Genomic DNA, 144,179 nt, shown 5'->3' on the forward strand with positions numbered 1-144,179 from the left:
TTTCTAAATGTGAGACTCTGTTCTCTTTCCTAGCTCAGTTCATGTGTAGCCATCTTTACAGGATCTTCATAAGTGATATCTTATGATAAGTTTCTTTTTCTGTGTGACTTATTTCACTTAGAATCATCGTACCTGAATCCACTCACTTTGCTGCTACTGGTCTTATGACATTGATTTCATGGCTGAGGGATATTGCATCGTACGTAAGTACCACAATCTTTTGAACGATTTTTATATTTCCTGGGATATTTAAGGTATACCCAAGTTGAGGTTCTTGTAGTCAGTGCAGCCCTAAATTTGGAGGTGGCTCTTTCTTATTGATTTTCAGTTTTCCCAAGGTATATTCCCTAGACTGGAAGTGGCCTTGGCTCTGTAGCTCTGTTGTTTACTTGTTTTAGGGAACACAATGCACTCCTCCAGTTAGGCAGTTGGCAATTTACATCCCGCCCATCAGCATAACAAGGCTCCCTGTTCTCCAGGGCCTGTCTTGCCTTTCTGGTTTTTACACATTTTGTGGATGTCCCTTTTGACCGGTGGGAAGTGATACTTCTTTGTAGTGCAGATTTGCATTGCCCGCTTGCTTGCTTGGCCAAAAAGGGCGTATGCGTTTTCTCCTGAATATATTCAGGAGAAAACGCATACGCCCTTTTTGGCCAAGTGCATCATTGTCGAAGTTGTGCCCCTCTTCCTGTGCTTCACAGGCGATTCCAACGTACCTGTTGAAATCTGTTTCCTGCTATTTTGCCTCGCTTTCAAGTCCGCCTCGTTGACTTCCCTCAATAGATTTTTGGACGATAGTTGTCCTTTATCACTCTGCCAGTTTGTGAATTGCTGTGCCCCTGAGCTCCATTTCTCAACTCGTTTTTTGTGAGCTGAACGCAAGTCCAACATTTTGGATCATGTGCTATACTGGTTCCCGGTGGGTGGCTGAGACTTTGTTTAATTCTTCTTCCTGCCGGGAAATTAGAGTGACATGTGCCTGTCCAAATGCCTAACAGCTACTCTATCATGGGTTCTCCCTCGTCCCTTCCATCCTCTGCCAAATTGGGAACCTGTGCAAACCAGGAGCTTAAAGGGCCGGTCTCTCCAAGTTGGGAGATAGATAGTAAGGCAGTTGGAAATTCAAACTGGAGCACCAGGAGAGGGACTATTCGTTGAGTTTTTGAAACCTTTCGTATTCACAGTGTGTACATTCTCTAGGTTTCCTGTACATGTTATAGCTGTAGTAATATTCCCTTCAACCTGGAGAGTTGGGACCCATGGTATGGGGGCCATGCATTATTGCTTTAAAGGGTCTGCATTTGCTCACCCAATCTCACCAATCCTCTCAGTCCCAAGTGTCCAGCCTTATGCCACATCCAGCTGTCATTGTAGATAGGGTCTTTCCAGGTTTCCTCAGACACCCTGAAGGAATTGTAAAGAATTTCCCTGTTTTTTGGTTTTGCTTTGGAAATTCCTTTTTATAGTGGGTTTGAGCTGATTCTCGCTGCCATGTTTATGCCACTCTAGACACACTTGATTCCCTTATGGAGACATATCAATATATAGGTTTTAAGATTCTTCCTAGTCAGATCTATTCCTCTCCGGGAAATATGGGGTTTTGAGTCTCTTTCACTGAGGAAGGTGTAGGTCTTGTCTATTCCAAAGTTGGTTTTTGGAACGGTCCCTGTGCTTATATCAGACTCTGGTTTTATGCATCACCCCACCTCTCCTTCCCCTTTAAGCAGGCATAAGAGTGTTTTCTAAATGTGAGACTCTGTTCTCTTTCCTAGCTCAGTTCATGTGTAGCCATGTTTACAGGATCTTCATAAGTGATATCTTATGATAAGTTTCTTTTTCTGTGTGACTTATTTCACTTAGAATCATCGTACCTGAATCCACTCACTTTGCTGCTACTGGTCTTATGACATTGATTTCCTGGCTGAGGGATATTGCATCGTACGTAAGTACCACAATCTTTTGAACCATTTTTATATTTCCTGGGATATTTAAGGTGTACCCAAGTTGAGGTTCTTGTAGTCAGTGCAGCCCTAAATTGGGAGGTGGCTCTTTCTTATTGATTTTCAGTTTTCCCAAGGTATATTCCCTAGACTGGAAGTGGCCTTGGCTCTGTAGCTCTGTTGTTTACTTGTTTTAGGGAACACAATGCACTCCTCCAGTGAGGCAGTTGGCAATTTACATCCCGCCCATCAGCATAACAAGGCTCCCTGTTCTCCAGGGCCTGTCTTGCCTTTCTGGTTTTTACACATTTTGTGGATGTCCCTTTTGACCGGTGGGAAGTGATACTTCTTTGTAGTGCAGATTTGCATTGCCCGCTTGCTTGCTTGGCCAAAAAGGGCGTATGCGTTTTCTCCTGAATATATTCAGGAGAAAACGCATACGCCCTTTTTGGCCAAGTGCATCATTGTCGAAGTTGTGCCCCTCTTCCTGTGTTTTACAGGCGATTCCAACATACCTGTTGAAATCTGTTTCCTGCTATTTTGCCTCGCTTTCAAGTCCGCCTCGTTGACTTCCCTCAATAGATTTTTGGACGATAGTTGTCCTTTATCACTCTGCCAGTTTGTGAATTGCTGTGCCCCTGAGCTCCATTTCTCAACTCGTTTTTTGTGAGCTGAACGCAAGTCCAACATTTTGGATCATGTCCTATACTGGTTCCCGGTGGGTGGCTGAGACTTTGGTTAATTCTTCTTCCTGCCGGGAAATTAGAGTGACCTGTGCCCGTCCAAATGCCTAACAGCTACTCTCTCATGGGTTCTCCCTCGTCCCTTCCATCCTCTGCCAAATTGGGAACCTGTGCAAACCAGGAGCTTAAAGGGGCGGTCTCTCCAAGTTGGGAGATCGATAGTAAGGCTGTTGGAAAGTCAAACTGGAGCACCAGGAGAGGGACTATTCGTTGAGTTTTTGAAACCTTTCGTATTCACAGTGTGTACATTCTCTAGGTTTCCTGTACATGTTATAGCTGTAGTAATATTCCCTTCAACCTGGAGAGTTGGGACCCATGGTATGGGGGCCATGCATTATTGCTTTAAAGGGTCTGCATTTGCTCACCCAATCTCACCAATCCTCTCAGTCCCAAGTGTCCAGCCTTATGCCACATCCAGCTGTCATTGTAGATAGGGTCTTTCCAGGTTTCCTCAGACACCCTGAAGGAATTGTAAAAAATTTCCCTGTTTTTTGGTTTTGCTTTGGAAATTCCTTTTTATAGTGGGTTTGAGCTGATTCTCGCTGCCATGTTTATGCCACTCTAGACACACTTGATTCCCTTATGGAGACATATCAATACATAGGTTTTAAGATTCTTACTAGTCAGATATATTCCTCTGCGGGAAATATGGGGTTTTGAGTCTCTTTCACTGAGGAAGGTGTAGGTCTTGTCTATTCCAAAGTTGGTTTTTGGAACGGTCCCTGTTCTTATATCAAACTCTGGTTTTATGCATCACCCCACCTCTCCTTCCCCTTTAAGCAGGCATAAGAGTGTTTTCTAAATGTGAGACTCTGTTCTCTTTCCTAGCTCAGTTCATGTGTAGCCATGTTTACAGGATCTTCATAAGTGATATCTTATGATAAGTTCCTTTTTCTGTGTGACTTATTTCACTTAGAATCATCGTACCTGAATCCACTCACTTTGCTGCTACTGGTCTTATGACATTGATTTCATGGCTGAGGGATATTGCATCGTACGTAAGTACCACAATCTTTTGAACCATTTTTATATTTCCTGGGATATTTAAGGTGTACCCAAGTTGAGGTTCTTGTAGTCAGTGCAGCCCTAAATTTGGAGGTGGCTCTTTCTTATTGATTTTCAGTTTTCCCAAGGTATATTCCCTAGACTGGAAGTGGCCTTGGCTCTGTAGCTCTGTTGTTTACTTGTTTTAGGGAACACAATGCACTCCTCCAGTGAGGCAGTTGGCAATTTACATCCCGCCCATCAGCATAACAAGGCTCCCTGTTCTCCAGGGCCTGTCTTGCCTTTCTGGTTTTTACACATTTTGTGGATGTCCCTTTTGACCGGTGGGAAGTGATACTTCTTTGTAGTGCAGATTTGCATTGCCCGCTTGCTTGCTTGGCCAAAAAGGGCGTATGCGTTTTCTCCTGAATATATTCAGGAGAAAACGCATACGCCCTTTTTGGCCAAGTGCATCATTGTCGAAGTTGTGCCCCTCTTTCTGTGTTTTACAGGCGATTCCAACATACCTGTTGAAATATGTTTCCTGCTATTTTGCCTCGCTTTCAAGTCCGCCTCGTTGACTTCCCTCAATAGATTTTTGGACGATAGTTGTCCTTTATCACTCTGCCAGTTTGTGAATTGCTGTGCCCCTGAGCTCCATTTCTCAACTCGTTTTTTGTGAGCTGAACGCAAGTCCAACATTTTGGATCATGTCCTATACTGGTTCCCAGTGGGTGGCTGAGACTTTGGTTAATTCTTCTTCCTGCCGGGAAATTAGAGTGACATGTGCCCGTCCAAATGCCTAACAGCTACTCTATCATGGGTTCTCCCTCGTCCCTTCCATCCTCTGCCAAATTGGGAACCTGTGCAAAACAGGAGCTTAAAGGGCCTGTCTCTCCAAGTTGGGAGATCGATAGTAAGGCTGTTGGAAAGTCAAACTGGAGCACCAGGAGAGGGACTATTCGTTGAGTTTTTGAAACCTTTCGTATTCACAGTGTGTACATTCTCTAGGTTTCCTGTACATGTTATAGCTGTAGTAATATTCCCTTCAACCTGGAGAGTTGGGACCCATGGTATGGGGGCCATGCATTATTGCTTTAAAGGGTCTGCATTTGCTCACCCAATCTCACCAATCCTCTCAGTCCCAAGTGTCCAGCCTTATGCCACATCCAGCTGTCATTGTAGATAGGGTCTTTCCAGGTTTCCTCAGACACCCTGAAGGAATTGTAAAGAATTTCCCTGTTTTTTGGTTTTGCTTTGGAAATTCCTTTTTATAGTGTGTTTGAGCTGATTCTCGCTGCCATGTTTATGCCACTCTAGACACACTTGATTCCCTTATGGAGACATATCAATACATAGGTTTTAAGATTCTTACTCGTCAGATATATTCCTCTGCGGGAAATATGGGGTTTTGAGTCTCTTTCACTGAGGAAGGTGTAGGTCTTGTATATTCCAAAGTTGGTTTTTGGAACGGTCCCTGTGCTTATATCAAACTCTGGTTTTATGCATCACCCCACCTCTCCTTCCCCTTTAAGCAGGCATAAGAGTGTTTTCTAAATGTGAGACTCTGTTCTCTTTCCTAGCTCAGTTCATGTGTAGCCATGTTTACAGGAACTTCATAAGTGATATCTTATGATAAGTTTCTTTTTCTGTGTGACTTATTTCACTTAGAATCATCGTACCTGAATCCACTCACTTTGCTGCTACTGGTCTTATGACATTGATTTCCTGGCTGAGGGATATTGCATCGTACGTAAGTACCACAATCTTTTGAACCATTTTTATATTTCCTAGGATATTTAAGGTGTACCCAAGTTGAGGTTCTTGTAGTCAGTGCAGCCCTAAATTTGGAGGTGGCTCTTTCTTATTGATTTTCACTTTTCCCAAGGTATATTCCCTAGACTGGAAGTGGCCTTGGCTCTGTAGCTCTGTTGTTTACTTGTTTTAGGGAACACAATGCACTCCTCCAGTGAGGCAGTTGGCAATTTACATCCCGCCCATCAGCATAACAAGGCTCCCTGTTCTCCAGGGCCTGTCTTGCCTTTCTGGTTTTTACACATTTTGTGGATGTCCCTTTTGACCGGTGTGAAGTGATACTTCTTTGTAGTGCAGATTTGCATTGCCCGCTTGCTTGCTTGGCCAAAAAGGGCGTATGCGTTTTCTCCTGAATATATTCAGGAGAAAACGCATACGCCCTTTTTGGCCAAGTGCATCATTGTCGAAGTTGTGCCCCTCTTCCTGTGCTTCACAGGCGATTCCAACGTACCTGTTGAAATCTGTTTCCTGCTATTTTGCCTCGCTTTCAAGTCCGCCTCGTTGACTTCCCTCAATAGATTTTTGGACGATAGTTGTCCTTTATCACTCTGCCAGTTTGTGAATTGCTGTGCCCCTGAGCTCCATTTCTCAACTCGTTTTTTGTGAGCTGAACGCAAGTCCAACATTTTGGATCATGTCCTATACTGGTTCCCGGTGGGTGGCTGAGACTTTGGTTAATTCTTCTTCCTGCCGGGAAATTAGAGTGACATGTGCCCGTCCAAATGCCTAACAGCTACTCTCTCATGGGTTCTCCCTCATCCCTTCCATCCTCTGCCAAATTGGGAACCTGTGCAAACCAGGAGGTTAAATGGCCTGTCTCTCCAAGTTGGGAGATTGATAGTAAGGCAGTTGGAAAGTCAAACTGGAGCACCAGGAGAGGGACTATTCGTTGAGTTTTTGAAACCTTTCGTATTCACAGTGTGTACATTCTCTAGGTTTCCTGTACATGTTATAGCTGTAGTAATATTCCCTTCAACCTGGAGAGTTGGGACCCATGGTATGGGGGCCATGCATTATTGCTTTAAAGGGTCTGCATTTGCTCACCCAATCTCACCAATCCTCTCAGTCCCAAGTGTCCAGCCTTATGCCACATCCAGCTGTCATTGTAGATAGGGTCTTTCCAGGTTTCCTCAGACACCCTGAAGGAATTGTAAAGAATTTCCCTGTTTTTTGGTTTTGCTTTGGAAATTCCTTTTTATAGTGTGTTTGAGCTGATTCTCGCTGCCATGTTTATGCCACTCTAGACACACTTGATTCCCTTATGGAGACATATCAATACATAGGTTTTAAGATTCTTACTCGTCAGATCTATTCCTCTGCGGGAAATATGGGGTTTTGAGTCTCTTTCACTGAGGAAGGTGTAGGTCTTGTCTATTCCAAAGTTGGTTTTTGGAACGGTCCCTGTGCTTATATCAAACTCTGGTTTTATGCATCACCCCACCTCTCCTTCCCCTTTAAGCAGGCATAAGAGTGTTTTCTAAATGTGAGACTCTGTTCTCTTTCCTAGCTCAGTTCATGTGTAGCCATGTTTACAGGATCTTCATAAGTGATATCTTATGATAAGTCTCTTTTTCTGTGTGACTTATTTCACTTAGAATCATCGTACCTGAATCCACTCACTTTGCTGCTACTGGTCTTATGACATTGATTTCATGGCTGAGGGATATTGCATCGTACGTAAGTACCACAATCTTTTGAACCATTTTTATATTTCTTGGGATATTTAAGGTGTACCCAAGTTGAGGTTCTTGTAGTCAGTGCAGCCCTAAATTTGGAGGTGGCTCTTTCTTATTGATTTTCAGTTTTCCCAAGGTATATTCCCTAGACTGGAAGTGGCCTTGGCTCGGTAGCTCTGTGGTTTACTTGTTTAGGGAACACAATGCACTCCTCCAGTGAGGCAGTTGGCAATTTACATCCCGCCCATCAGCATAACAAGGCTCCCTGTTCTCCAGGGCCTGTCTTGCCTTTCTGGTTTTTACACATTTTGTGGATGTCCCTTTTGACCGGTGGGAAGTGATACTTCTTTGTAGTGCAGATTTGCATTGCCCGCTTGCTTGCTTGGCCAAAAAGGGCGTATGCGTTTCCTCCTGAATATATTCAGGAGAAAACGCATACGCCCTTTTTGGCCAAGTGCATCATTGTCGAAGTTGTGCCCCTCTTCCTGTGCTTCACAGGCGATTCCAACGTACCTCTTGAAATCTGTTTCCTGCTATTTTGCTTCGCTTTCAAGTCCGCCTCGTTGAATTCCCTCAACAGATTTTTGGACGATAGTTGTCCTTTATCACTCTGCTAGTTTGTGAATTGCTGTGCCCCTGAGCTCCATTTCTCAACTCGTTTTTTTGTGAGCTGAACGCAAGTCCAAAATTTTGGATCATGTCCTATACTGGTTCCCGGTGGGTGGCTGAGACTTTGGTTAATTCTTCTTCCTGCCGGGAAATTAGAGTGACATGTGCCCGTCCAAATGCCTAACAGCTACTCTCTCATGGGTTCTCCCTCGTCCCTTCCATCCTCTGCCAAATTGGGAACCTGTGCAAACCAGGAGGTTAAATGGCCTGTCTCTCCAAGTTGGGAGATTGATAGTAAGGCAGTTGGAAAGTCAAACTGGAGCACCAGGAGAGGGACTATTCGTTGAGTTTTTGAAACCTTTCGTATTCACAGTGTGTACATTCTCTAGGTTTCCTGTACATGTTATAGCTGTAGTAATATTCCCTTCAACCTGGAGAGTTGGGACCCATGGAATGGGGGCCATGCATTATTGCTTTAACGGGTCTGCATATGCTCACCCAATCTCACCAATCCTCTCAGTCCCAAGTGTCCAGCCTTATGCCATATCCAGCTGTCATTGTAGATAGGGTCTTTCCAGGTTTCCTCAGACACCCTGAAGGAATTGTAAAGAATTTCCCTGTTTTTTGGTTTTGCTTTGGAAATTCCTTTTTATAGTGTGTTTGAGCTGATTCTCGCTGCCATGTTTATGCCAATCTAGACACACTTGATTCCCTTATGGAGACATATCAATACATAGGTTTTAAGATTCTTACTCGTCAGATCTATTCCTCTGCGGGAAATATCGGGTTTTGAGTCTCTTTCACTGAGGAAGGTGTAGGTCTTGTCTATTCCAAAGTTGGTTTTTGGAACGGTCCCTGTGCTTATATCAAACTCTGGTTTTATGCATCACCCCACCTCTCCTTCCCCTTTAAGCAGGCATAAGAGTGTTTTCTAAATGTGAGACTCTGTTCTCTTTCCTAGCTCAGTTCATGTGTAGCCATGTTTACAGGATCTTCATAAGTGATATCTTATGATAAGTCTCTTTTTCTGTGTGACTTATTTCACTTAGAATCATCGTACCTGAATCCACTCACTTTGCTGCTACTGGTCTTATGACATTGATTTCATGGCTGAGAGATATTGCATCGTACGTAAGTACCACAATCTTTTGAACCATTTTTATATTTCTTGGGATATTTAAGGTGTACCCAAGTTGAGGTTCTTGTAGTCAGTGCAGCCCTAAATTTGGAGGTGGCTCTTTCTTATTGATTTTCAGTTTTCCCAAGGTATATTCCCTAGACTGGAAGTGGCCTTGGCTCTGTAGCTCTGTTGTTTACTTGTTTTAGGGAACACAATGCACTCCTCCAGTGAGGCAGTTGGCAATTTACATCCCGCCCATCAGCATAACAAGGCTCCCTGTTCTCCAGGGCCTGTCTTGCCTTTCTGGTTTTTACACATTTTGTGGATGTCCCTTTTGACCGGTGGGAAGTGATACTTCTTTGTAGTGCAGATTTGCATTGCCCGCTTGCTTGCTTGGCCAAAAAGGGCGTATGCGTTTTCCCCTGAATATATTCAGGAGAAAACGCATACGCCCTTTTTGGCCAAGTGCATCATTGTCGAAGTTGTGCCCCTCTTCCTGTGCTTCACAGGCGATTCCAACGTACCTCTTGAAATCTGTTTCCTGCTATTTTGCTTCGCTTTCAAGTCCGCCTCGTTGACTTCCCTCAACAGATTTTTGGACGATAGTTGTCCTTTATCACTCTGCTAGTTTGTGAATTGCTGTGCCCCTGAGCTCCATTTCTCAACTCGTTTTTTTGTGAGCTGAACGCAAGTCCAAAATTTTGGATCATGTCCTATACTGGTTCCCGGTGGGTGGCTGAGACTTTGGTTAATTCTTCTTCCTGCCGGGAAATTAGAGTGACATGTGCCCGTCCAAATGCCTAACAGCTACTCTCTCATGGGTTCTCCCTCGTCCCTTCCATCCTCTGCCAAATTGGGAACCTGTGCAAACCAGGAGGTTAAATGGCCTGTCTCTCCAAGTTGGGAGATTGATAGTAAGGCAGTTGGAAAGTCAAACTGGAGCACCAGGAGAGGGACTATTCGTTGAGTTTTTGAAACCTTTCGTATTCACAGTGTGTACATTCTCTAGGTTTCCTGTACATGTTATAGCTGTAGTAATATTCCCTTCAACCTGGAGAGTTGGGACCCATGGAATGTGGGCCATGCATTATTGCTTTAAAGGGTCTGCATATGCTCACCCAATCTCACAAATCCTCTCAGTCCCAAGTGTCCAGCCTTATGCCACATCCAGCTGTCATTGTAGATAGGGTCTTTCCAGGTTTCCTCAGACACCCTGAAGGAATTGTAAAGAATTTCCCTGTTTTTTGGTTTTGCTTTGGAAATTCCTTTTTATAGTGTGTTTGAGCTGATTCTCGCTGCCATGTTTATGCCACTCTAGACACACTTGATTCCGTTATGGAGACATATCAATACATAGGTTTTAAGATTCTTACTCGTCAGATCTATTCCTCTGCGGGAAATATGGGGTTTTGAGTCTCTTTCACTGAGGAAGGTGTAGGTCTTGTCTATTCCAAAGTTGGTTTTTGGAACGGTCCCTGTGCTTATATCAAACTCTGGTTTTATGCATCACCCCACCTCTCCTTCCCCTTTAAGCAGGCATAAGAGTGTTTTCTAAATGTGAGACTCTGTTCTCTTTCCTAGCTCAGTTCATGTGTAGCCATGTTTACAGGATCTTCATAAGTGATATCTTATGATAAGTCTCTTTTTCTGTGTGACTTATTTCACTTAGAATCATCGTACCTGAATCCACTCACTTTGCTGCTACTGGTCTTATGACATTGATTTCATGGCTGAGAGATATTGCATCGTACGTAAGTACCACAATCTTTTGAACCATTTTTATATTTCCTGGGATATTTAAGGTGTACCCAAGTTGAGGTTCTTGTAGTCAGTGCAGCCCTAAATTTGGAGGTGGCTCTTTCTTATTGATTTTCAGTTTTCCCAAGGTATATTCCCTAGACTGGAAGTGGCCTTGGCTCTGTAGCTCTGTTGTTTACTTGTTTTAGGGAACACAATGCACTCCTCCAGTGAGGCAGTTGGCAATTTACATCCCGCCCATCAGCATAACAAGGCTCCCTGTTCTCCAGGGCCTGTCGTGCCTTTCTGGTTTTTACACATTTTGTGGATGTCCCTTTTGACCGGTGGGAAGTGATACTTCTTTGTAGTGCAGATTTGCATTGCCCGCTTGCTTGCTTGGCCAAAAAGGGCGTATGCGTTTTCTCCTGAATATATTCAGGAGAAAACGCATACGCCCTTTTTGGCCAAGTGCATCATTGTCGAAGTTGTGCCCCTCTTCCTGTGCTTCACAGGCGATTCCAACGTACCTCTTGAAATCTGTTTCCTGCTATTTTGCTTCGCTTTCAAGTCCGCCTCGTTGACTTCCCTCAACAGATTTTTGGACGATAGTTGTCCTTTATCACTCTGCTAGTTTGTGAATTGCTGTGCCCCTGAGCTCCATTTCTCAACTCGTTTTTTTGTGAGCTGAACGCAAGTCCAAAATTTTGGATCATGTCCTATACTGGTTCCCGGTGGGTGGCTGAGACTTTGGTTAATTCTTCTTCCTGCCGGGAAATTAGAGTGACATGTGCCCGTCCAAATGCCTAACAGCTACTCTCTCATGGGTTCTCCCTCGTCCCTTCCATCCTCTGCCAAATTGGGAACCTGTGCAAACCAGGAGGTTAAATGGCCTGTCTCTCCAAGTTGGGAGATTGATAGTAAGGCAGTTGGAAAGTCAAACTGGAGCACCAGGAGAGGGACTATTCGTTGAGTTTTTGAAACCTTTCGTATTCACAGTGTGTACATTCTCTAGGTTTCCTGTACATGTTATAGCTGTAGTAATATTCCCTTCAACCTGGAGAGTTGGGACCCATGGAATGGGGGCCATGCATTATTGCTTTAAAGGGTCTGCATATGCTCACCCAATCTCACCAATCCTCTCAGTCCCAAGTGTCCAGCCTTATGCCACATCCAGCTGTCATTGTAGATAGGGTCTTTCCAGGTTTCCTCAGACACCCTGAAGGAATTGTAAAGAATTTCCCTGTTTTTTGGTTTTGCTTTGGAAATTCCTTTTTATAGTGGGTTTGAGCTGATTCTCGCTGCCATGTTTATGCCACTCTAGACACACTTGATTCCGTTATGGAGACATATCAATACATAGGTTTTAAGATTCTTCCTAGTCAGATCTATTCCTCTCCGGGAAATATGGGGTTTTGAGTCTCTTTCACTGAGGAAGGTGTAGGTCTTGTCTATTCCAAAGTTGGTTTTTGGAACGGTCCCTGTTCTTATATCAAACTCTGGTTTTATGCATCATCCCACCTCTCCTTCCCCTTTAAGCAGGCATAAGAGTGTTTTCTAAATGTGAGACTCTGTTCTCTTTCCTAGCTCAGTTCATGTGTAGCCATGTTTACAGGATCTTCATAAGTGATATCTTATGATAAGTTTCTTTTTCTGTGTGACTTATTTCACTTAGAATCATCGTACCTGAATCCACTCACTTTGCTGCTACTGGTCTTATGACATTGATTTCATGGCTGAGGGATATTGCATCCTACGTAAGTACCACAATCTTTTGAACCATTTTTATATTTCCTGGGATATTTAAGGTGTACCCAAGTTGAGGTTCTTGTAGTCAGTGCAGCCCTAAATTTGGAGGTGGCTCTTTCTTATTGATTTTCAGTTTTCCCAAGGTATATTCCCTAGACTGGAAGTGGCCTTGGCTCTGTAGCTCTGTTGTTTACTTGTTTTAGGGAACACAATGCACTCCACCAGTGAGGTAGTTGGCAATTTACATCCCGCCCATCAGCATAACAAGGCTCCCTGTTCTCCAGGGCCTGTCTTGCCTTTCTGGTTTTTACACATTTTGTGGATGTCCCTTTTGACCGGTGGGAAGTGATACTTCTTTGTAGTGCAGATTTGCATTGCCCGCTTGCTTGCTTGGCCAAAAAGGGCGTATGCGTTTTCTCCTGAATATATTCAGGAGAAAACGCATACGCCCTTTTTGGCCAAGTGCATCATTGTCGAAGTTGTGCCCCTCTTCCTGTGCTTCACAGGCGATTCCAACGTACCTGTTGAAATCTGTTTCCTGCTATTTTGCCTCGCTTTCAAGTCCGCCTCGTTGACTTCCCTCAATAGATTTTTGGACGATAGTTGTCCTTTATCACTCTGCCTGTTTGTGAATTGCTGTGCCCCTGAGCTCCATTCCTCAACTCGTTTTTTGTGAGCTGAACGCAAGTCCAACATTTTGGATCATGTCCTATACTGGTTCCCGGTGGGTGGCTGAGACTTTGGTTAATTCTTCTTCCTGCCGGGAAATTAGAGTGACATGTGCCCGTCCAAATGCCTAACAGCTACTCTCTCATGGGTTCTCCCTCGTCCCTTCCATCCTCTGCCAAATTGGGAACCTGTGCAAACCAGGAGCTGAAAGAGCCTGTCTCTCCAAGTTGGGAGATTGATAGTAAGGCAGTTGGAAAGTCACACTGGAGCACCAGGAGAGGGACTATTCGTTGAGTTTTTGAAACCTTTCGTATTCACAGTGTGTACATTCTCTAGGTTTCCTGTACATGTTATAGCTGTAGTAATATTCCCTTCAACCTGGAGAGTTGGGACCCATGGAATGGGGGCCATGCATTATTGCTTTAACGGGTCTGCATATGCTCACCCAATCTCACCAATCCTCTCAGTCCCAAGTGTCCAGCCTTATGCCACATCCAGCTGTCATTGTAGATAGGGTCTTTCCAGGTTTCCTCAGACACCCTGAAGGAATTGTAAAGAATTTCCCTGTTTTTTGGTTTTGCTTTGGAAATTCCTTTTTATAGTGTGTTTGAGCTGATTCTCGCTGCCATGTTTATGCCACTCTAGACACACTTGATTCCCTTATGGAGACATATCAATACATAGGTTTTAAGATTCTTACTCGTCAGATCTATTCCTCTGCGGGAAATATGGGGTTTTGAGTCTCTTTCACTGAGGAAGGTGTAGGTCTTGTCTATTCCAAAGTTGGTTTTTGGAACGGTCCCTGTGCTTATATCAAACTCTGGTTTTATGCATCACCCCACCTGTCCTTCCCCTTTAAGCAGGCATAAGAGTGTTTTCTAAATGTGAGACTCTGTTCTCTTTCCTAGCTCAGTTCATGTGTAGCCATGTTTACAGGATCTTCATAAGTGATATCTTATGATAAGTCTCTTTTTCTGTGTGACTTATTTCACTTAGAATCATCGTACCTGAATCCACTCACTTTGCTGCTACTGGTCTTATGACATTGATTTCATGGCTGAGAGATATTGCATCGTACGTAAGTACCACAATCTTTTGAACCATTTTTATATTTCTTGGGATATTTAAGGTGTACCCAAGTTGAGGTTCTTGTAGTCAGTGCAGCCCTAAATTTGGAGGTGGCTCTTTCTTATTGATTTTCAGTTTTCCCAAGGTATATTCCCTAGACTGGAAGTGGCCTTGGCTCTGTAGCTCTGTTGTTTACTTGTTTTAGGGAACACAATGCACTCCTCCAGTGAGGCAGTTGGCAATTTACATCCCGCCCATCAGCATAACAAGGCTCCCTGTTCTCCAGGGCCTGTCTTGCCTTTCTGGTTTTTACACATTTTGTGGATGTCCCTTTTGACCGGTGGGAAGTGATACTTCTTTGTAGTGCAGATTTGCATTGCCCGCTTGCTTGCTTGGCCAAAAAGGGCGTATGCGTTTTCTCCTGAATATATTCAGGAGAAAACGCATACGCCCTTTTTGGCCAAGTGCATCATTGTCGAAGTTGTGCCCCTCTTCCTGTGCTTCACAGGCGATTCCAACGTACCTCTTGAAATCTGTTTCCTGCTATTTTGCTTCGCTTTCAAGTCCGCCTCGTTGACTTCCCTCAACAGATTTTTGGACGATAGTTGTCCTTTATCACTCTGCTAGTTTGTGAATTGCTGTGCCCCTGAGCTCCATTTCTCAACTCGTTTTTTTGTGAGCTGAACGCAAGTCCAAAATTTTGGATCATGTCCTATACTGGTTCCCGGTGGGTGGCTGAGACTTTGGTTAATTCTTCTTCCTGCCGGGAAATTAGAGTGACATGTGCCCGTCCAAATGCCTAACAGCTACTCTCTCATGGGTTCTCCCTCGTCCCTTCCATCCTCTGCCAAATTGGGAACCTGTGCAAACCAGGAGGTTAAATGGCCTGTCTCTCCAAGTTGGGAGATTGATAGTAAGGCAGTTGGAAAGTCAAACTGGAGCACCAGGAGAGGGACTATTCGTTGAGTTTTTGAAACCTTTCGTATTCACAGTGTGTACATTCTCTAGGTTTCCTGTACATGTTATAGCTGTAGTAATATTCCCTTCAACCTGGAGAGTTGGGACCCATGGAATGTGGGCCATGCATTATTGCTTTAAAGGGTCTGCATATGCTCACCCAATCTCACCAATCCTCTCAGTCCCAAGTGTCCAGCCTTATGCCACATCCAGCTGTCATTGTAGATAGGGTCTTTCCAGGATTCCTCAGACACCCTGAAGGAATTGTAAAGAATTTCCCTGTTTTTTGGTTTTGCTTTGGAAATTCCTTTTTATAGTGTGTTTGAGCTGATTCTCGCTGCCATGTTTATGCCACTCTAGACACACTTGATTCCGTTATGGAGACATATCAATACATAGGTTTTAAGATTCTTACTCGTCAGATCTATTCCTCTGCGGGAAATATGGGGTTTTGAGTCTCTTTCACTGAGGAAGGTGTAGGTCTTGTCTATTCCAAAGTTGGTTTTTGGAACGGTCCCTGTGCTTATATCAAACTCTGGTTTTATGCATCACCCCACCTCTCCTTCCCCTTTAAGCAGGCATAAGAGTGTTTTCTAAATGTGAGACTCTGTTCTCTTTCCTAGCTCAGTTCATGTGTAGCCATGTTTACAGGATCTTCATAAGTGATATCTTATGATAAGTCTCTTTTTCTGTGTGACTTATTTCACTTAGAATCATCGTACCTGAATCCACTCACTTTGCTGCTACTGGTCTTATGACATTGATTTCATGGCTGAGAGATATTGCATCGTACGTAAGTACCACAATCTTTTGAACCATTTTTATATTTCCTGGGATATTTAAGGTGTACCCAAGTTGAGGTTCTTGTAGTCAGTGCAGCCCTAAATTTGGAGGTGGCTCTTTCTTATTGATTTTCAGTTTTCCCAAGGTATATTCCCTAGACTGGAAGTGGCCTTGGCTCTGTAGCTCTGTTGTTTACTTGTTTTAGGGAACACAATGCACTCCTCCAGTGAGGCAGTTGGCAGTTTACATCCCGCCCATCAGCATAACAAGGCTCCCAGTTCTCCAGGGCCTGTCTTGCCTTTCTGGTTTTTACACATTTTGTGGATGTCTCTTTTGACCGGTGGGAAGTGATACTTCTTTGTAGTGCAGATTTGCATTGCCCGCTTGCTTGCTTGGCCAAAAAGGGCGTATGCGTTTCCTCCTGAATATATTCAGGAGAAAACGCATACGCCCTTTTTGGCCAAGTGCATCATTGTCGAAGTTGTGCCCCTCTTCCTGTGCTTCACAGGCGATTCCAACGTACCTCTTGAAATCTGTTTCCTGCTATTTTGCTTCGCTTTCAAGTCCGCCTCGTTGACTTCCCTCAACAGATTTTTGGACGATAGTTGTCCTTTATCACTCTGCTAGTTTGTGAATTGCTGTGCCCCTGAGCTCCATTTCTCAACTCGTTTTTTTGTGAGCTGAACGCAAGTCCAAAATTTTGGATCATGTCCTATACTGGTTCCCGGTGGGTGGCTGAGACTTTGGTTAATTCTTCTTCCTGCCGGGAAATTAGAGTGACATGTGCCCGTCCAAATGCCTAACAGCTACTCTCTCATGGGTTCTCCCTCGTCCCTTCCATCCTCTGCCAAATTGGGAACCTGTGCAAACCAGGAGGTTAAATGGCCTGTCTCTCCAAGTTGGGAGATTGATAGTAAGGCAGTTGGAAAGTCAAACTGGAGCACCAGGAGAGGGACTATTCGTTGAGTTTTTGAAACCTTTCGTATTCACAGTGTGTACATTCTCCAGGTTTCCTGTACATGTTATAGCTGTAGTAATATTCCCTTCAACCTGGAGAGTTGGGACCCATGGAATGGGGGCCATGCATTATTGCTTTAAAGAGTCTGCATATGCTCACCCAATCTCACCAATCCTCTCAGTCCCAAGTGTCCAGCCTTATGCCACATCCAGCTGTCATTGTAGATAGGGTCTTTCCAGGTTTCCTCAGACACCCTGAAGGAATTGTAAAGAATTTCCCTGTTTTTTGGTTTTGCTTTGGAAATTCCTTTTTATAGTGGGTTTGAGCTGATTCTCGCTGCCATGTTTATGCCACTCTAGACACACTTGATTCCGTTATGGAGACATATCAATACATAGGTTTTAAGATTCTTACTCGTCAGATCTATTCCTCTGCGGGAAATATGGGGTTTTGAGTCTCTTTCACTGAGGAAGGTGTAGGTCTTGTCTATTCCAAAGTTGGTTTTTGGAACGGTCCCTGTGCTTATATCAAACTCTGGTTTTATGCATCACCCCACCTCTCCTTCCCCTTTAAGCAGGCATAAGAGTGTTTTCTAAATGTGAGACTCTGTTCTCTTTCCTAGCTCAGTTCCTGTGTAGCCATGTTTACAGGATCTTCATAAGTGATATCTTATGATAAGTCTCTTTTTCTGTGTGACTTATTTCACTTAGAATCATCGTACCTGAATCCACTCACTTTGCTGCTACTGGTCTTATGACATTGATTTCATGGCTGAGAGATATTGCATCGTACGTAAGTACCACAATCTTTTGAACCATTTTTATATTTCTTGGGATATTTAAGGTGTACCCAAGTTGAGGTTCTTGTAGTCAGTGCAGCCCTAAATTTGGAGGTGGCTCTTTCTTATTGATTTTCAGTTTTCCCAAGGTATATTCCCTAGACTGGAAGTGGCCTTGGCTCTGTAGCTCTGTTGTTTACTTGTTTTAGGGAACACAATGCACTCCTCCAGTGAGGCAGTTGGCAATTTACATCCCGCCCATCAGCATAACAAGGCTCCCTGTTCTCCAGGGCCTGTCTTGCCTTTCTGGTTTTTACACATTTTGTGGATGTCCCTTTTGACCGGTGGGAAGTGATACTTCTTTGTAGTGCAGATTTGCATTGCCCGCTTGCTTGCTTGGCCAAAAAGGGCGTATGCGTTTTCTCCTGAATATATTCAGGAGAAAACGCATACGCCCTTTTTGGCCAAGTGCATCATTGTCGAAGTTGTGCCCCTCTTCCTGTGCTTCACAGGCGATTCCAACGTACCTCTTGAAATCTGTTTCCTGCTATTTTGCTTCGCTTTCAAGTCCGCCTCGTTGACTTCCCTCAACAGATTTTTGGACGATAGTTGTCCTTTATCACTCTGCTAGTTTGTGAATTGTTGTGCCCCTGAGCTCCATTTCTCAACTCGTTTTTTTGTGAGCTGAACGCAAGTCCAAAATTTTGGATCATGTCCTATACTGGTTCCCGGTGGGTGGCTGAGACTTTGGTTAATTCTTCTTCCTGCCGGGAAATTAGAGTGACATGTGCCCGTCCAAATGCCTAACAGCTACTCTCTCATGGGTTCTCCCTCGTCCCTTCCATCCTCTGCCAAATTGGGAACCTGTGCAAACCAGGAGGTTAAATGGCCTGTCTCTCCAAGTTGGGAGATTGATAGTAAGGCAGTTGGAAAGTCAAACTGGAGCACCAGGAGAGGGACTATTCGTTGAGTTTTTGAAACCTTTCGTATTCACAGTGTGTACATTCTCTAGGTTTCCTGTACATGTTATAGCTGTAGTAATATTCCCTTCAACCTGGAGAGTTGGGACCCATGGAATGGGGGCCATGCATTATTGCTTTAAAGGGTCTGCATATGCTCACCCAATCTCACCAATCCTCTCAGTCCCAAGTGTCCAGCCTTATGCCACATCCAGCTGTCATTGTAGATAGGGTCTTTCCAGGTTTCCTCAGACACCCTGAAGGAATTGTAAAGAATTTCCCTGTTTTTTGGTTTTGCTTTGGAAATTCCTTTTTATAGTGTGTTTGAGCTGATTCTCGCTGCCATGTTTATGCCACTCTAGACACACTTGATTCCCTTATGGAGACATATCAATACATAGGTTTTAAGATTCTTACTCGTCAGATCTATTCCTCTGCGGGAAATATGGGGTTTTGAGTCTCTTTCACTGAGGAAGGTGTAGGTCTTGTCTATTCCAAAGTTGGTTTTTGGAACGGTCCCTGTGCTTATATCAAACTCTGGTTTTATGCATCACCCCACCTCTCCTTCCCCTTTAAGCAGGCATAAGAGTGTTTTCTAAATGTGAGACTCTGTTCTCTTTCCTAGCTCAGTTCATGTGTAGCCATGTTTACAGGATCTTCATAAGTGATATCTTATGATAAGTCTCTTTTTCTGTGTGACTTATTTCACTTAGAATCATCGTACCTGAATCCACTCACTTTGCTGCTACTGGTCTTATGACATTGATTTCATGGCTGAGAGATATTGCATCGTACGTAAGTACCACAATCTTTTGAACCATTTTTATATTTCCTGGGATATTTAAGGTGTACCCAAGTTGAGGTTCTTGTAGTCAGTGCAGCCCTAAATTTGGAGGTGGCTCTTTCTTATTGATTTTCAGTTTTCCCAAGGTATATTCCCTAGACTGGAAGTGGCCTTGGCTCTGTAGCTCTGTTGTTTACTTGTTTTAGGGAACACAATGCACTCCTCCAGTGAGGCAGTTGGCAATTTACATCCCGCCCATCAGCATAACAAGGCTCCCTGTTCTCCAGGGCCTGTCTTGCCTTTCTGGTTTTTACACATTTTGTGGATGTCTCTTTTGACCGGTGGGAAGTGATACTTCTTTGTAGTGCAGATTTGCATTGCCCGCTTGCTTGCTTGGCCAAAAAGGGCGTATGCGTTTCCTCCTGAATATATTCAGGAGAAAACGCATACGCCCTTTTTGGCCAAGTGCATCATTGTCGAAGTTGTGCCCCTCTTCCTGTGCTTCACAGGCGATTCCAACGTACCTCTTGAAATCTGTTTCCTGCTATTTTGCTTCGCTTTCAAGTCCGCCTCGTTGACTTCCCTCAACAGATTTTTGGACGATAGTTGTCCTTTATCACTCTGCTAGTTTGTGAATTGCTGTGCCCCTGAGCTCCATTTCTCAACTCGTTTTTTTGTGAGCTGAACGCAAGTCCAAAATTTTGGATCATGTCCTATACTGGTTCCCGGTGGGTGGCTGAGACTTTGGTTAATTCTTCTTCCTGCCGGGAAATTAGAGTGACATGTGCCCGTCCAAATGCCTAACAGCTACTCTCTCATGGGTTCTCCCTCGTCCCTTCCATCCTCTGCCAAATTGGGAACCTGTGCAAACCAGGAGGTTAAATGGCCTGTCTCTCCAAGTTGGGAGATTGATAGTAAGGCAGTTGGAAAGTCAAACTGGAGCACCAGGAGAGGGACTATTCGTTGAGTTTTTGAAACCTTTCGTATTCACAGTGTGTACATTCTCCAGGTTTCCTGTACATGTTATAGCTGTAGTAATATTCCCTTCAACCTGGAGAGTTGGGACCCATGGAATGGGGGCCATGCATTATTGCTTTAAAGAGTCTGCATATGCTCACCCAATCTCACCAATCCTCTCAGTCCCAAGTGTCCAGCCTTATGCCACATCCAGCTGTCATTGTAGATAGGGTCTTTCCAGGTTTCCTCAGACACCCTGAAGGAATTGTAAAGAATTTCCCTGTTTTTTGGTTTTGCTTTGGAAATTCCTTTTTATAGTGGGTTTGAGCTGATTCTCGCTGCCATGTTTATGCCACTCTAGACACACTTGATTCCGTTATGGAGACATATCAATACATAGGTTTTAAGATTCTTACTCGTCAGATCTATTCCTCTGCGGGAAATATGGGGTTTTGAGTCTCTTTCACTGAGGAAGGTGTAGGTCTTGTCTATTCCAAAGTTGGTTTTTGGAACGGTCCCTGTGCTTATATCAAACTCTGGTTTTATGCATCACCCCACCTCTCCTTCCCCTTTAAGCAGGCATAAGAGTGTTTTCTAAATGTGAGACTCTGTTCTCTTTCCTAGCTCAGTTCCTGTGTAGCCATGTTTACAGGATCTTCATAAGTGATATCTTATGATAAGTCTCTTTTTCTGTGTGACTTATTTCACTTAGAATCATCGTACCTGAATCCACTCACTTTGCTGCTACTGGTCTTATGACATTGATTTCATGGCTGAGAGATATTGCATCGTACGTAAGTACCACAATCTTTTGAACCATTTTTATATTTCTTGGGATATTTAAGGTGTACCCAAGTTGAGGTTCTTGTAGTCAGTGCAGCCCTAAATTTGGAGGTGGCTCTTTCTTATTGATTTTCAGTTTTCCCAAGGTATATTCCCTAGACTGGAAGTGGCCTTGGCTCTGTAGCTCTGTTGTTTACTTGTTTTAGGGAACACAATGCACTCCTCCAGTGAGGCAGTTGGCAATTTACATCCCGCCCATCAGCATAACAAGGCTCCCTGTTCTCCAGGGCCTGTCTTGCCTTTCTGGTTTTTACACATTTTGTGGATGTCCCTTTTGACCGGTGGGAAGTGATACTTCTTTGTAGTGCAGATTTGCATTGCCCGCTTGCTTGCTTGGCCAAAAAGGGCGTATGCGTTTTCTCCTGAATATATTCAGGAGAAAACGCATACGCCCTTTTTGGCCAAGTGCATCATTGTCGAAGTTGTGCCCCTCTTCCTGTGCTTCACAGGCGATTCCAACGTACCTCTTGAAATCTGTTTCCTGCTATTTTGCTTCGCTTTCAAGTCCGCCTCGTTGACTTCCCTCAACAGATTTTTGGACGATAGTTGTCCTTTATCACTCTGCTAGTTTGTGAATTGTTGTGCCCCTGAGCTCCATTTCTCAACTCGTTTTTTTGTGAGCTGAACGCAAGTCCAAAATTTTGGATCATGTCCTATACTGGTTCCCGGTGGGTGGCTGAGACTTTGGTTAATTCTTCTTCCTGCCGGGAAATTAGAGTGACATGTGCCCGTCCAAATGCCTAACAGCTACTCTCTCATGGGTTCTCCCTCGTCCCTTCCATCCTCTGCCAAATTGGGAACCTGTGCAAACCAGGAGGTTAAATGGCCTGTCTCTCCAAGTTGGGAGATTGATAGTAAGGCAGTTGGAAAGTCAAACTGGAGCACCAGGAGAGGGACTATTCGTTGAGTTTTTGAAACCTTTCGTATTCACAGTGTGTACATTCTCTAGGTTTCCTGTACATGTTATAGCTGTAGTAATATTCCCTTCAACCTGGAGAGTTGGGACCCATGGAATGGGGGCCATGCATTATTGCTTTAAAGGGTCTGCATATGCTCACCCAATCTCACCAATCCTCTCAGTCCCAAGTGTCCAGCCTTATGCCACATCCAGCTGTCATTGTAGATAGGGTCTTTCCAGGTTTCCTCAGACACCCTGAAGGAATTGTAAAGAATTTCCCTGTTTTTTGGTTTTGCTTTGGAAATTCCTTTTTATAGTGTGTTTGAGCTGATTCTCGCTGCCATGTTTATGCCACTCTAGACACACTTGATTCCCTTATGGAGACATATCAATACATAGGTTTTAAGATTCTTACTCGTCAGATCTATTCCTCTGCGGGAAATATGGGGTTTTGAGTCTCTTTCACTGAGGAAGGTGTAGGTCTTGTCTATTCCAAAGTTGGTTTTTGGAACGGTCCCTGTGCTTATATCAAACTCTGGTTTTATGCATCACCCCACCTCTCCTTCCCCTTTAAGCAGGCATAAGAGTGTTTTCTAAATGTGAGACTCTGTTCTCTTTCCTAGCTCAGTTTATGTGTAGCCATCTTTACAGGATCTTCATAAGTGATATCTTATGATAAGTCTCTTTTTCTGTGTGACTTATTTCACTTAGAATCATCGTACCAGAATCCACTCACTTTGTGCTACTGGTCTTATGACATTGATTTCATGGCTGAGAGATATTGCATCGTACGTAAGTACCACAGTCTTTTGAACCATTTTTATATTTCTTGGGATATTTAAGGTGTACCCAAGTTGAGGTTCTTGTAGTCAGTGCAGCCCTAAATTTGGAGGTGGCTCTTTCTTATTGATTTTCAGTTTTCCCAAGGTATATTCCCTAGACTGGAAGTGGCCTTGGCTCTGTAGCTCTGTTGTTTACTTGTTTTAGGGAACACAATGCACTCCTCCAGTGAGGCAGTTGGCAATTGACATCCCGCCCATCAGCATAACAAGGCTCCCTGTTCTCCAGGGCCTGTCTTGCCTTTCTGGTTTTTACACATTTTGTGGATGTCCCTTTTGACCGGTGGGAAGTGATACTTCTTTGTAGTGCAGATTTGCATTGCCCGCTTGCTTGCTTGGCCAAAAAGGGCGTATGCGTTTTCTCCTGAATATATTCAGGAGAAAATGCATACGCCCTTTTTGGCCAAGTGCATCATTGTCGAAGTTGTGTCACTCTTCCTGTGCTTTACAGGCGATTCCAACGTACCTCTTGAAATCTGTTTCCTGCTATTTTGCCTCGCTTTCAAGTCCGCCTCGTTGACTCCCCTCAATAGATTTTTGGACGATAGTTGTCCTTTATCACTCTGCCAGTTTGTGAATTGCTGTGCCCCTGAGCTCCATTTCTCAACTCGTTTTTTGTGAGCTGAACGCAAGTCCAACATTTTGGATCATGTCCTATACTGGTTCCCGGTGGGTGGCTGAGACTTTGGTTAATTCTTCTTCCTGCCGGGAAATTAGAGTGACATGTGCCCGTCCAAATGCCTAACAGCTACTCTCTCATGGGTTCTCCCTCGTCCCTTCCATCCTCTGCCAAATTGGGAACATGTGCAAACCAGGAGCTTAAAGGGCCTGTCTCTCCAAGTTGGGAGATCGATAGTAAGGCAGTTGGAAAGTCACACTGGAGCACCAGGAGAGGGACTATTCGTTGAGTTTTTGAAAACTTTCGTATTCACAGTGTGTACATTCTCTAGGTTTCCTGTACATGTTATAGCTGTAGTAATATTCCCTTCAACCTGGAGAGTTGGGACCCATGGAATGGGGGCCATGCATTATTGCTTTAAAGGGTCTGCATATGCTCACCCAATCTCACCAATCCTCTCAGTCCCAAGTGTCCAGCCTTATGCCACATCCAGCTGTCATTGTAGATAGGGTCTTTCCAGGTTTCCTCAGACACCCTGAAGGAATTGTGAAGAATTTCCCTGATTTTTGGTTTTGCTTTGGAAATTCCTTTTTATAGTGGGTTTGAGCTGATTCTCGCTGCCTTGTTTATGCCACTCTAGACACACTTGATTCCCTTATGGAGACATATCAATACATAGGTTTTAAGATTCTTACTAGTCAGATATATTCCTCTGCGGGAAATATGGGGTTTTGAGTCTCTTTCACTGAGGAAGGTGTAGGTCTTGTCTATTCCAAAGTTGGTTTTTGGAACGGTCCCTGTGCTTATATCAGACTCTGGTTTTATGCATCACCCCACCTCTCCTTCCCCTTTAAGCAGGCATAAGAGTGTTTTCTAAATGTGAGACTCTGTTCTCTTTCCTAGCTCAGTTCATGTGTAGCCATGTTTACAGGATCTTCATAAGTGATATCTTATGATAAGTTTCTTTTTCTGTGTGACTTATTTCACTTAGAATCATCGTACCTGAATCCACTCACTTTGCTGCTACTGGTCTTATGACATTGATTTCCTGGCTGAGGGATATTGCATCGTACGTAAGTACCACAATCTTTTGAACCATTTTTATATTTCCTGGGATATTTAAGGTGTACCCAAGTTGAGGTTCTTGTAGTCAGTGCAGCCCTAAATTTGGAGGTGGCTCTTTCTTATTGATTTTCAGTTTTCCCAAGGTATATTCCCTAGACTGGAAGTGGCCTTGGCTCTGTAGCTCTGTTGTTTACTTGTTTTAGGGAACACAATGCACTCCTCCAGTGAGGCAGTTGGCAATTTACATCCCGCCCATCAGCATAACAAGGCTCCCTGTTCTCCAGGGCCTGTCTTGCCTTTCTGGTTTTTACACATTTTGTGGATATCCCTTTTGACCGGTGGGAAGTGATACTTCTTTGTAGTGCAGATTTGCATTGCCCGCTTGCTTGCTTGGCCAAAAAGGGCGTATGCGTTTTCTCCTGAATATATTCAGGAGAAAACCCATACGCCCTTTCTGGCCAAGTGCATCATTGTCGAAGTTGTGCCCCTCTTCCTGTGCTTCACAGGCGATTCCAACGTACCTGTTGAAATCTGTTTCCTGCTATTTTGCATCGCTTTCAAGTCCGCCTCGTTGACTTCCCTCAATAGATTTTTGGACGATAGTTGTCCTTTATCACTCTGCCAGTTTGTGAATTGCTGTGCCCCTGAGCTCCATTTCTCAACTCGTTTTTTGTGAGCTGAACGCAAGTCCAACATTTTGGATCATGTCCTATACTGGTTCCCGGTGGGTGGCTGAGACTTTGGTTAATTCTTCTTCCTGCCGGGAAATTAGAGTGACATGTGCCCGTCCAAATGCCTAACAGCTACTCTATCATGGGTTCTCCCTCCTACCTTCCATCCTCTGCCAAATTGGGAACCTGTGCAAAACAGGAGCTTAAAGGGCCTGTCTCTCCAAGTTGGGAGATCGATAGTAAGGCAGTTGGAAAGTCAAACTGGAGCACCAGGAGAGGGACTATTCGTTGAGTTTTTGAAACCTTTCATATTCACAGTGTGTACATTCTCTAGGTTTCCTGTACATGTTATAGCTGTAGTAATATTCCCTTCAACCTGGAGAGTTGGGACCCATGGTATGGGGGCCATGCATTATTCCTTTAAAGGGTCTGCATTTGCTCACCCAATCTCACCAATCCTCTCAGTCCCAAGTGTCCAGCCTTATGCCACATCCAGCTGTCATTGTAGATAGGGTCTTTCCAGGTTTCCTCAGACACCCTGAAGGAATTGTAAAGAATTTCGCTGTTTTTTGGTTTTGCTTTGGAAATTCCTTTTTATAGTGGGTTTGAGCTGATTCTCGCTGCCATGTTTATGCCACTCTAGACACACTTGATTCCCTTATGGAGACATATCAATATATAGGTTTTAAGATTCTTCCTAGTCAGATCTATTCCTCTGCGGGAAATATGGGGTTTTGAGTCTCTTTCACTGAGGAAGGTGTAGGTCTTGTCTATTCCAAAGTTGGTTTTTGGAACGGTCCCTGTGCTTATATCAAACTCTGGTTTTATGCATCATCCCAGCTCTCCTTCCCCTTTAAGCAGGCATAAGAGTGTTTTCTAAATGTGAGACTCTGTTCTCTTTCCTAGCTCAGTTCATGTGTAGCCATGTTTACAGGATCTTCATAAGTGATATCTTATGATAAGTTTCTTTTTCTGTGTGACTTATTTCACTTAGAATCATCGTACCTGAATCCACTCACTTTGCTGCTACTGGTCTTATGACATTGATTTCATGGCTGAGGGATATTGCATCGTACGTAAGTACCACAATCTTTTGAACCATTTTTATATTTCCTGGGATATTTAAGGTGTACCCAAGTTGAGGTTCTTGTAGTCAGTGCAGCCCTAAATTTGGAGTTGGCTCTTTCTTATTGATTTTCAGTTTTCCCAAGGTATATTCCCTAGACTGGAAGTGGCCTTGGCTCTGTACCTCTGTTGTTTACTTGCTTTAGGGAACACAATGCACTCCTCCAGTGAGGCAGTTGGCAATTTACATCCCGCCCATCAGCATAACAAGGCTCCCTGTTCTCCAGGGCCTGTCTTGCCTTTCTGGTTTTTACACATTTTGTGGATGTCCCTTTTGACTGGTGGGAAGTGATACTTCTTTGTAGTGCAGATTTGCATTGCCCGCTTGCTTGCTTGGCCAAAAAGGGCGTATGCATTTTCTCCTGAATATATTCAGGAGAAAACGCATACGCCCTTTTTGGCCAAGTGCATCATTGTCGAAGTTGTGACCCTCTTCCTGTGCTTCACAGGCGATTCCAACGTACCTCTTGAAATCTGTTTCCTGCTATTTTGCCTCGCTTTCAAGTCCGCCTCGTTGACTTCCCTCAACAGATTTTTGGACGATAGTTGTCCTTTATCACTCTGCTAGTTTGTGAATTGCTGTGCCCCTGAGCTCCATTTCTCAACTCGTTTTTTTGTGAGCTGAACGCAAGTCCAAAATTTTGGATCATGTCCTATACTGGTTCCCGGTGGGTGGCTGAGACTTTGGTTAATTCTTCTTCCTGCCGGGAAATTAGAGTGACATGTGCCCGTCCAAATGCCTAACAGCTACTCTCTCATGGGTTCTCCCTCATCCCTTCCATCCTCTGCCAAATTGGGAACCTGTGCAAACCAGGAGGTTAAATGGCCTGTCTCTCCAAGTTGGGAGATTGATAGTAAGGCAGTTGGAAAGTCAAACTGGAGCACCAGGAGAGGGACTATTCGTTGAGATTTTGAAAACTTTCGTATTCACAGTGTGTACATTCTCTAGGTTTCCTGTACATGTTATAGCTGTAGTAATATTACCTTCAACCTGGAGAGTTGGGACCCATGGAATGGGGGCCATGCATTATTGCTTTAAAGGGTCTGCATATGCTCACCCAATCTCACCAATCCTCTCAGTCCCAAGTGTCCAGCCTTATGCCACATCCAGCTGTCATTGTAGATAGGGTCTTTCCAGGTTTCCTCAGACACCCTGAAGGAATTGTAAAGAATTTCCCTGTTTTTTGGTTTTGCTTTGGAAATTCCTTTTTATAGTGTGTTTGAGCTGATTCTCGCTGCCATGTTTATGCCACTCTAGACACACTTGATTCCCTTATGGAGACATATCAATACATAGGTTTTAAGATTCTTACTCGTCAGATCTATTCCTCTGCGGGAAATATGGGGTTTTGAGTCTCTTTCACTGAGGAAGGTGTAGGTCTTGTCTATTCCAAAGTTGGTTTTTGGAACGGTCCCTGTGCTTATATCAAACTCTGGTTTTATGCATCACCCCACCTCTCCTTCCCCTTTAAGCAGGCATAAGAGTGTTTTCTAAATGTGAGACTCTGTTCTCTTTCCTAGCTCAGTTCATGTGTAGCCATGTTTACAGGATCTTCATAAGTGATATCTTATGATAAGTCTCTTTTTCTGTGTGACTTATTTCACTTAGAATCATCGTACCTGAATCCACTCACTTTGCTGCTACTGGTCTTATGACATTGATTTCATGGCTGAGAGATATTGCATCGTACGTAAGTACCACAATCTTTTGAACCATTTTTATATTTCTTGGGATATTTAAGGTGTACCCAAGTTGAGGTTCTTGTAGTCAGTGCAGCCCTAAATTTGGAGGTGGCTCTTTCTTATTGATTTTCAGTTTTCCCAAGGTATATTCCCTAGACTGGAAGTGGCCTTGGCTCTGTACCTCTGTTGTTTACTTGCTTTAGGGAACACAATGCACTCCTCCAGTGAGGCAGTTGGCAATTTACATCCCGCCCATCAGCATAACAAGGCTCCCTGTTCTCCAGGGCCTGTCTTGCCTTTCTGGTTTTTACACATTTTGTGGATGTCCCTTTTGACCCGTGGGAAGTGATACTTCTTTGTAGTGCAGATTTGCATTGCCCGCTTGCTTGCTTGGCCAAAAAGGGCGTATGCGTTTTCTCCTGAATATATTCAGGAGAAAACGCATACGCCCTTTTTGGCCAAGTGCATCATTGTCGAAGTTGTGCCCCTCTTCCTGTGCTTCACAGGCGATTCCAACGTACCTGTTGAAATCTGTTTCCTGCTATTTTGCATCGCTTTCAAGTCTGCCTCGTTGACTTCCCTCAATAGATTTTTGGACGATAGTTGTCCTTTATCACTCTGCCAGTTTGTGAATTGCTGTGCCCCTGAGCTCCATTTCTCAACTCGTTTTTTGTGAGCTGAACGCAAGTCCAACATTTTGGATCATGTCCTATACTGGTTCCCGGTGGGTGGCTGAGACTTTGGTTAATTCTTCTTCCTGCCGGGAAATTAGAGTGACATGTGCCCGTCCAAATGCCTAACAGCTACTCTATCATGTGTTCTCCCTCGTCCCTTCCATCCTCTGCCAAATTGGGAACCTGTGCAAAACAGGAGCTTAAAGGGCCTGTCTCTCCAAGTTGGGAGATCGATAGTAAGGCAGTTGGAAAGTCAAACTGGAGCACCAGGAGAGGGACTATTCGTTGAGTTTTTGAAACCTTTCATATTCACAGTGTGTACATTCTCTAGGTTTCCTGTACATGTTATAGCTGTAGTAATATTCCCTTCAACCTGGAGAGTTGGGACCCATGGTATGGGGGCCATGCATTATTGCTTTAAAGGGTCTGCATTTGCTCACCCAATCTCACCAATCCTCTCAGTCCCAAGTGTCCAGCCTTATGCCACATCCAGCTGTCATTGTAGATAGGGTCTTTCCAGGTTTCCTCAGACACCCTGAAGGAATTGTAAAGAATTTCGCTGTTTTTTGGTTTTGCTTTGGAAATTCCTTTTTATAGTGGGTTTGAGCTGATTCTCGCTGCCATGTTTATGCCACTCTAGACACACTTGATTCCCTTATGGAGACATATCAATATATAGGTTTTAAGATTCTTCCTAGTCAGATCTATTCCTCTGCGGGAAATATGGGGTTTTGAGTCTCTTTCACTGAGGAAGGTGTAGGTCTTGTCTATTCCAAAGTTGGTTTTTGGAACGGTCCCTGTGCTTATATCAAACTCTGGTTTTATGCATCATCCCAGCTCTCCTTCCCCTTTAAGCAGGCATAAGAGTGTTTTCTAAATGTGAGACTCTGTTCTCTTTCCTAGCTCAGTTCATGTGTAGCCATGTTTACAGGATCTTCATAAGTGATATCTTATGATAAGTTTCTTTTTCTGTGTGACTTATTTCACTTAGAATCATCGTACCTGAATCCACTCACTTTGCTGCTACTGGTCTTATGACATTGATTTCATGGCTGAGGGATATTGCATCGTACGTAAGTACCACAATCTTTTGAACCATTTTTATATTTCTTGGGATATTTAAGGTGTACCCAAGTTGAGGTTCTTGTAGTCAGTGCAGCCCTAAATTTGGAGGTGGCTCTTTCTTATTGATTTTCAGTTTTCCCAAGGTATATTCCCTAGACTGGTAGTGGCCTTGGCTCTGTAGCTCTGTTGTTTACTTGTTTTAGGGAACACAATGCACTCCTCCAGTGAGGCAGTTGGCAATTTACATCCCGACCATCAGCATAACAAGGCTCCCTGTTCTCCAGGGCCTGTCTTGCCTTTCTGGTTTTTACACATTTTGTGGATGTCCCTTTTGACCGGTGGGAAGTGATACTTCTTTGTAGTGCAGATTTGCATTGCCCGCTTGCTTGCTTGGCCAAAAAGGGCGTATGCGTTTTCTCCTGAATATATTCAGGAGAAAATGCATACGCCCTTTTTGGCCAAGTGCATCATTGTCGAAGTTGTGCCCCTCTTCCTGTGCTTCACAGGCGATTCCAACGTACCTCTTGAAATCTGTTTCCTGCTATTTTGCATCGCTTTCAAGTCCGCCTCGTTGACTTCCCTCAACAGATTTTTGGACGATAGTTGTCCTTTATCACTCTGCTAGTTTGTGAATTGTTGTGCCCCTGAGCTCCATTTCTCAACTCGTTTTTTTGTGAGCTGAACGCAAGTCCAAAATTTTGGATCATGTCCTATACTGGTTCCCGGTGGGTGGCTGAGACTTTGGTTAATTCTTCTTCCTGCCGGGAAATTAGAGTGACATGTGCCCGTCCAAATGCCTAACAGCTACTCTCTCATGGGTTCTCCCTCGTCCCTTCCATCCTCTGCCAAATTGGGAACCTGTGCAAACCAGGAGCTGAAAGGGCCTGTCTCTCCAAGTTGGGAGATTGATAGTAAGGCAGTTGGAAAGTCACACTGGAGCACCAGGAGAGGGACTATTCGTTGAGTTTTTGAAACCTTTCGTATTCACAGTGTGTACATTCTCTAGGTTTCCTGTACATGTTATAGCTGTAGTAATATTCCCTTCAACCTGGAGAGTTGGGACCCATGGAATGGGGGCCATGCATTATTGCTTTAAAGGGTCTGCATATGCTCACCCAATCTCACCAATCCTCTCAGTCCCAAGTGTCCAGCCTTATGCCACATCCAGCTGTCATTGTAGATAGGGTCTTTCCAGGTTTCCTCAGACACCCTGAAGGAATTGTAAAGAATTTCCCTGTTTTTTGGTTTTGCTTTGGAAATTCCTTTTTATAGTGTGTTTGAGCTGATTCTCGCTGCCATGTTTATGCCACTCTAGACACACTTGATTCCCTTATGGAGACATATCAATACATAGGTTTTAAGATTCTTACTCGTCAGATCTATTCCTCTGCGGGAAATATGGGGTTTTGAGTCTCTTTCACTGAGGAAGGTGTAGGTCTTGTCTATTCCAAAGTTGGTTTTTGGAACGGTCCCTGTGCTTATATCAAACTCTGGTTTTATGCATCACCCCACCTCTCCTTCCCCTTTAAGCAGGCATAAGAGTGTTTTCTATATGTGAGACTCTGTTCTCTTTCCTAGCTCAGTTCATGTGTAGCCATGTTTACAGGATCTTCATAAGTGATATCTTATGATAAGTCTCTTTTTCTGTGTGACTTATTTCACTTAGAATCATCGTACCTGAATCCACTCACTTTGCTGCTACTGGTCTTATGACATTGATTTCATGGCTGAGGGATATTGCATCGTACGTAAGTACCACAATCTTTTGAACCATTTTTATATTTCTTGGGATATTTAAGGTGTACCCAAGTTGAGGTTCTTGTAGTCAGTGCAGCCCTAAATTTGGAGGTGGCTCTTTCTTACTGATTTTCAGTTTTCCCAAGGTATATTCCCTAGACTGGAAGTGGCCTTGGCTCTGTAGCTCTGTTGTTTACTTGTTTTAGGGAACACAATGCACTCCTCCAGTGAGGCAGTTGGCAATTTACATCCCGCCCATCAGCATAACAAGGCTCCCTGTTCTCCAGGGCCTGTCTTGCCTTTCTGGTTTTTACACATTTTGTGGTTGTCCCTTTTGACCGGTGGGAAGTGATACTTCTTTGTAGTGCAGATTTGCATTGCCCGCTTGCTTGCTTGGCCAAAAAGGACGTATGCGTTTTCTCCTGAATATATTCAGGAGAAAATGCATACGCCCTTTTTGGCCAAGTGCATCATTGTCGAAGTTGTGCCCCTCTTCCTGTGCTTCACAGGCGATTCCAACGTACCTCTTGAAATCTGTTTCCTGCTATTTTGCCTCGCTTTCAAGTCCGCCTCGTTGACTTCCCTCAACAGATTTTTGGATGATAGTTGTCCTTTATCACTGTGCTAGTTTGTGAATTGCTGTGCCCCTGAGCTCCATTTCTCAACTCCTTTTTTTGTGAGCTGAACGCAAGTCCAAAATTTTGGATCATGTCCTATACTGGTTCCCGGTGGGTGGCTGAGACTTTGGTTAATTCTTCTTCCTGCCGGGAAATTAGAGTGACATGTGCCCGTCCAAATGCCTAACAGCTACTCTCTCATGGGTTCTCCCTCGTCCCTTCCATCCTCTGCCAAATTGGGAACCTGTGCAAACCAGGAGGTTAAATGGCCTGTCTCTCCAAGTTGGGAGATTGATAGTAAGGCAGTTGGAAAGTCAAACTGGAGCACCAGGAGAGGGACTATTCGTTGAGTTTTTGAAAACTTTCGTATTCACAGTGTGTACATTCTCTAGGTTTCCTGTACATGTTATAGCTGTAGTAATATTCCCTTCAACCTGGAGAGTTGGGACCCATGGAATGGGGGCCATGCATTATTGCTTTAAAGGGTCTGCATATGCTCACCCAATCTCACCAATCCTCTCAGTCCCAAGTGTCCAGCTTTATGCCACATCCAGCTGTCATTGTAGATAGGGTCTTTCCAGGTTTCCTCAGACACCCTGAAGGAATTGTAAAGAATTTCCCTGTTTTTTGGTTTTGCATTGGAAATTCCTTTTTATAGTGTGTTTGAGCTGATTCTCGCTGCCATGTTTATGCCACTCTAGACACACTTGATTCCCTTATGGAGACATATCAATACATAGGTTTTAAGATTCTTACTCGTCAGATCTATTCCTCTGCGGGAAATATGGGGTTTTGAGTCTCTTTCACTGAGGAAGGTGTAGGTCTTGTCTATTCCAAAGTTGGTTTTTGGAACGGTCCGTGTGCTTATATCAAACTCTGGTTTTATGCATCACCCCACCTCTCCTTCCCCTTAAAGCAGGCATAAGAGTGTTTTCTAAATGTGAGACTCTGTTCTCTTTCCTAGCTCAGTTCATGTGTAGCCATGTTTACAGGATCTTCATAAGTGATATCTTATGATAAGTCTCTTTTTCTGTGTGACTTATTTCACTTAGAATCATCGTACCTGAATCCACTCACTTTGCTGCTACTGGTCTTATGACATTGATTTCATGGCTGAGAGATATTGCATCGTCCGTAAGTACCACAATCTTTTGAACCATTTTTATATTTCTTGGGATATTTAAGGTGTACCCAAGTTGAGGTTCTTGTAGTCAGTGCAGCCCTAAATTTGGAGGTGGCTCTTTCTTATTGATTTTCAGTTTTCCCAAAGTATATTCCCTAGACTGGAAGTGGCCTTGGCTCTGTAGCTCTGTTGTTTACTTGTTTTAGGGAACACAATGCACTCCTCCAGTGAGGCAGTTGGCAATTTACATCCCGCCCATCAGCATAACAAGGCTCCCTGTTCTCCAGGGCCTGTCTTGCCTTTCTGGTTTTTACACATTTTGTGGATGTCCCTTTTGACCGGTGGGAAGTGATACTTCTTTGTAGTGCAGATTTGCATTGCCCGCTTGCTTGCTTGGCCAAAAAGGGCGTATGCGTTTTCTCCTGAATATATTCAGGAGAAAACGCATACGCCCTTTTTGGCCAAGTGCATCATTGTCGAAGTTGTGCCCCTCTTCCTGTGCTTTACAGGCGATTCCAACGTACCTGTTGAAATCTGTTTCCTGCTATTTTGCCTCGCTTTCAAGTCCGCCTCGTTGACTTCCCTCAATAGATTTTTGGACGATAGTTGTCCTTTATCACTCTGCCAGTTTGTGAATTGCTGTGCCCCTGAGCTCCATTTCTCAACTCGTTTTTTGTGAGCTGAACGCAAGTCCAACATTTTGGATCATGTCCTATACTGGTTCCCGGTGGGTGGCTGAGACTTTGGTTAATTCTTCTTCCTGCCGGGAAATTAGAGTGACATGTGCCCGTCCAAATGTCTAACAGCTACTCTCTCATGGGTTCTCCCTCGTCCCTTCCATCCTCTGCCAAATTGGGAAGCTGTGCAAACCAGGAGGTTAAAGGGCCTGTCTCTCCAAGTTGGGAGATTGATAGTAAGGCAGTTGGAAAGTCACACTGGAGCACCAGGAGAGGGACTATTCGTTGAGTTTTTGAAACCTTTCGTATTCACAGTGTGTACATTCTCTAGGTTTCCTGTACATGTTATAGCTGTAGTAATATTCCCTTCAACCTGGAGAGTTGGGACCCATGGAATGGGGTCCATGCATTATTGCTTTAAAGGGTCTGCATATGCTCACCCAATCTCACCAATCCTCTCAGTCCCAAGTGTCCAGCCTTATGCCACATCCAGCTGTCATTGTAGATAGGGTCTTTCCAGGGTTCCTCAGACACCCTGAAGGAATTGTAAAGAATTTCCCTGTTTTTTGGTTTTGCTTTGGAAATTCCTTTTTATAGTGGGTTTGAGCTGATTCTCGCTGCCATGTTTATGCCACTCTAGACACACTTGATTCCCTTATGGAGACATATCAATACATAGGTTTTAAGATTCTTACTCGTCAGATCTCTTCCTCTGCGGGAAATATGGGGTTTTGAGTCTCTTTCACTGAGGAAGGTGTAGGTCTTGTCTATTCCAAAGTTGGTTTTTGGAACGGTCCCGGTGCTTATATCAAACTCTGGTTTTATGCATCACCCCACCTCTCCTTCCCCTTTAAGCAGGCATAAGAGTGTTTTCTAAATTTGAGACTCTGTTCTCTTTTCTAGCTCAGTTCATGTGTAGCCATGTTTACAGGATCTTCATAAGTGATATCTTATGATAAGTCTCTTTTTCTGTGTGACTTATTTCACTTAGAATCATCGTACCTGAATCCACTCACTTTGCTGCTACTGGTCTTATGACATTGATTTCATGGCTGAGGGATATTGCATCGTACGTAAGTACCACAATCTTTTGAACCATTTTTATATTTCCTGGGATATTTAAGGTGTACCCAAGTTGAGGTTCTTGTAGTCAGTGCAGCCCTAAATTTGGAGGTGGCTCTTTCTTATTGATTTTCAGTTTTCCCAAGGTATATTCCCTAGACTGGAAGTGGCCTTGGCTCTGTAGCTCTGTTGTTTACTTGTTTTAGGGAACACAATGCACTCCTCCAGTGAGGCAGTTGGCAATTTACATCCCGCCCATCAGCATAACAAGGCTCCCTGTTCTCCAGGGCCTGTCTTGCCTTTCTGGTTTTTACACATTTTGTGGTTGTCCCTTTTGACCGGTGGGAAGTGATACTTCTTTGTAGTGCAGATTTGCATTGCCCGCTTGCTTGCTTGGCCAAAAAGGACGTATGCGTTTTCTCCTGAATATATTCAGGAGAAAATGCATACGTCCTTTTTGGCCAAGTGCATCATTGTCGAAGTTGTGCCCCTCTTCCTGTGCTTCACAGGCGATTCCAACGTACCTCTTGAAATCTGTTTCCTGCTATTTTGCCTCGCTTTCAAGTCCGCCTCGTTGACTTCCCTCAACAGATTTTTGGATGATAGTTGTCCTTTATCACTGTGCTAGTTTGTGAATTGCTGTGCCCCTGAGCTCCATTTCTCAACTCCTTTTTTTGTGAGCTGAACGCAAGTCCAAAATTTTGGATCATGTCCTATACTGGTTCCCGGTGGGTGGCTGAGACTTTGGTTAATTCTTCTTCCTGCCGGGAAATTAGAGTGACATGTGCCCGTCCAAATGCCTAACAGCTACTCTCTCATGGGTTCTCCCTCGTCCCTTCCATCCTCTGCCAAATTGGGAACCTGTGCAAACCAGGAGGTTAAATGGCCTGTCTCTCCAAGTTGGGAGATTGATAGTAAGGCAGTTGGAAAGTCAAACTGGAGCACCAGGAGAGGGAGTATTCGTTGAGTTTTTGAAACCTTTCGTATTCACAGTGTGTACATTCTCTAGGTTTCCTGTACATGTTATAGCTGTAGTAATATTCCCTTCAACCTGGAGAGTTGGGACCCATGGAATGGGGGCCATGCATTATTGCTTTAAAGGGTCTGCATATGCTCACCCAATCTCACCAATCCTCTCAGTCCCAAGTGTCCAGCCTTATGCCACATCCAGCTGTCATTGTAGATAGGGTCTTTCCAGGTTTCCTCAGACACCCTGAAGGAATTGTAAAGAATTTCCCTGTTTTTTGGTTTTGCTTTGGAAATTCCTTTTTATAGTGGGTTTGAGCTGATTCTCGCTGCCATGTTTATGCCACTCTAGACACACTTGATTCCCTTATGGAGACATATCAATACATAGGTTTTAAGATTCTTACTCGTCAGATCTATTCCTCTGCGGGAAATATGGGGTTTTGAGTCTCTTTCACTGAGGAAGGTGTAGGTCTTGTCTATTCCAAAGTTGGTTTTTGGAACGGTCCCTGTGCTTATATCAAACTCTGGTTTTATGCATCACCCCACCTCTCCTTCCCCTTTAAGCAGGCATAAGAGTGTTTTCTAAATTTGAGACTCTGTTCTCTTTTCTAGCTCAGTTCATGTGTAGCCATGTTTACAGGATCTTCATAAGTGATATCTTATGATAAGTCTCTTTTTCTGTGTGACTTATTTCACTTAGAATCATCGTACCTGAATCCACTCACTTTGCTGCTACTGGTCTTATGACATTGATTTCATGGCTGAGGGATATTGCATCGTACGTAAGTACCACAATCTTTTGAACCATTTTTATATTTCCTGGGATATTTAAGGTGTACCCAAGTTGAGGTTCTTGTAGTCAGTGCAGCCCTAAATTTGGAGGTGGCACTTTCTTATTGATTTTCAGTTTTCCCAAGGTATATTCCCTAGACTGGATGTGGCCTTGGCTCTGTAGCTCTGTTGTTTACTTGTTTTAGGGAACACAATGCACTCCTCCAGTGAGGCAGTTGGCAATTTACATCCCGCCCATCAGCATAACAAGGCTCCCTGTTCTCCAGGGCCTGTCTTGCCTTTCTGGTTTTTACACATTTTGTGGTTGTCCCTTTTGACCGGTGGGAAGTGATACTTCTTTGTAGTGCAGATTTGCATTGCCCGCTTGCTTGCTTGGCCAAAAAGGACGTATGCGTTTTCTCCTGAATATATTCAGGAGAAAATGCATACGTCCTTTTTGGCCAAGTGCATCATTGTCGAAGTTGTGCCCCTCTTCCTGTGCTTTACAGGCGATTCCAACGTACCTCTTGAAATCTGTTTCCTGCTATTTTGCCTCGCTTTCAAGTCCGCCTCGTTGACTTCCCTCAACAGATTTTTGGATGATAGTTGTCCTTTATCACTGTGCTAGTTTGTGAATTGCTGTGCCCCTGAGCTCCATTTCTCAACTCCTTTTTTTGTGAGCTGAACGCAAGTCCAAAATTTTGGATCATGTCCTATACTGGTTCCCGGTGGGTGGCTGAGACTTTGGTTAATTCTTCTTCCTGCCGGGAAATTAGAGTGACATGTGCCCGTCCAAATGCCTAACAGCTACTCTCTCATGGGTTCTCCCTCGTCCCTTCCATCCTCTGCCAAATTGGGAACCTGTGCAAACCAGGAGGTTAAATGGCCTGTCTCTCCAAGTTGGGAGATTGATAGTAAGGCAGTTGGAAAGTCAAACTGGAGCACCAGGAGAGGGAGTATTCGTTGAGTTTTTGAAACCTTTCGTATTCACAGTGTGTACATTCTCTAGGTTTCCTGTACATGTTATAGCTGTAGTAATATTCCCTTCAACCTGGAGAGTTGGGACCCATGGAATGGGGGCCATGCATTATTGCTTTAAAGGGTCTGCATATGCTCACCCAATCTCACCAATCCTCTCAGTCCCAAGTGTCCAGCCTTATGCCACATCCAGCTGTCATTGTAGATAGGGTCTTTCCAGGTTTCCTCAGACACCCTGAAGGAATTGTAAAGAATTTCCCTGTTTTTTGGTTTTGCTTTGGAAATTCCTTTTTATAGTGTGTTTGAGCTGATTCTCGCTGCCATGTTTATGCCACTCTAGACACACTTGATTCCCTTATGGAGACATATCAATACATAGGTTTTAAGATTCTTACTCGTCAGATCTATTCCTCTGCGGGAAATATGGGGTTTTGAGTCTCTTTCACTGAGGAAGGTGTAGGTCTTGTCTATTCCAAAGTTGGTTTTTGGAACGGTCCCTGTGCTTATATCAAACTCTGGTTTTATGCATCACCCCACCTCTCCTTCCCCTTTAAGCAGGCATAAGAGTGTTTTCTAAATGTGAGACTCTGTTCTCTTTCCTAGCTCAGTTCATGTGTAGCCATGTTTACAGGATCTTCATAAGTGATATCTTATGATAAGTCTCTTTTCCTGTGTGACTTATTTCACTTAGAATCATCGTACCTGAATCCACTCACTTTGCTGCTACTGGTCTTATGACATTGATTTCATGGCTGAGAGATATTGCATCGTACGTAAGTACCACAATCTTTTGAACCATTTTTATATTTCTTGGGATATTTAAGGTGTACCCAAGTTGAGGTTCTTGTAGTCAGTGCAGCCCTAAATTTGGAGGTGGCTCTTTCTTATTGATTTTCAGTTTTCCCAAAGTATATTCCCTAGACTGGAAGTGGCCTTGGCTCTGTAGCTCTGTTGTTTACTTGTTTTAGGGAACACAATGCACTCCTCCAGTGAGGCAGTTGGCAATTTACATCCCGCCCATCAGCATAACAAGGCTCCCTGTTCTCCAGGGCCTGTCTTGCCTTTCTGGTTTTTACACATTTTGTGGATGTCCCTTTTGACCGGTGGGAAGTGATACTTCTTTGTAGTGCAGATTTGCATTGCCCGCTTGCTTGCTTGGCCAAAAAGGGCGTATGCGTTTTCTCCTGAATATATTCAGGAGAAAACGCATACGCCCTTTTTGGCCAAGTGCATCATTGTCGAAGTTGTGCCCCTCTTCCTGTGCTTTACAGGCGATTCCAACGTACCTGTTGAAATCTGTTTCCTGCTATTTTGCCTCGCTTTCAAGTCCGCCTCGTTGACTTCCCTCAACAGATTTTTGGATGATAGTTGTCCTTTATCACTGTGCTAGTTTGTGAATTGCTGTGCCCCTGAGCTCCATTTCTCAACTCCTTTTTTTGTGAGCTGAACGCAAGTCCAAAATTTTGGATCATGTCCTATACTGGTTCCCGGTGGGTGGCTGAGACTTTGGTTAATTCTTCTTCCTGCCGGGAAATTAGAGTGACATGTGCCCGTCCAAATGCCTAACAGCTACTCTCTCATGGGTTCTCCCTCGTCCCTTCCATCCTCTGCCAAATTGGGAACCTGTGCAAACCAGGAGGTTAAATGGCCTGTCTCTCCAAGTTGGGAGATTGATAGTAAGGCAGTTGGAAAGTCAAACTGGAGCACCAGGAGAGGGAGTATTCGTTGAGTTTTTGAAACCTTTCGTATTCACAGTGTGTACATTCTCTAGGTTTCCTGTACATGTTATAGCTGTAGTAATATTCCCTTCAACCTGGAGAGTTGGGACCCATGGAATGGGGGCCATGCATTATTGCTTTAAAGGGTCTGCATATGCTCACCCAATCTCACCAATCCTCTCAGTCCCAAGTGTCCAGCCTTATGCCACATCCAGCTGTCATTGTAGATAGGGTCTTTCCAGGTTTCCTCAGACACCCTGAAGGAATTGTAAAGAATTTCCCTGTTTTTTGGTTTTGCTTTGGAAATTCCTTTTTATAGTGTGTTTGAGCTGATTCTCGCTGCCATGTTTATGCCACTCTAGACACACTTGATTCCCTTATGGAGACATATCAATACATAGGTTTTAAGATTCTTACTCGTCAGATCTATTCCTCTGCGGGAAATATGGGGTTTTGAGTCTCTTTCACTGAGGAAGGTGTAGGTCTTGTCTATTCCAAAGTTGGTTTTTGGAACGGTCCCTGTGCTTATATCAAACTCTGGTTTTATGCATCACCCCACCTCTCCTTCCCCTTTAAGCAGGCATAAGAGTGTTTTCTAAATGTGAGACTCTGTTCTCTTTCCTAGCTCAGTTCATGTGTAGCCATGTTTACAGGATCTTCATAAGTGATATCTTATGATAAGTCTCTTTTCCTGTGTGACTTATTTCACTTAGAATCATCGTACCTGAATCCACTCACTTTGCTGCTACTGGTCTTATGACATTGATTTCATGGCTGAGAGATATTGCATCGTACGTAAGTACCACAATCTTTTGAACCATTTTTATATTTCTTGGGATATTTAAGGTGTACCCAAGTTGAGGTTCTTGTAGTCAGTGCAGCCCTAAATTTGGAGGTGGCTCTTTCTTATTGATTTTCAGTTTTCCCAAAGTATATTCCCTAGACTGGAAGTGGCCTTGGCTCTGTAGCTCTGTTGTTTACTTGTTTTAGGGAACACAATGCACTCCTCCAGTGAGGCAGTTGGCAATTTACATCCCGCCCATCAGCATAACAAGGCTCCCTGTTCTCCAGGGCCTGTCTTGCCTTTCTGGTTTTTACACATTTTGTGGATGTCCCTTTTGACCGGTGGGAAGTGATACTTCTTTGTAGTGCAGATTTGCATTGCCCGCTTGCTTGCTTGGCCAAAAAGGGCGTATGCGTTTTCTCCTGAATATATTCAGGAGAAAACGCATACGCCCTTTTTGGCCAAGTGCATCATTGTCGAAGTTGTGCCCCTCTTCCTGTGCTTTACAGGCGATTCCAACGTACCTGTTGAAATCTGTTTCCTGCTATTTTGCCTCGCTTTCAAGTTCGCCTCGTTGACTTCCGTCAATAGATTTTTGGACGATAGTTGTCCTTTATCACTCTGCCAGTTTGTGAATTGCTGTGCCCCTGAGCTCCATTTCTCAACTCGTTTTTTGTGAGCTGAACGCAAGTCCAACATTTTGGATCATGTCCTATACTGGTTCCCGGTGGGTGGCTGAGACTTTGGTTAATTCTTCTTCCTGCCGGGAAATTAGAGTGACATGTGCCCGTCCAAATGTCTAACAGCTACTCTCTCATGGGTTCTCCCTCGTCCCTTCCATCCTCTGCCAAATTGGGCAGCTGTGCAAACCAGGAGGTTAAAGGGCCTGTCTCTCCAAGTTGGGAGATTGATAGTAAGGCAGTTGGAAAGTCACACTGGAGCACCAGGAGAGGGACTATTCGTTGAGTTTTTGAAACCTTTCGTATTCACAGTGTGTACATTCTCTAGGTTTCCTGTACATGTTATAGCTGTAGTAATATTCCCTTCAACCTGGAGAGTTGGGACCCATGGAATGGGGGCCATGCATTATTGCTTTAAAGGGTCTGCATATGCTCACCCAATCTCACCAATCCTCTCAGTCCCAAGTGTCCAGCCTTATGCCACATCCAGCTGTCATTGTAGATAGGGTCTTTCCAGGTTTCCTCAGACACCCTGAAGGAATTGTAAAGAATTTCCCTGTTTTTTGGTTTTGCTTTGGAAATTCCTTTTTATAGTGGGTTTGAGCTGATTCTCGCTGCCATGTTTATGCCACTCTAGACACACTTGATTCCCTTATGGAGACATATCAATACATAGGTTTTAAGATTCTTACTCGTCAGATCTATTCCTCTGCGGGAAATATGGGGTTTTGAGTCTCTTTCACTGAGGAAGGTGTAGGTCTTGTCTATTCCAAAGTTGGTTTTTGGAACGGTCCCTGTGCTTATATCAAACTCTGGTTTTATGCATCACCCCACCTCTCCTTCCCCTTTAAGCAGGCATAAGAGTGTTTTCTAAATTTGAGACTCTGTTCTCTTTTCTAGCTCAGTTCATGTGTAGCCATGTTTACAGGATCTTCATAAGTGATATCTTATGATAAGTCTCTTTTTCTGTGTGACTTATTTCACTTAGAATCATCGTACCTGAATCCACTCACTTTGCTGCTACTGGTCTTATGACATTGATTTCATGGCTGAGGGATATTGCATCGTACGTAAGTACCACAATCTTTTGAACCATTTTTATATTTCCTGGGATATTTAAGGTGTACCCAAGTTGAGGTTCTTGTAGTCAGTGCAGCCCTAAATTTGGAGGTGGCACTTTCTTATTGATTTTCAGTTTTCCCAAGGTATATTCCCTAGACTGGAAGTGGCCTTGGCTCTGTAGCTCTGTTGTTTACTTGTTTTAGGGAACACAATGCACTCCTCCAGTGAGGCAGTTGGCAATTTACATCCCGCCCATCAGCATAACAAGGCTCCCTGTTCTCCAGGGCCTGTCTTGCCTTTCTGGTTTTTACACATTTTGTGGTTGTCCCTTTTGACCGGTGGGAAGTGATACTTCTTTGTAGTGCAGATTTGCATTGCCCGCTTGCTTGCTTGGCCAAAAAGGACGTATGCGTTTTCTCCTGAATATATTCAGGAGAAAATGCATACGTCCTTTTTGGCCAAGTGCATCATTGTCGAAGTTGTGCCCCTCTTCCTGTGCTTTACAGGCGATTCCAACGTACCTCTTGAAATCTGTTTCCTGCTATTTTGCCTCGCTTTCAAGTCCGCCTCGTTGACTTCCCTCAACAGATTTTTGGATGATAGTTGTCCTTTATCACTGTGCTAGTTTGTGAATTGCTGTGCCCCTGAGCTCCATTTCTCAACTCCTTTTTTTGTGAGCTGAACGCAAGTCCAAAATTTTGGATCATGTCCTATACTGGTTCCCGGTGGGTGGCTGAGACTTTGGTTAATTCTTCTTCCTGCCGGGAAATTAGAGTGACATGTGCCCGTCCAAATGCCTAACAGCTACTCTCTCATGGGTTCTCCCTCGTCCCTTCCATCCTCTGCCAAATTGGGAACCTGTGCAAACCAGGAGGTTAAATGGCCTGTCTCTCCAAGTTGGGAGATTGATAGTAAGGCAGTTGGAAAGTCAAACTGGAGCACCAGGAGAGGGAGTATTCGTTGAGTTTTTGAAACCTTTCGTATTCACAGTGTGTACATTCTCTAGGTTTCCTGTACATGTTATAGCTGTAGTAATATTCCCTTCAACCTGGAGAGTTGGGACCCATGGAATGGGGGCCATGCATTATTGCTTTAAAGGGTCTGCATATGCTCACCCAATCTCACCAATCCTCTCAGTCCCAAGTGTCCAGCCTTATGCCACATCCAGCTGTCATTGTAGATAGGGTCTTTCCAGGTTTCCTCAGACACCCTGAAGGAATTGTAAAGAATTTCCCTGTTTTTTGGTTTTGCTTTGGAAATTCCTTTTTATAGTGTGTTTGAGCTGATTCTCGCTGCCATGTTTATGCCACTCTAGACACACTTGATTCCCTTATGGAGACATATCAATACATAGGTTTTAAGATTCTTACTCGTCAGATCTATTCCTCTGCGGGAAATATGGGGTTTTGAGTCTCTTTCACTGAGGAAGGTGTAGGTCTTGTCTATTCCAAAGTTGGTTTTTGGAACGGTCCCTGTGCTTATATCAAACTCTGGTTTTATGCATCACCCCACCTCTCCTTCCCCTTTAAGCAGGCATAAGAGTGTTTTCTAAATGTGAGACTCTGTTCTCTTTCCTAGCTCAGTTCATGTGTAGCCATGTTTACAGGATCTTCATAAGTGATATCTTATGATAAGTCTCTTTTTCTGTGTGACTTATTTCACTTAGAATCATCGTACCTGAATCCACTCACTTTGCTGCTACTGGTCTTATGACATTGATTTCATGGCTGAGAGATATTGCATCGTACGTAAGTACCACAATCTTTTGAACCATTTTTATATTTCTTGGGATATTTAAGGTGTACCCAAGTTGAGGTTCTTGTAGTCAGTGCAGCCCTAAATTTGGAGGTGGCTCTTTCTTATTGATTTTCAGTTTTCCCAAAGTATATTCCCTAGACTGGAAGTGGCCTTGGCTCTGTAGCTCTGTTGTTTACTTGTTTTAGGGAACACAATGCACTCCTCCAGTGAGGCAGTTGGCAATTTACATCCCGCCCATCAGCATAACAAGGCTCCCTGTTCTCCAGGGCCTGTCTTGCCTTTCTGGTTTTTACACATTTTGTGGATGTCCCTTTTGACCGGTGGGAAGTGATACTTCTTTGTAGTGCAGATTTGCATTGCCCGCTTGCTTGCTTGGCCAAAAAGGGCGTATGCGTTTTCTCCTGAATATATTCAGGAGAAAACGCATACGCCCTTTTTGGCCAAGTGCATCATTGTCGAAGTTGTGCCCCTCTTCCTGTGCTTTACAGGCGATTCCAACGTACCTCTTGAAATCTGTTTCCTGCTATTTTGCCTCGCTTTCAAGTTCGCCTCGTTGACTTCCGTCAATAGATTTTTGGACGATAGTTGTCCTTTATCACTCTGCCAGTTTGTGAATTGCTGTGCCCCTGAGCTCCATTTCTCAACTCGTTTTTTGTGAGCTGAACGCAAGTCCAACATTTTGGATCATGTCCTATACTGGTTCCCGGTGGGTGGCTGAGACTTTGGTTAATTCTTCTTCCTGCCGGGAAATTAGAGTGACATGTGCCCGTCCAAATGTCTAACAGCTACTCTCTCATGGGTTCTCCCTCGTCCCTTCCATCCTCTGCCAAATTGGGCAGCTGTGCAAACCAGGAGGTTAAAGGGCCTGTCTCTCCAAGTTGGGAGATTGATAGTAAGGCAGTTGGAAAGTCACACTGGAGCACCAGGAGAGGGACTATTCGTTGAGTTTTTGAAACCTTTCGTATTCACAGTGTGTACATTCTCTAGGTTTCCTGTACATGTTATAGCTGTAGTAATATTCCCTTCAACCTGGAGAGTTGGGACCCATGGAATGGGGGCCATGCATTATTGCTTTAAAGGGTCTGCATATGCTCACCCAATCTCATCAATCCTCTCAGTCCCAAGTGTCCAGCCTTATGCCACATCCAGCTGTCATTGTAGATAGGGTCTTTCCAGGTTTCCTCAGACACCCTGAAGGAATTGTAAAGAATTTCCCTGTTTTTTGGTTTTGCTTTGGAAATTCCTTTTTATAGTGGGTTTGAGCTGATTCTCGCTGCCATGTTTATGCCACTCTAGACACACTTGATTCCCTTATGGAGACATATCAATACATAGGTTTTAAGATTCTTACTCGTCAGATCTATTCCTCTGCGGGAAATATGGGGTTTTGAGTCTCTTTCACTGAGGAAGGTGTAGGTCTTGTCTATTCCAAAGTTGGTTTTTGGAACGGTCCCTGTGCTTATATCAAACTCTGGTTTTATGCATCACCCCACCTCTCCTTCCCCTTTAAGCAGGCATAAGAGTGTTTTCTAAATGTGAGACTCTGTTCTCTTTCCTAGCTCAGTTCATGTGTAGCCATGTTTACAGGATCTTCATAAGTGATATCTTATGATAAGTCTCTTTTCCTGTGTGACTTATTTCACTTAGAATCATCGTACCTGAATCCACTCACTTTGCTGCTACTGGTCTTATGACATTGATTTCATGGCTGAGAGATATTGCATCGTACGTAAGTACCACAATCTTTTGAACCATTTTTATATTTCTTGGGATATTTAAGGTGTACCCAAGTTGAGGTTCTTGTAGTCAGTGCAGCCCTAAATTTGGAGGTGGCTCTTTCTTATTGATTTTCAGTTTTCCCAAAGTATATTCCCTAGACTGGAAGTGGCCTTGGCTCTGTAGCTCTGTTGTTTACTTGTTTTAGGGAACACAATGCACTCCTCCAGTGAGGCAGTTGGCAATTTACATCCCGCCCATCAGCATAACAAGGCTCCCTGTTCTCCAGGGCCTGTCTTGCCTTTCTGGTTTTTACACATTTTGTGGATGTCCCTTTTGACCGGTGGGAAGTGATACTTCTTTGTAGTGCAGATTTGCATTGCCCGCTTGCTTGCTTGGCCAAAAAGGGCGTATGCGTTTTCTCCTGAATATATTCAGGAGAAAACGCATACGCCCTTTTTGGCCAAGTGCATCATTGTCGAAGTTGTGCCCCTCTTCCTGTGCTTTACAGGCGATTCCAACGTACCTGTTGAAATCTGTTTCCTGCTATTTTGCCTCGCTTTCAAGTTCGCCTCGTTGACTTCCGTCAATAGATTTTTGGACGATAGTTGTCCTTTATCACTCTGCCAGTTTGTGAATTGCTGTGCCCCTGAGCTCCATTTCTCAACTCGTTTTTTGTGAGCTGAACGCAAGTCCAACATTTTGGATCATGTCCTATACTGGTTCCCGGTGGGTGGCTGAGACTTTGGTTAATTCTTCTTCCTGCCGGGAAATTAGAGTGACATGTGCCCGTCCAAATGTCTAACAGCTACTCTCTCATGGGTTCTCCCTCGTCCCTTCCATCCTCTGCCAAATTGGGCAGCTGTGCAAACCAGGAGGTTAAAGGGCCTGTCTCTCCAAGTTGGGAGATTGATAGTAAGGCAGTTGGAAAGTCACACTGGAGCACCAGGAGAGGGACTATTCGTTGAGTTTTTGAAACCTTTCGTATTCACAGTGTGTACATTCTCTAGGTTTCCTGTACATGTTATAGCTGTAGTAATATTCCCTTCAACCTGGAGAGTTGGGACCCATGGAATGGGGGCCATGCATTATTGCTTTAAAGGGTCTGCATATGCTCACCCAATCTCACCAATCCTCTCAGTCCCAAGTGTCCAGCCTTATGCCACATCCAGCTGTCATTGTAGATAGGGTCTTTCCAGGTTTCCTCAGACACCCTGAAGGAATTGTAAAGAATTTCCCTGTTTTTTGGTTTTGCTTTGGAAATTCCTTTTTATAGTGGGTTTGAGCTGATTCTCGCTGCCATGTTTATGCCACTCTAGACACACTTGATTCCCTTATGGAGACATATCAATACATAGGTTTTAAGATTCTTACTCGTCAGATCTATTCCTCTGCGGGAAATATGGGGTTTTGAGTCTCTTTCACTGAGGAAGGTGTAGGTCTTGTCTATTCCAAAGTTGGTTTTTGGAACGGTCCCTGTGCTTATATCAAACTCTGGTTTTATGCATCACCCCACCTCTCCTTCCCCTTTAAGCAGGCATAAGAGTGTTTTCTAAATTTGAGACTCTGTTCTCTTTTCTAGCTCAGTTCATGTGTAGCCATGTTTACAGGATCTTCATAAGTGATATCTTATGATAAGTCTCTTTTTCTGTGTGACTTATTTCACTTAGAATCATCGTACCTGAATCCACTCACTTTGCTGCTACTGGTCTTATGACATTGATTTCATGGCTGAGGGATATTGCATCGTACGTAAGTACCACAATCTTTTGAACCATTTTTATATTTCCTGGGATATTTAAGGTGTACCCAAGTTGAGGTTCTTGTAGTCAGTGCAGCCCTAAATTTGGAGGTGGCACTTTCTTATTGATTTTCAGTTTTCCCAAGGTATATTCCCTAGACTGGAAGTGGCCTTGGCTCTGTAGCTCTGTTGTTTACTTGTTTTAGGGAACACAATGCACTCCTCCAGTGAGGCAGTTGGCAATTTACATCCCGCCCATCAGCATAACAAGGCTCCCTGTTCTCCAGGGCCTGTCTTGCCTTTCTGGTTTTTACACATTTTGTGGTTGTCCCTTTTGACCGGTGGGAAGTGATACTTCTTTGTAGTGCAGATTTGCATTGCCCGCTTGCTTGCTTGGCCAAAAAGGACGTATGCGTTTTCTCCTGAATATATTCAGGAGAAAATGCATACGTCCTTTTTGGCCAAGTGCATCATTGTCGAAGTTGTGCCCCTCTTCCTGTGCTTTACAGGCGATTCCAACGTACCTCTTGAAATCTGTTTCCTGCTATTTTGCCTCGCTTTCAAGTCCGCCTCGTTGACTTCCCTCAACAGATTTTTGGATGATAGTTGTCCTTTATCACTGTGCTAGTTTGTGAATTGCTGTGCCCCTGAGCTCCATTTCTCAACTCCTTTTTTTGTGAGCTGAACGCAAGTCCAAAATTTTGGATCATGTCCTATACTGGTTCCCGGTGGGTGGCTGAGACTTTGGTTAATTCTTCTTCCTGCCGGGAAATTAGAGTGACATGTGCCCGTCCAAATGCCTAACAGCTACTCTCTCATGGGTTCTCCCTCGTCCCTTCCATCCTCTGCCAAATTGGGAACCTGTGCAAACCAGGAGGTTAAATGGCCTGTCTCTCCAAGTTGGGAGATTGATAGTAAGGCAGTTGGAAAGTCAAACTGGAGCACCAGGAGAGGGAGTATTCGTTGAGTTTTTGAAACCTTTCGTATTCACAGTGTGTACATTCTCTAGGTTTCCTGTACATGTTATAGCTGTAGTAATATTCCCTTCAACCTGGAGAGTTGGGACCCATGGAATGGGGGCCATGCATTATTGCTTTAAAGGGTCTGCATATGCTCACCCAATCTCACCAATCCTCTCAGTCCCAAGTGTCCAGCCTTATGCCACATCCAGCTGTCATTGTAGATAGGGTCTTTCCAGGTTTCCTCAGACACCCTGAAGGAATTGTAAAGAATTTCCCTGTTTTTTGGTTTTGCTTTGGAAATTCCTTTTTATAGTGTGTTTGAGCTGATTCTCGCTGCCATGTTTATGCCACTCTAGACACACTTGATTCCCTTATGGAGACATATCAATACATAGGTTTTAAGATTCTTACTCGTCAGATCTATTCCTCTGCGGGAAATATGGGGTTTTGAGTCTCTTTCACTGAGGAAGGTGTAGGTCTTGTCTATTCCAAAGTTGGTTTTTGGAACGGTCCCTGTGCTTATATCAAACTCTGGTTTTATGCATCACCCCACCTCTCCTTCCCCTTTAAGCAGGCATAAGAGTGTTTTCTAAATGTGAGACTCTGTTCTCTTTCCTAGCTCAGTTCATGTGTAGCCATGTTTACAGGATCTTCATAAGTGATATCTTATGATAAGTCTCTTTTTCTGTGTGACTTATTTCACTTAGAATCATCGTACCTGAATCCACTCACTTTGCTGCTACTGGTCTTATGACATTGATTTCATGGCTGAGAGATATTGCATCGTACGTAAGTACCACAATCTTTTGAACCATTTTTATATTTCTTGGGATATTTAAGGTGTACCCAAGTTGAGGTTCTTGTAGTCAGTGCAGCCCTAAATTTGGAGGTGGCTCTTTCTTATTGATTTTCAGTTTTCCCAAAGTATATTCCCTAGACTGGAAGTGGCCTTGGCTCTGTAGCTCTGTTGTTTACTTGTTTTAGGGAACACAATGCACTCCTCCAGTGAGGCAGTTGGCAATTTACATCCCGCCCATCAGCATAACAAGGCTCCCTGTTCTCCAGGGCCTGTCTTGCCTTTCTGGTTTTTACACATTTTGTGGATGTCCCTTTTGACCGGTGGGAAGTGATACTTCTTTGTAGTGCAGATTTGCATTGCCCGCTTGCTTGCTTGGCCAAAAAGGGCGTATGCGTTTTCTCCTGAATATATTCAGGAGAAAACGCATACGCCCTTTTTGGCCAAGTGCATCATTGTCGAAGTTGTGCCCCTCTTCCTGTGCTTTACAGGCGATTCCAACGTACCTGTTGAAATCTGTTTCCTGCTATTTTGCCTCGCTTTCAAGTTCGCCTCGTTGACTTCCGTCAATAGATTTTTGGACGATAGTTGTCCTTTATCACTCTGCCAGTTTGTGAATTGCTGTGCCCCTGAGCTCCATTTCTCAACTCGTTTTTTGTGAGCTGAACGCAAGTCCAACATTTTGGATCATGTCCTATACTGGTTCCCGGTGGGTGGCTGAGACTTTGGTTAATTCTTCTTCCTGCCGGGAAATTAGAGTGACATGTGCCCGTCCAAATGTCTAACAGCTACTCTCTCATGGGTTCTCCCTCGTCCCTTCCATCCTCTGCCAAATTGGGCAGCTGTGCAAACCAGGAGGTTAAAGGGCCTGTCTCTCCAAGTTGGGAGATTGATAGTAAGGCAGTTGGAAAGTCACACTGGAGCACCAGGAGAGGGACTATTCGTTGAGTTTTTGAAACCTTTCGTATTCACAGTGTGTACATTCTCTAGGTTTCCTGTACATGTTATAGCTGTAGTAATATTCCCTTCAACCTGGAGAGTTGGGACCCATGGAATGGGGGCCATGCATTATTGCTTTAAAGGGTCTGCATATGCTCACCCAATCTCACCAATCCTCTCAGTCCCAAGTGTCCAGCCTTATGCCACATCCAGCTGTCATTGTAGATAGGGTCTTTCCAGGTTTCCTCAGACACCCTGAAGGAATTGTAAAGAATTTCCCTGTTTTTTGGTTTTGCTTTGGAAATTCCTTTTTATAGTGGGTTTGAGCTGATTCTCGCTGCCATGTTTATGCCACTCTAGACACACTTGATTCCCTTATGGAGACATATCAATACATAGGTTTTAAGATTCTTACTCGTCAGATCTATTCCTCTGCGGGAAATATGGGGTTTTGAGTCTCTTTCACTGAGGAAGGTGTAGGTCTTGTCTATTCCAAAGTTGGTTTTTGGAACGGTCCCTGTGCTTATATCAAACTCTGGTTTTATGCATCACCCCACCTCTCCTTCCCCTTTAAGCAGGCATAAGAGTGTTTTCTAAATTTGAGACTCTGTTCTCTTTTCTAGCTCAGTTCATGTGTAGCCATGTTTACAGGATCTTCATAAGTGATATCTTATGATAAGTCTCTTTTTCTGTGTGACTTATTTCACTTAGAATCATCGTACCTGAATCCACTCACTTTGCTGCTACTGGTCTTATGACATTGATTTCATGGCTGAGGGATATTGCATCGTACGTAAGTACCACAATCTTTTGAACCATTTTTATATTTCCTGGGATATTTAAGGTGTACCCAAGTTGAGGTTCTTGTAGTCAGTGCAGCCCTAAATTTGGAGGTGGCACTTTCTTATTGATTTTCAGTTTTCCCAAGGTATATTCCCTAGACTGGAAGTGGCCTTGGCTCTGTAGCTCTGTTGTTTACTTGTTTTAGGGAACACAATGCACTCCTCCAGTGAGGCAGTTGGCAATTTACATCCCGCCCATCAGCATAACAAGGCTCCCTGTTCTCCAGGGCCTGTCTTGCCTTTCTGGTTTTTACACATTTTGTGGTTGTCCCTTTTGACCGGTGGGAAGTGATACTTCTTTGTAGTGCAGATTTGCATTGCCCGCTTGCTTGCTTGGCCAAAAAGGACGTATGCGTTTTCTCCTGAATATATTCAGGAGAAAATGCATACGTCCTTTTTGGCCAAGTGCATCATTGTCGAAGTTGTGCCCCTCTTCCTGTGCTTTACAGGCGATTCCAACGTACCTCTTGAAATCTGTTTCCTGCTATTTTGCCTCGCTTTCAAGTCCGCCTCGTTGACTTCCCTCAACAGATTTTTGGATGATAGTTGTCCTTTATCACTGTGCTAGTTTGTGAATTGCTGTGCCCCTGAGCTCCATTTCTCAACTCCTTTTTTTGTGAGCTGAACGCAAGTCCAAAATTTTGGATCATGTCCTATACTGGTTCCCGGTGGGTGGCTGAGACTTTGGTTAATTCTTCTTCCTGCCGGGAAATTAGAGTGACATGTGCCCGTCCAAATGCCTAACAGCTACTCTCTCATGGGTTCTCCCTCGTCCCTTCCATCCTCTGCCAAATTGGGAACCTGTGCAAACCAGGAGGTTAAATGGCCTGTCTCTCCAAGTTGGGAGATTGATAGTAAGGCAGTTGGAAAGTCAAACTGGAGCACCAGGAGAGGGAGTATTCGTTGAGTTTTTGAAACCTTTCGTATTCACAGTGTGTACATTCTCTAGGTTTCCTGTACATGTTATAGCTGTAGTAATATTCCCTTCAACCTGGAGAGTTGGGACCCATGGAATGGGGGCCATGCATTATTGCTTTAAAGGGTCTGCATATGCTCACCCAATCTCACCAATCCTCTCAGTCCCAAGTGTCCAGCCTTATGCCACATCCAGCTGTCATTGTAGATAGGGTCTTTCCAGGTTTCCTCAGACACCCTGAAGGAATTGTAAAGAATTTCCCTGTTTTTTGGTTTTGCTTTGGAAATTCCTTTTTATAGTGTGTTTGAGCTGATTCTCGCTGCCATGTTTATGCCACTCTAGACACACTTGATTCCCTTATGGAGACATATCAATACATAGGTTTTAAGATTCTTACTCGTCAGATCTATTCCTCTGCGGGAAATATGGGGTTTTGAGTCTCTTTCACTGAGGAAGGTGTAGGTCTTGTCTATTCCAAAGTTGGTTTTTGGAACGGTCCCTGTGCTTATATCAAACTCTGGTTTTATGCATCACCCCACCTCTCCTTCCCCTTTAAGCAGGCATAAGAGTGTTTTCTAAATGTGAGACTCTGTTCTCTTTCCTAGCTCAGTTCATGTGTAGCCATGTTTACAGGATCTTCATAAGTGATATCTTATGATAAGTCTCTTTTTCTGTGTGACTTATTTCACTTAGAATCATCGTACCTGAATCCACTCACTTTGCTGCTACTGGTCTTATGACATTGATTTCATGGCTGAGAGATATTGCATCGTACGTAAGTACCACAATCTTTTGAACCATTTTTATATTTCTTGGGATATTTAAGGTGTACCCAAGTTGAGGTTCTTGTAGTCAGTGCAGCCCTAAATTTGGAGGTGGCTCTTTCTTATTGATTTTCAGTTTTCCCAAAGTATATTCCCTAGACTGGAAGTGGCCTTGGCTCTGTAGCTCTGTTGTTTACTTGTTTTAGGGAACACAATGCACTCCTCCAGTGAGGCAGTTGGCAATTTACATCCCGCCCATCAGCATAACAAGGCTCCCTGTTCTCCAGGGCCTGTCTTGCCTTTCTGGTTTTTACACATTTTGTGGATGTCCCTTTTGACCGGTGGGAAGTGATACTTCTTTGTAGTGCAGATTTGCATTGCCCGCTTGCTTGCTTGGCCAAAAAGGGCGTATGCGTTTTCTCCTGAATATATTCAGGAGAAAACGCATACGCCCTTTTTGGCCAAGTGCATCATTGTCGAAGTTGTGCCCCTCTTCCTGTGCTTTACAGGCGATTCCAACGTACCTGTTGAAATCTGTTTCCTGCTATTTTGCCTCGCTTTCAAGTTCGCCTCGTTGACTTCCGTCAATAGATTTTTGGACGATAGTTGTCCTTTATCACTCTGCCAGTTTGTGAATTGCTGTGCCCCTGAGCTCCATTTCTCAACTCGTTTTTTGTGAGCTGAACGCAAGTCCAACATTTTGGATCATGTCCTATACTGGTTCCCGGTGGGTGGCTGAGACTTTGGTTAATTCTTCTTCCTGCCGGGAAATTAGAGTGACATGTGCCCGTCCAAATGTCTAACAGCTACTCTCTCATGGGTTCTCCCTCATCCCTTCCATCCTCTGCCAAATTGGGCAGCTGTGCAAACCAGGAGGTTAAAGGGCCTGTCTCTCCAAGTTGGGAGATTGATAGTAAGGCAGTTGGAAAGTCACACTGGAGCACCAGGAGAGGGACTATTCGTTGAGTTTTTGAAACCTTTCGTATTCACAGTGTGTACATTCTCTAGGTTTCCTGTACATGTTATAGCTGTAGTAATATTCCCTTCAACCTGGAGAGTTGGGACCCATGGAATGGGGGCCATGCATTATTGCTTTAAAGGGTCTGCATATGCTCACCCAATCTCATCAATCCTCTCAGTCCCAAGTGTCCAGCCTTATGCCACATCCAGCTGTCATTGTAGATAGGGTCTTTCCAGGTTTCCTCAGACACCCTGAAGGAATTGTAAAGAATTTCCCTGTTTTTTGGTTTTGCTTTGGAAATTCCTTTTTATAGTGGGTTTGAGCTGATTCTCGCTGCCATGTTTATGCCACTCTAGACACACTTGATTCCCTTATGGAGACATATCAATACATAGGTTTTAAGATTCTTACTAGTCAGATATATTCCTCTGCGGGAAATATGGGGTTTTGAGTCTCTTTCACTGAGGAAGGTGTAGGTCTTGTCTATTCCAAAGTTGGTTTTTGGAACGGTCCCTGTGCTTATATCAGACTCTGGTTTTATGCATCACCCCACCTCTCCTTCCCCTTTAAGCAGGCATAAGAGTGTTTTCTAAATGTGAGACTCTGTTCTCTTTCCTAGCTCAGTTCATGTGTAGCCATGTTTACAGGATCTTCATAAGTGATATCTTATGATAAGTTTCTTTTTCTGTGTGACTTATTTCACTTAGAATCATCGTACCTGAATCCACTCACTTTGCTGCTACTGGTCTTATGACATTGATTTCATGGCTGAGGGATATTGCATCGTACGTAAGTACCACAATCTTTTGAACCATTTTTATATTTCTTGGGATATTTAAGGTGTACCCAAGTTGAGGTTCTTGTAGTCAGTGCAGCCCTAAATTTGGAGGTGGCTCTTTCTTATTGATTTTCAGTTTTCCCAAGGTATATTCCCTAGATTGGAAGTGGCCTTGGCTCTGTAGCTCTGTTGTTTACTTGTTTTAGGGAACACAATGCACTCCTCCAGTGAGGCAGTTGGCAATTTACATCCCGCCCATCAGCATAACAAGGCTCCCTGTTCTCCAGGGCCTGTCTTGCCTTTCTGGTTTTTACACATTTTGTGGATGTCCCTTTTGACCGGTGGGAAGTGATACTACTTTGTAGTGCAGATTTGCATTGCCCGCTTGCTTGCTTGGCCAAAAAGGGCGTATGCGTTTTCTCCTGAATATATTCAGGAGAAAACGCATACGCCCTTTTTGGCCAAGTGCATCATTGTCGAAGTTGTGCCCCTCTTCCTGTGCTTCACAGGCGATTCCAACGTACCTGTTGAAATCTGTTTCCTGCTATTTTGCCTCGCTTTCAAGTCCGCCTCGTTGACTTCCCTCAATAGATTTTTGGACGATAGTTGTCCTTTATCACTCTGCCAGTTTGTGAATTGCTGTGCCCCTGAGCTCCATTTCTCAACTTGTTTTTTGTGAGCTGAACGCAAGTCCAACATTTTGGATCATGTCCTATACTGGTTCCCGGTGGGTGGCTGAGACTTTGGTTAATTCTTCTTCCTGCCGGGAAATTAGAGTGACATGTGCCCGTCCAAATGCCTAACAGCTACTCTATCATGGGTTCTCCCTCGTCCCTTCCATCCTCTGCCAAATTGGGAACCTGTGCAAACCAGGAGCTTAAAGGGCCGGTCTCTCCAAGTTGGGAGATCGATAGTAAGGCAGTTGGAAAGTCAAACTGGAGCACCAGGAGAGGGACTATTCGTTGAGTTTTTGAAACCTTTCGTATTCACAGTGTGTACATTCTCTAGGTTTCCTGTACATGTTATAGCTGTAGTAATATTCCCTTCAACCTGGAGAGTTGGGACCCATGGTATGGGTGCCATGCATTATTGCTTTAAAGGGTCTGCATTTGCTCACCCAATCTCACCAATCCTCTCAGTCCCAAGTGTCCAGCCTTATGCCACATCCAGCTGTCATTGTAGATAGGGTCTTTCCAGGTTTCCTCAGACACCCTGAAGGAATTGTAAAGAATTTCCCTGTTTTTTGGTTTTGCTTTGGAAATTCCTTTTTATAGTGGGTTTGAGCTGATTCTCGCTGCCATGTTTATGCCACTCTAGACACACTTGATTCCCTTATGGAGACATATCAATATATAGGTTTTAAGATTCTTCCTAGTCAGATCTATTCCTCTCCGGGAAATATGGGGTTTTGAGTCTCTTTCACTGAGGAAGGTGTAGGTCTTGTCTATTCCAAAGTTGGTTTTTGGAACGGTCCCTGTGCTTATATCAAACGCTGGTTTTATGCATCATCCCACCTCTCCTTCCCCTTTAAGCAGGCATAAGAGTGTTTTCTAAATGTGAGACTCTGTTCTCTTTCCTAGCTCAGTTCATGTGTAGCCATGTTTACAGGATCTTCATAAGTGATATCTTATGATAAGTTTCTTTTTCTGTGTGACTTATTTCACTTAGAATCATCGTACCTGAATCCACTCACTTTGCTGCTACTGGTCTTATGACATTGATTTCATGGCTGAGGGATATTGCATCGTACGTAAGTACCACAATCTTTTGAACCATTTTTATATTTCCTGGGATATTTAAGGTGTACCCAAGTTGAGGTTCTTGTAGTCAGTGCAGCCCTAAATTTGGAGGTGGCTCTTTCTTATTGATTTTCAGTTTTCCCAAGGTATATTCCCTAGACTGGAAGTGGCCTTGGCTCTGTACCTCTGTAGTTTACTTGTTTTAGGGAACACAATGCACTCCTCCAGTGAGGCAGTTGGCAATTTACATCCCGCCCATCAGCATAACAAGGCTCCCTGTTCTCCAGGGCCTGTCTTGCCTTTCTGGTTTTTACACATTTTGTGGATGTCCCTTTTGACCGGTGGGAAGTGATACTTCTTTGTAGTGCAGATTTGCATTGCCCGCTTGCTTGCTTGGCCAAAAAGGGCGTATGCATTTTCTCCTGAATATATTCAGGAGAAAACGCATACGCCCTTTTTGGCCAAGTGCATCATTGTCGAAGTTGTGCCCCTCTTCCTGTGCTTCACAGGCGATTCCAACGTACCTCTTGAAATCTGTTTCCTGCTATTTTGCCTCGCTTTCAAGTCCGCCTCGTTGACTTCCCTCAACAGATTTTTGGACGATAGTTGTCCTTTATCACTCTGCTAGTTTGTGAATTGCTGTGCCCCTGAGCTCCATTTCTCAACTCGTTTTTTTGTGAGCTGAACGCAAGTCCAAAATTTTGGATCATGTCCTATACTGGTTCCCGGTGGGTGGCTGAGACTTTGGTTAATTCTTCTTCCTGCCGGGAAATTAGAGTGACATGTGCCCGTCCAAATGCCTAACAGCTACTCTATCATGGGTTCTCCCTCGTCCCTTCCATCCTCTGCCAAATTGGGAACCTGTGCAAACCAGGAGGTTAAATGGCCTGTCTCTCCAAGTTGGGAGATTGATAGTAAGGCAGTTGGAAAGTCAAACTGGAGCACCAGGAGAGGGACTATTCGTTGAGTTTTTGAAAACTTTCGTATTCACAGTGTGTACATTCTCTAGGTTTCCTGTACATGTTATAGCTGTAGTAATATTCCCTTCAACCTGGAGAGTTGGGACCCATGGAATGGGGGCCATGCATTATTGCTTGAAAGGGTCTGCATATGCTCACCCAATCTCACCAATCCTCTCAGTCCCAAGTGTCCAGCCTTATGCCACATCCAGCTGTCATTGTAGATAGGGTCTTTCCAGGTTTCCTCAGACACCCTGAAGGAATTGTAAAGAATTTCCCTGTTTTTTGGTTTTGCTTTGGAAATTCCTTTTTATAGTGTGTTTGAGCTGATTCTCGCTGTCATGTTTATGCCACTCTAGACACACTTGATTCCCTTATGGAGACATATCAATACATAGGTTTTAAGATTCTTACTCGTCAGATCTATTCCTCTGCGGGAAATATGGGGTTTTGAGTCTCTTTCACTGAGGAAGGTGTAGGTCTTGTCTATTCCAAAGTTGGTTTTTGGAACGGTCCCTGTGCTTATATCAAACTCTGGTTTTATGCATCACCCCACCTCTCCTTCCCCTTTAAGCAGGCATAAGAGTGTTTTCTAAATGTGAGACTCTGTTCTCTTTCCTAGCTCAGTTCATGTGTAGCCATGTTTACAGGATCTTCATAAGTGATATCTTATGATAAGTCTCTTTTTCTGTGTGACTTATTTCACTTAGAATCATCGTACCTGAATCCACTCACTTTGCTGCTACTGGTCTTATGACATTGATTTCATGGCTGAGAGATATTGCATCGTACGTAAGTACCACAATCATTTGAACCATTTTTATATTTCTTCGGATATTTAAGGTGTACCCAAGTTGAGGTTCTTGTAGTCAGTGCAGCCCTAAATTTGGAGGTGGCTCTTTCTTATTGATTTTCAGTTTTCCCAAGGTATATTCCCTAGACTGGAAGTGGCCTTGGCTCTGTAGCTCTGTTGTTTACTTGTTTTAGGGAACACAATGCACTCCTCCAGTGAGGCAGTTGGCAATTTACATCGCGCCCATCAGCATAACAAGGCTCCCTGTTCTCCAGGGCCTGTCTTGCCTTTCTGGTTTTTACACATTTTGTGGATGTCCCTTTTGACCGGTGGGAAGTGATACTTCTTTGTAGTGCAGATTTGCATTGCCCGCTTGCTTGCTTGGCCAAAAAGGGCGTATGCGTTTCCTCCTGAATATATTCAGGAGAAAACGCATACGCCCTTTTTGGCCAAGTGCATCATTGTCGAAGTTGTGCCCCTCTTCCTGTGCTTCACAGGCGATTCCAACGTACCTCTTGAAATCTGTTTCCTGCTATTTTGCTTCGATTTCAAGTCCGCCTCGTTGACTTCCCTCAACAGATTTTTGGACGATAGTTGTCCTTTATCACTCTGCTAGTTTGTGAATTGCTGTGCCCCTGAGCTCCATTTCTCAACTCGTTTTTTTGTGAGCTGAACGCAAGTCCAAAATTTTGGATCATGTCCTATACTGGCTCCTGGTGGGTGGCTGAGACTTTGGTTAATTCTTCTTCCTGCCGGGAAATTAGAGTGACATGTGCCCGTCCAAATGCCTAACAGCTACTCTCTCATGGGTTCTCCCTCGTCCCTTCCATCCTCTGCCAAATTGGGAACCTGTGCAAACCAGGAGCTTAAAGGGCCTGTCTCTCCAAGTTGGGAGATCGATAGTAAGGCAGTTGGAAAGTCACACTGTAGCACCAGGAGAGGGACTATTCGTTGAGTTTTTGAAAACTTTCGTATTCACAGTGTGTACATTCTCTAGGTTTCCTGTACATGTTATAGCTGTAGTAATATTCCCTTCAACCTGGAGAGTTGGGACCCATGGAATGGGGGCCATGCATTATTGCTTTAAAGGGTCTGCATATGCTCACCCAATCTCACCAATCCTCTCAGTCCCAAGTGTCCAGCCTTATGCCACATCCAGCTGTCATTGTAGATAGGGTCTTTCCAGGTTTCCTCAGACACCCTGAAGGAATTGTGAAGAATTTCCCTGATTTTTGGTTTTGCTTTGGAAATTCCTTTTTATAGTGGGTTTGAGCTGATTCTCGCTGCCATGTTTATGCCACTCTAGACACACTTGATTCCCTTATGGAGACATATCAATACATAGGTTTTAAGATTCTTACTAGTCAGATATATTCCTCTGCGGGAAATATGGGGTTTTGAGTCTCTTTCACTGAGGAAGGTGTAGGTCTTGTCTATTCCAAAGTTGGTTTTTGGAACGGTCCCTGTGCTTACATCAGACTCTGGTTTTATGCATCACCCCACCTCTCCTTCCCCTTTAAGCAGGCATAAGAGTGTTTTCTAAATCTGAGACTCTGTTCTCTTTCCTAGCTCAGTTCATGTGTAGCCATGTTTACAGGATCTTCATAAGTGATATCTTATGATAAGTTTCTTTTTCTGTGTGACTTATTTCACTTAGAATCATCGTACCTGAATCCACTCACTTTGCTGCTACTGGTCTTATGACATTGATTTCCTGGCTGAGGGATATTGCATCGTACGTAAGTACCACAATCTTTTGAACTATTTTTATATTTCCTGGGATATTTAAGGTGTACCCAAGTTGAGGTTCTTGTAGTCAGTGCAGCCCTAAATTTGGAGGTGGCTCTTTCTTATTGATTTTCAGTTTTCCCAAGGTATATTCCCTAGACTGGAAGTGGCCTTGGCTCTGTACCTCTGTTGTTTACTTGTTTTAGGGAACACAATGCACTCCTCCAGTGAGGCAGTTGGCAATTTACATCCCGCCCATCAGCATAACAAGGCTCCCTGTTCTCCAGGGCCTGTCTTGCCTTTCTGGTTTTTACACATTTTGTGGATATCCCTTTTGACCGGTGGGAAGTGATACTTCTTTGTAGTGCAGATTTGCATTGCCCGCTTGCTTGCTTGGCCAAAAAGGGCGTATGCGTTTTCTCCTGAATATATTCAGGAGAAAACGCATACGCCCTTTCTGGCCAAGTGCATCATTGTCGAAGTTGTGCCCCTCTTCCTGTGCTTCACAGGCGATTCCAACGTACCTGTTGAAATCTGTTTCCTGCTATTTTGCATCGCTTTCAAGTCCGCCTCGTTGACTTCCCTCAATAGATTTTTGGACGATAGTTGTCCTTTATCACTCTGCCAGTTTGTGAATTGCTGTGCCCCTGAGCTCCATTTCTCAACTCGTTTTTTGTGAGCTGAACGCAAGTCCAACATTTTGGATCATGTCCTATACTGGTTCCCGGTGGGTGGCTGAGACTTTGGTTAATTCTTCTTCCTGCCGGGAAATTAGAGTGACATGTGCCCGTCCAAATGCCTAACAGCTACTCTATCATGGGTTCTCCCTCCTCCCTTCCATCCTCTGCCAAATTGGGAACCTGTGCAAAACAGGAGCTTAAAGGGCCTGTCTCTCCAAGTTGGGAGATCGATAGTAAGGCAGTTGGAAAGTCAAACTGGAGCACCAGGAGAGGGACTATTCGTTGAGTTTTTGAAACCTTTCATATTCACAGTGTGTACATTCTCTAGGTTTCCTGTACATGTTATAGCTGTAGTAATATTCCCTTCAACCTGGAGAGTTGGGACCCATGGTATGGGGGCCATGCATTATTGCTTTCAAGGGTCTGCATTTGCTCACCCAATCTCACCAATCCTCTCAGTCCCAAGTGTCCAGCCTTATGCCACATCCAGCTGTCATTGTAGATAGGGTCTTTCCAGGTTTCCTCAGACACCCTGAAGGAATTGTAAAGAAGTTCGCTGTTTTTTGGTTTTGCTTTGGAAATTCCTTTTTATAGTGGGTTTGAGCTGATTCTCGCTGCCATGTTTATGCCACTCTAGACACACTTGATTCCCTTATGGAGACATATCAATATATAGGTTTTAAGATTCTTCCTAGTCAGATCTATTCCTCTGCGGGAAATATGGGGTTTTGAGTCTCTTTCACTGAGGAAGGTGTAGGTCTTGTCTATTCCAAAGTTGGTTTTTGGAACGGTCCCTGTGCTTATATCAAACTCTGGTTTTATGCATCATCCCACCTCTCCTTCCCCTTTAAGCAGGCATAAGAGTGTTTTCTAAATGTGAGACTCTGTTCTCTTTCCTAGCTCAGTTCATGTGTAGCCATGTTTACAGGATCTTCATAAGTGATATCTTATGATAAGTTTCTTTTTCTGTGTGACTTATTTCACTTAGAATCATCGTACCTGAATCCACTCACTTTGCTGCTACTGGTCTTATGACATTGATTTCATGGCTGAGGGATTTTGCATCGTACGTAAGTACCACAATCTTTTGAACCATTTTTATATTTCCTGGGATATTTAAGGTGTACCCAAGTTGAGGTTCTTGTAGTCAGTGCAGCCCTAAATTTGGAGGTGGCTCTTTCTTATTGATTTTCAGTTTTCCCAAGGTATATTCCCTAGACTGGAAGTGTCCTTGGCTCTGTACCTCTGTTGTTTACTTGTTTTAGGGAACACAATGCACTCCTCCAGTGAGGCAGTTGGCAATTTACATCCCGCCCATCAGCATAACAAGGCTCCCTGTTCTCCAGGGCCTGTCTTGCCTTTCTGGTTTTTACACATTTTGTGGATGTCCCTTTTGACTGGTGGGAAGTGATACTTCTTTGTAGTGCAGATTTGCATTGCCCGCTTGCTTGCTTGGCCAAAAAGGGCGTATGCATTTTCTCCTGAATATATTCAGGAGAAAACGCATACGCCCTTTTTGGCCAAGTGCATCATTGTCGAAGTTGTGACCCTCTTCCTGTGCTTCACAGGCGATTCCAACGTACCTCTTGAAATCTGTTTCCTGCTATTTTGCCTCGCTTTCAAGTCTGCCTCGTTGACTTCCCTCAACAGATTTTTGGACGATAGTTGTCCTTTATCACTCTGCTAGTTTGTGAATTGCTGTGCCCCTGAGCTCCATTTCTCAACTCGTTTTTTTGTGAGCTGTACGCAAGTCCAAAATTTTGGATCATGTCCTATACTGGTTCCCGGTGGGTGGCTGAGACTTTGGTTAATTCTTCTTCCTGCCGGGAAATTAGAGTGACATGTGCCCGTCCAAATGCCTAACAGCTACTCTCTCATGGGTTCTCCCTCATCCCTTCCATCCTCTGCCAAATTGGGAACCTGTGCAAACCAGGAGGTTAAATGGCCTGTCTCTCCAAGTTGGGTGATTGATAGTAAGGCAGTTGGAAAGTCAAACTGGAGCACCAGGAGAGGGACTATCCGTTGAGATTTTGAAAACTTTCGTATTCACAGTGTGTACATTCTCTAGGTTTCCTGTACATGTTATAGCTGTAGTAATATTACCTTCAACCTGGAGAGTTGGGACCCATGGAATGGGGGCCATGCATTATTGCTTGAAAGGGTCTGCATATGCTCACCCAATCGCACCAATCCTCTCAGTCCCAAGTGTCCAGCCTTATGCCACATCCAGCTGTCATTGTAGATAGGGTCTTTCCAGGTTTCCTCAGACACCCTGAAGGAATTGTAAAGAATATCCCTGTTTTTTGGTTTTGCTTTGGAAATTCCTTTTTATAGTGTGTTTGAGCTGATTCTCGCTGCCATGTTTATGCCACTCTAGACACACTTGATTCCCTTATGGAGACATATCAATACATAGGTTTTAAGATTCTTACTCGTCAGATCTATTCCTCTGCGGGAAATATGGGGTTTTGAGTCTCTTTCACTGAGGAAGGTGTAGGTCTTGTCTATTCCAAAGTTGGTTTTTGGAACGGTCCCTGTGCTTATATCAAACTCTGGTTTTATGCATCACCCCACCTCTCCTTCCCCTTTAAGCAGGCATAAGAGTGTTTTCTAAATGTGAGACTCTGTTCTCTTTCCTAGCTCAGTTCATGTGTAGCCATGTTTACAGGATCTTCATAAGTGATATCTTATGATAAGTCTCTTTTTCTGTGTGACTTATTTCACTTAGAATCATCGTACCTGAATCCACTCACTTTGCTGCTACTGGTCTTATGACATTGATTTCATGGCTGAGAGATATTGCATCGTACGTAAGTACCACAATCTTTTGAACCATTTTTATATTTCTTGGGATATTTAAGGTGTACCCAAGTTGAAGTTCTTGTAGTCAGTGCAGCCCTAAATTTGGAGGTGGCTCTTTCTTATTGATTTTCAGTTTTCCCAAAGTATATTCCCTAGACTGGAAGTGGCCTTGGCTCTGTAGCTCTGTTGTTTACTTGTTTTAGGGAACACAATGCACTCCTCCAGTGAGGCAGTTGGCAATTTACATCCCGCCCATCAGCATAACAAGGCTCCCTGTTCTCCAGGGCCTGTCTTGCCTTTCTGGTTTTTACACATTTTGTGGATATCCCTTTTGACCGGTGGGAAGTGATACTTCTTTGTAGTGCAGATTTGCATTGCCCGCTTGCTTGCTTGGCCAAAAAGGGCGTATGCGTTTTCTCCTGAATATATTCAGGAGAAAACGCATACGCCCTTTCTGGCCAAGTGCATCATTGTCGAAGTTGTGCCCCTCTTCCTGTGCTTCACAGGCGATTCCAACGTACCTGTTGAAATCTGTTTCCTGCTATTTTGCATCGCTTTCAAGTCCGCCTCGTTGACTTCCCTCAATAGATTTTTGGACGATAGTTGTCCTTTATCACTCTGCCAGTTTGTGAATTGCTGTGCCCCTGAGCTCCATTTCTCAACTCGTTTTTTGTGAGCTGAACGCAAGTCCAACATTTTGGATCATGTCCTATACTGGTTCCCGGTGGGTGGCTGAGACTTTGGTTAATTCTTCTTCCTGCCGGGAAATTAGAGTGACATGTGCCCGTCCAAATGCCTAACAGCTACTCTATCATGGGTTCTCCCTCCTCCCTTCCATCCTCTGCCAAATTGGGAACCTGTGCAAAACAGGAGCTTAAAGGGCCTGTCTCTCCAAGTTGGGAGATCGATAGTAAGGCAGTTGGAAAGTCAAACTGGAGCACCAGGAGAGGGACTATTCGTTGAGTTTTTGAAACCTTTCATATTCACAGTGTGTACATTCTCTAGGTTTCCTGTACATGTTATAGCTGTAGTAATATTCCCTTCAACCTGGAGAGTTGGGACCCATGGTATGGGGGCCATGCATTATTGCTTTAAAGGGTCTGCATTTGCTCACCCAATCTCACCAATCCTCTCAGTCCCAAGTGTCCAGCCTTATGCCACATCCAGCTGTCATTGTAGATAGGGTCTTTCCAGGTTTCCTCAGACACCCTGAAGGAATTGTAAAGAATTTCCCTGTTTTTTGGTTTTGCTTTGGAAATTCCTTTTTATAGCGTGTTTGAGCTGATTCTCGCTGCCATGTTTATGCCACTCTAGACACACTTGATTCCCTTATGGAGACATATCAATACATAGGTTTTAAGATTCTTACTCGTCAGATCTATTCCTCTGCGGGAAATATGGGGTTTTGAGTCTCTTTCACTGAGGAAGGTGTAGGTCTTGTCTATTCCAAAGTTGGTTTTTGGAACGGTCCCTGTGCTTATATCAAACTCTGGTTTTATGCATCACCCCACCTCTCCTTCCCCTTTAAGCAGGCATAAGAGTGTTTTCTAAATGTGAGACTCTGTTCTCTTTCCTAGCTCAGTTCATGTGTAGCCATCTTTACAGGATCTTCATAAGTGATATCTTATGATAAGTTTCTTTTTCTGTGTGACTTATTTCACTTAGAATCATCGTACCTGAATCCACTCACTTTGCTGCTACTGGTCTTATGACATTGATTTCATGGCTGAGGGATATTGCATCGTACGTAAGTACCACAATCTTTTGAACCATTTTTATATTTCTTGGGATATTTAAGGTGTACCCAAGTTGAGGTTCTTGTAGTCAGTGCAGCCCTAAATTTGGAGGTGGCTCTTTCTTATTGATTTTCAGTTTTCCCAAGGTATATTCCCTAGACTGGAAGTGGCCTTGGCTCTGTAGCTCTGTTGTTTATTGTTATAGGGAACACAATGCACTCCTCCAGTGAGGCAGTTGGCAATTTACATCCCGCCCATCAGCATAACAAGGCTCCCTGTTCTCCAGGGCCTGTCTTGCCTTTCTGGTTTTTACACATTTTGTGGATGTCCCTTTTGACCGGTGGGAAGTGATACTTCTTTGTAGTGCAGATTTGCATTGCCCGCTTGCTTGCTTGGCCAAAAAGGGCGTATGCGTTTTCTCCTGAATATATTCAGGAGAAAACGCATACGCCCTTTTTGGCCAAGTGCATCATTGTCGAAGTTGTGCCCCTCTTCCTGTGCTTCACAGGCGATTCCAACGTACCTCTTGAAATCTGTTTCCTGCTATTTTGCCTCGCTTTCAAGTCCGCCTCGTTGACTTCCCTCAACAGATTTTTGGACGATAGTTGTCCTTTATCACTGTGCTAGTTTGTGAATTGCTGTGCCCCTGAGCTCCATTTCTCAACTCGTTTTTTTGTGAGCTGAACGCAAGTCCAAAATTTTGGATCATGTCCTATACTGGTTCCCGGTGGGTGGCTGAGACTTTGGTTAATTCTTCTTCCTGCCGGGAAATTAGAGTGACATGTGCCCGTCCAAATGCCTAACAGCTACTCTCTCATGGGTTCTCCCTCGTCCCTTCCATCCTCTGCCAAATTGGGAACCTGTGCAAACCAGGAGCTTAAATGGCCTGTCTCTCCAAGTTGTGAGATTGATAGTAAGGCAGTTGGAAAGTCAAACTGGAGCACCAGGAGAGGGAGTATTCGTTGAGTTTTTGAAACCTTTCGTATTCACAGTGTGTACATTCTCTAGGTTTCCTGTACATGTTATAGCTGTAGTAATATTCCCTTCAACCTGGAGAGTTGGGACCCATGGAATGGGGGCCATGCATTATTGCTTTAAAGGGTCTGCATATGCTCACCCTATCTCACCAATCCTCTCAGTCCCAAGTGTCCAGCCTTATGCCACATCCAGCTGTCATTGTAGATAGGGTCTTTCCAGGTTTCCTCAGACACCCTGAAGGAATTGTAAAGAATTTCCCTGTTTTTTGGTTTTGCTTTGGAAATTCCTTTTTATAGTGTGTTTGAGCTGATTCTCGCTGCCATGTTTATGCCACTCTAGACACACTTGATTCACTTATGGAGACATATCAATACATAGGTTTTAAGATTCTTACTCGTCAGATCTATTCCTCTGCGGGAAATATGGGGTTTTGAGTCTCTTTCACTGAGGAAGGTGTAGGTCTTGTCTATTCCAAAGTTGGTTTTTGGAACGGTCCCTGTGCTTATATCAAACTCTGGTTTTATGCATCACCCCACCTCTCCTTCCCCTTTAAGCAGGCATAAGAGTGTTTTCTAAATGTGAGACTCTGTTCTCTTTCCTAGCTCAGTTCATGTGTAGCCATGTTTACAGGATCTTCATAAGTGATATCTTATGATAAGTCTCTTTTTCTGTGTGACTTATTTCACTTAGAATCATCGTACCTGAATCCACTCACTTTGCTGCTACTGGTCTTATGACATTGATTTCATGGCTGAGAGATATTGCATCGTACGTAAGTACCACAATCTTTTGAACCATTTTTATATTTCTTGGTATATTTAAGGTGTACCCAAGTTGAGGTTCTTGTAGTCAGTGCAGCCCTAAATTTGGAGGTGGCTCTTTCTTATTGATTTTCAGTTTTCCCAAGGTATATTCCCTAGACTGGAAGTGGCCTTGGCTCTGTAGCTCTGTTGTTTACTTGTTTTAGGGAACACAATGCACTCCTCCAGTGAGGCAGTTGGCAATTTACATCCCGCCCATCAGCATAACAAGGCTCCCTGTTCTCCAGGGCCTGTCTTGCCTTTCTGGTTTTTACACATTTTGTGGATGTCCCTTTTGACCGGTGGGAAGTGATACTTCTTTGTAGTGCAGATTTGCATTGCCCGCTTGCTTGCTTGGCCAAAAAGGGCGTATGCGTTTTCTCCTGAATATATTCAGGAGAAAACGCATACGCCCTTTTTGGCCAAGTGCATCATTGTCGAAGTTGTGCCCCTCTTCCTGTGCTTCACAGGCGTTTCCAACGTACCTCTTGAAATCTGTTTCCTGCTATTTTGCTTCGCTTTCAAGTCCGCCTCGTTGACTTCCCTCAACAGATTTTTGGACGATAGTTGTCCTTTATCACTCTGCCAGTTTGTGAATTGTTGTGCCCCTGAGCTCCATTTCTCAACTCGTTTTTTTGTGAGCTGAACGCAAGTCCAAAATTTTGGATCATGTCCTATACTGGTTCCCGGTGGGTGGCTGAGACTTTGGTTAATTCTTCTTCCTGCCGGGAAATTAGAGTGACATGTGCCCGTCCAAATGCCTAACAGCTACTCTCTCATGGGTTCTCCCTCGTCCCTTCCATCCTCTGCCAAATTGGGAACCTGTGCAAACCAGGAGCTTAAAGGGCCTGTCTCTCCAAGTTGGGAGATTGATAGTAAGGCAGTTGGAAAGTCAAACTGGAGCACCAGGAGAGGGACTATTCGTTGAGTTTTTGAAACCTTTCGTATTCACAGTGTGTACATTCTCTAGGTTTCCTGTACATGTTATAGCTGTAGTAATATTCCCTTCAACCTGGAGAGTTGGGACCCATGGAATGGGGGCCATGCATTATTGCTTGAAAGGGTCTGCATATGCTCACCCAATCTCACCAATCCTCTCAGTCCCAAGTGTCCAGCCTTATGCCACATCCAGCTGTCATTGTAGATAGGGTCTTTCCAGGTTTCCTCAGACACCCTGAAGGAATTGTAAAGAATTTCCCTGTTTTTTGGTTTTGCTTTGGAAATTCCTTTTTATAGTGTGTTTGAGCTGATTCTCGCTGCCATGTTTATGCCACTCTAGACACACTTGATTCCCTTATGGAGACATATCAATACATAGGTTTTAAGATTCTTACTAGTCAGATATATTCCTCTGCGGGAAATATGGGGTTTTGAGTCTCTTTCACTGAGGAAGGTGTAGGTCTTGTCTATTCCAAAGTTGGTTTTTGGAACGGTCCCTGTGCTTATATCAAACTCTGGTTTTATGCATCATCCCACCTCTCCTTCCCCTTTAAGCAGGCATAAGAGTGTTTTCTAAATGTGAGACTCTGTTCTCTTTCCTAGCTCAGTTCATGTGTAGCCATGTTTACAGGATCTTCATAAGTGATATTTTATGATAAGTTTCTTTTTCTGTGTGACTTATTTCACTTAGAATCATCGTACCTGAATCCACTCACTTTGCTGCTACTGGTCTTATGACATTGATTTCATGGCTGAGGGATATTGCATCGTACGTAAGTACCACAATCTTTTGAACCATTTTTATATTTCTTGGGATATTTAAGGTGTACCCAAGTTGAGGTTCTTGTAGTCAGTGCAGCCCTAAATTTGGAGGTGGCTCTTTCTTATTGATTTTCAGTTTTCCCAAGGTATATTCCCTAGACTGGAAGTGGCCTTGGCTCTGTACCTCTGTTGTTTACTTGTTTTAGGGAACACAATGCACTCCTCCAGTGAGGCAGTTGGCAATTGACATCCCGCCCATCAGCATAACAAGGCCCCCTGTTCTCCAGGGCCTGTCTTGCCTTTCTGGTTTTTACACATTTTGTGGATGTCCCTTTTGACCGGTGGGAAGTGATACTTCTTTGTAGTGCAGATTTGCATTGCCCGCTTGCTTGCTTGGCCAAAAAGGGCGTATGCGTTTTCTCCTGAATATATTCAGGAGAAAACGCATACGCCCTTTTTGGCCAAGTGCATCATTGTCGAAGTTGTGCCCCTCTTCCTGTGCTTCACAGGCGATTCCAACGTACCTCTTGAAATCTGTTTCCTGCTAGTTTGCCTCGCTTTCAAGTCCGCCTCGTTGACTTCCCTCAACAGATTTTTGGACGATAGTTGTCCTTTATCACTCTGCTAGTTTGTGAATTGCTGTGCCCCTGAGCTCCATTTCTCAACTCCTTTTTTTGTGAGCTGAACGCAAGTCCAAAATTTTGGATCATGTCCTATACTGGTTCCCGGTGGGTGGCTGAGACTTTGGTTAATTCTTCTTCCTGCCGGGAAATTAGAGTGACATGTGCCCGTCCAAATGCCTAACAGCTACTCTATCATGGGTTCTCCCTCGTCCCTTCCATCCTCTGCCAAATTGGGAACCTGTGCAAACCAGGAGGTTAAATGGCCTGTCTCTCCAAGTTGGGAGATTGATAGTAAGGCTGTTGGAAAGTCAAACTGGAGCACCAGGAGAGGGACTATTCGTTGAGTTTTTGAAAACTTTCGTATTCACAGTGTGTACATTCTCTAGGTTTCCTGTACATGTTATAGCTGTAGTAATATTCCCTTCAACCTGGAGAGTTGGGACCCATGGAATGGGGGCCATGCATTATTGCTTGAAAGGGTCTGCATATGCTCACCCAATCTCACCAATCCTCTCAGTCCCAAGTGTCCAGCCTTATGCCACATCCAGCTGTCATTGTAGATAGGGTCTTTCCAGGTTTCCTCAGACACCCTGAAGGAATTGTAAAGAATTTCCCTGTTTTTTGGTTTTGCTTTGGAAATTCCTTTTTATAGTGTGTTTGAGCTGATTCTCGCTGCCATGTTTATGCCACTCTAGACACACTTTATTCCCTTATGGAGACATATCAATACATAGGTTTTAAGATTCTTACTCGTCAGATCTATTCCTCTGCGGGAAATATGGGGTTTTGAGTCTCTTTCACTGAGGAAGGTGTAAGTCTTGTCTATTCCAAAGTTGGTTTTTGGAACGGTCCCTGTGCTTATATCAAACTCTGGTTTTATGCATCACCCCACCTCTCCTTCCCCTTTAAGCAGGCATAAGAGTGTTTTCTAAATGTGAGACCCTGTTCTCTTTCCTAGCTCAGTTCATGTGTAGCCATCTTTACAGGATCTTCATAAGTGATATCTTATGATAAGTCTCTTTTTCTGTGTGACTTATTTCACTTAGAATCATCGTACCTGAATCCACTCACTTTTCTGCTACTGGTCTTATGACATTGATTTCATGGCTGAGGGATATAGCATCGTACGTTAGTACCACAATCTTTTGAACCATTTTTATATTTCTTGGGATATTTAAGGTGTACCCAAGTTGAGGTTCTTGAAGTCAGTGCAGCCCTAAATTTGGAGGTGGCTCTTTCTTATTGATTTTCAGTTTTCCCAAGGTATATTCCCTAGACTGGAAGTGGCCTTGGCTCTGTACCTCTGTTGTTTACTTGTTTTAGGGAACACAATGCACTCCTCCAGTGAGGCAGTTGGCAATTTACATCCCGCCCATCAGCATAACAAGGCTCCCTGTTCTCCAGGGCCTGTCTTGCCTTTCTGGTTTTTACACATTTTGTGGATGTCCCTTTTGACTGGTGGGAAGTGATACTTCTTTGTAGTGCAGATTTGCATTGCCCGCTTGCTTGCTTGGCCAAAAAGGACGTATGCGTTTTCTCCTGAATATATTCAGGAGAAAACGCATACGCCCTTTTTGGCCAAGTGCATCATTGTCGAAGTTGTGCCCCTCTTCCTGTGCTTCACAGGCGATTCCAACGTACCTCTTGAAATCTGTTTCCTGCTATTTTGCCTCGCTTTCAAGTCCGCCTCGTTGACTTCCCTCAACAGATTTTTGGACGATAGTTGTCCTTTATCACTGTGCTAGTTTGTGAATTGCTGTGCCCCTGAGCTCCATTTCTCAACTCGTTTTTTTGTGAGCTGAACGCAAGTCCAAAATTTTGGATCATGTCCTATACTGGTTCCCGGTGGGTGGCTGAGACTTTGGTTAATTCTTCTTCCTGCCGGGAAATTAGAGTGACATGTGCCCGTCCAAATGCCTAACAGCTACTCTCTCATGGGTTCTCCCTCGTCCCTTCCATCCTCTGCCAAATTGGGAACCTGTGCAAACCAGGAGGTTAAATGGCCTGTCTCTCCAAGTTGGGAGATTGATAGTAAGGCAGTTGGAAAGTCAAACTGGAGCACCAGGAGAGGGAGTATTCGTTGAGTTTTTGAAACCTTTCGTATTCACAGTGTGTACATTCTCTAGGGTTCCTGTACATGTTATAGCTGTAGTAATATTCCCTTGAACCTGGAGAGTTGGGACCCATGGAATGGGGGCCATGCATTATTGCATTAAAGGGTCTGCATATGCTCACCCAATCTCACCAATCCTCTCAGTCCCAAGTGTCCAGCCTTATGCCACATCCAGCTGTCATTGTAGATAGGGTCTTTCCAGGTTTCCTCAGACACCCTGAAGGAATTGTAAATAATTTCCCTCTTTTTTGGTTTTGCTTTGGAAATTCCTTTTTATAGTGTGTTTGAGCTGATTGTCGCTGCCATGTTTATGCCACTCTAGACACACTTGATTCCCTTATGGAGACATATCAATACATAGGTTTTAAGATTCTTACTCGTCAGATCTATTCCTCTGCGGGAAATATGGGGTTTTGAGTCTCTTTCACTGAGGAAGGTGTAGGTCTTGTCTATTCCAAAGTTGGTTTTTGGAACGGTCCCTGTGCTTATATCAAACTCTGGTTTTATGCATCACCCCACCTCTCCTTCCCCTTTAAGCAGGCATAAGAGTGTTTTCTAAATGTGAGACTCTGTTCTCTTTCCTAGCTCAGTTCATGTGTAGCCATCTTTACAGGATCTTCATAAGTGATATCTTATGATAAGTCTCTTTTTCTGTGTGACATATTTCACTTAGAATCATCGTACCTGAATCCACTCACTTTGCTGCTACTGGTCTTATGACATTGATTTCATGGCTGAGGGATATTGCATCGTACGTTAGTACCACAATCTTTTGAACCATTTTTATATTTCTTGGGATATTTAAGGTGTACCCAAGTTGAGGTTCTTGTAGTCAGTGCAGCCCTAAATTTGGAGGTGGCTCTTTCTTATTGATTTTCAGTTTTCCCAAGGTATATTCCCTAGACTGGAAGTGGCCTTGGCTCTGTAGCTCTGTTGTTTACTTGTTTTAGGGAACACAATGCACTCCTCCAGTGAGGCAGTTGGCAATTTACATCCCGCCCATCAGCATAACAAGGCTCCCTGTTCTCCAGGGCCTGTCTTGCCTTTCTGGTTTTTACACATTTTGTGGATGTCCCTTTTGACCGGTGGGAAGTGATACTTCTTTGTAGTGCAGATTTGCATTGCCCGCTTGCTTGCTTGGCCAAAAAGGACGTATGCGTTTTCTCCTGAATATATTCAGGAGAAAATGCATACGCCCTTTTTGGCCAAGTGCATCATTGTCGAAGTTGTGCCCCTCTTCCTGTGCTTCACAGGCGATTCCAACGTACCTCTTGAAATCTGTTTCCTGCTATTTTGCCTCGCTTTCAAGTCCGCCTCGTTGACTTCCCTCAACAGATTTTTGGACGATAGTTGTCCTTTATCACTGTGCTAGTTTGTGAATTGCTGTGCCCCTGAGCTCCATTTCTCAACTCGTTTTTTTGTGAGCTGAACGCAAGTCCAAAATTTTCGATCATGTCCTATACTGGTTCCCGGTGGGTGGCTGAGACTTTGGTTAATTCTTCTTCCTGCCGGGAAATTAGAGTGACATGTGCCCGTCCAAATGCCTAACAGCTACTCTCTCATGGGTTCTCCCTCGTCCCTTCCATCCTCTGCCAAATTGGGAACCTGTGCAAACCAGGAGGTTAAATGGCCTGTCTCTCCAAGTTGGGAGATTGATAGTAAGGCAGTTGGAAAGTCAAACTGGAGCACCAGGAGAGGGAGTATTCGTTGAGTTTTTGAAACCTTTCGTATTCACAGTGTGTACATTCTCTAGGTTTCCTGTACATGTTATAGCTGTAGTAATATTCCCTTCAACCTGGAGAGTTGGGACCCATGGAATGGGGGCCATGCATTATTGCTTTCAAGGGTCTGCATATGCTCACCCAATCTCACCAATCCTCTCAGTCCCAAGTGTCCAGCCTTATGCCACATCCAGCTGTCATTGTAGATAGGGTCTTTCCAGGTTTCCTCAGACACCCTGAAGGAATTGTAAAGAATTTCCCTGTTTTTTGGTTTTGCTTTGGAAATTCCTTTTTATAGTGTGTTTGAGCTGATTCTCGCTGCCATGTTTACGCCACTCTAGACACACTTGATTCCCTTATGGAGACATATCAATACATAGGTTTTAAGATTCTTACTCGTCAGATCTATTCCTCTGCGGGAAATATGGGGTTTTGAGTCTCTTTCACTGAGGAAGGTGTAGGTCTTGTCTATTCCAAAGTTGGTTTTTGGAACGGTCCCTGTGCTTATATCAAACTCTGGTTTTATGCATCACCCCACCTCTCCTTCCCCTTTAAGCAGGCATAAGAGTGTTTTCTAAATGTGAGACTCTGTTCTCTTTTCTAGCTCAGTTCATGTGTAGCCATGTTTACAGGATCTTCATAAGTGATATCTTATGATAAGTCTCTTTTTCTGTGTGACTTATTTCACTTAGAATCATCGTACCTGAATCCACTCACTTTGCTGCTACTGGTCTTATGACATTGATTTCATGGCTGAGGGATATTGCATCGTACGTAAGTACCACAATCTTTTGAACCATTTTTATATTTCCTGGGATATTTAAGGTGTACCCAAGTTGAGGTTCTTGTAGTCAGTGCAGCTCTAAATTTGGAGGTGGCTCTTTCTTATTGATTTTCAGTTTTCCCAAGGTATATTCCCTAGACTGGAAGTGGCCTTGGCTCTGTAGCTCTGTTGTTTACTTGTTTTAGGGAACACAATGCACTCCTCCAGTGAGGCAGTTGGCAATTTACATCCCGCCCATCAGCATAACAAGGCTCCCTGTTCTCCAGGGCCTGTCTTGCCTTTCTGGTTTTTACACATTTTGTGGATGTCCCTTTTGACCGGTGGGAAGTGATACTTCTTTGTAGTGCAGATTTGCATTGCCCGCTTGCTTGCTTGGCCAAAAAGGGCGTATGCGTTTTCTCCTGAATATATTCAGGAGAAAACGCATACGCCCTTTTTGGCCAAGTGCATCATTGTCGAAGTTGTGCCCCTCTTCCTGTGCTTCACAGGCGATTCCAACGTACCTCTTGAAATCTGTTTCCTGCTATTTTGCCTCGCTTTCAAGTCCGCCTCGTTGACTTCCCTCAACAGATTTTTGGACGATAGTTGTCCTTTATCACTGTGCTAGTTTGTGAATTGCTGTGCCCCTGAGCTCCATTTCTCAACTCGTTTTTTTGTGAGCTGAACGCAAGTCCAAAATTTTCGATCATGTCCTATACTTGTTCCCGGTGGGTGGCTGAGACTTTGGTTAATTCTTCTTCCTGCCGGGAAATTAGAGTGACATGTGCCCGTCCAAATGCCTAACAGCTACTCTCTCATGGGTTCTCCCTCGTCCCTTCCATCCTCTGCCAAATTGGGAACCTGTGCAAACCAGGAGGTTAAATGGCCTGTCTCTCCAAGTTGGGAGATTGATAGTAAGGCAGTTGGAAAGTCAAACTGGAGCACCAGGAGAGGGAGTATTCGTTGAGTTTTTGAAACCTTTCGTATTCACAGTGTGTACATTCTCTAGGTTTCCTGTACATGTTATAGCTGTAGTAATATTCCCTTCAACCTGGAGAGTTGGGACCCATGGAATGGGGGCCATGCATTATTGCTTTCAAGGGTCTGCATATGCTCACCCAATCTCACCAATCCTCTCAGTCCCAAGTGTCCAGCCATATGCCACATCCAGCTGTCATTGTAGATAGGGTCTTTCCAGGTTTCCTCAGACACCCTGAAGGAATTGTAAAGAATTTCCCTGTTTTTTGGTTTTGCTTTGGAAATTCCTTTTTATAGTGTGTTTGAGCTGATTCTTGCTGCCATGTTTATGCCACTCTAGACACACTTGATTCCCTTATGGAGACATATCAATACATAGGTTTTAAGATTCTTACTCGTCAGATCTATTCCTCTGCGGAAAATATGGGGTTTTGAGTCTCTTTCACTGAGGAAGGTGTAGGTCTTGTCTATTCCAAAGTTGGTTTTTGGAACGGTCCCTGTGCTTATATCAAACTCTGGTTTTATGCATCACCCCACCTCTCCTTCCCCTTTAAGCAGGCATAAGAGTGTTTTCTAAATGTGAGACTCTGTTCTCTTTCCTAGCTCAGTTCATGTGTAGCCATGTTTACAGGATCTTCATAAGTGATATCTTATGATAAGTCTCTTTTTCTGTGTGACTTATTTCACTTAGAATCATCGTACCTGAATCCACTCACTTTGCTGCTACTGGTCTTATGACATTGATTTCATGGCTGAGAGATATTGCATCGTACGTAAGTACCACAATCTTTTGAACCATTTTTATATTTCTTGGGATATTTAAGGTGTACCCAAGTTGAGGTTCTTGTAGTCAGTGCAGCCCTAAATTTGGAGGTGGCTCTTTCTTATTGATTTTCAGTTTTCCCAAAGTATATTCCCTAGACTGGAAGTGGCCTTGGCTCTGTAGCTCTGTTGTTTACTTGTTTTAGGGAACACAATGCACTCCTCCAGTGAGGCAGTTGGCAATTTACATCCTGCCCATCAGCATAACAAGGCTCCCTGTTCTCCAGGGCCTGTCTTGCCTTTCTGGTTTTTACACATTTTGTGGATGTCCCTTTTGACCGGTGGGAAGTGATACTTCTTTGTAGTGCAGATTTGCATTGCCCGCTTGCTTGCTTGGCCAAAAAGGGCGTATGCGTTTTCTCCTGAATATATTCAGGAGAAAACGCATACGCCCTTTTTGGCCAAGTGCATCATTGTCGAAGTTGTGCCCCTCTTCCTGTGCTTTACAGGCGATTCCAACGTACCTCTTGAAATCTGTTTCCTGCTATTTTGCCTCGCTTTCAAGTCTGCCTCGTTGACTTCCCTCAATAGATTTTTGGACGATAGTTGTCCTTTATCACTCTGCCAGTTTGTGAATTGCTGTGCCCCTGAGCTCCATTTCTCAACTCGTTTTTTGTGAGCTGAACGCAAGTCCAACATTTTGGATCATGTCCTATACTGGTTCCCGGTGGGTGGCTGAGACTTTGGTTAATTCTTCTTCCTGCCGGGAAATTAGAGTGACATGTGCCCGTCCAAATGCCTAACAGCTACTCTCTCATGGGTTCTCCCTCGTCCCTTCCATCCTCTGCCAAATTGGGAACCTGTGCAAACCAGGAGCTTAAAGGGCCTGTCTCTCCAAGTTGGGAGATTGATAGTAAGGCAGTTGGAAAGTCACACTGGAGCACCAGGAGAGGGATTATTCGTTGAGTTTTTGAAACCTTTCGTATTCACAGTGTGTACATTCTCTAGGTTTCCTGTACATGTTATAGCTGTAGTAATATTCCCTTCAACCTGGAGAGTTGGGACCCATGGAATGGGGGCCATGCATTATTGCTTTAAAGGGTCTGCATATGCTCACCCAATCTCACCAATCCTCTCAGTCCCAAGTGTCCAGCCTTATGCCACATCCAGCTGTCATTGTAGATAGGGTCTTTCCAGGTTTCCTCAGACACCCTGAAGGAATTGTAAAGAATTTCCCTGTTTTTTGGTTTTGCTTTGGAAATTCCTTTTTATAGTGGGTTTGAGCTGATTCTCGCTGCCATGTTTACGCCACTCTAGACACACTTGATTCCCTTATGGAGACATATCAATACATAGGTTTTAAGATTCTTACTCGTCAGATCTATTCCTCTGCGGGAAATATGGGGTTTTGAGTCTCTTTCACTGAGGAAGGTGTAGGTCTTGTCTATTCCAAAGTTGGTTTTTGGAACGGTCCCTGTGCTTATATCAAACTCTGGTTTTATGCATCATCCCACCTCTCCTTCCCCTTTAAGCAGGCATAAGAGTGTTTTCTAAATGTGAGACTCTGTTCTCTTTCCTAACTCAGTTCATGTGTAGCCATGTTTACAGGATCTTCATAAGTGATATCTTATGATAAGTTTCTTTTTCTGTGTGACTTATTTCACTTAGAATCATCGTACCTGAATCCACTCACTTTGCTGCTACTGGTCTTATGACATTGATTTCATGGCTGAGAGATATTGCATCGTACGTAAGTACCACAATCATCTGAACCATTTTTATATTTCTTGGGATATTTAAGGTGTACCCAAGTTGAGGTTCTTGTAGTCAGTGCAGCCCTAAATTTGGAGGTGGCTCTTTCTTATTGATTTTCAGTTTTCCCAAGGTATATTCCCTAGACTGGAAGTGGCCTTGGCTCTGTAGCTCTGTTGTTTACTTGTTTTAGGGAACACAATGCACTCCTCCAGTGAGGCAGTTGGCAATTTACATCCCGCCCATCAGCATAACAAGGCTCCCTGTTCTCCAGGGCCTGTCTTGCCTTTCTGGTTTTTACACATTTTGTGGATGTCCCTTTTGACCGGTGGGAAGCGATACTTCTTTGTAGTGCAGATTTGCATTGCCCGCTTGCTTGCTTGGCCAAAAAGGACGTATGCGTTTTCTCTTGAATATATTCAGGAGAAAACGCATACACCCTTTTTGGCCAAGTGCATCATTGTCGAAGTTGTGCCCCTCTTCCTGTGCTTCACAGGCGATTCCAACGTACCTCTTGAAATCTGTTTCCTGCTATTTTGCCTCGCTTTCAAGTCCGCCTCGTTGACTTCCCTCAACAGATTTTTGGACGATAGTTGTCCTTTATCACTCTGCTAGTTTGTGAATTGCTGTGCCCCTGAGCTCCATTTCTCAACTCGTTTTTTTGTGAGCTGAACGCAAGTCCAAAATTTTGGATCATGTCCTATACTGGTTCCCGGTGGGTGGCTGAGACTTTGGTTAATTCTTCTTCCTGCCGGGAAATTAGAGTGACATGTGCCCGTCCAAATGCCTAACAGCTACTCTCTCATGGGTTCTCCCTCGTCCCTTCCATCCTCTGCCAAATTGGGAACCTGTGCAAACCAGGAGGTTAAATGGCCTGTCTCTCCAAGTTGGGAGATTGATAGTAAGGCAGTTGGAAAGTCAAACTGGAGCACCAGGAGAGGGAGTATTCGTTGAGTTTTTGAAAACTTTCGTATTCACAGTGTGTACATTCTCTAGGTTTCCTGTACATGTTATAGCTGTAGTAATATTCCCTTCAACCTGGAGAGTTGGGACCCATGGAATGGGGGCCATGCATTATTGCTTTAAAGGGTCTGCATTTGCTCACCCAATCTCACCAATCCTCTCAGTCCCAAGTGTCCAGCCTTATGCCACATCCAGCTGTCATTGTAGATAGGGTCTTTCCAGGTTTCCTCAGACACCCTGAAGGAATTGTAAAGAATTTCCCTGTTTTTAGGTTTTGCTTTGGAAATTCCTTTTTATAGTGTGTTTGAGCTGATTCTCGCTGCCATGTTTATGCCACTCTAGACACACTTGATTCCCTTATGGAGACATATCAATACATAGGTTTTAAGATTCTTACTCGTCAGATCTATTCCTCTGCGGGAAATATGGGGTTTTGAGTCTCTTTCACTGAGGAAGGTGTAGGTCTTGTCTATTCCAAAGTTGGTTTTTGGAACGGTCCCTGTGCTTATATCAAACTCTGGTTTTATGCATCACCCCACCTCTCCTTCCCCTTTAAGCAGGCATAAGAGTGTTTTCTAAATGTGAGACTCTGTTCTCTTTCCTAGCTCAGTTCATGTGTAGACATGTTTACAGGATCTTCATAAGTGATATATTATGATAAGTCTCTTTTTCTGTGTGACTTATTTCACTTAGAATCATCGTACCTGAATCCACTCACTTTGCTGCTACTGGTCTTATGACATTGATTTCATGGCTGAGGGATATTGCATCGTACGTAAGTACCACAATCTTTTGAACCATTTTTATATTTCTTGGGATATTTAAGGTGTACCCAAGTTGAGGTTCTTGTAGTCAGTGCAGCCCTAAATTTGGAGGTGGCTCTTTCTTATTGATTTTCAGTTTTCCCAAGGTATATTCCCTAGACTGGAAGTGGCCTTGCCTCTGTAGCTCTGTTGTTTACTTGTTTTAGGGAACACAATGCACTCCTCCAGTGAGGCAGTTGGCAATTTACATCCCGCCCATCAGCATAACAAGGCTCCCTGTTCTCCAGGGCCTGTCTTGCCTTTCTGGTTTTTACACATTTTGTGGATGTCCCTTTTGACTGGTGGGAAGTGATACTTCTTTGTAGTGCAGATTTGCATTGCCCGCTTGCTTGCTTGGCCAAAAAGGACGTATGCGTTTTCTCCTGAATATATTCAGGAGAAAACGCATACGCCCTTTTTGGCCAAGTGCATCATTGTCGAAGTTGTGCCCCTCTTCCTGTGCTTCACAGGCGATTCCAACGTACCTCTTGAAATCTGTTTCCTGCTATTTTGCCTCGCTTTCAAGTCCGCCTCGTTGACTTCCCTCAACAGATTTTTGGACGATAGTTGTCCTTTATCACTGTGCTAGTTTGTGAATTGCTGTGCCCCTGAGCTCCATTTCTCAACTCGTTTTTTTGTGAGCTGAACGCAAGTCCAAAATTTTGGATCATGTCCTATACTGGTTCCCGGTGGGTGGCTGAGACTTTGGTTAATTCTTCTTCCTGCCGGGAAATTAGAGTGACATGTGCCCGTCCAAATGCCTAACAGCTACTCTCTCATGGGTTCTCCCTCGTCCCTTCCATCCTCTGCCAAATTGGGAACCTGTGCAAACCAGGAGGTTAAATGGCCTGTCTCTCCAAGTTGGGAGATTGATAGTAAGGCAGTTGGAAAGTCAAACTGGAGCACCAGGAGAGGGAGTATTCGTTGAGTTTTTGAAACCTTTCGTATTCACAGTGTGTACATTCTCTAGGTTTCCTGTACATGTTATAGCTGTAGTAATATTCCCTTCAACCTGGAGAGTTGGGACCCATGGAATGGGGGCCATGCATTATTGCTTTCAAGGGTCTGCATATGCTCACCCAATCTCACCAATCCTCTCAGTCCCAAGTGTCCAGCCTTATGCCACATCCAGCTGTCATTGTAGATAGGGTCTTTCCAGGTTTCCTCAGACACCCTGAAGGAATTGTAAAGAATTTCCCTGTTTTTTGGTTTTGCTTTGGAAATTCCTCTTTATAGTGTGTTTGAGCTGATTCTCGCTGCCATGTTTATGCCACTCTAGACACACTTGATTCCCTTATGGAGACATATCAATACATAGGTTTTAAGATTCTTACTCGTCAGATCTATTCCTCTGCGGGAAATATGGGGTTTTGAGTCTCTTTCACTGAGGAAGGTGTAGGTCTTGTCTATTCCAAAGTTGGTTTTTGGAACGGTCCCTGTGCTTATATCAAACTCTGGTTTTATGCATCACCCCACCTCTCCTTCCCCTTTAAGCAGGCATAAGAGTGTTTTCTAAATGTGAGACTCTGTTCTCTTTCCTAGCTCAGTTCATGTGTAGCCATGTTTACAGGATCTTCATAAGTGATATCTTATGATAAGTCTCTTTTTCTGTGTGACTTATTTCACTTAGAATCATCGTACCTGAATCCACTCACTTTGCTGCTACTGGTCTTATGACATTGATTTCATGGCTGAGGGATATTGCATCGTACGTTAGTACCACAATCTTTTGAACCATTTTTATATTTCTTGGGATATTTAAGGTGTACCCAAGTTGAGGTTCTTGTAGTCAGTGCAGCCCTAAATTTGGAGGTGGCTCTTTCTTATTGATTTTCAGTTTTCCCAAGGTATATTCCCTAGACTGGAAGTGGCCTTGGCTCTGTAGCTCTGTTGTTTACTTGTTTTAGGGAACACAATGCACTCCTCCAGTGAGGCAGTTGGCAATTTACATCCCGCCCATCAGCATAACAAGGCTCCCTGTTCTCCAGGGCCTGTCTTGCCTTTCTGGTTTTTACACATTTTGTGGATGTCCCTTTTGACCGGTGGGAAGTGATACTTCTTTGTAGTGCAGATTTGCATTGCCCGCTTGCTTGCTTGGCCAAAAAGGGCGTATGCGTTTTCTCCTGAATATATTCAGGAGAAAACGCATACGCCCTTTTTGGCCAAGTGCATCATTGTCGAAGTTGTGCCCCTCTTCCTGTGCTTCACAGGCGATTCCAACGTACCTCTTGAAATCTGTTTCCTGCTATTTTGCCTCGCTTTCAAGTCCGCCTCGTTGACTTCCCTCAACAGATTTTTGGACGATAGTTGTCCTTTATCACTGTGCTAGTTTGTGAATTGCTGTGCCCCTGAGCTCCATTTCTCAACTCGTTTTTTTGTGAGCTGAACGCAAGTCCAAAATTTTGGATCATGTCCTATACTGGTTCCCGGTGGGTGGCTGAGACTTTGGTTAATTCTTCTTCCTGCCGGGAAATTAGAGTGACATGTGCCCGTCCAAATGCCTAACAGCTACTCTCTCATGGGTTCTCCCTCGTCCCTTCCATCCTCTGCCAAATTGGGAACCTGTGCAAACCAGGAGGTTAAATGGCCTGTCTCTCCAAGTTGGGAGATTGATAGTAAGGCAGTTGGAAAGTCAAACTGGAGCACCAGGAGAGGGAGTATTCGTTGAGTTTTTGAAACCTTTCGTATTCACAGTGTGTACATTCTCTAGGTTTCCTGTACATGTTATAGCTGTAGTAATATTCCCTTCAACCTGGAGAGTTGGGACCCATGGAATGGGGGCCATGCATTATTGCTTTCAAGGGTCTGCATATGCTCACCCAATCTCACCAATCCTCTCAGTCCCAAGTGTCCAGCCTTATGCCACATCCAGCTGTCATTGTAGATAGGGTCTTTCCAGGTTTCCTCAGACACCCTGAAGGAATTGTAAAGAATTTCCCTGTTTTTTGGTTTTGCTTTGGAAATTCCTTTTTATAGTGTGTTTGAGCTGATTCTCGCTGCCATGTTTATGCCACTCTAGACACACTTGATTCCCTTATGGAGACATATCAATACATAGGTTTTAAGATTCTTACTCGTCAGATCTATTCCTCTGCGGGAAATATGGGGTTTTGAGTCTCTTTCACTGAGGAAGGTGTAGGTCTTGTCTATTCCAAAGTTGGTTTTTGGAACGGTCCCTGTGCTTATATCAAACTCTGGTTTTATGCATCACCCCACCTCTCCTTCCCCTTTAAGCAGGCATAAGAGTGTTTTCTAAATGTGAGACTCTGTTCTCTTTCCTAGCTCAGTTCATGTGTAGCCATGTTTACAGGATCTTCATAAGTGATATCTTATGATAAGTCTCTTTTTCTGTGTGACTTATTTCACTTAGAATCATCGTACCTGAATCCACTCACTTTGCTGCTACTGGTCTTATGACATTGATTTCATGGCTGAGAGATATTGCATCGTACGTAAGTACCACAATCTTTTGAACCATTTTTATATTTCTTGGGATATTTAAGGTGTACCCAAGTTGAGGTTCTTGTAGTCAGTGCAGCCCTAAATTTGGAGGTGGCTCTTTCTTATTGATTTTCAGATTTCCCAAAGTATATTCCCTAGACTGGAAGTGGCCTTGGCTCTGTAGCTCTGTTGTTTACTTGTTTTAGGGAACACAATGCACTCCTCCAGTGAGGCAGTTGGCAATTTACATCCCGCCCATCAGCATAACAAGGCTCCCTGTTCTCCAGGGCCTGTCTTGCCTTTCTGGTTTTTACACATTTTGTGGATGTCCCTTTTGACCGGTGGGAAGTGATACTTCTTTGTAGTGCAGATTTGCATTGCCCGCTTGCTTGCTTGGCCAAAAAGGGCGTATGCGTTTTCTCCTGAATATATTCAGGAGAAAACGCATACGCCCTTTTTGGCCAAGTGCATCATTGTCGAAGTTGTGCCCCTCTTCCTGTGCTTCACAGGCGATTCCAACGTACCTCTTGAAATCTGTTTCCTGCTATTTTGCCTCGCTTTCAAGTCCGCCTCGTTGACTTCCCTCAACAGATTTTTGGACGATAGTTGTCCTTTATCACTGTGCTAGTTTGTGAATTGCTGTGCCCCTGAGCTCCATTTCTCAACTCGTTTTTTTGTGAGCTGAACGCAAGTCCAAAATTTTGGATCATGTCCTATACTGGTTCCCGGTGGGTGGCTGAGACTTTGGTTAATTCTTCTTCCTGCCGGGAAATTAGAGTGACATGTGCCCGTCCAAATGCCTAACAGCTACTCTCTCATGGGTTCTCCCTCGTCCCTTCCATCCTCTGCCAAATTGGGAACCTGTGCAAACCAGGAGGTTAAATGGCCTGTCTCTCCAAGTTGGGAGATTGATAGTAAGGCAGTTGGAAAGTCAAACTGGAGCACCAGGAGAGGGAGTATTCGTTGAGTTTTTGAAACCTTTCGTATTCACAGTGTGTACATTCTCTAGGTTTCCTGTACATGTTATAGCTGTAGTAATATTCCCTTCAACCTGGAGAGTTGGGACCCATGGAATGGGGGCCATGCATTATTGCTTTCAAGGGTCTGCATATGCTCACCCAATCTCACCAATCCTCTCAGTCCCAAGTGTCCAGCCTTATGCCACATCCAGCTGTCATTGTAGATAGGGTCTTTCCAGGTTTCCTCAGACACCCTGAAGGAATTGTAAAGAATTTCCCTGTTTTTTGGTTTTGCTTTGGAAATTCCTTTTTATAGTGTGTTTGAGCTGATTCTCGCTGCCATGTTTATGCCACTCTAGACACACTTGATTCCCTTATGGAGACATATCAATACATAGGTTTTAAGATTCTTACTCGTCAGATCTATTCCTCTGCGGGAAATATGGGGTTTTGAGTCTCTTTCACTGAGGAAGGTGTAGGTCTTGTCTATTCCAAAGTTGGTTTTTGGAACGGTCCCTGTGCTTAAATCAAACTCTGGTTTTATGCATCACCCCACCTCTCCTTCCCCTTTAAGCAGGCATAAGAGTGTTTTCTAAATGTGAGACTCTGTTCTCTTTCCTAGCTCAGTTCATGTGTAGCCATGTTTACAGGATCTTCATAAGTGATATCTTATGATAAGTCTCTTTTTCTGTGTGACTTATTTCACTTAGAATCATCGTACCTGAATCCACTCACTTTGCTGCTACTGGTCTTATGACATTGATTTCATGGCTGAGAGATATTGCATCGTACGTAAGTACCACAATCTTTTGAACCATTTTTATATTTCTTGGGATATTTAAGGTGTACCCAAGTTGAGGTTCTTGTAGTCAGTGCAGCCCTAAATTTGGAGGTGGCTCTTTCTTATTGATTTTCAGTTTTCCCAAAGTATATTCCCTAGACTGGAAGTGGCCTTGGCTCTGTAGCTCTGTTGTTTACTTGTTTTAGGGAACACAATGCACTCCTCCAGTGAGGCAGTTGGCAATTTACATCCCGCCCATCAGCATAACAAGGCTCCCTGTTCTCCAGGGCCTGTCTTGCCTTTCTGGTTTTTACACATTTTGTGGATGTCCCTTTTGACCGGTGGGAAGTGATACTTCTTTGTAGTGCAGATTTGCATTGCCCGCTTGCTTGCTTGGCCAAAAAGGGCGTATGCGTTTTCTCCTGAATATATTCAGGAGAAAACGCATACGCCCTTTTTGGCCAAGTGCATCATTGTCGAAGTTGTGCCCCTCTTCCTGTGCTTTACAGGCGATTCCAACGTACCTCTTGAAATCTGTTTCCTGCTATTTTGCCTCGCTTTCAAGTCCGCCTCGTTGACTTCCCTCAATAGATTTTTGGACGATAGTTGTCCTTTATCACTCTGCCAGTTTGTGAATTGCTGTGCCCCTGAGCTCCTTTTCTCAACTCGTTTTTTGTGAGCTGAACGCAAGTCCAACATTTTGGATCATGTCCTATACTGGTTCCCGGTGGGTGGCTGAGACTTTGGTTAATTCTTCTTCCTGCCAGGAAATTAGAGTGACATGTGCCCGTCCAAATGCCTAACAGCTACTCTCTCATGGGTTCTCCCTCGTCCCTTCCATCCTCTGCCAAATTGGGAACCTGTGCAAACCAGGAGCTTAAAGGGCCTGTCTCTCCAAGTTGGGAGATTGATAGTAAGGCAGTTGGAAAGTCACACTGGAGCACCAGGAGATGGATTATTCGTTGAGTTTTTGAAACCTTTCGTATTCACAGTGTGTACATTCTCTAGGTTTCCTGTACATGTTATAGCTGTAGTAATATTCCCTTCAACCTGGAGAGTTGGGACCCATGGAATGGGGGCCATGCATTATTGCTTTAAAGGGTCTGCATATGCTCACCCAATCTCACCAATCCTCTCAGTCCCAAGTGTCCAGCCTTATGCCACATCCAGCTGTCATTGTAGATAGGGTCTTTCCAGGTTTCCTCAGACAACCTGAAGGAATTGTAAAGAATTTCCCTGTTTTTTTGGTTTTGCTTTGGAAATTCCTTTTTATAGTGGGTTTGAGCTGATTCTCGCTGCCATGTTTACGCCACTCTAGACACACTTGATTCCCTTATGGAGACATATCAATACATAGGTTTTAAGATTCTTACTCGTCAGATCTATTCCTCTGCGGGAAATATGGGGTTTTGAGTCTCTTTCACTGAGGAAGGTGTAGGTCTTGTCTATTCCAAAGTTGGTTTTTGGAACGGTCCCTGTGCTTATATCAAACTCTGGTTTTATGCATCATCCCACCTCTCCTTCCCCTTTAAGCAGGCATAAGAGTGTTTTCTAAATGTGAGACTCTGTTCTCTTTCCTAACTCAGTTCATGTGTAGCCATGTTTACAGGATCTTCATAAGTGATATCTTATGATAAGTTTCTTTTTCTGTGTGACTTATTTCACTTAGAATCATCGTACCTGAATCCACTCACTTTGCTGCTACTGGTCTTATGACATTGATTTCATGGCTGAGAGATACTGCATCGTACGTAAGTACCACAATCATCTGAACCATTTTTATATTTCTTGGGATATTTAAGGTGTACCCAAGTTGAGGTTCTTGTAGTCAGTGCAGCCCTAAATTTGGAGGTGGCTCTTTCTTATTGATTTTCAGTTTTCCCAAGGTATATTCCCTAGACTGGAAGTGGCCTTGGCTCTGTAGCTCTGTGGTTTACTTGTTTTAGGGAACACAATGCACTCCTCCAGTGAGGCAGTTGGCAATTTACATCCCGCCCATCAGCATAACAAGGCTCCCTGTTCTCCAGGGCCTGTCTTGCCTTTCTGGTTTTTACACATTTTGTGGATGTCCCTTTTGACCGGTGGGAAGTGATACTTCTTTGTAGTGCAGATTTGCATTGCCCGCTTGCTTGCTTGGCCAAAAAGGGCGTATGCGTTTTCTCCTGAATATATTCAGGAGAAAACGCATACGCCCTTTTTGGCCAAGTGCATCATTGTCGAAGTTGTGCCCCTCTTCCTGTGCTTCACAGGCGATTCCAATGTACCTCTTGAAATCTGTTTCCTGCTATTTTGCCTCGCTTTCAAGTCCGCCTCGTTGACTTCCCTCAACAGATTTTTGGACGATAGTTGTCCTTTATCACTGTGCTAGTTTGTGAATTGCTGTGCCCCTGAGCTCCATTTCTCAACTCGTTTTTTTGTGAGCTGAACGCAAGTCCAACATTTTGGATCATGTCCTATACTTGTTCCCGGTGGGTGGCTGAGACTTTGGTTAATTCTTCTTCCTGCCGGGAAATTAGAGTGACATGTGCCCGTCCAAATGCCTAACAGCTACTCTCTCATGGGTTCTCCCTCGTCCCTTCCATCCTCTGCCAAATTGGGAACCTGTGCAAACCAGGAGCTGAAAGGGCCTGTCTCTCCAAGTTGGGAGATTGATAGTAAGGCAGTTGGAAAGTCACACTGGAGCACCAGGAGAGGGACTATTCGTTGAGTTTTTGAAACCTTTCGTATTCACAGTGTGTACATTCTCTAGGTCTCCTGTACATGTTATAGCTGTAGTAATATTCCCTTCAACCTGGAGAGTTGGGACCCATGGAATGGGGGCCATGCATTATTGCTTTCAAGGGTCTGCATATGCTCACCCAATCTCACCAATCCTCTCAGTCCCAAGTGTCCAGCCTTATGCCACATCCAGCTGTCATTGTAGATAGGGTCTTTCCAGGTTTCCTCAGACACCCTGAAGGAATTGTAAAGAATTTCCCTGTTTTTTTGGTTTTGCTTTGGAAATTCCTTTTTATAGTGTGTTTGAGCTGATTCTCGCTGCCATGTTTATGCCACTCTAGACACACTTGATTCCCTTATGGAGACATATCAATACATAGGTTTTAAGATTCTTACTCGTCAGATCTATTCCTCTGCGGGAAATATGGGGTTTTGAGTCTCTTTCACTGAGGAAGGTGTAGGTCTTGTCTATTCCAAAGTTGGTTTTTGGAACGGTCCCTGTGCTTATATCAAACTCTGGTTTTATGCATCACCCCACCTCTCCTTCCCCTTTAAGCAGGCATAAGAGTGTTTTCTAAATGTGAGACTCTGTTCTCTTTCCTAGCTCAGTCATGTGTAGCCATCTTTACAGGATCTTCATAAGTGATATCTTATGATAAGTCTCTTTTTCTGTGTGACTTATTTCACTTAGAATCATCGTACCTGAATCCACTCACTTTGCTGCTACTGGTCTTATGACATTGATTTCATGGCTGAGGGATATTGCATCGTACGTAAGTACCACAATCTTTTGAACCATTTTTATATTTCCTGGGATATTTAAGGTGTACCCAAGTTGAGGTTCTTGTAGTCAGTGCAGCCCTGAATTTGGAGGTGGCTCTTTCTTATTGATTTTCAGTTTTCCCAAGGTATATTCCCTAGACTGGAAGTGGCCTTGGCTCTGTAGCTCTGTTGTTTACTTGTTTTAGGGAACACAATGCACTCCTCCAGTGAGGCAGTTGGCAATTTACATCCCGCCCATCAGCATAACAAGGCTCCCTGTTCTCCAGGGCCTGTCTTGCCTTTCTGGTTTTTACACATTTTGTGGATATCCCTTTTGACCGGTGGGAAGTGATACTTCTTTGTAGTGCAGATTTGCATTGCCCGCTTGCTTGCTTGGCCAAAAAGGGCGTATGCGTTTTCTCCTGAATATATTCAGGAGAAAACGCATACGCCCTTTTTGGCCAAGTGCATCATTGTCGAAGTTGTGCCCCTCTTCCTGTGCTTCACAGGCGATTCCAACGTACCTCTTGAAATCTGTTTCCTGCTATTTTGCCTCGCTTTCAAGTCCGCCTCGTTGACTTCCCTCAACAGATTTTTGGACGATAGTTGTCCTTTATCACTGTGCTAGTTTGTGAATTGCTGTGCCCCTGAGCTCCATTTCTCAACTCGTTTTTTTGTGAGCTGAACGCAAGTCCAAAATTTTCGATCATGTCCTATACTTGTTCCCGGTGGGTGGCTGAGACTTTGGTTAATTCTTCTTCCTGCCGGGAAATTAGAGTGACATGTGCCCGTCCAAATGCCTAACAGCTACTCTCTCATGGGTTCTCCCTCGTCCCTTCCATCCTCTGCCAAATTGGGAACCTGTGCAAACCAGGAGGTTAAATGGCCTGTCTCTCCAAGTTGGGAGATTGATAGTAAGGCAGTTGGAAAGTCAAACTGGAGCACCAGGAGAGGGACTATTCGTTGAGTTTTTGAAACCTTTCGTATTCACAGTGTGTACATTCTCTAGGTTTCCTGTACATGTTATAGCTGTAGTAATATTCCCTTCAACCTGGAGAGTTGGGACCCATGGAATGGGGGCCATGCATTATTGCTTGAAAGGGTCTGCATATGCTCACCCAATCTCACCAATCCTCTCAGTCCCAAGTGTCCAGCCTTATGCCACATCCAGCTGTCATTGTAGATAGGGTCTTTCCAGGTTTCCTCAGACACCCTGAAGGAATTGTAAAGAATTTCCCTGTTTTTTGGTTTTGCTTTGGAAATTCCTTTTTATAGTGGGTTTGAGCTGATTCTCGCTGCCATGTTTATGCCACTCTAGACACACTTGATTCCCTTATGGAGACATATCAATACATAGGTTTTAAGATTCTTACTCGTCAGATCTATTCCTCTGCGGGAAATATGGGGTTTTGAGTCTCTTTCACTGAGGAAGGTGTAGGTCTTGTCTATTCCAAAGTTGGTTTTTGGAACGGTCCCTGTGCTTATATCAAACTCTGGTTTTATGCATCACGCCACCTCTCCTTCCCCTTTAAGCAGGCATAAGAGTGTTTTCTAAATGTGAGACTCTGTTCTCTTTCCTAGCTCAGTTCATGTGTAGCCATGTTTACAGGATCTTCATAAGTGATATCTTATGATAAGTCTCTTTTTCTGTGTGACTTATTTCACTTAGAATCATCGTACCTGAATCCACTCACTTTGCTGCTACTGGTCTTATGACATTGATTTCATGGCTGAGAGATATTGCATCGTACATAAGTACCACAATCTTTTGAACCATTTTTATATTTCCTGGGATATTTAAGGTGTACCCAAGTTGAGGTTCTTGTAGTCAGTGCAGCCCTAAATTTGGAGGTGGCTCTTTCTTATTGATTTTCAGTTTTCCCAAGGTATATTCCCTAGACTGGAAGTGGCCTTGGCTCTGTAGCTCTGTGGTTTACTTGTTTTAGGGAACACAATGCACTCCTCCAGTGAGGCAGTTGGCAATTTACATCCCGCCCATCAGCATAACAAGGCTCCCTGTTCTCCAGGGCCTGTCTTGCCTTTCTGGTTTTTACACATTTTGTGGATGTCCCTTTTGACCGGTGGGAAGTGATACTTCTTTGTAGTGCAGATTTGCATTGCCCGCTTGCTTGCTTGGCCAAAAAGGGCGTATGCGTTTTCTCCTGAATATATTCAGGAGAAAACGCATACGCCCTTTTTGGCCAAGTGCATCATTGTCGAAGTTGTGCCCCTCTTCCTGTGCTTCACAGGCGATTCCAACGTACCTCTTGAAATCTGTTTCCTGCTATTTTGCCTCGCTTTCAAGTCCGCCTCGTTGACTTCCCTCAACAGATTTTTGGACGATAGTTGTCCTTTATCACTGTGCTAGTTTGTGAATTGCTGTGCCCCTGAGCTCCATTTCTCAACTCGTTTTTTTGTGAGCTGAACGCAAGTCCAACATTTTGGATCATGTCCTATACTTGTTCCCGGTGGGTGGCTGAGACTTTGGTTAATTCTTCTTCCTGCCGGGAAATTAGAGTGACATGTGCCCGTCCAAATGCCTAACAGCTACTCTCTCATGGGTTCTCCCTCGTCCCTTCCATCCTCTGCCAAATTGGGAACCTGTGCAAACCAGGAGCTGAAAGGGCCTGTCTCTCCAAGTTGGGAGATTGATAGTAAGGCAGTTGGAAAGTCACACTGGAGCACCAGGAGAGGGACTATTCGTTGAGTTTTTGAAACCTTTCGTATTCACAGTGTGTACATTCTCTAGGTCTCCTGTACATGTTATAGCTGTAGTAATATTCCCTTCAACCTGGAGAGTTGGGACCCATGGAATGGGGGCCATGCATTATTGCTTTCAAGGGTCTGCATATGCTCACCCAATCTCACCAATCCTCTCAGTCCCAAGTGTCCAGCCTTATGCCACATCCAGCTGTCATTGTAGATAGGGTCTTTCCAGGTTTCCTCAGACACCCTGAAGGAATTGTAAAGAATTTCCCTGTTTTTTTGGTTTTGCTTTGGAAATTCCTTTTTATAGTGTGTTTGAGCTGATTCTCGCTGCCATGTTTATGCCACTCTAGACACACTTGATTCCCTTATGGAGACATATCAATACATAGGTTTTAAGATTCTTACTCGTCAGATCTATTCCTCTGCGGGAAATATGGGGTTTTGAGTCTCTTTCACTGAGGAAGGTGTAGGTCTTGTCTATTCCAAAGTTGGTTTTTGGAACGGTCCCTGTGCTTATATCAAACTCTGGTTTTATGCATCACCCCACCTCTCCTTCCCCTTTAAGCAGGCATAAGAGTGTTTTCTAAATGTGAGACTCTGTTCTCTTTCCTAGCTCAGTCATGTGTAGCCATCTTTACAGGATCTTCATAAGTGATATCTTATGATAAGTCTCTTTTTCTGTGTGACTTATTTCACTTAGAATCATCGTACCTGAATCCACTCACTTTGCTGCTACTGGTCTTATGACATTGATTTCATGGCTGAGGGATATTGCATCGTACGTAAGTACCACAATCTTTTGAACCATTTTTATATTTCCTGGGATATTTAAGGTGTACCCAAGTTGAGGTTCTTGTAGTCAGTGCAGCCCTGAATTTGGAGGTGGCTCTTTCTTATTGATTTTCAGTTTTCCCAAGGTATATTCCCTAGACTGGAAGTGGCCTTGGCTCTGTAGCTCTGTTGTTTACTTGTTTTAGGGAACACAATGCACTCCTCCAGTGAGGCAGTTGGCAATTTACATCCCGCCCATCAGCATAACAAGGCTCCCTGTTCTCCAGGGCCTGTCTTGCCTTTCTGGTTTTTACACATTTTGTGGATATCCCTTTTGACCGGTGGGAAGTGATACTTCTTTGTAGTGCAGATTTGCATTGCCCGCTTGCTTGCTTGGCCAAAAAGGGCGTATGCGTTTTCTCCTGAATATATTCAGGAGAAAACGCATACGCCCTTTTTGGCCAAGTGCATCATTGTCGAAGTTGTGCCCCTCTTCCTGTGCTTCACAGGCGATTCCAACGTACCTCTTGAAATCTGTTTCCTGCTATTTTGCCTCGCTTTCAAGTCCGCCTCGTTGACTTCCCTCAACAGATTTTTGGACGATAGTTGTCCTTTATCACTGTGCTAGTTTGTGAATTGCTGTGCCCCTGAGCTCCATTTCTCAACTCGTTTTTTTGTGAGCTGAACGCAAGTCCAAAATTTTCGATCATGTCCTATACTTGTTCCCGGTGGGTGGCTGAGACTTTGGTTAATTCTTCTTCCTGCCGGGAAATTAGAGTGACATGTGCCCGTCCAAATGCCTAACAGCTACTCTCTCATGGGTTCTCCCTCGTCCCTTCCATCCTCTGCCAAATTGGGAACCTGTGCAAACCAGGAGGTTAAATGGCCTGTCTCTCCAAGTTGGGAGATTGATAGTAAGGCAGTTGGAAAGTCAAACTGGAGCACCAGGAGAGGGACTATTCGTTGAGTTTTTGAAACCTTTCGTATTCACAGTGTGTACATTCTCTAGGTTTCCTGTACATGTTATAGCTGTAGTAATATTCCCTTCAACCTGGAGAGTTGGGACCCATGGAATGGGGGCCATGCATTATTGCTTGAAAGGGTCTGCATATGCTCACCCAATCTCACCAATCCTCTCAGTCCCAAGTGTCCAGCCTTATGCCACATCCAGCTGTCATTGTAGATAGGGTCTTTCCAGGTTTCCTCAGACACCCTGAAGGAATTGTAAAGAATTTCCCTGTTTTTTGGTTTTGCTTTGGAAATTCCTTTTTATAGTGTGTTTGAGCTGATTCTCGCTGCCATGTTTATGCCACTCTAGACACACTTGATTCCCTTATGGAGACATATCAATACATAGGTTTTAAGATTCTTACTCGTCAGATCTATTCCTCTGCGGGAAATATGGGGTTTTGAGTCTCTTTCACTGAGGAAGGTGTAGGTCTTGTCTATTCCAAAGTTGGTTTTTGGAACGGTCCCTGTGCTTATATCAAACTCTGGTTTTATGCATCACCCCACCTCTCCTTCCCCTTTAAGCAGGCATAAGAGTGTTTTCTAAATGTGAGACTCTGTTCTCTTTCCTAGCTCAGTTCATGTGTAGCCATGTTTACAGGATCTTCATAAGTGATATCTTATGATAAGTCTCTTTTTCTGTGTGACTTATTTCACTTAGAATCATCGTACCTGAATCCACTCACTTTGCTGCTACTGGTCTTATGACATTGATTTCATGGCTGAGAGATATTGCATCGTACATAAGTACCACAATCTTTTGAACCATTTTTATATTTCCTGGGATATTTAAGGTGTACCCAAGTTGAGGTTCTTGTAGTCAGTGCAGCCCTAAATTTGGAGGTGGCTCTTTCTTATTGATTTTCAGTTTTCCCAAGGTATATTCCCTAGACTGGAAGTGGCCTTGGCTCTGTAGCTCTGTTGTTTACTTGTTTTAGGTAACACAATGCACTCCTCCAGTGAGGCAGTTGGCAATTTACATCCCGCCCATCAGCATAACAAGGCTCCCTGTTCTCCAGGGCCTGTCTTGCCTTTCTGGTTTTTACACATTTTGTGGATGTCCCTTTTGACCGGTGGGAAGTGATACTTCTTTGTAGTGCAGATTTGCATTGCCCGCTTGCTTGCTTGGCCAAAAAGGGCGTATGCGTTTTCTCCTGAATATATTCAGGAGAAAACGCATACGCCCTTTTTGGCCAAGTGCATCATTGTCGAAGTTGTGCCCCTCTTCCTGTGCTTCACAGGCGATTCCAACGTACCTCTTGAAATCTGTTTCCTGCTATTTTGCCTCGCTTTCAAGTCCGCCTCGTTGACTTCCCTCAACAGATTTTTGGACGATAGTTGTCCTTTATCACTGTGCTAGTTTGTGAATTGCTGTGCCCCTGAGCTCCATTTCTCAACTCGTTTTTTTGTGAGCTGAACGCAAGTCCAACATTTTGGATCATGTCCTATACTGGTTCCCGGTGGGTGGCTGAGACTTTGGTTAATTCTTCTTCCTGCCGGGAAATTAGAGTGACATGTGCCCATCCAAATGCCTAACAGCTACTCTCTCATGGGTTCTCCCTCGTCCCTTCCATCCTCTGCCAAATTGGGAACCTGTGCAAACCAGGAGGTTAAATGGCCTGTCTCTCCAAGTTGGGAGATTGATAGTAAGGCAGTTGGAAAGTCAAACTGGAGCACCAGGAGAGGGACTATTCGTTGAGTTTTTGAAACCTTTCGTATTCACAGTGTGTACATTCTCTAGGTTTCCTGTACATGTTATAGCTGTAGTAATATTCCCTTCAACCTGGAGAGTTGGGACCCATGGAATGGGGGCCATGCATTATTGCTTGAAAGGGTCTGCATATGCTCACCCAATCTCACCAATCCTCTCAGTCCCAAGTGTCCAGCCTTATGCCACATCCAGCTGTCATTGTAGATAGGGTCTTTCCAGGTTTCCTCAGACACCATGAAGGAATTGTAAAGAATTTCCCTGTTTTTTGGTTTTGCTTTGGAAATTCCTTTTTATAGTGTGTTTGAGCTGATTCTCGCTGCCATGTTTATGCCACTCTAGACACACTTGATTCCCTTATGGAGACATATCAATACATAGGTTTTAAGATTCTTACTCGTCAGATCTATTCCTCTGCGGGAAATATGGGGTTTTGAGTCTCTTTCACTGAGGAAGGTGTAGGTCTTGTCTATTCCAAAGTTGGTTTTTGGAACGGTCCCTGTGCTTATATCAAACTCTGGTTTTATGCATCACCCCACCTCTCCTTCCCCTTTAAGCAGGCATAAGAGTGTTTTCTAAATGTGAGACTCTGTTCTCTTTCCTAGCTCAGTTCATGTGTAGCCATGTTTACAGGATCTTCATAAGTGATATCTTATGATAAGTCTCTTTTTCTGTGTGACTTATTTCACTTAGAATCATCGTACCTGAATCCACTCACTTTGCTGCTACTGGTCTTATGACATTGATTTCATGGCTGAGAGATATTGCATCGTATGTAAGTACCACAATCTTTTGAACCATTTTTATATTTCTTGGGATATTTAAGGTGTACCCAAGTTCAGGTTCTTGTAGTCAGTGCAGCCCTAAATTTGGAGGTGGCTCTTTCTTATTGATTTTCAGTTTTCCCAAAGTATATTCCCTAAACTGGAAGAGGCCTTGGCTCTGTAGCTCTGTTGTTTACTTGTTTTAGGGAACACAATGCACTCCTCCAGTGAGGGAGTTGGCAATTTACATCCCGCCCATCAGCATAACAAGGCTCCCTGTTCTCCAGGGCCTGTCTTGCCTTTCTGGTTTTTACACATTTTGTGGATGTCCCTTTTGACCGGTGGGAAGTGATACTTCTTTGTAGTGCAGATTTGCATTGCCCGCTTGCTTGCTTGGCCAAAAAGGGCGTATGCGTTTTCTCCTGAATATATTCAGGAGAAAACGCATACGCCCTTTTTGGCCAAGTGCATCATTGTCGAAGTTGTGCCCCTCTTCCTGTGCTTTACAGGCGATTCCAACGTACCTCTTGAAATATGTTTCCTGCTATTTTGCCTCGCTTTCAAGTCCGCCTCGTTGACTTCCCTCAACAGATTTTTGGACGATAGTTGTCCTTTATCACTGTGCTAGTTTGTGAATTGCTGTGCCCCTGAGCTCCATTTCTCAACTCGTTTTTTTGTGAGCTGAACGCAAGTCCAAAATTTTCGATCATGTCCTATACTGGTTCCCGGTGGGTGGCTGAGACTTTGGTTAATTCTTCTTCCTGCCGGGAAATTAGAGTGACATGTGCCCGTCCAAATGCCTAACAGCTACTCTCTCATGGGTTCTCCCTCGTCCCTTCCATCCTCTGCCAAATTGGGAACCTGTGCAAACCAGGAGGTTAAAGGGCCTGTCTCTCCAAGTTGGGAGATTGATAGTAAGGCAGTTGGAAAGTCAAACTGGAGCACCAGGAGAGGGAGTATTCGTTGAGTTTTTGAAACCTTTCGTATTCACAGTGTGTACATTCTCTAGGTTTCCTGTACATGTTATAGCTGTAGTAATATTCCCTTCAACCTGGAGAGTTGGGACCCATGGAATGGGGGCCATGCATTATTGCTTTAAAGGGTCTGCATATGCTCACCCAATCTCACCAATCCTCTCAGTCCCAAGTGTCCAGCCTTATGCCACATCCAGCTGTCATTGTAGATAGGGTCTTTCCAGGTTTCCTCAGACACCCTGAAGGAATTGTAAAGAATTTCCCTGTTTTTTGGTTTTGCTTTGGAAATTCCTTTTTATAGTGTGTTTGAGCTGATTCTCGCTGCCATGTTTATGCCACTCTAGACACACTTGATTCCCTTATGGAGACATATCAATACATAGGTTTTAAGATTCTTACTCGTCAGATCTATTCCTCTGCGGGAAATATGGGGTTTTGATTCTCTTTCACTGAGGAAGGTGTAGGTCTTGTCTATTCCAAAGTTGGTTTTTGGAACGGTCCCTGTGCTTATATCAAACTCTGGTTTTATGCATCACCCCACCTCTCCTTCACCTTTAAGCAGGCATAAGAGTGTTTTCTAAATGTGAGACTCTGTTCTCTTTCCTAGCTCAGTCATGTGTAGCCATCTTTACAGGATCTTCATAAGTGATATCTTATGATAAGTCTCTTTTTCTGTGTGACTTATTTCACTTAGAATCATCGTACCTGAATCCACTCACTTTGCTGCTACTGGTCTTATGACATTGATTTCATGGCTGAGGGATATTGCATCGTATGTAAGTACCACAATCTTTTGAACCATTTTTATATTTCTTGGGATATTTAAGGTGTACCCAAGTTGAGGTTCTTGTAGTCAGTGCAGCCCTGAATTTGGAGGTGGCTCTTTCTTATTGATTTTCAGTTTTCCCAAGGTATATTCCCTAGACTGGAAGTGGCCTTGGCTCTGTAGCTCTGTTGTTTACTTGTTTTAGGGAACACAATGCACTCCTCCAGTGAGGCAGTTGGCAATTTACATCCCGCCCATCAGCATAACAAGGCTCCCTGTTCTCCAGGGCCTGTCTTGCCTTTCTGGTTTTTACACATTTTGTGGATATCCCTTTTGACCGGTGGGAAGTGATACTTCTTTGTAGTGCAGATTTGCATTGCCCGCTTGCTTGCTTGGCCAAAAAGGGCGTATGCGTTTTCTCCTGAATATATTCAGGAGAAAACGCATACGCCCTTTTTGGCCAAGTGCATCATTGTCGAAGTTGTGCCCCTCTTCCTGTGCTTCACAGGCGATTCCAACGTACCTCTTGAAATCTGTTTCCTGCTATTTTGACTCGCTTTCAAGTCCGCCTCGTTGACTTCCCTCAACAGATTTTTGGACGATAGTTGTCCTTTATCACTGTGCTAGTTTGTGAATTGCTGTGCCCCTGAGCTCCATTTCTCAACTCGTTTTTTTGTGAGCTGAACGCAAGTCCAAAATTTTCGATCATGTCCTATACTTGTTCCCGGTGGGTGGCTGAGACTTTGGTTAATTCTTCTTCCTGCCGGGAAATTAGAGTGACATGTGCCCGTCCAAATGCCTAACAGCTACTCTCTCATGGGTTCTCCCTCGTCCCTTGCATCCTCTGCCAAATTGGGAACCTGTGCAAACCAGGAGGTTAAATGGCCTGTCTCTCCAAGTTGGGAGATTGATAGTAAGGCAGTTGGAAAGTCAAACTGGAGCACCAGGAGAGGGAGTATTCGTTGAGTTTTTGAAACCTTTCGTATTCACAGTGTGTACATTCTCTAGGTTTCCTGTACATGTTATAGCTGTAGTAATATTCCCTTCAACCTGGAGAGTTGGGACCCATGGAATGGGGGCCATGCATTATTGCTTTAAAGGGTCTGCATATGCTCACCCAATCTCACCAATCCTCTCAGTCCCAAGTGTCCAGCCTTATGCCACATCCAGCTGTCATTGTAGATAGGGTCTTTCCAGGTTTCCTCAGACACCCTGAAGGAATTGTAAAGAATTTCCCTGTTTTTTGGTTTTGCTTTGGAAATTCCTTTTTATAGTGTGTTTGAGCTGATTCTCGCTGCCATGTTTATGCCACTCTAGACACACTTGATTCCCTTATGGAGACATATCAATACATAGGTTTTAAGATTCTTACTCGTCAGATCTATTCCTCTGCGGGAAATATGGGGTTTTGAGTCTCTTTCACTGAGGAAGGTGTAGGTCTTGTCTATTCCAAAGTTGGTTTTTGGAACGGTCCCTGTGCTTATATCAAACTCTGGTTTTATGCATCACCCCACCTCTCCTTCCCCTTTAAGCAGGCATAAGAGTGTTTTCTAAATGTGAGACTCTGTTCTCTTTCCTAGCTCAGTTCATGTGTAGCCATGTTTACAGGATCTTCATAAGTGATATCTTATGATAAGTCTCTTTTTCTGTGTGACTTATTTCACTTAGAATCATCGTACCTGAATCCACTCACTTTGCTGCTACTGGTCTTATGACATTGATTTCATGGCTGAGAGATATTGCATCGTACATAAGTACCACAATCTTTTGAACCATTTTTATATTTCCTGGGATATTTAAGGTGTACCCAAGTTGAGGTTCTTGTAGTCAGTGCAGCCCTAAATTTGGAGGTGGCTCTTTCTTATTGATTTTCAGTTTTCCCAAGGTATATTCCCTAGACTGGAAGTGGCCTTGGCTCTGTAGCTCTGTTGTTTACTTGTTTTAGGGAACACAATGCACTCCTCCAGTGAGGCAGTTGGCAATTTACATCCCGCCCATCAGCATAACAAGGCTCCCTGTTCTCCAGGGCCTGTCTTGCCTTTCTGGTTTTTACACATTTTGTGGATGTCCCTTTTGACCGGTGGGAAGTGATACTTCTTTGTAGTGCAGATTTGCATTGCCCGCTTGCTTGCTTGGCCAAAAAGGGCGTATGCGTTTTCTCCTGAATATATTCAGGAGAATACGCATACGCCCTTTTTGGCCAAGTGCATCATTGTCGAAGTTGTGCCCCTCTTCCTGTGCTTCACAGGCGATTCCAACGTACCTCTTGAAATCTGTTTCCTGCTATTTTGCCTCGCTTTCAAGTCCGCCTCGTTGACTTCCCTCAACAGATTTTTGGACGATAGTTGTCCTTTATCACTCTGCTAGTTTGTGAATTGCTGTGCCCCTGAGCTCCATTTCTCAACTCGTTTTTTTGTGAGCTGAACGCAAGTCCAAAATTTTGGATCATGTCCTATACTGGTTCCCGGTGGGTGGCTGAGACTTTGGTTAATTCTTCTTCCTGCCGGGAAATTAGAGTGACATGTGCCCGTCCAAATGCCTAACAGCTACTCTCTCATGGGTTCTCCCTCGTCCCTTCCATCCTCTGCCAAATTGGGAACCTGTGCAAACCAGGAGGTTAAATGGCCTGTCTCTCCAAGTTGGGAGATTGATAGTAAGGCAGTTGGAAAGTCAAACTGGAGCACCAGGAGAGGGAGTATTCGTTGAGTTTTTGAAACCTTTCGTATTAACAGTGTGTACATTCTCTAGGTTTCCTGTACATGTTATAGCTGTAGTAATATTCCCTTCAACCTGGAGAGTTGGGACCCATGGAATGGGGGCCATGCATTATTGCTTTCAAGGGTCTGCATATGCTCACCCAATCTCACCAATCCTCTCAGTCCCAAGTGTCCAGCCTTATGCCACATCCAGCTGTCATTGTAGATAGGGTCTTTCCAGGTTTCCTCAGACACCCTGAAGGAATTGTAAAGAATTTCCCTGTTTTTTGGTTTTGCTTTGGAAATTCCTTTTTATAGTGTGTTTGAGCTGATTCTCGCTGCCATGTTTATGCCACTCTAGACACACTTGATTCCCTTATGGAGACATATCAATACATAGGTTTTAAGATTCTTACTCGTCAGATCTATTCCTCTGCGGGAAATATGGGGTTTTGAGTCTCTTTCACTGAGGAAGGTGTAGGTCTTGTCTATTCCAAAGTTGGTTTTTGGAACGGTCCCTGTGCTTATATCAAACTCTGGTTTTATGCATCACCCCACCTCTCCTTCCCCTTTAAGCAGGCATAAGAGTGTTTTCTAAATGTGAGACTCTGTTCTCTTTCCTAGCTCAGTTCATGTGTAGCCATGTTTACAGGATCTTCATAAGTGATATCTTATGATAAGTCTCTTTTTCTGTGTGACTTATTTCACTTAGAATCATCGTACCTGAATCCATTCACTTTGCTGCTACTGGTCTTATGACATTGATTTCATGGCTGAGGGATATTCCATCGTACGTAAGTACCACAATCTTTTGAACCATTTTTATATTTCTTGGGATATTTAAGGTGTACCCAAGTTGAGGTTCTTGTAGTCAGTGCAGCCCTAAATTTGGAGGTGGCTCTTTCTTATTGATTTTCAGTTTTCCCAAGGTATATTCCCTAGACTGGAAGTGGCCTTGGCTCTGTAGCTCTGTTGTTTACTTGTTTTAGGGAACACAATGCACTCCTCCAGTGAGGGAGTTGGCAATTGACATCCCGCCCATCAGCATAACAAGGCTCCCTGTTCTCCAGGGCCTGTCTTGCCTTTCTGGTTTTTACACATTTTGTGGATGTCCCTTTTGACCGGTGGGAAGTGATACTTCTTTGTAGTGCAGATTTGCATTGCCTGCTTGCTTGCTTGGCCAAAAAGGGCGTATGCGTTTTCTCCTGAATATATTCAGGAGAATACGCATACGCCCTTTTTGGCCAAGTGCATCATTGTCGAAGTTGTGCCCCTCTTCCTGTGCTTCACAGGCGATTCCAACGTACCTCTTGAAATCTGTTTCCTGCTATTTTGCCTCGCTTTCAAGTCCGCCTCGTTGACTTCCCTCAACAGATTTTTGGACGATAGTTGTCCTTTATCACTCTGCCAGTTTGTGAATTGCTGTGCCCCTGAGCTCCATTTCTCAACTCGTTTTTTTGTGAGCTGAACGCAAGTCCAAAATTTTGGATCATGTCCTATACTGGTTCCCGGTGGGTGGCTGAGACTTTGGTTAATTCTTCTTCCTGCCGGGAAATTAGAGTGACATGTGCCCGTCCAAATGCCTAACAGCTACTCTCTCATGGGTTCTCCCTCGTCCCTTCCATCCTCTGCCAAATTGGGAACCTGTGCAAACCAGGAGGTTAAATGGCCTGTCTCTCCAAGTTGGGAGATTGATAGTAAGGCAGTTGGAAAGTCAAACTGGAGCACCAGGAGAGGGAGTATTCGTTGAGTTTTTGAAACCTTTCATATTCACAGTGTGTACATTCTCTAGGTTTCCTGTACATTTTATCGCTGTAGTAATATTCCCTTCAACCTGGAGAGTTGGGACCCATGGAATGGGGGCCATGCATTATTGCTTTAAAGGGTCTGCATATGCTCACCCAATCTCACCAATCCTCTCAGTCCCAAGTGTCCAGCCTTATGCCACATCCAGCTGTCATTGTAGATAGGGTCTTTCCAGGTTTCCTCAGACACCCTGAAGGAATTGTAAAGAATTTCCCTGTTTTTTGGTTTTGCTTTGGAAATTCCTTTTTATAGTGTGTTTGAGCTGATTCTCGCTGCCATGTTTATGCCACTCTAGACACACTTGATTCCCTTATGGAGACATATCAATACATAGGTTTTAAGATTCTTACTCGTCAGATCTATTCCTCTGCGGGAAATATGGGGTTTTGAGTCTCTTTCACTGAGGAAGGTGTAGGTCTTGTCTATTCCAAAGTTGGTTTTTGGAACGGTCCCTGTGCTTATATCAAACTCTGGTTTTATGCATCACCCCACCTCTCCTTCCCCTTTAAGCAGGCATAAGAGTGTTTTCTAAATGTGAGACTCTGTTCTCTTTCCTAGCTCAGTTCATGTGTAGCCATGTTTACAGGATCTTCATAAGTGATATCTTATGATAAGTCTCTTTTTCTGTGTGACTTATTTCACTTAGAATCATCGTACCTGAATCCATTCACTTTGCTGCTACCGGTCTTATGACATTGATTTCATGGCTGAGGGATATTGCATCGTACGTAAGTACCACAATCTTTTGAACCATTTTTATATTTCTTGGGATATTTAAGGTGTACCCAAGTTGAGGTTCTTGTAGTCAGTGCAGCCCTAAATTTGGAGGTGGCTCTTTCTTATTGATTTTCAGTTTTCCCAAGGTATATTCCCTAGACTGGAAGTGGCCTTGGCTCTGTAGCTCTGTTGTTTACTTGTTTTAGGGAACACAATGCACTCCTCCAGTGAGGGAGTTGGCAATTTACATCCCGCCCATCAGCATAACAAGGCTCCCTGTTCTCCAGGGCCTGTCTTGCCTTTCTGGTTTTTACACATTTTGTGGATGTCCCTTTTGACCGGTGGGAAGTGATACTTCTTTGTAGTGCAAATTTGCATTGCCTGCTTGCTTGCTTGGCCAAAAAGGGCGTATGCGTTTTCTCCTGAATATATTCAGGAGAATACGCATACGCCCTTTTTGGCCAAGTGCATCATTGTCGAAGTTGTGCCCCTCTTCCTGTGCTTCACAGGCGATTCCAACGTACCTCTTGAAATCTGTTTCCTGCTATTTTGCCTCGCTTTCAAGTCCGCCTCGTTGACTTCCCTCAACAGATTTTTGGACGATAGTTGTCCTTTATCACTCTGCCAGTTTGTGAATTGCTGTGCCCCTGAGCTCCATTTCTCAACTCGTTTTTTTGTGAGCTGAACGCAAGTCCAACATTTTGGATCATGTCCTATACTGGTTCCCGGTGGGTGGCTGAGACTTTGGTTAATTCTTCTTCCTGCCGGGAAATTAGAGTGACATGTGCCCATCCAAATGCCTAACAGCTACTCTATCATGGGTTCTCCCTCGTCCCTTCCATCCTCTGCCAAATTGGGAACCTGTGCAAACCAGGAGGTTAAATGGCCTGTCTCTCCAAGTTGGGAGATTGATAGTAAGGCAGTTGGAAAGTCAAACTGGAGCACCAGGAGAGGGACTATTCGTTGAGTTTTTGAAACATTTTGTATTCACAGTGTGTACATTCTCTAGGTTTCCTGTACATGTTATAGCTGTAATAATATTCCCTTCAACCTGGAGAGTTGGGACCCATGGAATGGGGGCCATGCATTATTGCTTGAAAGGGTCTGCATATGCTCACCCAATCTCACCAATCCTCTCAGTCCCAAGTGTCCAGCCTTATGCCACATCCAGCTGTCATTGTAGATAGGGTCTTTCCAGGTTTCCTCAGACACCCTGAAGGAATTGTAAAGAATTTCCCTGTTTTTTGGTTTTGCTTTGGAAATTCCTTTTTATAGTGTGTTTGAGCTGATTCTCGCTGCCATGTTTATGCCACTCTAGACACACTTGATTCCCTTATGGAGACATATCAATACATAGGTTTTAAGATTCTTACTCGTCAGATCTATTCCTCTGCGGGAAATATGGGGTTTTGAGTCTCTTTCACTGAGGAAGGTGTAGGTCTTGTCTATTCCAAAGTTGGTTTTTGGAACGGTCCCTGTGCTTATATCAAACTCTGGTTTTATGCATCACCCCACCTCTCCTTCCCCTTTAAGCAGGCATAAGAGTGTTTTCTAAATGTGAGACTCTGTTCTCTTTCCTAGCTCAGTTCATGTGTAGCCATGTTTACAGGATCTTCATAAGTGATATCTTATGATAAGTCTCTTTTTCTGTGTGACTTATTTCACTTAGAATCATCGTACCTGAATCCACTCACTTTGCTGCTACTGGTCTTATGACATTGATTTCATGGCTGAGAGATATTGCATCGTATGTAAGTACCACAATCTTTTGAACCATTTTTATATTTCTTGGGATATTTAAGGTGTACCCAAGTTGAGGTTCTTGTAGTCAGTGCAGCCCTAAATTTGGAGGTGGCTCTTTCTTATTGATTTTCAGTTTTCCCAAAGTATATTCCCTAGACTGGAAGTGGCCTTGGCTCTGTAGCTCTGTTGTTTACTTGTTTTAGGGAACACAATGCACTCCTCCAGTGAGGCAGTTGGCAATTTACATCCCGCCCATCAGCATAACAAGGCTCCCTGTTCTCCAGGGCCTGTCTTGCCTTTCTGGTTTTTACACATTTTGTGGATGTCCCTTTTGACCGGTGGGAAGTGATACTTCTTTGTAGTGCAAATTTGCATTGCCTGCTTGCTTGCTTGGCCAAAAAGGGCGTATGCGTTTTCTCCTGAATATATTCAGGAGAATACGCATACGCCCTTTTTGGCCAAGTGCATCATTGTCGAAGTTGTGCCCCTCTTCCTGTGCTTCACAGGCGATTCCAACGTACCTCTTGAAATCTGTTTCCTGCTATTTTGCCTCGCTTTCAAGTCCGCCTCGTTGACTTCCCTCAACAGATTTTTGGACGATAGTTGTCCTTTATCACTCTGCCAGTTTGTGAATTGCTGTGCCCCTGAGCTCCATTTCTCAACTCGTTTTTTTGTGAGCTGAACGCAAGTCCAACATTTTGGATCATGTCCTATACTGGTTCCCGGTGGGTGGCTGAGACTTTGGTTAATTCTTCTTCCTGCCGGGAAATTAGAGTGACATGTGCCCATCCAAATGCCTAACAGCTACTCTATCATGGGTTCTCCCTCGTCCCTTCCATCCTCTGCCAAATTGGGAACCTGTGCAAACCAGGAGGTTAAATGGCCTGTCTCTCCAAGTTGGGAGATTGATAGTAAGGCAGTTGGAAAGTCAAACTGGAGCACCAGGAGAGGGACTATTCGTTGAGTTTTTGAAACATTTTGTATTCACAGTGTGTACATTCTCTAGGTTTCCTGTACATGTTATAGCTGTAGTAATATTCCCTTCAACCTGGAGAGTTGGGACCCATGGAATGGGGGCCATGCATTATTGCTTGAAAGGGTCTGCATATGCTCACCCAATCTCACCAATCCTCTCAGTCCCAAGTGTCCAGCCTTATGCCACATCCAGCTGTCATTGTAGATAGGGTCTTTCCAGGTTTCCTCAGACACCCTGAAGGAATTGTAAAGAATTTCCCTGTTTTTTGGTTTTGCTTTGGAAATTCCTTTTTATAGTGTGTTTGAGCTGATTCTCGCTGCCATGTTTATGCCACTCTAGACACACTTGATTCCCTTATGGAGACATATCAATACATAGGTTTTAAGATTCTTACTCGTCAGATCTATTCCTCTGCGGGAAATATGGGGTTTTGAGTCTCTTTCACTGAGGAAGGTGTAGGTCTTGTCTATTCCAAAGTTGGTTTTTGGAACGGTCCCTGTGCTTATATCAAACTCTGGTTTTATGCATCACCCCACCTCTCCTTCCCCTTTAAGCAGGCATAAGAGTGTTTTCTAAATGTGAGACTCTGTTCTCTTTCCTAGCTCAGTTCATGTGTAGCCATGTTTACAGGATCTTCATAAGTGATATCTTATGATAAGTCTCTTTTTCTGTGTGACTTATTTCACTTAGAATCATCGTACCTGAATCCACTCACTTTGCTGCTACTGGTCTTATGACATTGATTTCATGGCTGAGAGATATTGCATCGTATGTAAGTACCACAATCTTTTGAACCATTTTTATATTTCTTGGGATATTTAAGGTGTACCCAAGTTGAGGTTCTTGTAGTCAGTGCAGCCCTAAATTTGGAGGTGGCTCTTTCTTATTGATTTTCAGTTTTCCCAAAGTATATTCCCTAGACTGGAAGTGGCCTTGGCTCTGTAGCTCTGTTGTTTACTTGTTTTAGGGAACACAATGCACTCCTCCAGTGAGGCAGTTGGCAATTTATATCCCGCCCATCAGCATAACAAGGCTCCCTGTTCTCCAGGGCCTGTCTTGCCTTTCTGGTTTTTACACATTTTGTGGATGTCCCTTTTGACCGGTGGGAAGTGATACTTCTTTGTAGTGCAGATTTGCATTGCCCGCTTGCTTGCTTGGCCAAAAAGGGCGTATGCGTTTTCTCCTGAATATATTCAGGAGAAAACGCATATGCCCTTTTTGGCCAAGTGCATCATTGTCGAAGTTGTGCCCCTCTTCCTGTGCTTTACAGGCGATTCCAACGTACCTCTTGAAATCTGTTTCCTGCTATTTTGCCTCGCTTTCAAGTCTGCCTCGTTGACTTCCCTCAATAGATTTTTGGACGATAGTTGTCCTTTATCACTCTGCCAGTTTGTGAATTGCTGTGCCCCTGAGCTCCATTTCTCAACTCGTTTTTTGTGAGCTGAACGCAAGTCCAACATTTTGGATCATGTCCTATACTGGTTCCCGGTGGGTGGCTGAGACTTTGGTTAATTCTTCTTCCTGCCGGGAAATTAGAGTGACATGTGCCCGTCCAAATGCCTAACAGCTACTCTCTCATGGGTTCTCCCTCGTCCCTTCCATCCTCTGCCAAATTGGGAACCTGTGCAAACCAGGAGCTTAAAGGGCCTGTCTCTCCAAGTTGGGAGATTGATAGTAAGGCAGTTGGAAAGTCACACTGGAGCACCAGGAGAGGGATTATTCGTTGAGTTTTTGAAACCTTTCGTATTCACAGTGTGTACATTCTCTAGGTTTCCTGTACATGTTATAGCTGTAGTAATATTCCCTTCAACCTGGAGAGTTGGGACCCATGGAATGGGGGCCATGCATTATTGCTTTAAAGGGTCTGCATATGCTCACCCAATCTCACCAATCCTCTCAGTCCCAAGTGTCCAGCCTTATGCCACATCCAGCTGTCATTGTAGATAGGGTCTTTCCAGGTTTCCTCAGACACCCTGAAGGAATTGTAAAGAATTTCCCTGTTTTTTGGTTTTGCTTTGGAAATTCCTTTTTATAGTGGGTTTGAGCTGATTCTCGCTGCCATGTTTATGCCACTCTAGACACACTTGATTCCCTTATGGAGACATATCAATACATAGGTTTTAAGATTCTTACTCGTCAGATCTATTCCTCTGCGGGAAATATGGGGTTTTGAGTCTCTTTCACTGAGGAAGGTGTAGGTCTTGTCTATTCCAAAGTTGGTTTTTGGAACGGTCCCTGTGCTTATATCAAACTCTGGTTTTATGCATCATCCCACCTCTCCTTCCCCTTTAAGCAGGCATAAGAGTGTTTTCTAAATGTGAGACTCTGTTCTCTTTCCTAACTCAGTTCATGTGTAGCCATGTTTACAGGATCTTCATAAGTGATATCTTATGATAAGTTTCTTTTTCTGTGTGACTTATTTCACTTAGAATCATCGTACCTGAATCCAGTCACTTTGCTGCTACTGGTCTTATGACATTGATTTCATGGCTGAGGGATATTGCATCGTACATAAGTACCACAATCTTTTGAACCATTTTTATATTTCCTGGGATATTTAAGGTGTACCCAAGTTGAGGTTCTTGTAGTCAGTGCAGCCCTAAATTTGGAGGTGGCTCTTTCTTATTGATTTTCAGTTTTCCCAAGGTATATTCCCTAGACTGGAAGTGGCCTTGGCTCTGTAGCTCTGTTGTTTACTTGTCTTAGGGAACACAATGCACTCCTCCAGTGAGGCAGTTGGCAATTTACATCCCGCCCATCAGCATAACAAGGCTCCCTGTTCTCCAGGGCCTGTCTTGCCTTTCTGGTTTTTACACATTTTGTGGATGTCCCTTTTGACCGGTGGGAAGTGATACTTCTTTGTAGTGCAGATTTGCATTGCCTGCTTGCTTGCTTGGCCAAAAAGGGCGTATGCGTTTTCTCCTGAATATATTCAGGAGAATACGCATACGCCCTTTTTGGCCAAGTGCATCATTGTCGAAGTTGTGCCCCTCTTCCTGTGCTTCACAGGCGATTCCAACGTACCTCTTGAAATCTGTTTCCTGCTATTTTGCCTCGCTTTCAAGTCCGCCTCGTTGACTTCCCTCAACAGATTTTTGGACGATAGTTGTCCTTTATCACTCTGCCAGTTTGTGAATTGCTGTGCCCCTGAGCTCCATTTCTCAACTCGTTTTTTTGTGAGCTGAACGCAAGTCCAACATTTTGGATCATGTCCTATACTGGTTCCCGGTGGGTGGCTGAGACTTTGGTTAATTCTTCTTCCTGCCGGGAAATTAGAGTGACATGTGCCCATCCAAATGCCTAACAGCTACTCTATCATGGGTTCTCCCTCGTCCCTTCCATCCTCTGCCAAATTGGGAACCTGTGCAAACCAGGAGGTTAAATGGCCTGTCTCTCCAAGTTGGGAGATTGATAGTAAGGCAGTTGGAAAGTCAAACTGGAGCACCAGGAGAGGGACTATTCGTTGAGTTTTTGAAACATTTTGTATTCACAGTGTGTACATTCTCTAGGTTTCCTGTACATGTTATAGCTGTAGTAATATTCCCTTCAACCTGGAGAGTTGGGACCCATGGAATGGGGGCCATGCATTATTGCTTGAAAGGGTCTGCATATGCTCACCCAATCTCACCAATCCTCTCAGTCCCAAGTGTCCAGCCTTATGCCACATCCAGCTGTCATTGTAGATAGGGTCTTTCCAGGTTTCCTCAGACACCCTGAAGGAATTGTAAAGAATTTCCCTGTTTTTTGGTTTTGCTTTGGAAATTCCTTTTTATAGTGTGTTTGAGCTGATTCTCGCTGCCATGTTTATGCCACTCTAGACACACTTGATTCCCTTATGGAGACATATCAATACATAGGTTTTAAGATTCTTACTCGTCAGATCTATTCCTCTGCGGGAAATATGGGGTTTTGAGTCTCTTTCACTGAGGAAGGTGTAGGTCTTGTCTATTCCAAAGTTGGTTTTTGGAACGGTCCCTGTGCTTATATCAAACTCTGGTTTTATGCATCACCCCATCTCTCCTTCCCCTTTAAGCAGGCATAAGAGTGTTTTCTAAATGTGAGACTCTGTTCTCTTTCCTAGCTCAGTTCATGTGTAGCCATGTTTACAGGATCTTCATAAGTGATATCTTATGATAAGTCTCTTTTTCTGTGTGACTTATTTCACTTAGAATCATCGTACCTGAATCCACTCACTTTGCTGCTACTGGTCTTATGACATTGATTTCATGGCTGAGAGATATTGCATCGTATGTAAGTACCACAATCTTTTGAACCATTTTTATATTTCTTGGGATATTTAAGGTGTACCCAAGTTGAGGTTCTTGTAGTCAGTGCAGCCCTAAATTTGGAGGTGGCTCTTTCTTATTGATTTTCAGTTTTCCCAAAGTATATTCCCTAGACTGGAAGTGGCCTTGGCTCTGTAGCTCTGTTGTTTACTTGTTTTAGGGAACACAATGCACTCCTCCAGTGAGGCAGTTGGCAATTTACATCCCGCCCATCAGCATAACAAGGCTCCCTGTTCTCCAGGGCCTGTCTTGCCTTTCTGGTTTTTACACATTTTGTGGATGTCCCTTTTGACCGGTGGGAAGTGATACTTCTTTGTAGTGCAAATTTGCATTGCCTGCTTGCTTGCTTGGCCAAAAAGGGCGTATGCGTTTTCTCCTGAATATATTCAGGAGAATACGCATACGCCCTTTTTGGCCAAGTGCATCATTGTCGAAGTTGTGCCCCTCTTCCTGTGCTTCACAGGCGATTCCAACGTACCTCTTGAAATCTGTTTCCTGCTATTTTGCCTCGCTTTCAAGTCCGCCTCGTTGACTTCCCTCAACAGATTTTTGGACGATAGTTGTCCTTTATCACTCTGCCAGTTTGTGAATTGCTGTGCCCCTGAGCTCCATTTCTCAACTCGTTTTTTTGTGAGCTGAACGCAAGTCCAACATTTTGGATCATGTCCTATACTGGTTCCCGGTGGGTGGCTGAGACTTTGGTTAATTCTTCTTCCTGCCGGGAAATTAGAGTGACATGTGCCCATCCAAATGCCTAACAGCTACTCTATCATGGGTTCTCCCTCGTCCCTTCCATCCTCTGCCAAATTGGGAACCTGTGCAAACCAGGAGGTTAAATGGCCTGTCTCTCCAAGTTGGGAGATTGATAGTAAGGCAGTTGGAAAGTCAAACTGGAGCACCAGGAGAGGGACTATTCGTTGAGTTTTTGAAACATTTTGTATTCACAGTGTGTACATTCTCTAGGTTTCCTGTACATGTTATAGCTGTAGTAATATTCCCTTCAACCTGGAGAGTTGGGACCCATGGAATGGGGGCCATGCATTATTGCTTGAAAGGGTCTGCATATGCTCACCCAATCTCACCAATCCTCTCAGTCCCAAGTGTCCAGCCTTATGCCACATCCAGCTGTCATTGTAGATAGGGTCTTTCCAGGTTTCCTCAGACACCCTGAAGGAATTGTAAAGAATTTCCCTGTTTTTTGGTTTTGCTTTGGAAATTCCTTTTTATAGTGTGTTTGAGCTGATTCTCGCTGCCATGTTTATGCCACTCTAGACACACTTGATTCCCTTATGGAGACATATCAATACATAGGTTTTAAGATTCTTACTCGTCAGATCTATTCCTCTGCGGGAAATATGGGGTTTTGAGTCTCTTTCACTGAGGAAGGTGTAGGTCTTGTCTATTCCAAAGTTGGTTTTTGGAACGGTCCCTGTGCTTATATCAAACTCTGGTTTTATGCATCACCCCACCTCTCCTTCCCCTTTAAGCAGGCATAAGAGTGTTTTCTAAATGTGAGACTCTGTTCTCTTTCCTAGCTCAGTTCATGTGTAGCCATGTTTACAGGATCTTCATAAGTGATATCTTATGATAAGTCTCTTTTTCTGTGTGACTTATTTCACTTAGAATCATCGTACCTGAATCCACTCACTTTGCTGCTACTGGTCTTATGACATTGATTTCATGGCTGAGAGATATTGCATCGTATGTAAGTACCACAATCTTTTGAACCATTTTTATATTTCTTGGGATATTTAAGGTGTACCCAAGTTGAGGTTCTTGTAGTCAGTGCAGCCCTAAATTTGGAGGTGGCTCTTTCTTATTGATTTTCAGTTTTCCCAAAGTATATTCCCTAGACTGGAAGTGGCCTTGGCTCTGTAGCTCTGTTGTTTACTTGTTTTAGGGAACACAATGCACTCCTCCAGTGAGGCAGTTGGCAATTTATATCCCGCCCATCAGCATAACAAGGCTCCCTGTTCTCCAGGGCCTGTCTTGCCTTTCTGGTTTTTACACATTTTGTGGATGTCCCTTTTGACCGGTGGGAAGTGATACTTCTTTGTAGTGCAGATTTGCATTGCCCGCTTGCTTGCTTGGCCAAAAAGGGCGTATGCGTTTTCTCCTGAATATATTCAGGAGAAAACGCATACGCCCTTTTTGGCCAAGTGCATCATTGTCGAAGTTGTGCCCCTCTTCCTGTGCTTTACAGGCGATTCCAACGTACCTCTTGAAATCTGTTTCCTGCTATTTTGCCTCGCTTTCAAGTCTGCCTCGTTGACTTCCCTCAATAGATTTTTGGACGATAGTTGTCCTTTATCACTCTGCCAGTTTGTGAATTGCTGTGCCCCTGAGCTCCATTTCTCAACTCGTTTTTTGTGAGCTGAACGCAAGTCCAACATTTTGGATCATGTCCTATACTGGTTCCCGGTGGGTGGCTGAGACTTTGGTTAATTCTTCTTCCTGCCGGGAAATTAGAGTGACATGTGCCCGTCGAAATGCCTAACAGCTACTCTCTCATGGGTTCTCCCTCGTCCCTTCCATCCTCTGCCAAATTGGGAACCTGTGCAAACCAGGAGCTTAAAGGGCCTGTCTCTCCAAGTTGGGAGATTGATAGTAAGGCAGTTGGAAAGTCACACTGGAGCACCAGGAGAGGGATTATTCGTTGAGTTTTTGAAACCTTTCGTATTCACAGTGTGTACATTCTCTAGGTTTCCTGTACATGTTATAGCTGTAGTAATATTCCCTTCAACCTGGAGAGTTGGGACCCATGGAATGGGGGCCATGCATTATTGCTTTAAAGGGTCTGCATATGCTCACCCAATCTCACCAATCCTCTCAGTCCCAAGTGTCCAGCCTTATGCCACATCCAGCTGTCATTGTAGATAGGGTCTTTCCAGGTTTCCTCAGACACCCTGAAGGAATTGTAAAGAATTTCCCTGTTTTTTGGTTTTGCTTTGGAAATTCCTTTTTATAGTGGGTTTGAGCTGATTCTCGCTGCCATGTTTATGCCACTCTAGACACACTTGATTCCCTTATGGAGACATATCAATACATAGGTTTTAAGATTCTTACTCGTCAGATCTATTCCTCTGCGGGAAATATGGGGTTTTGAGTCTCTTTCACTGAGGAAGGTGTAGGTCTTGTCTATTCCAAAGTTGGTTTTTGGAACGGTCCCTGTGCTTATATCAAACTCTGGTTTTATGCATCATCCCACCTCTCCTTCCCCTTTAAGCAGGCATAAGAGTGTTTTCTAAATGTGAGACTCTGTTCTCTTTCCTAACTCAGTTCATGTGTAGCCATGTTTACAGGATCTTCATAAGTGATATCTTATGATAAGTTTCTTTTTGTGTGTGACTTATTTCACTTAGAATCATCGTACCTGAATCCAGTCACTTTGCTGCTACTGGTCTTATGACATTGATTTCATGGCTGAGGGATATTGCATCGTACATAAGTACCACAATCTTTTGAACCATTTTTATATTTCCTGGGATATTTAAGGTGTACCCAAGTTGAGGTTCTTGTAGTCAGTGCAGCCCTAAATTTGGAGGTGGCTCTTTCTTATTGATTTTCAGTTTTCCCAAGGTATATTCCCTAGACTGGAAGTGGCCTTGGCTCTGTAGCTCTGTTGTTTACTTGTTTTAGGGAACACAATGCACTCCTCCAGTGAGGCAGTTGGCAATTTACATCCCGCCCATCAGCATAACAAGGCTCCCTGTTCTCCAGGGCCTGTCTTGCCTTTCTGGTTTTTACACATTTTGTGGATGTCCCTTTTGACCGGTGGGAAGTGATACTTCTTTGTAGTGCAGATTTGCATTGCCTGCTTGCTTGCTTGGCCAAAAAGGGCGTATGCGTTTTCTCCTGAATATATTCAGGAGAATACGCATACGCCCTTTTTGGCCAAGTGCATCATTGTCGAAGTTGTTCCCCTCTTCCTGTGCTTCACAGGCGATTCCAACGTACCTCTTGAAATCTGTTTCCTGCTATTTTGCCTCGCTTTCAAGTCCGCCTCGTTGACTTCCCTCAACAGATTTTTGGACGATAGTTGTCCTTTATCACTCTGCCAGTTTGTGAATTGCTGTGCCCCTGAGCTCCATTTCTCAACTCGTTTTTTTGTGAGCTGAACGCAAGTCCAAAATTTTGGATCATGTCCTATACTGGTTCCCGGTGGGTGGCTGAGACTTTGGTTAATACTTCTTCCTGCCGGGAAATTAGAGTGACATGTGCCCGTCCAAATGCCTAACAGCTACTCTCTCATGGGTTCTCCCTCGTCCCTTCCATCCTCTGCCAAATTGGGAACCTGTGCAAACCAGGAGGTTAAATGGCCTGTCTCTCCAAGTTGGGAGATTGATAGTAAGGCAGTTGGAAAGTCAAATTGGAGCACCAGGAGAGGGACTATTCGTTGAGGTTTTGAAACCTTTCGTATTCACAGTGTGTACATTCTCTAGGTTTCCTGTACATGTTATCGCTGTAGTAATATTCCCTTCAACCTGGAGAGTTGGGACCCATGGAATGGGGGCCATGCATTATTGCTTTAAAAGGTCTGCATATGCTCACCCAATCTCACCAATCCTCTCAGTCCCAAGTGTCCAGCCTTATGCCACATCCAGCTGTCATTGTAGATAGGGTCTTTCCAGGTTTCCTCAGACACCCTGAAGGAATTGTAAAGAATTTCCCTGTTTTTTGGTTTTGCTTTGGAAATTCCTTTTTATAGTGTGTTTGAGCTGATTCTCGCTGCCATGTTTATGCCACTCTAGACACACTTGATTCCCTTATGGAGACATATCAATACATAGGTTTTAAGATTCTTACTCGTCAGATCTATTCCTCTGCGGGAAATATGGGGTTTTGAGTCTCTTTCACTGAGGAAGGTGTAGGTCTTGTCTATTCCAAAGTTGGTTTTTGGAACGGTCCCTGTGCTTATATCAAACTCTGGTTTTATGCATCACCCCACCTCTCCTTCCCCTTTAAGCAGGCATAAGAGTGTTTTCTAAATGTGAGACTCTGTTCTCTTTCCTAGCTCAGTTCATGTGTAGCCATGTTTACAGGATCTTCATAAGTGATATCTTATGATAAGTCTCTTTTTCTGTGTGACTTATTTCACTTAGAATCATCGTACCTGAATCCATTCACTTTGCTGCTACCGGTCTTATGACATTGATTTCATGGCTGAGGGATATTGCATCGTACGTAAGTACCACAATCTTTTGAACCATTTTTATATTTCTTGGGATATTTAAGGTGTACCCAAGTTGAGGTTCTTGTAGTCAGTGCAGCCCTAAATTTGGAGGTGGCTCTTTCTTATTGATTTTCAGTTTTCCCAAGGTATATTCCCTAGACTGGAAGTGGCCTTGGCTCTGTAGCTCTGTTGTTTACTTGTTTTAGGGAACACAATGCACTCCTCCAGTGAGGGAGTTGGCAATTTACATCCCGCCCATCAGCATAACAAGGCTCCCTGTTCTCCAGGGCCTGTCTTGCCTTTCTGGTTTTTACACATTTTGTGGATGTCCCTTTTGACCGGTGGGAAGTGATACTTCTTTGTAGTGCAAATTTGCATTGCCTGCTTGCTTGCTTGGCCAAAAAGGGCGTATGCGTTTTCTCCTGAATATATTCAGGAGAATACGCATACGCCCTTTTTGGCCAAGTGCATCATTGTCGAAGTTGTGCCCCTCTTCCTGTGCTTCACAGGCGATTCCAACGTACCTCTTGAAATCTGTTTCCTGCTATTTTGCCTCGCTTTCAAGTCCGCCTCGTTGACTTCCCTCAACAGATTTTTGGACGATAGTTGTCCTTTATCACTCTGCCAGTTTGTGAATTGCTGTGCCCCTGAGCTCCATTTCTCAACTCGTTTTTTTGTGAGCTGAACGCAAGTCCAACATTTTGGATCATGTCCTATACTGGTTCCCGGTGGGTGGCTGAGACTTTGGTTAATTCTTCTTCCTGCCGGGAAATTAGAGTGACATGTGCCCATCCAAATGCCTAACAGCTACTCTATCATGGGTTCTCCCTCGTCCCTTCCATCCTCTGCCAAATTGGGAACCTGTGCAAACCAGGAGGTTAAATGGCCTGTCTCTCCAAGTTGGGAGATTGATAGTAAGGCAGTTGGAAAGTCAAACTGGAGCACCAGGAGAGGGACTATTCGTTGAGTTTTTGAAACCTTTCGTATTCACAGTGTGTACATTCTCTAGGTTTCCTGTACATGTTATAGCTGTAGTAATATTCCCTTCAACCTGGAGAGTTGGGACCCATGGAATGGGGGCCATGCATTATTGCTTGAAAGGGTCTGCATATGCTCACCCAATCTCACCAATCCTCTCAGTCCCAAGTGTCCAGCCTTATGCCACATCCAGCTGTCATTGTAGATAGGGTCTTTCCAGGTTTCCTCAGACACCCTGAAGGAATTGTAAAGAATTTCCCTGTTTTTTGGTTTTGCTTTGGAAATTCCTTTTTATAGTGTGTTTGAGCTGATTCTCGCTGCCATGTTTATGCCACTCTAGACACACTTGATTCCGTTATGGAGACATATCAATACATAGGTTTTAAGATTCTTACTCGTCAGATCTATTCCTCTGCGGGAAATATGGGGTTTTGAGTCTCTTTCACTGAGGAAGGTGTAGGTCTTGTCTATTCCAAAGTTGGTTTTTGGAACGGTCCCTGTGCTTATATCAAACTCTGGTTTTATGCATCACCCCACCTCTCCTTCCCCTTTAAGCAGGCATAAGAGTGTTTTCTAAATGTGAGACTCTGTTCTCTTTCCTAGCTCAGTTCATGTGTAGCCATGTTTACAGGATCTTCATAAGTGATATCTTATGATAAGTCTCTTTTTCTGTGTGACTTATTTCACTTAGAATCATCGTACCTGAATCCACTCACTTTGCTGCTACTGGTCTTATGACATTGATTTCATGGCTGAGGGATATTGCATCGTACGTAAGTACCACAATCTTTTGAACCATTTTTATATTTCTTGGGATATTTAAGGTGTACCCAAGTTGAGGTTCTTGTAGTCAGTGCAGCCCTAAATTTGGAGGTGGCTCTTTCTTACTGATTTTCAGTTTTCCCAAGGTATATTCCCTAGACTGGAAGTGGCCTTGGCTCTGTAGCTCTGTTGTTTACTTGTTTTAGGGAACACAATGCACTCCTCCAGTGAGGCAGTTGGCAATTTACATCCCGCCCATCAGCATAACAAGGCTCCCTGTTCTCCAGGGCCTGTCTTGCCTTTCTGGTTTTTACACATTTTGTGGTTGTCCCTTTTGACCGGTGGGAAGTGATACTTCTTTGTAGTGCAGATTTGCATTGCCCGCTTGCTTGCTTGGCCAAAAAGGATGTATGCGTTTTCTCCTGAATATATTCAGGAGAAAATGCATACGCCCTTTTTGGCCAAGTGCATCATTGTCGAAGTTGTGCCCCTCTTCCTGTGCTTCACAGGCGATTCCAACGTACCTCTTGAAATCTGTTTCCTGCTATTTTGCCTCGCTTTCAAGTCCGCCTCGTTGACTTCCCTCAACAGATTTTTGATGATAGTTGTCCTTTATCACTGTGCTAGTTTGTGAATTGCTGTGCCCCTGAGCTCCATTTCTCAACTCCTTTTTTTGTGAGCTGAACGCAAGTCCAAAATTTTGGATCATGTCCTATACTGGTTCCCGGTGGGTGGCTGAGACTTTGGTTAATTCTTCTTCCTGCCGGGAAATTAGAGTGACATGTGCCCGTCCAAATGCCTAACAGCTACTCTCTCATGGGTTCTCCCTCGTCCCTTCCATCCTCTGCCAAATTGGGAACCTGTGCAAACCAGGAGGTTAAATGGCCTGTCTCTCCAAGTTGGGAGATTGATAGTAAGGCAGTTGGAAAGTCAAACTGGAGCACCAGGAGAGGGAGTATTCGTTGAGTTTTAGAAACCTTTCGTATTCACAGTGTGTCCATTCTCTAGGTTTCCTGTACATGTTATAGCTGTAGTAATATTCCCTTCAACCTGGAGAGTTGGGACCCATGGAATGGGGGCCATGCATTATTGCTTTAAAGGGTCTGCATATGCTCACACAATCTCACCAATCCTCTCAGTCCCAAGTGTCCAGCCTTATGCCACATCCAGCTGTCATTGTAGATAGGGTCTTTCCAGGTTTCCTCAGACACCCTGAAGGAATTGTAAAGAATTTCGCTGTTTTTTGGTTTTGCATTGGAAATTCCTTTTTATAGTGTGTTTGAGCTGATTCTCGCTGCCATGTTTATGCCACTCTAGACACACTTGATTCCCTTATGGAGACATATCAATACATAGGTTTTAAGATTCTTACTCGTCAGATCTATTCCTCTGCGGGAAATATGGGGTTTTGAGTCTCTTTCACTGAGGAAGGTGTAGGTCTTGTCTATTCCAAAGTTGGTTTTTGGAACGGTCCCTGTGCTTATATCAAACTCTGGTTTTATGCATCACCCCACCTCTCCTTCCCCTTTAAGCAGGCATAAGAGTGTTTTCTAAATGTGAGACTCTGTTCTCTTTCCTAGCTCAGTTCATGTGTAGCCATGTTTACAGGATCTTCATAAGTGATATCTTATGATAAGTCTCTTTTTCTGTGTGACTTATTTCACTTAGAATCATCGTACCTGAATCCACTCACTTTGCTGCTACTGGTCTTATGACATTGATTTCATGGCTGAGAGATATTGCATCGTACGTAAGTACCACAATCTTTTGAACCATTTTTATATTTCTTGGGATATTTAAGGTGTACCCAAGTTGAGGTTCTTGTAGTCAGTGCAGCCCTAAATTTGGAGGTGGCTCTTTCTTATTGATTTTCAGTTTTCCCAAAGTATATTCCCTAGACTGGAAGTGGCCTTGGCTCTGTAGCTCTGTTGTTTACTTGTTTTAGGGAACACAATGCACTCCTCCAGTGAGGCAGTTGGCAATTTACATCCCGCCCATCAGCATAACAAGGCTCCCTGTTCTCCAGGGCCTGTCTTGACTTTCTGGTTTTTACACATTTTGTGGATGTCCCTTTTGACCGGTGGGAAGTGATACTTCTTTGTAGTGCAGATTTGCATTGCTCGCTTGCTTGCTTGGCCAAAAAGGGCGTATGCGTTTTCTCCTGAATATATTCAGGAGAAAATGCATACGCCCTTTTTGGCCAAGTGCATCATTGTCGAAGTTGTGCCCCTCTTCCTGTGCTTTACAGGCGATTCCAACGTACCTGTTGAAATCTGTTTCCTGCTATTTTGCCTCGCTTTCAAGTCCGCCTCGTTGACTTCCCTCAATAGATTTTTGGACGATAGTTGTCCTTTATCACTCTGCCAGTTTGTGAATTGCTGTGCCCCTGAGCTCCATTTCTCAACTCGTTTTTTGTGAGCTGAACGCAAGTCCAACATTTTGGATCATGTCCTATACTGGTTCCCGGTGGGTGGCTGAGATTTTGGTTAATTCTTCTTCCTGCCGGGAAATTAGAGTGACATGTGCCCGTCCAAATGCCTAACAGCTACTCTCTCATGGGTTCTCCCTCGTCCCTTCCATCCTCTGCCAAATTGGGAAGCTGTGAAAACCAGGAGGTTAAAGGGCCTGTCTCTCCAAGTTGGGAGATTGATAGTAAGGCAGTTGGAAAGTCACACTGGAGCACCAGGAGAGGGACTATTCGTTGAGTTTTTGAAACCTTTCATATTCACAGTGTGTACATTCTCTAGGTTTCCTGTACATGTTATAGCTGTAGTAATATTCCCTTCAACCTGGAGAGTTGGGACCCATGGAATGGGGGCCATGCATTATTGCTTTAAAGGGTCTGCATATGCTCACCCAATCTCACCAATCCTCTCAGTCCCAAGTGTCCAGCCTTATGCCACATCCAGCTGTCATTGTAGATAGGGTCTTTCCAGGTTTCCTCAGACACCCTGAAGGAATTGTAAAGAATTTCCCTGTTTTTTGGTTTTGCTTTGGAAATTCCTTTTTATAGTGGGTTTGAGCTGATTCTCGCTGCCATGTTTATGCCACTCTAGACACACTTGATTCCCTTATGGAGACATATCAATACATAGGTTTTAACATTCTTACTCGTCAGATCTATTCCTCTGCGGGAAATATGGGGTTTTGAGTCTCTTTCACTGAGGAAGGTGTAGGTCTTGTCTATTCCAAAGTTGGTTTTTGGAACGGTCCCTGTGCTTATATCAAACTCTGGTTTTATGCATCACCCCACCTCTCCTTCCCCTTTAAGCAGGCATAAGAGTGTTTTCTAAATGTGAGACTCTGTTCTCTTTTCTAGCTCAGTTCATGTGTAGCCATGTTTACAGGATCTTCATAAGTGATATCTTATGATAAGTCTCTTTTTCTGTGTGACTTATTTCACTTAGAATCATCGTACCTGAATCCACTCACTTTGCTGCTACTGGTCTTATGACATTGATTTCATGGCTGAGGGATATTGCATCGTACGTAAGTACCACAATCTTTTGAACCATTTTTATATTTCTTGGGATAATTAAGGTGTACCCAAGTTGAGGTTCTTGTAGTCAGTGCAGCCCTAAATTTGGAGGTGGCTCTTTCTTATTGATTTTCAGTTTTCCCAAGGTATATTCCCTAGACTGGAAGTGGCCTTGGCTCTGTAGCTCTGTTGTTTACTTGTTTTAGGGAACACAATGCACTCCTCCAGTGAGGCAGTTGGCAATTTACATCCCGCCCATCAGCATAACAAGGCTCCCTGTTCTCCAGGGCCTGTCTTGCCTTTCTGGTTTTTACACATTTTGTGGTTGTCCCTTTTGACCGGTGGGAAGTGATACTTCTTTGTAGTGCAGATTTGCATTGCCTGCTTGCTTGCTTGGCCCAAAAGGACGTATGCGTTTTCTCCTGAATATATTCAGGAGAAAATGCATACGCCCTTTTTGGCCAAGTGCATCATTGTCGAAGTTGTGCCCCTCTTCCTGTGCTTTACAGGCGATTCCAACGTACCTGTTGAAATCTGTTTCCTGCTATTTTGCCTCGCTTTCAAGTCCGCCTCGTTGAATTCCCTCAATAGATTTTTGGACGATAGTTGTCCTTTATCACTCTGCCAGTTTGTGAATTGCTGTGCCCCTGAGCTCCATTTCTCAACTCGTTTTTTGTGAGCTGAACGCAAGTCCAACATTTTGGATCATGTCCTATACTGGTTCCAGGTGGGTGGCTGAGACTTTCGTTAATTCTTCTTCCTGCCGGGAAATTAGAGTGACATGTGCCCGTCCAAATGTCTAACAGCTACTCTCTCATGGGTTCTCCCTCGTCCCTTCCATCCTCTGCCAAATTGGGAAGCTGTGCAAACCAGGAGGTTAAAGGGCCTGTCTCTCCAAGTTGGGAGATTGATAGTAAGGCAGTTGGAAAGTCACACTGGAGCACCAGGAGAGGGACTATTCGTTGAGTTTTTGAAACCTTTCGTATTCACAGTGTGTACATTCTCTAGGTTTCCTGTACATGTTATAGCTGTAGTAATATTCCCTTCAACCTGGAGAGTTGGGACCCATGGAATGGGGGCCATGCATTATTGCTTTAAAGGGTCTGCATATGCTCACCCAATCTCACCAATCCTCTCAGTCCCAAGTGTCCAGCCTTATGCCACATCCAGCTGTCATTGTAGATAGGGTCTTTCCAGGTTTCCTCAGACACCCTGAAGGAATTGTAAAGAATTTCCCTGTTTTTTGGTTTTGCTTTGGAAATTCCTTTTTATAGTGTGTTTGAGCTGATTCTCGCAGCCATGTTTATGCCACTCTAGACACACTTGATTCCCTTATGGAGACATATCAATACATAGGTTTTAAGATTCTTACTCGTCAGATCTATTCCTCTGCGGGAAATATGGGGTTTTGAGTCTCTTTCACTGAGGAAGGTGTAGGTCTTGTCTATTCCAAAGTTGGTTTTTGGAACGGTCCCTGTGCTTATATCAAACTCTGGTTTTATGCATCACCCCACCTCTCCTTCCCCTTTACGCAGGCATAAGAGTGTTTTCTAAATGTGAGACTCTGTTCTCTTTCCTAGCTCAGTTCATGTGTAGCCATGTTTACAGGATCTTCATAAGTGATATCTTATGATAAGTCTCTTTTTCTGTGTGACTTATTTCACTTAGAATCATCGTACCTGAATCCACTCACTTTGCTGCTACTGGTCTTATGACATTGATTTCATGGCTGAGAGATATTGCATCGTACGTAAGTACCACAATCTTTTGAACCATTTTTATATTTCTTGGGATATTTAAGGTGTACCCAAGTTGAGGTTCTTGTAGTCAGTGCAGCCCTAAATTTGGAGGTGGCTCTTTCTTACTGATTTTCAGTTTTCCCAAGGTATATTCCCTAGACTGGAAGTGGCCTTGGCTCTGTAGCTCTGTTGTTTACTTGTTTTAGGGAACACAATGCACTCCTCCAGTGAGGCAGTTGGCAATTTACATCCCGCCCATCAGCATAACAAGGCTCCCTGTTCTCCAGGGCCTGTCTTGCCTTTCTGGTTTTTACACATTTTGTGGATGTCCCTTTTGACCGGTGGGAAGTGATACTTCTTTGTAGTGCAGATTTGCATTGCCCGCTTGCTTGCTTGGCCAAAAAGGACGTATGCGTTTTCTCCTGAATATATTCAGGAGAAAATGCATACGCCCTTTTTGGCCAAGTGCATCATTGTCGAAGTTGTGCCCCTCTTCCTGTGCTTCACAGGCGATTCCAACGTACCTCTTGAAATCTGTTTCCTGCTATTTTGCCTCGCTTTCAAGTCCGCCTCGTTGACTTCCCTCAACAGATTTTTGGATGATAGTTGTCCTTTATCACTGTGCTAGTTTGTGAATTGCTGTGCCCCTGAGCTCCATTTCTCAACTCCTTTTTTGTGAGCTGAACGCAAGTCCAAAATTTTGGATCATGTCCTATACTGGTTCCCGGTGGGTGGCTGAGACTTTGGTTAATTCTTCTTCCTGCCGGGAAATTAGAGTGACATGTGCCCGTCCAAATGCCTAACAGCTACTCTCTCATGGGTTCTCCCTCGTCCCTTCCATCCTCTGCCAAATTGGGAACCTGTGCAAACCAGGAGGTTAAATGGCCTGTCTCTCCAAGTTGGGAGATTGATAGTAAGGCAGTTGGAAAGTCAAACTGGAGCACCAGGAGAGGGACTATTCGTTGAGTTTTTGAAAACTTTCGTATTCACAGTGTGTACATTCTCTAGGTTTCCTGTACATGTTATAGCTGTAGTAATATTCCCTTCAACCTGGAGAGTTGGGACCCATGGAATGGGGGCCATGCATTATTGCTTTAAAGGGTCTGCATATGCTCACCCAATCTCACCAATCCTCTCAGTCCCAAGTGTCCAGCCTTATGCCACATCCAGCTGTCATTGTAGATAGGGTCTTTCCAGGTTTCCTCAGACACCCTGAAGGAATTGTAAAGAATTTCCCTGTTTTTTGGTTTTGCATTGGAAATTCCTTTTTATAGTGTGTTTGAGCTGATTCTCGCTGCCATGTTTATGCCACTCTAGACACACTTGATTCCCTTATGGAGACATATCAATACATAGGTTTTAAGATTCTTACTCGTCAGATCTATTCCTCTGCGGGAAATATGGGGTTTTGAGTCTCTTTCACTGAGGAAGGTGTAGGTCTTGTCTATTCCAAAGTTGGTTTTTGGAACGGTCCGTGTGCTTATATCAAACTCTGGTTTTATGCATCACCCCACCTCTCCTTCCCCTTAAAGCAGGCATAAGAGTGTTTTCTAAATGTGAGACTCTGTTCTCTTTCCTAGCTCAGTTCATGTGTAGCCATGTTTACAGGATCTTCATAAGTGATATCTTATGATAAGTCTCTTTTTCTGTGTGACTTATTTCACTTAGAATCATCGTACCTGAATCCACTCACTTTGCTGCTACTGGTCTTATGACATTGATTTCATGGCTGAGAGATATTGCATCGTACGTAAGTACCACAATCTTTTGAACCATTTTTATATTTCTTGGGATATTTAAGGTGTACCCAAGTTGAGGTTCTTGTAGTCAGTGCAGCCCTAAATTTGGAGGTGGCTCTTTCTTATTGATTTTCAGTTTTCCCAAGGTATATTTCCTAGACTGGAAGTGGCCTTGGCTCTGTAGCTCTGTTGTTTACTTGTTTTAGGGAACACAATGCACTCCTCCAGTGAGGCAGTTGGCAATTTACATCCCGCCCATCAGCATAACAAGGCTCCCTGTTCTCCAGGGCCTGTCTTGCCTTTCTGGTTTTTACACATTTTGTGGATGTCCCTTTTGACTGGTGGGAAGTGATACTTCATTGTAGTGCAGATTTGCATTGCCCGCTTGCTTGCTTGGCCAAAAAGGGCGTATGAGTTTTCTCCTGAATATATTCAGGAGAAAACGCATACGCCCTTTTTGGCCAAGTGCATCATTGTCGAAGTTGTGCCCCTCTTCCTGTGCTTTACAGGCGATTCCAACGTACCTTTGAAATCTGTTTCCTGCTATTTTGCCTTGCTTTCAAGTCCGCCTCGTTGACTTCCCTCAATAGATTTTTGGACGATAGTTGTCCTTTATCACTCTGCCAGTTTGTGAATTGCTGTGCCCCTGAGCTCCATTTCTCAACTCGTTTTTTGTGAGCTGAACGCAAGTCCAACATTTTGGATCATGTCCTATACTGGTTCCCGGTGGGTGGCTGAGACTTTGGTTAATTCTTCTTCCTGCCGGGAAATTAGAGTGACATGTGCCCGTCCAAATGCCTAACAGCTACTCTCTCATGGGTTCTCCCTCGTCCCTTCCATCCTCTGCCAAATTGGGAACCTGTGCAAACCAGGAGGTTAAAGGGCCTGTCTCTCCAAGTTGGGAGATTGATAGTAAGGCAGTTGGAAAGTCAAACTGGAGCACCAGGAGAGGGAGTATTCGTTGAGTTTTTGAAACCTTTCGTATTCACAGTGTGTACATTCTCTAGGTTTCCTGTACATGTTATAGCTGTAGTAATATTCCCTTCAACCTGGAGAGTTGGGACCCATGGAATGGGGGCCATGCATTATTGCTTTAAAGGGTCTGCATATGCTCACCCAATCTCACCAATCCTCTCAGTCCCAAGTGTCCAGCCTTATGCCACATCCAGCTGTCATTGTAGATAGGGTCTTTCCAGGTTTCCTCAGACACCCTGAAGGAATTGTAAAGAATTTCCCTGTTTTTTGGGTTTGCTTTGGAAATTCCTTTTTATAGTGTGTTTGAGCTGATTCTCGCTGCCATGTTTATGCCACTCTAGACACACTTGATTCCCTTATGGAGACATATCAATACATAGGTTTTAAGATTCTTACTAGTCAGATATATTCCTCTGCGGGAAATATGGGGTTTTGAGTCTCTTTCACTGAGGAAGGTGTAGGTCTTGTCTATTTCAAAGTTGGTTTTTGGAACGGTCCCTGTGCTTATATCAAACTCTGGTTTTATGCATCATCCCACCTCTCCTTCCCCTTTAAGCAGGCATAAGAGTGTTTTCTAAATGTGAGACTCTGTTCTCTTTTCTAGCTCAGTTCATGTGTAGCCATGTTTACAGGATCTTCATAAGTGATATCTTATGATAAGTTTCTTTTTCTGTGTGACTTATTTCACTTAGAATCATCGTACCTGAATCCACTCACTTTGCTGCTACTGGTCTTATGACATTGATTTCATGGCTGAGGAATATTGCATCGTACGTAAGTACCACAATCTTTTGAACCATTTTTATATTTCTTGGGATATTTAAGGTGTACCCAAGTTGAGGTTCTTGTAGTCAGTGCAGCCCTAAATTTGGAGGTGGCTCTTTCTTATTGATTTTCAGTTTTCCCAAGGTATATTCCCTAGACTGGAAGTGGCCTTGGCTCTGTAGCTCTGTTGTTTACTTGTTTTAGGGAACACAATGCACTCCTCCAGTGAGGCAGTTGGCAATTTACATCCCGCCCATCAGCATAACAAGGCTCCCTGTTCTCCAGAGCCTGTCTTGCCTTTCTGGTTTTTACACATTTTGTGGATGTCCCTTTTGACCGGTGGGAAGTGATACTTCTTTGTAGTGCAGATTTGCATTGCCCGCTTGCTTGCTTGGCCAAAAAGGGCGTATGCGTTTTCTCCTGAATATATTCAGGAGAAAACGCATACGCCCTTTTTGGCCAAGTGCATCATTGTCGAAGTTGTGCCCCTCTTCCTGTGCTTTACAGGCGATTCCAACGTACCTCTTGAAATCTGTTTCCTGCTATTTTGCCTCGCTTTCAAGTCCGCCTCGTTGACTTCCCTCAATAGATTTTTGGACGATAGTTGTCCTTTATCACTCTGCCAGTTTGTGAATTGCTGTGCCCCTGAGCTCCATTTCTCAACTCGTTTTTTGTGAGCTGAACGCAAGTCCAACATTTTGGATCATGTCCTATACTGGTTCCCGGTGGGTGGCTGAGACTTTGGTTAATTCTTCTTCCTGCCGGGAAATTAGAGTGACATGTGCCTGTCCAAATGCCTAACAGCTACTCTCTCATGGGTTCTCCCTCGTCCCTTCCATCCTCTGCCAAATTGGGAACCTGTGCAAACCAGGAGCTTAAATGGCCTGTCTCTCCAAGTTGGGAGATTGATAGTAAGGCAGTTGGAAAGTCAAACTGGAGCACCAGGAGAGGGAGTATTCGTTGAGTTTTTGAAACCTTTCGTATTCACAGTGTGTACATTCTCTAGGTTTCCTGTACATGTTATAGCTGTAGTAATATTCCCTTCAACCTGGAGAGTTGGGACCCATGGAATGGGGGCCATGCATTATTGCTTTAAAGGGTCTGCATATGCTCACCCAATCTCACCAATCCTCTCAGTCCCAAGTGTCCAGCCTTATGCCACATCCAGCTGTCATTGTAGATAGGGTCTTTCCAGGTTTCCTCAGACACCCTGAAGGAATTGTAAAGAATTTCCCTGTTTTTTGGTTTTGCTTTGGAAATTCCTTTTTATAGTGTGTTTGAGCTGATTCTCGCTGCCATGTTTATGCCACTCTAGACACACTTGATTCCCTTATGGAGACATATCAATACATAGGTTTTAAGATTCTTACTCGTCAGATCTATTCCTCTGCGGGAAATATGGGGTTTTGAGTCTCTTTCACTGAGGAAGGTGTAGGTCTTGTCTATTCCAAAGTTGGTTTTTGGAACGGTCCCTGTGCTTATATCAAACTGTGGTTTTATGCATCACCCCACCTCTCCTTCCCGTTTAAGCAGGCATAAGAGTGTTTTCTAAATGTGAGACTCTGTTCTCTTTCCTAGCTTAGTTCATGTGTAGCCATGTTTACAGGATCTTCATAAGTGATATCTTATGATAAGTCTCTTTTTCTGTGTGACTTATTTCACTTAGAATCATCGTACCTGAATCCACTCACTTTGCTGCTACTGGTCTTATGACATTGATTTCATGGCTGAGAGATATTGCATCGTACGTAAGTACCACAATCTTTTGAACCATTTTTATATTTCTTGGGATATTTAAGGTGTACCCAAGTTGAGGTTCTTGTAGTCAGTGCAGCCCTAAATTTGGAGGTGGCTCTTTCTTATTGATTTTCAGTTTTCCCAAGGTATATTCCCTAGACTGGAAGTGGCCTTGGCTCTGTAGCTCTGTTGTTTACTTGTTTTAGGGAACACAATGCACTCCTCCAGTGAGGCAGTTGGCAATTTACATCCCGCCCATCAGCATAACAAGGCTCCCTGTTCTCCAGGGCCTGTCTTGCCTTTCTGGTTTTTACACATTTTGTGGATGTCCCTTTTGACTGGTGGGAAGTGATACTTCATTGTAGTGCAGATTTGCATTGCCCGCTTGCTTGCTTGGCCAAAAAGGGCGTATGCGTTTTCTCCTGAATATATTCAGGAGAAAACGCATACGCCCTTTTTGGCCAAGTGCATCATTGTCGAAGTTGTGCCCCTCTTCCTGTGCTTTACAGGCGATTCCAACGTACCTTTGAAATCTGTTTCCTGCTATTTTGCCTCGCTTTCAAGTCCGCCTCGTTGACTTCCCTCAATAGATTTTTGGACGATAGTTGTCCTTTATCACTCTGCCAGTTTGTGAATTGCTGTGCCCCTGAGCTCCATTTCTCAACTCGTTTTTTGTGAGCTGAACGCAAGTCCAACATTTTGGATCATGTCCTATACTGGTTCCCGGTGGGTGGCTGAGACTTTGGTTAATTCTTCTTCCTGCCGGGAAATTAGAGTGACATGTGCCCGTCCAAATGCCTAACAGCTACTCTATCATGGGTTCTCCCTCGTCCCTTCCATCCTCTGCCAAATTGGGAACCTGTGCAAACCAGGACCTTAAAGGGCCTGTCTCTCCAAGTTGGGAGATTGATAGTAAGGCAGTTGGAAAGTCACACTGGAGCACCAGGAGAGGGACTATTCGTTGAATTTTTGAAACCTTTCGTATTCACAGTGTGTACATTCTCTAGGTTTCCTGTACATGTTATAGCTGTAGTAATATTCCCTTCAACCTGGAGAGTTGGGACCCATGGAATGGGGGCCATGCATTATTGCTTTAAAGGGTCTGCATATGCTCACCCAATCTCACCAATCCTCTCAGTCCCAAGTGTCCAGCCTTATGCCACATCCAGCTGTCATTGTAGATAGGGTCTTTCCAGGTTTCCTCAGACACCCTGAAGGAATTGTAAAGAATTTCCCTGTTTTTTGGTTTTGCTTTGGAAATTCCTTTTTATAGTGGGTTTGAGCTGATTCTCGCTGCCATGTTTATGCCACTCTAGACACACTTGATTCCCTTATGGAGACATATCAATACATAGGTTTTAAGATTCTTACTAGTCAGATATATTCCTCTGTGGGAAATATGGGGTTTTGAGTCTCTTTCACTGAGGAAGGTGTAGGTCTTGTCTATTTCAAAGTTGGTTTTTGGAACGGTCCCTGTGCTTATATCAAACTCTGGTTTTATGCATCATCCCACCTCTCCTTCCCCTTTAAGCAGGCATAAGAGTGTTTTCTAAATGTGAGACTCTGTTCTCTTTCCTAGCTCAGTTCATGTGTAGCCATGTTTACAGGATCTTCATAAGTGATATCTTATGATAAGTTTCTTTTTCTGTGTGACTTATTTCACTTAGAATCATCGTACCTGAATCCACTCACTTTGCTGCTACTGGTCTTATGACATTGATTTCATGGCTGAGGAATATTGCATCGTACGTAAGTACCACAATCTTTTGAACCATTTTTATATTTCTTGGGATATTTAAGGTGTACCCAAGTTGAGGTTCTTGTAGTCAGTGCAGCCCTAAATTTGGAGGTGGCTCTTTCTTATTGATTTTCAGTTTTCCCAAGGTATATTCCCTAGACTGGAAGTGGCCTTGGCTCTGTAGCTCTGTTGTTTACTTGTTTTAGGGAACACAATGCACTCCTCCAGTGAGGCAGTTGGCAATTTACATCCCGCCCATCAGCATAACAAGGCTCCCTGTTCTCCAGGGCCTGTCTTGCCTTTCTGGTTTTTACACATTTTGTGGATGTCCCTTTTGACCGGTGGGAAGTGATACTTCTTTGTAGTGCAGATTTGCATTGCCCGCTTGCTTGCTTGGCCAAAAAGGGCGTATGCGCTTTCTCCTGAATATATTCAGGAGAAAACGCATACGCCCTTTTTGGCCAAGTGCATCATTGTCGAAGTTGTGCCCCTCTTCCTGTGCTTTACAGGCGATTCCAACGTACCTCTTGAAATCTGTTTCCTGCTATTTTGCCTCGCTTTCAAGTCCGCCTCGTTGACTTCCCTCAATAGATTTTTGGACGATAGTTGTCCTTTATCACTCTGCCAGTTTGTGAATTGCTGTGCCCCTGAGCTCCATTTCTCAACTCGTTTTTTGTGAGCTGAACGCAAGTCCAACATTTTGGATCATGTCCTATACTGGTTCCCGGTGGGTGGCTGAGACTTTGGTTAATTCTTCTTCCTGCCGGGAAATTAGAGTGACATGTGCCCGTCCAAATGTCTAACAGCTACTCTCTCATGGGTTCTCCCTCGTCCCTTCCATCCTCTGCCAAATTGGGAAGCTGTGCAAACCAGGAGGTTAAAGGGCCTGTCTCTCCAAGTTGGGAGATTGATAGTAAGGCAGTTGGAAAGTCACACTGGAGCACCAGGAGAGGGACTATTCGTTGAGTTTTTGAAACCTTTCGTATTCACAGTGTGTACATTCTCTAGGTTTCCTGTACATGTTATAGCTGTAGTAATATTCCCTTCAACCTGGAGAGTTGGGACCCATGGAATGGGGGCCATGCATTATTGCTTTAAAGGGTCTGCATATGCTCACCCAATCTCACCAATCCTCTCAGTCCCAAGTGTCCAGCCTTATGCCACATCCAGCTGTCATTGTAGATAGGGTCTTTCCAGGTTTCCTCAGACACCCTGAAGGAATTGTAAAGAATTTCCCTGTTTTTTGGTTTTGCTTTGGAAATTCCTTTTTATAGTGGGTTTGAGCTGATTCTCGCTGCCATGTTTATGCCACTCTAGACACACTTGATTCCCTTATGGAGACATATCAATACATAGGTTTTAAGATTCTTACTAGTCAGATATATTCCTCTGCGGGTAATATGGGGTTTTGAGTCTCTTTCACTGAGGAAGGTGTAGGTCTTGTCTATTCCAAAGTTGGTTTTTGGAACGGTCCCTGTGCTTATATCAAACTCTGGTTTTATGCATCATCCCACCTCTCCTTCCCCTTTATGCAGGCATAAGAGTGTTTTCTAAATGTGAGACTCTGTTCTCTTTCCTAGCTCAGTTCATGTGTAGCCATGTTTACAGGATCTTCATAAGTGATATCTTATGATAAGTTTCTTTTTCTGTGTGACTTATTTCACTTAGAATCATCGTACCTGAATCCACTCACTTTGCTGCTACTGGTCTTATGACATTGATTTCATGGCTGAGGGATATTGCATCGTACGTAAGTACCACAATCTTTTGATCCATTTTTATATTTCCTGGGATATTTAAGGTGTACCCAAGTTGAGGTTCTTGTAGTCAGTGCAGCCCTAAATTTGGAGGTGGCTCTTTCTTATTGATTTTCAGTTTTCCCAAGGTATATTCCCTAGACTGGAAGTGGCCTTGGCTCTGTAGCTCTGTTGTTTACTTGTTTTAGGGAACACAATGCACTCCTCCAGTGAGGCAGTTGGCAATTTACATCCCGCCCATCAGCATAACAAGGCTCCCTGTTCTCCAGGGCCTGTCTTGCCTTTCTGGTTTTTACACATTTTGTGGATGTCCCTTTTGACCGGTGGGAAGTGATACTTCTTTGTAGTGCAGATTTGCATTGCCCGCTTGCTTGCTTGGCCAAAAAGGGCGTATGTATTTTCTCCTGAATATATTCAGGAGAAAACGCATACGCCCTTTTTGGCCAAGTGCATCATTGTCGAAGTTGTGCCCCTCTTCCTGTGCTTCACAGGCGATTCCAACGTACCTCTTGAAATCTGTTTCCTGCTATTTTGCCTCGCTTTCAAGTCCGCCTCGTTGACTTCCCTCAACAGATTTTTGGACGATAGTTGTCCTTTATCACTCCGCTAGTTTGTGAATTGCTGTGCCCCTGAGCTCCATTTCTCAACTCGTTTTTTTTGTGAGCTGAACGCAAGTCCAAAATTTTGGATCATGTCCTATACTGGGTCCTTGTGGGTGGCTGAGACTTTGGTTAATTCTTCTTCCTGCCGGGAAATTAGAGTGACATGTGCCTGTCCAAATGCCTAACAGCTACTCTCTCATGGGTTCTCCCTCGTCCCTTCCATCCTCTGCCAAATTGGGAACCTGTGCAAACCAGGAGCTTAAATGGCCTGTCTCTCCAAGTTGGGAGATTGATAGTAAGGCAGTTGGAAAGTCAAACTGGAGCACCAGGAGAGGGAGTATTGGTTGAGTTTTTGAAACCTTTCGTATTCACAGTGTGTACATTCTCTAGGTTTCCTGTACATGTTATAGCTGTAGTAATATTCCCTTCAACCTGGAGAGTTGGGACCCATGGAATGGGGGCCATGCATTATTGCTTTAAAGGGTCTGCATATGCTCACCCAATCTCACCAATCCTCTCAGTCCCAAGTGTCCAGCCTTATGCCACATCCAGCTGTCATTGTAGATAGGGTCTTTCCAGGTTTCCTCAGACACCCTGAAGGAATTGTAAAGAATTTCCCTGTTTTTTGGTTTTGCTTTGGAAATTCCTTTTTATAGTGTGTTTGAGCTGATTCTCGCTGCCATGTTTATGCCACTCTAGACACACTTGATTCCCTTATGGAGACATATCAATACATAGGTTTTAAGATTCTTACTCGTCAGATCTATTCCTCTGCGGGAAATATGGGGTTTTGAGTCTCTTTCACTGAGGAAGGTGTAGGTCTTGTCTATTCCAAAGTTGGTTTTTGGAACGGTCCCTGTGCTTATATCAAACTCTGGTTTTATGCATCACCCCACCTCTCCTTCCCGTTTAAGCAGGCATAAGAGTGTTTTCTAAATGTGAGACTCTGTTCTCTTTCCTAGCTTAGTTCATGTGTAGCCATGTTTACAGGATCTTCATAAGTGATATCTTATGATAAGTCTCTTTTTCTGTGTGACTTATTTCACTTAGAATCATCGTACCTGAATCCACTCACTTTGCTGCTACTGGTCTTATGACATTGATTTCATGGCTGAGAGATATTGCATCGTACGTAAGTAACACAATCTTTTGAACCATTTTTATATTTCTTGGGATATTTAAGGTGTACCCAAGTTGAGGTTCTTGTAGTCAGTGCAGCCCTAAATTTGGAGGTGGCTCTTTCTTATTGATTTTCAGTTTTCCCAAGGTATATTCCCTAGACTGGAAGTGGCCTTGGCTCTGTAGCTCTGTTGTTTACTTGTTTTAGGGAACACAATGCACTCCTCCAGTGAGGCAGTTGGCAATTTACATCCCGCCCATCAGCATAACAAGGCTCCCTGTTCTCCAGGGCCTGTCTTGCCTTTCTGGTTTTTACACATTTTGTGGATGTCCCTTTTGACCGGTGGGAAGTGATACTTCTTTGTAGTGCAGATTTGCATTGCCCGCTTGCTTGCTTGGCCAAAAAGGGCGTATGCGTTTTCTCCTGAATATATTCAGGAGAAAACGCATACCCCCTTTTTGGCCAAGTGCATCATTGTCGAAGTTGTGCCCCTCTTCCTGTGCTTCTCAGGCGATTCCAAGGTACCTCTTGAAATCTGTTTCCTGCTATTTTGCCTCGCTTTCAAGTCCGCCTCGTTGACTTCCCTCAACAGATTTTTGGACGATAGTTGTCCTTTATCACTCTGCTAGTTTGTGAATTGCTGTGCCCCTGAGCTCCATTTCTCAACTCGTTTTTTTGTGGGCTGAACGCAAGTCCAAAATTTTGGATCATGTCCTATACTGGTTCCCGGTGGGTGGCTGAGTCTTTGGTTAATTCTTCTTCCTGCCGGGAAGTTAGAGTGACATGTGCCCGTCCAAATGCCTAACAGCTACTCTCTCATGGGTTCTCCCTAGTCCCTTCCATCCTCTGCCAAATTGGGAACCTGTGCAAACCAGGAGGTTAAATGGCCTGTCTCTCCAAGTTGGGAGATTGATAGTAAGGCAGTTGGAAAGTCAAAGTGGAGCACCAGGAGAGGGAATATTCGTTGAGTTTTTGAAACCTTTCGTATTCACAGTGTGTACATTCTCTAGGTTTCCTGTACATGTTATAGCTGTAGTAATATTCCCTTCAACCTGGAGAGTTGGGACCCATGGAATGGGGGCCATGCATTATTGCTTTAAAGGGTCTGCATATGCTCACCCAATCTCACCAATCCTCTCAGTCCCAAGTGTCCAGCCTTATGCCACATCCAGCTGTCATTGTAGATAGGGTCTTTCCAGGTTTCCTCAGACACCCTGAAGGAATTGTAAAGAATTTCCCTGTTTTTTGGTTTTGCTTTGGAAATTCCTTTTTATAGTGGGTTTGAGCTGATTCTCGCTGCCATGTTTATGCCACTCTAGACACACTTGATTCCCTTATGGAGACATATCAATACATAGGTTTTAAGATTCTTACTAGTCAGATATATTCCTCTGCGGGAAATATGGGGTTTTGAGTCTCTTTCACTGAGGAAGGTGTAGGTCTTGTCTATTTCAAAGTTGGTTTTTGGAACGGTCCCTGTGCTTATATCAAACTCTGGTTTTATGCATCATCCCACCCCTCCTTCCCCTTTAAGCAGGCATAAGAGTGTTTTCTAAATGTGAGACTCTGTTCTCTTTCCTAGCTCAGTTCATGTGTAGCCATGTTTACAGGATCTTCATAAGTGATATCTTATGATAAGTTTCTTTTTCTGTGTGACTTATTTCACTTAGAATCATCGTACCTGAATCCACTCACTTTGCTGCTACTGGTCTTATGACATTGATTTCATGGCTGAGGGATATTGCATCGTACGTAAGTACCACAACCTTTTGAACCATTTTTATATTTCCTGGGATATTTAAGGTGTACCCAAGTTGAGGTTCTTGTAGTCAGTGCAGCCCTAAATTTGGAGGTGGCTCTTTCTTATTGATTTTCAGTTTTCCCAAGGTATATTCCCTAGACTGGAAGTGGCCTTGGCTCTGTACCTCTGTTGTTTACTTGTTTTAGGGAACACAATGCACTCCTCCAGTGAGGCAGTTGGCAATTTACATCCCGCCCATCAGCATAACAAGGCTCCCTGTTCTCCAGGGCCTGTCTTGCCTTTCTGGTTTTTACACATTTTGTGGATGTCCCTTTTTACCCGTGGGAAGTGATACTTCTTTGTAGTGCAGATTTGCATTGCCCGCTTGCTTGCTTGGCCAAAAAGGGCGTATGCGTTTTCTCCTGAATATATTCAGGAGAAAACGCATACGCCCTTTTTGGCCAAGTGCATCATTGTCGAAGTTGTGCCCCTCTTCCTGTGCTTCACAGGCGATTCCAACGTACCTGTTGAAATATGTTTCCTGCTATTTTGCCTCGCTTTCAAGTCCGCCTCGTTGACTTCCCTCAACAGATTTTTGGACGATAGTTGTCCTTTATCACTCTGCTAGTTTGTGAATTTCTGTGCCCCTGAGCTCCATTTCTCAACTCGTTTTTTTGTGAGCTGAACGCAAGTCCAAAATTTTGGATCATGTCCTATACTGGTTCCCGGTGGGTGGCTGAGACTTTGGTTAATTCTTCTTCCTGCCGGGAAATTAGAGTGACATGTGCCCGTCCAAATGCCTAACAGCTACTCTCTCATGGGTTCTCCCTCGTCCCTTCCATCCTCTGCCAAATTGGGAACCTGTGCAAACCAGGAGGTTAAATGGCCTGTCTCTCCAAGTTGGGAGATTGATAGTAAGGCAGTTGGAAAGTCAAACTGGAGCACCAGGAGAGGGACTATTCGTTGAGTTTTTGAAACCTTTCGTATTCACAGTGTGTACATTCTCTAGGTTTCCTGTACATGTTATAGCTGTAGTAATATTCCCTTCAACCTGGAGAGTTGGGACCCATGGAATGGGGGCCATGCATTATTGCTTTAAAGGGTCTGCATATGCTCACCCAATCTCACCAATCCTCTCAGTCCCAAGTGTCCAGCCTTATGCCACATCCAGCTGTCATTGTAGATAGGGTCTTTCCAGGTTTCCTCAGACACCCTGAAGGAATTGTAAAGAATTTCCCTGTTTTTTGGTTTTGCTTTGGAAATTCCTTTTTATAGTGTGTTTGAGCTGATTCTCGCTGCCATGTTTATGCCACTCTAGACACACTTGATTCCCTTATGGAGACATATCAATACATAGGTTTTAAGATTCTTACTCGTCAGATCTATTCCTCTGCAGGAAATATGGGGTTTTGAGTCTCTTTCACTGAGGAAGGTGTAGGTCTTGTCTATTCCAAAGTTGGTTTTTGGAACGGTCCCTGTGCTTATATCAAACTCTGGTTTTATGCATCACCCCACCTCTCCTTCCCCTTTAAGCAGGCATAAGAGTGTTTTCTAAATGTGAGACTCTGTTCTCTTTCCTAGCTTAGTTCATGTGTAGCCATGTTTACAGGATCTTCATAAGTGATATCTTATGATAAGTCTCTTTTTCTGTGTGACTTATTTCACTTAGAATCATCGTACCTGAATCCACTCACTTTGCTGCTACTGGTCTTATGACATTGATTTCATGGCTGAGAGATATTGCATCGTACGTAAGTACCACAATCTTTTGAACCATTTTTATATTTCTTGGGATATTTAAGGTGTACCCAAGTTGAGGTTCTTGTAGTCAGTGCAGCCCTAAATTTGGAGGTGGCTCTTTCTTATTGATTTTCAGTTTTCCCAAGGTATATTCCCTAGACTGGAAGTGGCCTTGGCTCTGTAGCTCTGTTGTTTACTTGTTTTAGGGAACACAATGCACTCCTCCAGTGAGGCAGTTGGCAATTTACATCCCGCCCATCAGCATAACAAGGCTCCCTGTTCTCCAGGGCCTGTCTTGCCTTTCTGGTTTTTACACATTTTGTGGATGTCCCTTTTGACTGGTGGGAAGTGATACTTCTTTGTAGTGCAGATTTGCATTGCCCGCTTGCTTGCTTGGCCAAAAAGGGCGTATGCGTTTTCTCCTGAATATATTCAGGAGAAAATGCATACGCCCTTTTTGGCCAAGTGCATCATTGTCGAAGTTGTGCCCCTCTTCCTGTGCTTTACAGGCGATTCCAACGTACCTGTTGAAATATGTTTCCTGCTATTTTGCCTTGCTTTCAAGTCCGCCTCGTTGACTTCCCTCAATAGATTTTTGGACGATAGTTGTCCTTTATCACTCTGCCAGTTTGTGAATTGCTGTGCCCCTGAGCTCCATTTCTCATCTTGTTTTTTGTGAGCTGAACGCAAGTCCAACATTTTGGATCATGTCCTATACTGGTTCCCGGTGGGTGGCTGAGACTTTGGTTAATTCTTCTTCCTGCCGGGAAATTAGAGTGACATGTGCCCGTCCAAATGCCTAACAGCTACTCTCTCATGGGTTCTCCCTCGTCCCTTCCATCCTCTGCCAAATTGGGAACCTGTGCAAACCAGGAGCTTAAAGGGCCTGTCTCTCCAAGTTGGGAGATTGATAGTAAGGCAGTTGGAAAGTCAAACTGGAGCACCAGGAGAGGGACTATTCGTTGAGTTTTTGAAACCTTTCGTATTCACAGTGTGTACATTCTCTAGGTTTCCTGTACATGTTATAGCTGTAGTAATATTCCCTTCAACCTGGAGAGTTGGGACCCATGGAATGGGGGCCATGCATTATTGCTTTATAGGGTCTGCATATGCTCACCCAATCTCACCAATCCTCTCAGTCCCAAGTGTCCAGCCTTATGCCACATCCAGATGTCATTGTAGATAGGGTCTTTCCAGGTTTCCTCAGACACCCTGAAGGAATTGTAAAGAATTTCCCTGTTTTTTGGTTTTGCTTTGGAAATTCGTTTTTATAGTGTGTTTGAGCTGATTCTCGCTGCCATGTTTATGCCACTCTAGACACACTTGATTCCCTTATGGAGACATATCAATACATAGGTTTTAAGATTCTTACTAGTCAGATATATTCCTCTGCGGGAAATATGGGGTTTTGAGTCTCTTTCACTGAGGAAGATGTAGGTCTTGTCTATTTCAAAGTTGGTTTTTGGAACGGTCCCTGTGCTTATATCAAACTCTGGTTTTATGCATCATCCCACCTCTCCTTCCCCTTTAAGCAGGCATAAGAGTGTTTTCTAAATGTGAGACTCTGTTCTCTTTCCTAGCTCAGTTCATGTGTAGCCATGTTTACAGGATCTTCATAAGTGATATCTTATGATAAGTTTCTTTTTCTGTGTGACTTATTTCACTTAGAATCATCGTACCTGAATCCACTCACTTTGCTGCTACTGGTCTTATGACATTGATTTCATGGCTGAGGAATATTGCATCGTACGTAAGTACCACAATCTTTTGAATCATTTTTATATTTCCTGGGATATTTAAGGTGTACCCAAGTTGAGGTTCTTGTAGTCAGTGCAGCCCTAAATTTGGAGGTGGCTCTTTCTTATTGATTTTCAGTTTTCCCAAAGTATATTCCCTAGACTGGAAGTGGCCTTGGCTCTGTAGCTCTGTTGTTTACTTGTTTTAGGGAACACAATGCACTCCTCCAGTGAGGCAGTTGGCAATTTACATCCCGCCCATCAGCATAACAAGGCTCCCTGTTCTCCAGGGCCTGTCTTGCCTTTCTGGTTTTTACACATTTTGTGTATGTCCCTTTTGACCGGTGGGAAGTGATACTTCTTTGTAGTGCAGATTTGCATTGCCCGCTTGCTTGCTTGGCCAAAAAGGGCGTATGGGTTTTCTCCTGAATATATTCAGGAGAAAACGCATACCCCCTTTTTGGCCAAGTGCATCATTGTCGAAGTTGTGCCCCTCTTCCTGTGCTTCACAGGCGATTCCAACGTACCTCTTGAAATCTGTTTCCTGCTATTTTGCCTCGCTTTCAAGGCCGCCTCGTTGACTTCCCTCAACAGATTTTTGGACGATAGTTGTCCTTTATCACTCTGCTAGTTTGTGAATTGCTGTGCCCCTGAGCTCCATTTCTCAACTCGTTTTTTTGTGAGCTGAACGCAAGTCCAACATTTTGGATCATGTCCTATACTGGTTCCCGGTGGGTGGCTGAGACTTTGGTTAATTCTTCTTCCTGCCGGGAAATTAGAGTGACATGTGCCCGTCCAAATGCCTAACAGCTACTCTATCATGGGTTCTCCCTCGTCCCTTCCATCCTCTGCCAAATTGGGAACCTGTGCAAACCAGGAGGTTAAATGGCCTGTCTCTCCAAGTTGGGAGATTGATAGTAAGGCAGTTGGAAAGTCAAACTGGAGCACCAGGAGAGGGACTATTCGTTGAGTTTTTGAAAACTTTCGTATTCACAGTGTGTACATTCTCTAGGTTTCCTGTACATGTTATAGCTGTAGTAATATTCCCTTCAACCTGGAGAGTTGGGACCCATGGAATGGGGGCCATGCATTATTGCTTTAAAGGGTCTGCATATGCTCACCCAATCTCACCAATCCTCTCAGTCCCAAGTGTCCAGCCTTATGCCACATCCAGCTGTCATTGTAGATAGGGTCTTTCCAGGTTTCCTCAGACACCCTGAAGGAATTGTAAAGAATTTCCCTGTTTTTGGTTTTGCTTTGGAAATTCCTTTTTATAGTGGGTTTGAGCTGATTCTCGCTGCCATGTTTATGCCACTCTAGACACACTTGATTCCCTTATGGAGACATATCAATACATAAGTTTTAAGATTCTTATTCGTCAGATCTATTCCTCTGCGGGAAATATGGGGTTTTGAGTCTCTTTCACTGAGGAAGGTGTAGGTCTTGTCTATTCCAAAGTTGGTTTTTGGAACGGTCCCTGTGCTTATATCAAACTCTGGTTTTATGCATCACCCCACCTCTCCTTCCCCTTTAAGCAGGCATAAGAGTGTTTTCTAAATGTGAGACTCTGTTCTCTTTCCTAGCTCAGTTCATGTGTAGCCATGTTTACAGGATCTTCATAAGTGATATCTTATGATAAGTCTCTTTTTCTGTGTGACTTATTTCACTTAGAATCATCGTACCTGAATCCATTCACTTTGCTACTACTGGTCTTATGACATTGATTTCATGGCTGAGGGATATTGCATCGTACGTAAGTACCACAATCTTTTGAACCATTTTTATATTTCTTGGGATATTTAAGGTGTACCCAAGTTAAGGTTCTTGTAGTCAGTGCAGCCCTAAATTTGGAGGTGGCTCTTTCTTATTGATTTTCAGTTTTCCCAAGGTATATTCCCTAGACTGGAAGTGGCCTTGGCTCTGTACCTCTGTTGTTTACTTGTTTTAGGGAACACAATGCACTCCTCCAGTGAGGCAGTTGGCAATTTACATCCCGCCCATCAGCATAACAAGGCTCCCTGTTCTCCAGGGCCTGTCTTGCCTTTCTGGTTTTTACACATTTTGTGGTTGTCCCTTTTGACCGGTGGGAAGTGATACTTCTTTGTAGTGCAGATTTGCATTGCCCGCTTGCTTGCTTGGCCAAAAAGGACGTATGCGTTTTCTCCTGAATATATTCAGGAGAAAACGCATACGCCCTTTTTGGCCAAGTGCATCATTGTCGAAGTTGTGCCCCTCTTCCTGTGCTTCACAGGCGATTCCAACGTACCTCTTGAAATCTGTTTCCTGCTATTTTGCCTCGCTTTCAAGTCCGCCTCGTTGACTTCCCTCAACAGATTTTTGGATGATAGTTGTCCTTTATCACTGTGCTAGTTTGTGAATTGCTGTGCCCCTGAGCTCCATTTCTCAACTCGTTTTTTTGTGAGCTGAACGCAAGTCCAAAATTTTGGATCATGTCCTATACTGGTTCCCGGTGGGTGGCTGAGACTTTGGTTAATTCTTCTTCCTGCCTGGAAATTAGAGTGACATGTGCCCGTCCAAATGCCTAACAGCTACTCTCTCATGGGTTCTCCCTCGTCCCTTCCATCCTCTGCCAAATTGGGAACCTGTGCAAACCAGGAGCTTAAATGGCCTGTCTCTCCAAGTTGGGAGATTGATAGTAAGGCAGTTGGAAAGTCAAACTGGAGCACCAGGAGAGGGAGTATTTGTTGAGTTTTTGAAACCTTTCGTATTCACAGTGTGTACATTCTCTAGGTTTCCTGTACATGTTATAGCTGTAGTAATATTCCCTTCAACCTGGAGAGTTGGGACCCATGGAATGGGGGCCATGCATTATTGCTTTAAAGGGTCTGCATATGCTCACCCAATCTCACCAATCCTCTCAGTCCCAAGTGTCCAGCCTTATGCCACATCCAGCTGTCATTGTAGATAGGGTCTTTCCAGGTTTCCTCAGACACCCTGAAGGAATTGTAAAGAATTTCCCTGTTTTTTGGTTTTGCTTTGGAAATTCCTTTTTATAGTGTGTTTGAGCTGATTCTCGCTGCCATGTTTATGCCACTCTAGACACACTTGATTCCCTTATGGAGACATATCAATACATAGGTTTTAAGATTCTTACTCGTCAGATCTATTCCTCTGCGGGAAATATGGGGTTTTGAGTCTCTTTCACTGAGGAAGGTGTAGGTCTTGTCTATTCCAAAGTTGGTTTTTGGAACGGTCCCTGTGCTTATATCAAACTCTGGTTTTATGCATCACCCCACCTCTCCTTCCCCTTTAAGCAGGCATAAGAGTGTTTTCTAAATGTGAGACTCTGTTCTCTTTCCTAGCTTAGTTCATGTGTATCCATGTTTACAGGATCTTCATAAGTGATATCTTATGATAAGTCTCTTTTTCTGTGTGACTTATTTCACTTAGAATCATCGTACCTGAATCCACTCACTTTGCTGCTACTGGTCTTATGACATTGATTTCATGGCTGAGAGATATTGCATCGTACGTAAGTACCACAATCTTTTGAACCATTTTTATATTTCTTGGGATATTTAAGGTGTACCCAAGTTGAGGTTCTTGTAGTCAGTGCAGCCCTAAATTTGGAGGTGGCTCTTTCTTATTGATTTTCAGTTTTCCCAAGGTATATTCCCTAGACTGGAAGTGGCCTTGGCTCTGTAGCTCTGTTGTTTACTTGTTTTAGGGAACACAATGCACTCCTCCAGTGAGGCAGTTGGCAATTTACATCCCGCCCATCAGCATAACAAGGCTCCCTGTTCTCCAGGGCCTGTCTTGCCTTTCTGGTTTTTACACATTTTGTGGATGTCCCTTTTGACTGGTGGGAAGTGATACTTCTTTGTAGTGCAGATTTGCATTGCCCGCTTGCTTGCTTGGCCAAAAAGGGCGTATGCGTTTTCTCCTGAATATATTCAGGAGAAAACGCATACGCCCTTTTTGGCCAAGTGCATCATTGTCGAAGTTGTGCCCCTCTTCCTGTGCTTTACAGGCGATTCCAACGTACCTGTTGAAATATGTTTCCTGCTATTTTGCCTTGCTTTCAAGTCCGCCTCGTTGACTTCCCTCAACAGATTTTTGGACGATAGTTGTCCTTTATCACTCTGCTAGTTTGTGAATTTCTGTGCCCCTGAGCTCCATTTCTCAACTCGTTTTTTTGTGAGCTGAACGCAAGTCCAAAATTTTGGATCATGTCCTATACTGGTTCCCGGTGGGTGGCTGAGACTTTGGTTAATTCTTCTTCCTGCCGGGAAATTAGAGTGACATGTGCCCGTCCAAATGCCTAACAGCTACTCTCTCATGGGTTCTCCCTCGTCCCTTCCATCCTCTGCCAAATTGGGAACCTGTGCAAACCAGGAGGTTAAATGGCCTGTCTCTCCAAGTTGGGAGATTGATAGTAAGGCAGTTGGAAAGTCAAACTGGAGCACCAGGAGAGGGAGTATTCGTTGAGTTTTTGAAACCTTTCGTATTCACAGTGTGTACATTCTCTAGGTTTCCTGTACATGTTATAGCTGTAGTAATATTCCCTTCAACCTGGAGAGTTGGGACCCATGGAATGGGGGCCATGCATTATTGCTTTAAAGGGTCTGCATATGCTCACCCAATCTCACCAATCCTCTCAGTCCCAAGTGTCCAGCCTTATGCCACATCCAGCTGTCATTGTAGATAGGGTCTTTCCAGGTTTCCTCAGACACCCTGAAGGAATTGTAAAGAATTTCCCTGTTTTTTGGTTTTGCTTTGGAAATTCCTTTTTATAGTGTGTTTGAGCTGATTCTCGCTGCCATGTTTATGCCACTCTAGACACACTTGATTCCCTTATGGAGACATATCAATACATAGGTTTTAAGATTCTTACTCGTCAGATCTATTCCTCTGCGGGAAATATGGGGTTTTGAGTCTCTTTCACTGAGGAAGGTGTAGGTCTTGTCTATTCCAAAGTTGGTTTTTGGAACGGTCCGTGTGCTTATATCAAACTCTGGTTTTATGCATCACCCCACCTCTCCTTCCCCTTTAAGCAGGCATAAGAGTGTTTTCTAAATGTGAGACTCTGTTCTCTTTCCTAGCTCAGTTCATGTGTAGCCATGTTTACAGGATCTTCATAAGTGATATCTTATGATAAGTCTCTTTTTCTGTGTGACTTATTTCACTTAGAATCATCGTACCTGAATCCACTCACTTTGCTGCTACTGGTCTTATGACATTGATTTCATGGCTGAGAGATATTGCATCGTACGTAAGTACCACAATCTTTTGAACCATTTTTATATTTCTTGGGATATTTAAGGTGTACCCAAGTTGAGTTTCTTGTAGTCAGTGCAGCCCTAAATTTGGAGGTGGCTCTTTCTTATTGATTTTCAGTTTTCCCAAAGTATATTCCCTAGACTGGAAGTGGCCTTGGCTCTGTAGCTCTGTTGTTTACTTGTTTTAGGGAACACAATGCACTCCTCCAGTGAGGCAGTTGGCAATTTACATCCCGCCCATCAGCATAACAAGGCTCCCTGTTCTCCAGGGCCTGTCTTGCCTTTCTCGTTTTTACACATTTTGTGGATGTCCCTTTTGACCGGTGGGAAGTGATACTTCTTTGTAGTGCAGATTTGCATTGCCCGCTTGCTTGCTTGGCCAAAAAGGGCGTATGCGTTTTCTCCTGAATATATTCAGGAGAAAACGCATACGCCCTTTTTGGCCAAGTGCATCATTGTCGAAGTTGTGCCCCTCTTCCTGTGCTTCACAGGCGATTCCAATGTACCTCTTGAAATCTGTTTCCTGCTATTTTGCCTCGCTTTCAAGTCCGCCTCGTTGACTTCCCTCAACAGATTTTTGGACGATAGTTGTCCTTTATCACTCTGCTAGTTTGTGAATTGCTGTGCCCCTGAGCTCCATTTCTCAACTCGGTTTTTTTGTGAGCTGAACGCAAGTCCAAAATTTTGGATCATGTCCTATACTGGGTCCCGGTGGGTGGCTGAGACTTTGGTTAATTCTTCTTCCTGCCGGGAAATTAGAGTGACATGTGCCTGTCCAAATGCCTAACAGCTACTCTCTCATGGGTTCTCCCTCGTCCCTTCCATCCTCTGCCAAATTGGGCAGCTGTGCAAACCAGGAGGTTAAAGGGCCTGTCTCTCCAAGTTGGGAGATTGATAGTAAGGCAGTTGGAAAGTCAAACTGGAGCACCAGGAGAGGGAGTATTCGTTGAGTTTTTGAAACCTTTCGTATTCACAGTGTGTACATTCTCTAGGTTTCCTGTACATGTTATAGCTGTAGTAATATTCCCTTCAACCTGGAGAGTTGGGACCCATGGAATGGGGGCCATGCATTATTGCTTTAAAGGGTCTGCATATGCTCACCCAATCTCACCAATCCTCTCAGTCCCAAGTGTCCAGCCTTATGCCACATCCAGCTGTCATTGTAGATAGGGTCTTTCCAGGTTTCCTCAGACACCCTGAAGGAATTGTAAAGAATTTCCCTGTTTTTTGGTTTTGCTTTGGAAATTCCTTTTTATAGTGTGTTTGAGCTGATTCTCGCTGCCATGTTTATGCCACTCTAGACACACTTGATTCCCTTATGGAGACATATCAATACATAGGTTTTAAGATTCTTACTCGTCAGATCTATTCCTCTGCGGGAAATATGGGGTTTTGAGTCTCTTTCACTGAGGAAGGTGTAGGTCTTGTCTATTCCAAAGTTGGTTTTTGGAACGGTCCCTGTGCTTATATCAAACTGTGGTTTTATGCATCACCCCACCTCTCCTTCCCGTTTAAGCAGGCATAAGAGTGTTTTCTAAATGTGAGACTCTGTTCTCTTTCCTAGCTTAGTTCATGTGTAGCCATGTTTACAGGATCTTCATAAGTGATATCTTATGATAAGTCTCTTTTTCTGTGTGACTTATTTCACTTAGAATCATCGTACCTGAATCCACTCACTTTGCTGCTACTGGTCTTATGACATTGATTTCATGGCTGAGAGATATTGCATCGTACGTAAGTACCACAATCTTTTGAACCATTTTTATATTTCTTGGGATATTTAAGGTGTACCCAAGTTGAGGTTCTTGTAGTCAGTGCAGCCCTAAATTTGGAGGTGGCTCTTTCTTATTGATTTTCAGTTTTCCCAAGGTATATTTCCTAGACTGGAAGTGGCCTTGGCTCTGTAGCTCTGTTGTTTACTTGTTTTAGGGAACACAATGCACTCCTCCAGTGAGGCAGTTGGCAATTTACATCCCGCCCATCAGCATAACAAGGCTCCCTGTTCTCCAGGGCCTGTCTTGCCTTTCTGGTTTTTACACATTTTGTGGATGTCCCTTTTGACTGGTGGGAAGTGATACTTCATTGTAGTGCAGATTTGCATTGCCCGCTTCCTTGCTTGGCCAAAAAGGGCGTATGCGTTTTCTCCTGAATATATTCAGGAGAAAACGCATACGCCCTTTTTGGCCAAGTGCATCATTGTCGAAGTTGTGCCCCTCTTCCTGTGCTTTACAGGCGATTCCAACGTACCTTTGAAATCTGTTTCCTGCTATTTTGCCTTGCTTTCAAGTCCGCCTCGTTGACTTCCCTCAATAGATTTTTGGACGATAGTTGTCCTTTATCACTCTGCCAGTTTGTGAATTGCTGTGCCCCTGAGCTCCATTTCTCAACTCGTTTTTTGTGAGCTGAACGCAAGTCCAACATTTTGGATCATGTCCTATACTGGTTCCCGGTGGGTGGCTGAGACTTTGGTTAATTCTTCTTCCTGCCGGGAAATTAGAGTGACATGTGCCCGTCCAAATGCCTAACAGCTACTCTATCATGGGTTCTCCCTCGTCCCTTCCATCCTCTGCCAAATTGGGAACCTGTGCAAACCAGGAGCTTAAAGGGCCTGTCTCTCCAAGTTGGGAGATTGATAGTAAGGCAGTTGGAAAGTCACACTGGAGCACCAGGAGAGGGACTATTCGTTGAATTTTTGAAACCTTTCGTATTCACAGTGTGTACATTCTCTAGGTTTCCTGTACATGTTATAGCTGTAGTAATATTCCCTTCAACCTGGAGAGTTGGGACCCATGGAATGGGGGCCATGCATTATTGCTTTAAAGGGTCTGCATATGCTCACCCAATCTCACCAATCCTCTCAGTCCCAAGTGTCCAGCCTTATGCCACATCCAGCTGTCATTGTAGATAGGGTCTTTCCAGGTTTCCTCAGACACCCTGAAGGAATTGTAAAGAATTTCCCTGTTTTTTGGGTTTGCTTTGGAAATTCCTTTTTATAGTGTGTTTGAGCTGATTCTCGCTGCCATGTTTATGCCACTCTAGACACACTTGATTCCCTTATGGAGAC

Source organism: Mesoplodon densirostris, chromosome 3, assembly GCF_025265405.1.
Source record: "Mesoplodon densirostris isolate mMesDen1 chromosome 3, mMesDen1 primary haplotype, whole genome shotgun sequence".
NCBI lineage: Eukaryota > Metazoa > Chordata > Mammalia > Artiodactyla > Ziphiidae > Mesoplodon > Mesoplodon densirostris.